Raw genomic sequence first — 144,179 nt, 5'->3', positions numbered from 1 at the left:
AATTCTGTGAGCAATATTTCCCACATGGTACTGGCAGGGAAAAGGAAGAAGGATGATCAAAAATAATAAAAGGTGCTTTATTTTTTATTGGTTATTCACATTTCAAATGTTATTACCCTTCCCAATTTGCCCTCCGTAAACCCCCTATCCCATCCCCCCTGCCCCCGCCTTGCTTCAACAGAGGAAACTATTAATGAAATAAAATTTGGACTGAAAGAATAGTCTTCCTTTTCAGATTAAAGGAGAAAGGAAAGGAAGAGGAGAAAGGAAGGAGGGAGGAGGAGGAGGAGGAGGAGGAGGAGGAGGAAGGAGGAGAAGAGGAGAAAGAAGGAGGAGAAGAGAAGAAGAGAAGGAGAGAAGGAGGATAAGGAAGGAAGGAGGAGAAGAAGGAGGAGGAGGAAGAGGAGGAGAAGGAAGAGGACCATGATTTATCGCTAATTATTTACAAAATTTAATTCAAGGAAACTATCTTTAAAAATTTGTATTTCATTCGCAAAACACATTAGGGAAATATAAATATTAAGGTTTTATTTTATTGAAAGTTGACATAAAAATATGAGCAGATACTATATTCAGTTATTATGTTATCTAAATGTATATTCTATAGATGGGCAAAGGATGTTGAATGCATAGTAAAGACATAAGTAATATATAATTGTTAAACATTTGCTATAAAATGTTTATTTCTTATTCTGTAAGATTTTCTTGACACATACTATTAAAATAATGCCAAATTATGCAAGTCTTCATAAGTTGTAATTATTAGAAACTATTTTCTTAATTTAAGTTTTAGAAACATTGCTTTGCTATAGAATACTTGCATTGCCAATAAAACTCTAAAGTCAATGCTTATGTTTATGTTTGGAAATTAAATAAGAGTTTTTGTTATATCATATTAAGATGCTTAAACATATTACTTAACATAAATTATCATTATGAAAAATAGCATAAGTTGTTTTCTTTCTCGGAATTGTTAATATTATATTGCCATTTTTAACATTTAGTTATACATCTTGCTATCCATCATAATAAAGTAATAATAAAAAGGGAATTGATAACAGAATAAAGCTGTGATAAATTATACTGCGGTATAGATGCTAACTGTAAAATTCACCTTTGCTGTATGCTTACATTTTTATAATATAAGCATAAAATTATGTTTTAAAAATTTAAAGGGAATCAATTGAAAAAAATGATTATATCTCAAGACAGTTTAGAAGGGAGCTGCATAAAACATAAGCATTCAAAAATATATATATAAGCTTTCCAAAATATGTAATGTAAAACAAAGTTTCAGTGCATGAAAGCCACAAAGGTACACGACCCAACTTAAAAAGACTTTGAGACTCATTTTGTAAGGTAACAAACTCTAAAGTGGGCATTAAACAACAGACAAGACGCACAGGGGTAGGGCAGGCAGACAACCACACTTTCCTGAAATGCATAATTCCTGATCTACACGTACAGACCTGAGTCCATTCACTCCCGAGAAAATCACGTGGATTGGTAAGGACCATAGGAAGCAAACTTCTCCCCAAATAATGCAATGCACACAAGTTTAGTGAAAAAGTCCGATGAAACTGAAAAAACGACTGGAAAACATTGGGAAGATCAAAGCAAATAGAAAAATAAAGCAAATTTGGAGTATAAAAAAAGTCAGGGGGGAGCATTTTCAGTGCTTGAAATCAATATAAATTTTCCCTGCATTGAACTATCTTTATATTAATAAATGTGCTAGATCATGATATATTGTTCTTTTAAATAAGTGATTGACTATTTTTATATGAATTTTGTATGAATAATTATGATTTAGGCTCTACTTTTCGGTTTTACTTAACTAGTTTGGATAATGTGAATTTGACACTGGCAAGTTGTAGGCTGCTGAGTAGAAGCGAACTTGAAAGTGACATTAATGGGGATGTTCCCGTTTCATACTAATAGCATGACATACTATTTGGTTTTCATCCTTCTCCATTCCCTGAACATAACTGCTGGAGTCCTTGGAATTGTTTAACTTACTGTGTCTTTTGTATGCTAATGAGCTGACTGATGGCTAATAGTCCTAAGAAGCTTCAGGATGGAGATTTCTCATCAGGAAATAGAAAGGTAGGATTAGAAGGTTGGATTTCTCAGCCATGTCCTTCCTCCATCCTCCAGGGCATGAGAAGGGACAGCCTTAATCTGACCATCAGTGAACAGTGATGCAACCAATCTGACGGAGCCTCACAGTGTAACACCGGATGGATGCTGGGTTTCCGAAGAGCGGAGAACATAGGTTTCTAGGGGATGGCCTTCACGGATGCTTGCAGTATCCTTTCTAATAAGCTGGTAAATGTCAAGTTTATTGAGGTTTTCTTCTCTGTGTGGGAACTTTAGCTTACAGGGCTGAGATATGGGGACAGTATCAGAGTGGGACTGAACTAGGCGCCACTCGCCTGTGTCCACGGCCACAGTACTCCTTGTTTAATGCATATGGCAAACTTACTAATTTCTTATTGACTTATTTTCTTATTTCACTACAGGTCCTTGAAAGTCAAAAATTATAGTTGAACAGTAGATTTTTTTCATTTATTTAAATAAGCATAAATTATTTTTCTATAAAATCTGTTCATAAAGATTCATTAATTATATAGATTTCCCAGCATTGAACGATCTTTATATTAATAAATATGCTAGATCATGATATACTGTTCTTTTAAAGAAGTGATTGACTATTTTCAAATGAATTTTGCATGAATAATTATGATTTAGGTTCTACTTTTAAAAAAATTTCCAGTATCAGGACTACATTAGGTTTGTACTATTCAATCAGATAGGTATCTTCTTTTACAATGGTCAATAAAGACTTAAATAATATAGTTATCCATTGCTTGATGGTTTGACAAACTTAATATTAAAACCATTTGGGGCCATCCATTTTGTTCTGTAGATAAATGTCTCATAAAATTATTGATTTATCCATGTACATACCATAAATTATTAAAATTTACATTTTGCTGTATTATTATTTCATCTATAATTTTATACATAAAATTACACAAAATATTATCTCATATTACTTTGCTTTTTATCTTCCTAATTCTTTTGTGTTCCTAGTAGTGTTGACATACACTTTTCTGTACTTTATGACACTTGACAGTGGATAGCTAGTCCATTGATCCTTTATAAGAATTTTATTTTTTCAAATTATATCTATACATTGACTTTACATTTACAATCTTTTTTCCTCTCTAATTTTACAGTTTCAAGCTCATTTTAAATAAATACTGATGTAACTATTAATTTTCTTCTCATTACTACTGTATATATCTTAGTCGTTTTGCAATATACTATTAATATTGTTACTTACATGTAAAAAGTTTATATTACCTTGAGTTTTAAATTACTTTTTAGCTGAAAAACTATAGAAAGGAACATTAAAAGTTTTCCACCAGTAATTTTATTTTCTTTTAATTAAATATTTATTTTTTTATTAAAGGTAGCCTTTATTTTTCCTGCTAATTAGCACCTCTTGCATCTTGATTTATAACCTATGACATGATTAACTTTTGCCATTTATCATAAGTATTAAAAATATATATTAAGCTTTTGTTTTGATAGTATCATTACATGCTCACTTTTATTTCCTTCATCTACTGCTTTTAGAAAGTGAGTGATTGCCTCTCATAAATCTGTTATACCCCTATATATTTATAAAAATTTTGATTTATAAACAATAAAAACTATGTTATTCACAGACTAATAATTTAGCTTGATTCATTATATTTTTTGATGAGGTTTTTAAATTTATTCAGCACCTCTCATGTATCAAGAGTCACTATAGGATCATCTCCAATGCTAGGTAACCTAGGAAGAAATTGGTAAGATAAATTTTTCCTTCCATAAATTGTGCTGGGTCATGGCATATAATCAACAGAAGCAAGGTAACTGGTATGTCCACGTCTTTAGTTGGAGGCCCTTGTCATATAGTTCTGGTAGCCATCAAGAGCCATGCAATGGCTTATATTGACCCAAAGTTCCTAAGGACCTCCCTGGTGGGCAACTCATAGAAAAATGGTACACGACAATTCATATTTAATAATTCTGATTAATCTCAGTAATCAGTTTGATAGGATCTAGAATTACCTGAGTGATAGTCCTCCAGGCATAACTGTGAGGGACTATGTAGGTTAATTTTGACCTCTGCACATGCCTGTGAGATATTACTTTAATTAGACTAACTGAAGACCTACTCATTGTGGGTGGGGCCACTCTCTGGGCAGAGATCCGGGACTATGTAAAATGGAGAAAGTGAGCTACACACAGACCATCATTGTTTTCTTTTTCCTGACTGCAACACAGCTTCCTCAAGCTCCACCATTGTAAGTCTCCTGCCATTATGGACCATACTTAGGTACTATGTGCCAAAACAAATCTATTGCTTAGCTCAGGGTGTTTTATACCAGCAACCGGGATGGGCAATGAGATGAAAATTGTACTGAGAAGTGGTAAACCTGATCATGTAGTCCTTAGTCCTTTGAAGTTGTTTTATTGATAGAATGTGGAAGTATTGGATACTTTGTGCCTTTTATATAAAATTCCAGCATGCTTGAGGAAGAACTGAGTGAGCCATTCTGCGGAGAGCATAGAAGATATAGATGCTGAGAGTAATGTGGACAATGGAGGGCTGGCTCATAAGGTTTCAGAGAGCAAAGATAGCTCCTTCAGGAGCTACAATATGATATTTTTAACAGAAATCTGGCTTTCGTTCATCTAGGTCTTGAGAACTTGAACTTGAAATGAAAGATTAATTTGCTGGATAGAGGAAAGGTTTATGGAAAGCTGTCACTGTTGGAGATATTAGCATTTTCACAGAGTTTAACACTGGGACAACAGGAAGGGCAGCTTGAGGTCAACACTGGACCCATCTAAGGGTTCAATGTAAAACGATGCAAGTTTTTGTGAAAGGAAAAGATCCTGAACTGAGAATGCAGATGATAGGATACCCTAACCTTCCAAAAGGTCCTGTGGTCCAAGAAGTTCAGGCTTCATCCTAAGCTAATAAAAGAATGAAGCAGTATCCTCCACATGTACTAGTTTGGGAGGCATAAGAGATATAAACTTGAGATGTTTTGGAAGGTTTGCTCCATTGTTCCAGAGCACAGATAAAGCCAGATAATATGTAGCCATCATGGAGTTTCTACAGGAACTCCTTAAGAGGATACTTTGTGAAGCTCTGTAGATAAACCTAATGTTATAATGGAAATGTAGAGATACTAAAGATAGCAGAACTATGTAATGTCCACCAAGGAGAGCTATGGGAATGGACTGGAGCTGGTCCAAGAGAGGGGCTAAGTGGGACACTGGTGACAGAGATGGAGGAGTGGGATGACTTAAGTCAACTGGAGCCCAGCCAATTTTATCATAAGCCCCAGATGCTTGACATAGAGTTTCAGGCTTTGTTGTTTTACACATTGAACTTTGTTTTTAGGGCCAGATTATTCCTTGCTCTGACGAGTTCTTCCCTCCTGGACTAGAAATGCTTGCTTTGTGCTACTATATGTTGGAAATATATAATTTGATTTTAATTTATAGGATTTAAAAGTTAAGGGTCTGGATTTTAAAGCATTGGAATTATTATGGTTTGGGCAACATTTGAGGTTGAAACAGATACAATTTGCAAAATGCTTATGAGCCTTTGGGAATGAGTAGGGGAAAGTTATGATTTAAAATGTTGTGTTTGAATGTCGAGATGAAAAAGGAGGGACTCGTGGTGGTTAAATTCAATTGTCAATGTAATAAGCTCTGGAATCACCCAGGAGTGAAGAGCTTCAGGGGGCATGGTTCTGAGGAACTGTGTAGATGAGCTTATCCTCTGGGCAAGGCTATTAAGAATTATCTTGATTAGGTTAACTGAGATAGGAAAACTGGTCCAGTGTGGATGAAACCATTCCCTATGTAAGAGAGCCTGATGTGTATAAACTAGTGAAAGCTGAGCACAAGCATTCATTTTCATAACTGTAGACACAATGAGATCTGATGTTTCATCTCCTGCTGTCTAGCCTTATCTACCATGACACATATTAATCTTCTGTTGGGTATATTGCAGGTGAATATTTTTCCTCCATTCTGTAGGTTGTCTATTCACTCGATTAACTATTTTCTTGGATGTACAGAAGAACACAAGTGCTTTTAGCTCGAATTTGTCAGTTGTTGGCATTATTTCTTGAAAAGCATTAGTTATGTTTGTATTGTGCAGTATTTTCCCAACATTTTCCTCGAGCAATTTCATAATTTCAAGTCACTGTCAAGGTCTTTGAACAGTTTGAAATTTACTTATTTAGTCATTTGTTTGTTCCGTTTGTCAGTTTTACAGAATGGGGGTATCTTAGTTGTTTTATTGCTGTGATGGAACATCATGAACAAGGGAATTTATTTTTTTAAAAAAAAAGCATTTAATTAGAGAACTTTCTTAGCGTCCACGGCCATGGTGGGAACATGGCAGCATATAGGCAGGCATGGCCTGGTGCAGTAGCTAAGAACTTGCAGCTTTTTCATACGATAGAGCGCAAAAAGCAAGACTGAGCCTGGTGTGCACTTTGGAAACCTCAGACCACACCCAGTGACGAATCTCCAACAATGTCCAACTTCTGAATCCTTCCTAAACTGTTCACCAAGCAGTGACTAAGCATTCAACTACATGAGCCTATGAGAATTATATTCATCCAAACCATCACACAGGGAGATAAAGATTTCATTTCATTCTTCCCTACAGAAAGTTTTCACAGCACTGTTTATTGAAGAATCTTCTGTTGCTCCAGTGTGAATTTACAGCATTTTTTTCTGAGAGAGCAGGTGGCTCTATCTGTGTAGAATTATTCTAGTCTTCTACACTGATCTAATATTTAATATCTAGATCTTATAGATCTATAATTTATTCTACTACATTGATATAATATCCATTGTTTTTATCAATCCATACTGGAGTTTATTTCATTTTCTTTTAATATATGTATGTGGGTGCCCACAGAGAGCAAAAGAGGGTGTCAGATAACACAAAATCGAAGTTTTCAATACCTGTGGGTGCTGAGAATAGACTTTGTTCCTCAACAAGAATAAGAAGTGCTCTGGTACACTGATCCATCTCTCCAGACCCTGTGTTTATCTCTGTGGCTCTGAGGCATTATTTGAAAACAGGCATAGTGAGGGCTAGAACATTATTTTCTTTCCTTAAGATTGGTTGCATTATTTAGGGTCCTTTGTATATCTGTAAGAGTTTTGAGTTGTTAATGTCTGAGAAGAATGTGACTGTAACTTTGATGGAAAGTGCATTGAATCTGTTTATCCATTTTGGTAGGATGACCAATTTCACAATGTCTGTAAAGCATAACAAAGAAAGGAAGAAAATCATCCAAAGAAGGTCAAAGTAAATAAGGTAGAGGAGGGGGGCAAATAGGAAAGCACACTAACATTAAAATGGGAAAATGGCAGAATGAATCCTGTTAATTTGTATAAACATTTAAAAGGTTAATCTTAATAAATCCAAAAGAAAGAAAAAATATCTATGATATCAGATAAACATTCATTTCAAAATGCAAAACAGAGGTCAGATCCATGAGACATGAATATCAAAGAGTCATGATGGATAAAGACTAAGCTCTGACTCCCAGCATGTAGAGAGCCTTCAAACCTGGTCACTAGAGCGAGAGTTGAAACAGACACAGAGGAGACACAGAGGAGATGTGCACATTTCCAGAGGTGCACAAAAATGGCCTTCTGCAGTAGGGCTACTTCCCCTTGGGTTTATTTAAGAACAGAAAAGTTTATTTAATCTAAACTATCTTAATGACAGAAATAGTGAGAACTAACTGTATCATTCCCAATGCCATGTTAAGTGAGAAAACTCCATGTCCTGTTCATCTCAGTCTGGATGGTGTAGATGAAATATATAAAGAGAACAAACACGCAAACTGGGAACTCCATGTCGTAAAGTATTTCCTATCTACCTTGTCCTGCCATGGCCAGCTGTTTCTGTTGTGAAGTATGCATTTCTCATTATTTACTCTACTGGGCAAGTAATTCATCACTACTGAAATGTCTCCACCAGAAACACTGGCTACTATACAGGTATTCACTTTCGATCCACTAAGAGTTTATTTCAACATATCTAACCTCTGTTAAAGAAAGGTAACTTTTTCCTCTTGTTCTTTTTACATTCCAAGAGAGCATCAAACACAACGCTTCTAATGTAGTAAAACGGTTGGCAGCAAGTGCTTCATCTAACAGCAAGTCCTGTTTAGCTTTGCTGGCAGTGCTATGAGAATCTAAAGGAAATAACAACTTTCTTTTCACTTTCAGAGAGCTCTACGATGTGTATTTAATTGTTTTTTATTTCTTACCAATGATTTCATGAAAACAAAAGAGAAATACTTCTCTGTGATGTGGACACATTAATGACAAAACTGTCTATATGCTATTTCCATCTCAAACGTGACTGGTACTATAAAAAGGAACATTGTGAGTAATATTTCATACACAGTGATTCACTATGAGGTCTTACTTCTGTCGAGTAGCACTGCTCACATATGCTGGGACAAAACACTCTAGATAACTGTGTCCCTGGGGAAGATGTGACTCTCAGCTACAGAAGTCCCAGTACATGGTGCCACAGGCTGGCCCACCTAGCTTTGGGCTGCTAGTAACAGAGATACTTTGATAAGAATGCATGACAAGGAAATTTCTCACTTTACAGAGCTTAGGAAGCAAATTGGGGAGAAAGGAGAAACTGATTGGGAACCCTTGCCTAAGTTGTTTGTATTTTCTATCTTGTCATAGCATGAGCAACATAACAAATATGCTTTTGCTCCTGTGTGTTAGCAGGATCTTAACTTTAATGAAATAAAAGAACAAGTTCCTGACTGGAACCCTGGGATGTGGAACATGAAGAGTCATGGTGCCCCAAATTAGTCTTCAGTAGATACATAGTAGAGAAAATCAGATTTTCCTAAAACCTTCCTGACTAGCTGCAATTGACAGCAATGTGTCTAAAACATTTCCTATACTAATTTGGGGTGAACACTAGTATAAAATGACATCATGTCCCCCTAAAAAAATAATTAAGTGGGTAAATACCTCATCTCAGTGGCAGTACAAAGGGATCTAAATCTCCTTTAATGATTCCTGCCTGAATGAATTGCTACCTCTATGGGGAAGGAGAGTTAGTCCATTGAAGAAAGAAAGAGAACTTGAACTCTGTCATCTCTGAATGTATCCAGAGCGTACCAGCAGACACTGGGGTTTGCAAAGGGAAAATGTACATTCTGTGCTTAGTCAAGGAGTGATGCACCAAGATTTTTGTTTATTCTCTTGTAATTATTTTTTCCCAAACAACAGGGGGAAATAGACTATCTTACCAATAGTCTATTCTATGCCAGATTTCATGTTGATGTGTGGTGACCATATAACCCTTTGAGGCAGGAACTATTAATAATCTGTTCTGAAAATGAGAAAATCAAGACTGAGAGGTACAAAACCAATAGCAACAACAACAAATTAAAACTTATCCACCTATGTTAGCTACTGAGAGCAGGGCTAGCATTAAGTAGCTCTTACTGAGCATTCCATGGACCATATCATTCTTCAACTGAGTGCCCATGTGGATCACAGAGAAGAAGACGGATCTTACATCAGTGAACACAGCGGGGAAAACATCAACTGATGGCCAACTTTGCATTTCCTTACCGTCTATTTTCAAAATGAAAGGATTTTGATGTTACAGAACTCTTTTTGGGAAAGTTGGAAATGCCTGGTGAATGGTTAAGGAAATCAGCTGCAAATGGTTAAAGTTATGATTATCCATGGTAGAAATTCCTGTAGCATTTCTGAAATTTAGCACAATTAGTTCCCAAAAGTTATTATCCCCTTTATTGAAAAGTTGACAATTGAAGAAAAAGCTCTTGAGATGAAGGTTTCTCATGAAATGCCTAGGCATAAGTAATTCTCAGAATAAACTTCAAGGCAGGGACAGGAGGATAATAGAATGGAAGGATTGAAAATTCTCATATGTAAAAAATTCCTGGGCAGCTTATCCACATCTAAGCTTCTGGAAAGAACAGTCAGTTATCAGCTCATACAGGATTATTCCATTGTCTTCCTGGTTGAGCAATTTGCTATTTGAGATTTTATTGTGTTTATTGAAACCTTAATATCATACTTGGGTCGTACTCAATCAGCTTTGCTTTATTCTTCAAGATTTTGGGGGCTCGTTTTACATTGTATACTAAGTTACTCTTAGACATTTCTTTCTTTTTATCACAATCACTTTCGAGGATTTTATTTTAGATTAAAGGAGGAGCATTAAACATCTTTGACAGAGGATTGTTACAACCAACACTAAAACTCTGCTGAATGAAACACAAATCCCTTATTCATTTATTTTTTTATTCTAATGTATGAAGAGCTGATAATACCATGCTCAATCTTGGGGTTGTTATCAAAAATAGGTTTCTTCAAGTTGTGCATAGTAATAAATGTTCACTTCCCCCAAAGCCTAGAATGCATTCTGGTCCTCTTTTAGCTGTGGTAATACAAATGAAAGAATTAAAATTCTTAGGATTGGGAAAGCAAATGATATAGGAAGTTTGTGGATATCTTCCAAGTCTCCAAGGGTCTGTCATAGTTATTTCCAATTGACTTAACACCCATTAACATGTCACTGAGAAATGTCTACTTCAGGCAGGTGTTAAGTGGTGCTATCCTATCTATATTATAGATGTGAAATTCCCAGCATAGACTCCAAAACAGGTAAATAGTATCACTTGATATTTAAAATAATAAAAGCATGGTTTCTTTTATTTACCTTTTCCTAGACAAAAGATGCCTCTCCTTTCTGTGCAGAGTGGGTTCCTTCCTCTTGCTATGATAAAACACCATGACCAAGGAACTTAGAGGGGAAACAGTTTACTATGGTCTATAGTTGTAGAGTCCATAATGGCAGGACAAAGGCAGAAGGCAGCACAGAAACCACAGTTGGAACCATAAGCATGAATCAAAAAGAACCAGTAGAAATGATGCTGTTTCTAAACTCTCAAAGCTCCTTTCCAGTGACACACTTCCTCTAAGAAGACCACATCTCCTAAACCCCTCTCAGACAGTGACACTAAACTGGGAACCAAGTTTTCGAATTCATAACTTCTATGGAGGACAGTCTCACACCATTACAGTAGAATCCTTCTTAGATGCAACAGAACACTAGTAAGAATTACCGTGACCTGTGGATGCATTTAGGTACTCTCCTGCCCAAAATATAAAGTAACATGACTGTAGCAACTGAAAAGTCTTAAATTCCCAAGTGTTAGTAAAGCAATATTGCTTCTTCTTCTGGCGGCCCTTGAAAATGTACTAAATTCCCATAGGATTGCATTTCAGGAGTTTTCTCTGGCTAGCTAGATGTTAAGGTCTGAGCTTAAAAGCTGGCATCATTGTTAGCTTATTAACAAGGATTGAATCTAAAAATCCTATTGTTTCTTTCTTTTTTTTTTTTTTTTTTTTTTTTCGGAGCTGGGGACTGAACCCAGGGCCTTGCCTTCCTGAACGGCGCTCTACCACTGAGCTAAATCCCCCAACCCCAATCCTATTTTTCTTAATTAAAAGTTCTCATCAGTTCGTTGACAACATCTCTTCTTTGGTTTACTGCCTTTCTATGTGAATAGATACGTCTACAAGAATACCAGCTCCCCTTAGGTGTAATAACTAGTCAGTTACCCTCCTAATGAACCATTTAAGTTCTGTTCTCTGGTTCGTTTTGTATATTAAAATTTGTCTTCCCACTGAAATATATTTAGATTACTCAACAAATATATTATAATACTTGTGGATGATTGATCAACTGGCCTTCACGTTGAGAAGAAGCATCAGGCAGGGTTCAGATGGCCATGAGTATGACTGAAGAACTTCCAAGAGTCAGTCACGGTGAGACAGACAGCTCTACTTTATTGTTCCAGGGGCAGGGTTAACAAGGGTTCTTAGGGGTATGGGTGGAAAGGGCTGATTGGCCATAACACAGTGCCTAATTATCATAGGGATGGGAGAAAAAAAGGATTTATGTGCTGAGTCATGCAGCATGTGCAGGGAGCATCTGTGCTCACAGACATTCTCAAAACAAGGACAGGTAGAGAAATGGGAGCTTCACCAAGAAAGGGCGTCCTCTATTTTGAGCTGAGCTTAGAGAGGCTATCTGGAGATGGTGGGCTGCAACCTCAATAGCAGGGTCCTCTAACACACTCTACTGTCTCCTATCTGGGTTCCTGAGCCAATGTATTTGACCTACACTAGAGGTAGCATTTATAAATCAGCAATTTAGGTTTGTAAAATATTTACATGGATGTCTATCTTAATCTCTGAGACCACAACTTTATTGACGATAACAAACAAAGCTTATATATGCTGTTTTTACTCCATTTCTCTTTTCTCATAATAACACAGAAGCCATTTGTGGCAGGAATCTATTGAAATGAATTTCTAGCTCACATGCTCCTATTTTCTAGAAAAGTATCCCTCTGTCCATAGTAATAGATAACAAAGCTAAAATCCTGATACGTGAATAACGAACACTGATTTTTACCAAGATCGAATGTGACCCAAGATGGACCAATCAGATTCCAATTTTCTAGAATGTAGATCGAGAGATGACAATTGCCTCTGTGGTGATTGTTCTCACTGAAGGAATTTAAAAACAGAGATGATTTGGTCACCTTCAAATTATAGAAAAGTAAATACATGATGGAAATAAGAAGGAAAAAGCTTTAGTCTTCCAAAATAGACAAAGATGAGGTAGGTCACATACTGGAAGTTTGAAGAAAGTAAGCAAAGGTCTTGTCCTTTTGACCACAGCAACTTCAGGTCAGTGTCTTCCAGATGGAAAGTGTTTTTTTATCATCTTCATAATATTTACCAGGATTTCTAATTAACTTTTTAAGACAAAACATTTATTGTGTTTTGCTTTGCTTGTGGCGGGGTCTCGTGTAGTCTAGAATGACCTTGATATTCTGATTCTCCGTGGCCCCATCTCCCAATTATTGGGAGTAGCAGGTGTGTGTAAGAGTACCTGGTTTATCCTGGTTATACAGGAGATTGAACCCATGACTGTGTGTGTGGTGAGCAAATGCTCTACCAAAAAGTCATAGATCTAGATCGTCTATTAAGTTTTTGACTAATTTGGATATATAAAACTTGGACATATATATTCTCCTCTCTTCTGTAGGAACTATTCTAGCAATGTCCTTAGTGTACTTGCTGCTACCCCAGCATACCTTTAAAAAGGGAGAAAAAAAAAACCCACCACAGTCTGTGTAGTCATAATCCATTATATTTGCTAAACTTAGGGTTCTAGAATACATCTTTGTTAGTCTGGTTTCTGAGCGAAGGAGACTATGCAGTCTGAGGAGGGACAATGTTGATGAAAACACCACTTGTTGCAGGCCAGTTCCGCAGGGGATTCTAGGACAAGCTAAGATTACTGATTGGTTTGGGACAGAAGGGGAGGGGCAAGGTGACAGGAAAGAGATATCAAAGCAGAACTAGAAAGTCAGAAGGGCGTTTCTTCACTTGGTAATTTTACCGTGTGCTGCTCTAGTGCATAAATCCCGTAAGCGGCATCTGGGCACAGCCCAAGAGCCTGAAACAGGGATGGACGGAGGCTGGGAGTAACCAGACTTGGGGCCTCTGACAGCTATAAATCACAATGTTTATGGGGCTTCAATATTTACACTCTAATTAAAATATCATAAAGGAAGCATACGTTCATGTTCCAGAAAGCAGAACTCCAAAGTTCTGTAGCAGCAGCAGCTGTTAATCAGTGACTTCTGATGACCTGCTGCCAAGACCGGGAACTCGCTCAGCCACAAACAGCACAGATTACGGTGGGAGAAAGTCGGCGCTTGACGACGGCAACCTTTGGGAGCAGCAGTCGCTTGGCCAGAGACCTATCAGTTTATGGCTCAGTCTCCATTACGGTTTGAGAAAATACTTTGGATATGCTTAATTGGCAGCTCGGCTTTGCTTTTCTTTACTCTCTTGTAGAGCGAAGCCTATTCAGTATGATACAAGTAGGTAATATGGAGTTCCTGGAGTGGAGTTCCAGGCAGACACAGTGTAACATGGAGAATAAAATATCTATCAGGCTCAATGCATGCTGGGCAAAGCTGAAATTCACCCCAGTCCCTTTGGTGCCCCTCCATTCTAACGGTCCCTGTCTGTACTACTCACCTGTTGGTTTTGGTTGCAAGGATGATCCAGTCTGTCCGTTTATCCCGCCTACTTCCGTTTGTCCCACCTACTTCCGCATTCCCGTCCTTCTCTCAATGCTCCATTATCTTGCCCCTGCTTTGTTCCTGCTGTGGCTGCTGGGAAGAACTGTACTTTTCCCATCTAGCCATCATTCTTCCTCTGCAAAGTTCTCTTTCAGCTCACTGCCTTACACGGCGTGCTCTACGTTGAACGAGTCATCCGAATTTTGTCCCTGAAACATGTTATTATTTTCCTCATTATTTCACACAGTCAAGAACGAGATACTCCGGCTTCCACATATCTGTGTGTCTTTTTCTCATGTTTTTCAACCTGTGAGGGCAAATATCATAGTATATTTCATGTACAACTAAAACAGGGCCTGTCATGATGTCTGGAATGTAGTTTAATTTACACTTGAATGAATGAATGAATGAATGAATGAGTGAACACTGAGAAATAATTTTTCTCAACGGCTTTCTACAGTAGTAACCAGAATGAACTGCCCAGAAAGAATTGGTGTCTGCTTGCATTCCCTGTCAGTATCTAATCTTTTTCAAACAGTATGTAATTTTCTTTTCTTTTTTTTATCTGGCCCCAAAAGGGATACTAATGGTGGGAATTTCGACAGCTGTAGGAAAGAGGCCACATTTGGGCAGTTATTGATTTATACCACTAGGGAATCACTGCTGAGTTTGTTGTAGGAAAGTCTGACCCTTTTCACTCAAAGGCGTGGTTTTGAATATCACCTCTTACACACACTGGAGGAAGTCAACCCAGTGAGGATAGGCCCAGCTGCATAATGTGGCAGTCTCTAATCTGGTTGCTAAATTGACCGAATTCCTTTCAATGCGTGTGTCTTTGGGGCCTCTGCCCTGTGCTTCACCAGCACCAGCGTTGGATCACTTCTAGAAAGATGTCAGTCAAAGACCTCTGGGATTCACATGGGCTGTGCTAAACAGCCCTCTGCAGTTCTAGCTTCTTCTTAAGTCGTGTTCATTGACTTAGCAAAATACACAGGCTCGTTTAAGGGCAGTGGACTTCTCCCTGCAATGACAATTACAGCTCCATTCATTTGCCAGTTCAGTGAGACCGGAGGATCACAAAAGTCATGCAGGCCCAGGCTGAGGGTCAAACCTCTGCTGTGCTGTGCTTCCTTTGCTCTCCTTGCAGAATAAATCCTGGGGAGTCGCTGGGCTGCCTTGGGCTTCAGGTCAAGCAAGAATAAAACAGCTGATGTCTGAACTTGCTAATTTCTGCTGATTCAGTTGAAGGACAATGCTCTCAGGCTGAAGAGGAAACACTAGTGTGTTTGGCGACTTGGAAGCAAAGTGCAAGCTGTAATCAGTGGTTCTAATATTAGGTCAGATCATTAGTGTGAAATACTTCCAAAGAAATTAGAAATGAATTCCAATATTGAAAGAGCTGTTTGGATTTTTTTCCCTTCTCATTGATATAATGGAGCAGAAATGCAGCCCTTGCTCTCCCATCAATCCTGCGATTTATAAACTGTCCAAGTGACCTTGTTTGCACATGTGGCAAAGAGAAGGGAGCTACTGTTATCTCACCCGCATCCACAGCGCCTCCTACAGGACAGGAACTTATCAAAGATCACAGGGAGTCTCTTGGAACTACAAAGCTGGTTTTTTTTAGCTCTGTGGAAGTAAATATTTATTTCTGTGGGTGAGAGCATCTCTTCTGCCTACTCATCCTGCTTCTGCTCCCTTCCCCAGCTGGACTATTTCTATGGAAATGCAAGCATACGCCACACCCACACATGTGCATGTGCATGCACACAACATACGTATTCCACACAGTTGAACAATTATCCCTCCATGGTCTGTCCCCCTGCTCACCTATACCAACTGCCTCCTAGTACCCCACACTTAGTTCCCAGCCATTGTCCCTCTCACTCATGATTATCAGACGAACATATTCAGGTAGACATCCATGAAACATGAATATGAGGCAAACAGCGAAGACTTAGTGCAAACAAGTCCCACGCAGTGTTTAGGACACAGTCGTAGATCATTCATCGTCCGTGTGATACTCAGATTTCCCTGGAGCTCTGCATTCTTTTCCAGCAAACTCAGGAGAATTAGAATTGTCTTCATTTTTGTATTTCTCACCTAATACTATGAATCTTCCATATCCTGCCCAACATTAATTCTTTTCATTATAGTTTTAGCTGAACATTCTTTGGCTTGCTTTCTCAGAATCTTCAAACCAGGAGGATCACCATGAAATCCCCCCAGGAACTCTAATTCAAGGTGTCCAGCTTGATTCTACTGTCTGTGCCTGAGCAACTTTGGGAGTCAAATAATCCCAGCAAGCCAGTTTCCTCACCTGGAAACTCCAAGGCTCCAAAAATTGCTATTCTGGAGGAACTTCTCAAAATAAAAGTGCCTTTCTACTCTGAAAGTAGCAATATCAAACCATAGTTCTTAGACTTATGGCCATCCATCTGTACAAGGGAAGATAAGACTTCCACTTTGATGATTGCTGAGCTAGAGAAATTCTCCCATAACCCCTTACTGTCAAAACAACTCTTCTATTTAAATATTCTTGTTCTATTGCTAATGCTCATAACCCTTGAAGTGACACGGAAGTACATAAGGAGGATGACATAGAGGATCGTTTTGTTGTTGTTGTTTGGTTTTGTGTGTGTGTGTGTGTGTGTGTGTGTGTGTGTATGCATGCGTGTGTTTGTGATTATCACCACACATATAATTTGAGGTAAGCATTCTCCTTTCACCTAACACATGATTCTCTATACAATTGGTTCTCAACCTCCATAATGTCTTGACCCCGTAAGTCCCCCATGTTGTGGTGACTTCCAATCATGAAATTGTTTGCACCGTTACTCTGCAGTTGTAATTTTGCTACTGTTATCAATCACAGTCTAAATAGCTGATTTGCAGATGGTCATAGGAAACCCCTGTGTAAGGGTCATTTGGGGTGATGACTTACAGGTTGAGAGTTCTAAACTGTCTGTGCCCCATTTACTCTTCTGAGCATGTGGTCTTCACTCCACACCTAACCCTCCCCACATAGTTCCAGAAAAGAAAACTTGCCAAGAAACCATAAACTGCTGGCTCATACAAACTGATCTTCACACATGGAGAACTGTGTTCTTCAGACATTTCTAAGAAAATCTGTGCAGCTTTTGTCTTCCCAAAGGACTCCGTATCATACTATGGAGATACCTGCTTAGCCGTGTGCATTGATCCATGCACAGGAAACAGGAAATGGAAACAGACTAGATATTCATCAATGGGTGAACAATGAAAATGTGGTTCATATACAAAATGCAATATTATTCAGCCGGAAAGAAAAATAAACTTATGAACTTTGTAGATAAATGGAGTTATAAATAATCATTTTCTAATAAAAATTTGTATATGAGTGCTTTGCTCGTGTGAATATATGTATACTATGTTTGTGTAGTGCCCATAGAGGCCAGAAGAGGGTATCTTAAGTTACAAATGGTTGTCAGCTGCCATTTAGGTACTGAGATCTGAACCCAGGTTCTCTCTGTTAGAGTAGTATCATGCTTTTAACTACGGAGCAACCTCGCCACCCCCAAAATAATCATCTTGAACGAGGTAATCTAGACCCAGAAAGACAAACACCACATGCTCTGACTCATATGTGGTTGCTAGCTTTGAATCTTCAGATATATATGTTTAAACTGGAGTTCTTCATACAAATTAGAAACCCTGTATGAGGTCATGGTGGTGCTACAAGGAAAGGAAGATAGAACATAGGTGATATAACGGCAGAAGGAGGAATAAGGAAAGTCGGGGAGCTAAATTAGATGGCCATGGGAGGACAGGGAAATGGGGGGAGAGAATAAAATGTATTTTCTTAAGTTTTGTTTTTATTCATGTGTATGTCTATCTGTGCCCAGGTGGCATGCACAGGGATACCTAAGGAAGCCAGAAGAGAAATCTGCTAGATTTATAGGTTTCCAGCTCATATGGTAGGTGCTTGGAATTGAACCTGATCCTCTGGAAGGGCAGCAAGCACTCTTATCTACTGAGCTATCTCTCCAGCTACTACATAGCTTTTAATGGCATATAGTTTTTGTGCCACAAATACAAAGGCAGTTCCTATTCTGAACCTTGAAGAATTATTCCAAGACTACATGGGAACACCAAACATGAGCTATAGAACTTCTTTGCATAAAATGACATATTATTCTCATAGAGTCTGAGGCTATCATCCTGGGCACTATAACATGTAAAATAATGTAAAGATTATGTAAAATAGTTGTTATTCTGTATTCAGAGAATGTTGACAAGAACAGAAGAAAGCCGTTCTGTTCTGTATTGAGAACAAGTGCAACCATTCTTCTGAATATTTTGAAGTTGACTTGGCTCAACGTGTGGATATAGGCTCCACAGGTACTATGGGCCACTTTTTATGTGTTTATCTGGTTCTAATAAACAAGTCTTTGTTGAATTTGTGTTTATCTTTATAATAAGTATGTTAGAGGTAAAAAAAACACAGCAGCAACAGCAAAAAGCTATGGAGAAACTGACTTTAGATGACTGTTCTTTATAACAAATTTATTGGTGGTGGTGGTGGTGGTGGTGGTGGTGGTGGTAGTAGTAGTAGTAGTAGTAGTAGTAGTAGTAGTAGTAGTAATAGTAGTGTAGTAGTAGTGATATGTTTATCAATGTAGAGTTTAAAGTTATTTTCAAATTCAAACTCTTATACTGGGTACCACTTTATAAAGTTCAAAATATAACAGACATACAAAAAATGACTATCATAATAAAAACAATATATTCTGTAGAAGTATTTAAGGCATCAATCAGTAGATCACAGAGTGTTTGTGCATTACAATTATTTGAGAAAATCTAGTTAAAATCCAATCTCCTTGAGGTCACTTCTCCTTTGAGACATGATTTTACTAGCTAGTGTATACTTCACTATAGAGATCAGGCTGTTCTTGAACTCACAGGGATCCATCTGCCTCTGTTTTTTCAGAGCTGGGACTAAAGTTGTGGGACTCCTTCTTACCAGGCATCTGGTGCAGTACATCTTGATCATCAAGTAGTAATTTGCTCATGGTTTCTAATGTGCATGTAATTGATCTATGAGCCACACATTTAAGATTATTTAAGGTTAATACTATAAATTATATAGTCTTGAGTTGAGATTTTGCATAAAGCTGAAGATCCTCAGTCCTGGGCATCAGCAGTGGAAACTGATGCTAATTCTTGGAGCAAAATCCAGTCATTCTACATCAGAAAGTCTGGGGATGAAGTCCAATTTATCAACAAGCACTTGGGTGGTTCTGACAAAGTGTTCAGTGTTTAAGGAACGTTGACTTACCTACATAGGAAACATCAGGGGAAGAAGAAAGGCTTGGAGTGTCCTGGCGAAATTTGGATATGATGAAAAAAGCAAGCGAATCACTTCCTGTAAGCTATGGTCATAAACATGGTGTGTAAGACATTGGGAGGCCTCAAACTAGGTAAGAGAGACTAGGAGCCAAGGGCTGCTTGACCATAGTCAGACATGCCTCTCTCAATAACAATGTATACTATTTTGCTCAAATTTTAGGCTGAGGTGCGTCTGGAAGGAGATGGATTTCAAGGAAACAAGCTCCCATCTGCACCCAAATCTCAGTGCTCTTTTGGGTAAGGACATCCATGGCTCCTTCCTCAACTCCTAGTCTCACCTGGAGCTAGGACCACCCTGTTTAGAAAGTGTCTCTTTTGGACCCAGCACTATCATCAGCATTCCATCTTTCTGTTATAGATACTGATGGGTCAGTCAAGGATATAAACGGAGGTGGAAGACCCTGTGCTTGTCCAGCCATGAAATAGGCCAGTTAAGCAGAGGACTACAGAGACAATTTTTCCCCCTCACAAAGCACACAGGAAGACAGAAGATTCTGGAACCAGCCTGCAAGCGTTGCTGTAGCCCCACCATTTGGACCCATAGTCAGTCTCATGCCAAGCGTGGCCTTGAGTCTGGGAGTCTCTCCAGCATCACCCACAGCATGACTCTGACTGAATCCCATTTATTTCTTAAAGGAATTTGGAGATGAATGTGTACACAAGTAAAACTTGGTGTGCACAGTATTAATGCTATCCACAAATTATATATATGTGAATTATTTAATTAGAAGTAGAAGTTGATTTATTGATAGATAGAAACTCTGTAGGATCTGATGAAAATATACTTGCATTAGTAATAGAACCTTGCTGTGTGATATTGAACTCTGAAGAGATCCTGCATGAGATATTATACCAGGTCCTCAAAAGTACCACTGCTCAGGTTTTCTTCAGATCAGCCTTTGCATGGTTGTCATTTGAGGCTTGAAGTAGGCCTTGCTCCATATCCTGGAGGGTAGTTTGGAACATTGTTGGCCTTTAACCATTCTATCTTCGTCATCTTTCTTACCCATTCCCAGGAACAATCTCAGAAAATGTGCCTACATGTTATAGGACACCCCTTACAGAACCTTGTCCCAGCTAGGAACTGCTGGCCCATTTTATGGTTGAAGAAACCAAAGTTTCCCAGGGTTCTTTGTTAACGTTCAGACTGCAGTCAAGAGCAAGACTCCTTTCTGTAGTGCCTGAGTATTCATTGCTTTATATACCACAGAAAGTTGTTATCGGCTAAATTTGCAGTCCTCCCAAGACCTGTCCTTGCAGTCTTCAGCTACTAATGGGAGGGTAGATTTTGGATTTCTGCTTCCTGAGATCAAAAGTCCAGACCTCTTCCTTCAGAGATGTTGGGCACCATGAGTGGCCTTTAATGCTGATTCTACCTGGGGTGACATAAAATTTAATGTCGTCACACCCTGTGAATCTTTTTAACAAGCTGAAAGAGTGTGGGGTAGCTTTTCTGTCCCTCTCTGTCTGATAAGGTCACTGAATTAAGCCACTCACCCTCCTTAATGCTCAGTGATTCATGTCTCAGCCTTCAGTGCTCTTATGCTTTAGTGAGTGAAGGGGTCAAGGATTTGGCACGTGCCAAGTGCCAGGAGAGTTTGAACTTTTTTTTTCTTCCATAGGGGCTTTGCACTCACTAATAAAGGTTCAAAGTTTGAGCTGTCAAGGTGTGTCAGGTGGTACCCCGGCACTGTGCTGAGTTCTAGGCAAACAGAGACGTTTCCCCAACGTATCCAGTCCTAAATGACAGTGCTCACTCTGTAGGACCTTTAGAACTGTATTGGATGGATTAGTAGCTCTAAGATTACAGGTTTCTTGAAGCAGAAACTTGTATTTACCTTCCTATTTTGGATATTCACATCAGTGACATGCATTTGTTATTTCAAACTTGTTTCCTCAGCTAACCAATATAAATGTTGTATTCATTTTAGGACCATCAGCTAAAAGCATGAATTACCTCCCTGATATTTACAATAGACTAGGATGATCTGTCATCATCTTTGATAGGTGGGGACCCAGAGTAGGAAAAACCCTCCCAAGTCACACAGATCCATACTCTGCTACTATCTACTCAACTTAAAAAGCAAAGGCCTCATTTGCAAGGTTAACTAATTTTTTGAGGTCTTGCCAGTCAACTGAACCTTGACCAATGGCCTTGCCTGGAATACAGTTATGACTAATAAATATTCATGCTCACTTGTTTGGGTTAAGAATTTGCTTTAAGTATTCTCGATGTGTTTTTAAGTAGATTGATGAATGTGTAGGTGATTAATGGAAGAGGCAATGGAGAGACAAACTGGGGAGAGCAGGAACTAAGCTGGATTGATGCCTGAAGTCCTGAGGTCTCAGGCATGAGTGTTGCAAAAGCAACCAATAGTAATAGCTTCATACTTACCATTGGCACGGAATCAATAAAAGCGCTGGCTTTTCAGGTTCTCATACTCTTACACAGGAAGAAAGCTGTGGCTCCATGTCCTCCTTGTTAGTATCTAAGTAGCTTTTTCTCTGTCCTACGTGACTCTGAGGCTGAATTTGTTAGCAATCAATTTGTTTGCAGGTTGAGGTGAGAGCTTTCAGCTGCTGTTTTACCCATCTCCTGCCTGCTATCTCTCCACCACTATTCTGAAACAATTATCCCTGGGCATGTAAGCTAAATAAAACCTCTCTTGTATAACTTGCCTTGGTCGTGATATTTTATCACAAAAGAAATGTAACTAATATGGACTCTTAAGCAATATGTTAATTAAAATGGATCAAAACCCAGATGTTAAAACTCAACAGCATAAAACGTCTAGAAGAAAACCGAGAGAAAAAGCTCCATGATGATTTTTTACAAATAAAACTGACAGCCAACGAAATAAAAGCAAATAGATGACTGGAATTGCATCCAACTGAAAATATTTCTGTGCATCAGTGGATACAGCCAGCAGAGGAAGAGCTACAGAAGTAGGCAAACTACTTTCGAAGCATAACCCCTGGCAGTCGGTTGAAATCAAGGATGTATAAGTCTGCAACAAAAGCATGAACAGCCCGCTTGAAAATGGGCAAAAGAACTTAATGAAGATTCACCCAAAGTGCGATGCAAATCAATAGTGATCTTTCAAGACACGCTACATCCCTAGTAGAAAAATGCATGTCACAACCGCAGGAAGGCGTCACTTCACAGCCACTAAAGCATGAAGGTTAGGAGATAAAAGCAGAGTAGAGGTAGGGAGAATGGGATACTTGTACGTTATTGGTGGGATTGTAAAATGTTGCCACTGTTATGGAAACGACTATGAGAGGTCCTCAAAATATTAAAGGTTAATAGCACATTATCCAACAATTCAACTTCTGAGTATACATAAAATAATTGAAAACAAGACCTCGAAGAGAGTTCTTCACCCATATGTACATCAGAATTAGTCACAACAATTAAGAGGTAGAAGAAACCTAAATGTCCATCAAGATACGAACGAATAATACACAAATTCTGAAATGTGCATATAGGGCAAACTCATTCATTCTTTTAAAAATAGAAATACCATTGCAAACAGGTAGGAAACTAGACAGGATTGTACCAATTAAACCATCACAAAAAGGCAAACCAAAAAACTTGCATGAGTCAAAACATTGTGAAAAAAAAAACCTAGGAATAAACTGGAATGGCGGTTTCCAGGTGTAGGAAGCAAGCAGAGATAAGGAGGTTTGAGTGCATAGTTTTAGTTTTGCAGAATGAAGTTCTGGGTACTGGTTGCACAATGTGAATGTGTTCATCCACACCAACCTGCTCATTAGAGTCGTTAAGACAGTGAGAACAGCAGAGAAAGAAAATTCCATCACCGATAACCAAGATCCCAGCCTCTTCAGCAAAGTAAGGTGAGTAGTTGCAGAAAGGAAGTGACAAAAGCAGGCCAGGGGGGTCTGACTTTATACTTGACAACTGTGGGTGGGCACCGTTCCCCTGATGTAGTGATTTCATCCTTCCAGGACACATCACCCAGAAATCATGACAGAAACAACCGCTGTGTCTGCTCATTACTGTGAACTGTGAGGTGAATTCTAGATACAGCTGTGCCTTTTCTAGAGGAATGCAAGAACAGCATGCAATCCAGCGGTAAGCACATTCCCTCTGCTTCCACAGTCGAGTGTGTGATCCCAGTGCTCTGTGGTGCATATGAGCCTAACCCTGGCTGGACAAAGTGGGGTCTGGCTCCTATCTCATCCACCAGACAGGAGCATTTATGCTGGTTTCACTTACCTTTACAAAATGGTTCTAATAATACCTATTATGTCATGTATTAATAATACATATGTCATGTTATAAATAATAAAGCAGTACATAAGTAAATTGCAATAATTTATGCATATAGTAACAAAACATAGCATCCTTAGGCATGAGAATATTTCATAAGGCAAGGCGTAGAGTGTTGAAATGCAGAGAAACAACCTGAGGAGGAAACTCATCTAACTAAAGCAATGGATGATGAATCACAACGACTGGCGATTCTGATCTTTTGTTCAGTAAGTGAAATTGTCTTCCATGGGTAGATGAATGGAGGACCAAAATAGATGTTCCCGAGATCCCAGTGTTCATTTGATTTAGTCACTGGGAAGCTCTGCTCACTCAACAGCATAAGCGTGGATGCTAAGAGTTAGACTGAACCATCAGCCAACATCTTAGGACCTCCAGTTTCTCAGCTTCAAGACAAGAAGGTAAACTAGAATCATCTTCCACCTCTGGATCCAGCTGTGGTTTAAGACGCTGGGGTTTCAGCCACTATTGCTGAAGCAAATGCATCTCTATGAGGGTGAGAGCAGCATCCGCCTAAGACTGGAAGAATTTCCTTCCCGTGGAAGATAGCTTTCCTCTGAAAATCTGACTCATTCCTATCTCAATTTAACTGAAATTAGCTGCAGTGGTAGCAAAATCATATCCCATTGCTTTCTAACCTTTTCCCCACCCCTTTCTTCCTTCTTTTCTCTTCTCCCTCTTTCTCTTCAACAGACCTTTTGTTATTGCTGTTAGATCTTTTATTAGCATTGTTTTGGATACATGGCTAAGACTCCAATCTAGGGCTTTGAGCATAAAGGGTATATTTAAACTTCAGGTCTGTGTCTATGAAAGCAAAGAAACATATATACGTATGTATGTTATAACAGGTGTATTACTAACTAATACAACAAAATGAACTGTGGGAGTTGGTAGCCAAGTTTTACCAACACAGCAGTGCTTTGAACCCATGGGCATATTGTTAACTCTAATGTTTGGAATGATGAGAACTTTACTTTTCCATTTATTTGCTAGCAAACATTCCTGCCACTGTTAATATGTTGTTCACTTTTGCTTTTAAGGTTAATCCCAAGACTATTCATCTTTATCTAATTCCATGATAGAAATTGTCTGAAAATGATCTCCAAATACTTATGTTAGCTGCACATTTCTGTTCAAGCATCTTAGTAGTATTCTGGGAAGTTGGTCAAACCCATCTAGTCGATTTCAAGTTTCCAGTTAAAATTGGATGTGAAATCTATTAAAGCTTTGCGTGAATTTTTATACTATAGGTATTTTCAATAGGATCTTGAGCAGATTACCTAACCTCCTAGAAGCAGGCCTTTTACATCTGTAACAATGGGGCTGTTGCCTACATCCCACATGTATCATGAAGATATGATTTGCTCAGTATCATGTCCGACAGAGTAAGCTTTATAACAAACATTGGTGGCAATGGTTGCCTTCTTAGTAATGGAACCAGGACTTGGGCATGAACAGCCTGCAGCCCATGCACTGAAAGAGTTCCAGGAGAGCTATAATGTGGCCCTGCACATTTGTAGACAGTGGTGGAACATCACAGTGTCAAAGGGTTGGACACCTCTAGCCACATTTCTCTAGGTTCCTTTCACTTTTAAAAACTGCGGTGATAAGACTAGAGAAATGGCTCAGGGTTAGGGTCACTTACTGCTCTTTCAGAGAAACAAAGTTCAGTTCCATGCATGTAAGAACTGTAAGAACCATCATGAACCATAAAAAGGTTTATAACTGCTTGCAATTCTAGCTCCAAAAGATGCCAATGCCCTCTTCTGGCCTTCGTGAACACACACACACACACACACACACACACACACACACACACACACACACACACACACACACACACTTTCACAAACAAAAATGAATTACTTTTTTAAAGCTGCTGTGGTTTTATCATCCACATTGACCATTTTTAATATTTGAGAAAATTTAAATAAGAACATCTGTTAAACAAATTGGTCAAGGAAAAGTAACATTATTTTATTATTCATTTATGGACGTGCATTGAGCAAGCTATCAACCAGTAACTGAAACCCATTTCAAAGATCTCTACTGAAAGTCACAGTGCAAACACATGTTCCATTAGAAGGAAAATTCAGTCTCTCTATGAAAAATTGCTCTTGAGCAAATCGCTGTCTTCATTAAGGTTTCCATTGCTGTGAAGAGACACCAGGACTACAGCAATTCTCATAAAGCAAAACATTTAGTTGGGCTGGGTTACAGTTCAGAGGTTTAGCCCATTATCATCATAGCAGTAAGCACGGCAGCATGCAGGCAGACACGGTGCTGGAACAGGACCTGAGAATTCTACACCCGAATTGTCAGGCAGCAGGAAAGGAGAAAGACAGCCACCAGGCCTAGCTTGAGTTCCTGAAACTTCACACCAACCCCCAGTGACACACTCCTCAAACAAGGCCACACCTTCTAATAGTACTACTCCCTTTGAACCTTTGGGGGCCATTTTCATCTGAACCACCACAATGGCAATGCTTTAAAAATTAATCGTTTTCCCAAAGTCATCCCTCTAGCATTAGCAACTCAGGCTGACATTGTTGCCTCTGGTGTAAACTTGAATATTCTTTACTCAGATGTCCTAGAAGCCACGGATCTCCATCTAGCACTTAGGAGAAGCCAGTCCATAACGAAACTGGCAACACTCTGGAGAAAGGTGACTTATGAAGGAAAACTCATCTGCCCACACACATCTGTGCATTTGCTTGGACACACATGGCCGCTGTCTTCGGAAACTCAAGTCTCGGAGAGGAAAGGCCTTCGCTTTCCCTTGAGCCACATTCCCGAGCTCCTCTGCCCAGTGTTCCCCAGACACACGGGCCGCGCGGCTGAGCCTCTGAGCCCTTGCTCGGAGACTAACAAAAGTCCCACAACTTGCTGTTGGAGTTTCTCACAGCCGCAGCAGTTCTTTCTCGCTTTTAATGAAATTCCTTTCTATTTCTCCAGGTATGACTCCCCTTGGACCAGCAGGGCATATTTTCTCCTTGAGTTAGGACAGCTTATGACAAATAATGATGGGGAATCAATAGACAGGAGGGAAATATTGGGTGAGAGGCTGAATGAATCTCTGAGATAAATTATTGACCATGGGCATGGCCAGTTCTCCCTTCGCTTATGTGTTCGTATTCTATCTCACTAACAACCTGAAAGAAAATCAAATATTTTGTTTGGGGGCTTCACTAATATCAGCAACTTTTACTATCTTAATGGCATTTTTATTGATCTCAGCTTTAATGGGAGCTGTATATATTTGATGTTGGTCATTTAAAGTAGAGGTGAGTAATAGACTTCTCCACTGAGGATCATAAAGCAGCCCCTTGTCTGGCAAGCACGGGAAGCAAATAGAAGACAGCATTTAATCTACTGTTCTACTGCAGTTATCAGGGGCTGAGATGGAAAAAATTAAAATGTAAAGGTTGGAGCCTTCCCACCCTCTTGTTCCTTACCATTCCTATTTGCTACCCCCACCCCCCTTCATACCTCCTCAGGCTGACTCCTAGGCATACTGGCCATCAGCAGAGTAACAACAAAAGGCCATTGGCGCAATGACCTTGGCGGTGGCATCACGCACTGGAGGAAAGAAATGAAGCCATTAGACTGAGGCAGGAGAACAGGCTATAAATCAAGCCATTTCCAATAAGCTGCTGTAATGGCCATCCGTCATTGCCAGGCCGGCACACGGCAGACCATGGAGACACGGGAACTGCTAAAGCTGAGACATAAACAATAATAATTCGGGCTTGATGCTCAGCCCTTCAGGTAATTTAGGGACATTTGCTTTTCTTTTGTTTGTCAGAGTTGATATTTAAACCTTAAGATGTAATAAATAGAAGCCAGGGGACACACTAGTATACGTATAAACATTGCTTCCTGGCTGTGATTCAAGGGAAAGTAAAAAAAGTTGAGTTATAAAAATAGCCACTCTATCTGGAATCAAAAGCAAACAACAAAACAAACACAAAAGGCAGACCCCTATCCCTCCTCTTAATCAAAGAAACACAGTGAATATCACGAATCGTGAATGATAGAGAAATGATTTTGGAGTAGCTTGGTAGGTCTCCTCTCTTGGAGAATAATGACAATTTGTTTTATAAGTAAATTGGAACAGTACTGAAAAGTGATGGACACACACACACACACACACACACACACACATATGAAAGAAAATGAGATAAATGATTCAAATTTGCAATTGTAAGCAGGTTCCCTGTGGGTCACGGCCATCATATATAGACTTTTTTCCTCTTCGTATCATAGTGAACACTTGCTTATTACTTTATGATGAAGGTTTTGTAACAATGTGGTTCACATTTGAAGCCTACCCGAGGCTATTCACTTTGACTTTGATACGGAGTTGGGAATGGAGTCCCCAAAAAAGTCGGTATTCTAGTATGTCTGATTTTCTTCTGAAAGTCATTCAAAAGACAGCTTTACTATATTCAGAGTTAAACCAGTCGGAAATCACTACGTGGGCTGCCTTCCCAGATTTTTGGTTTTCAGAGATTTGCTTTCAAATCTGCCTGATTTGACTAGGCAAAATTTTCAGTTTTTCTTTCTTATATTATGTCTGCCACTGTGAATAATAATCCTAGTTTTCAAACGTATTTTGTAATATTAAAAGCAGCTAAAGGGGTCAGGTGGCCTTAGAATTCACAAGATGACATTGGTTCTCTATTTCAAACGGCTTAGTGATATAGAAGAGTGAACTTCTCTGCTACCAAAGCCCAGGTCAATTAATCACAATTGAGAAACATTTTATGATGACCACAGAATGTTCTAACAAACAAGCCTTGGAACCTTGTGATGGGCTTGCAACTCTCTTTTCAAGTTGGTCACTGGTTTTTAACCCTTCAGGGGCTTGAAAGCTAATAGAGTGCCGGGAAGAACCACCATGCAAACCCAGAGCACAAAGCACACAGTCAAACATTACAGCCATTAAGAGGAAATGCACAGTTACAATTACACTAATGCTCAAAAGAAAGAAATCTCTTAGAGCCGGTAAAGACAAGTTACTCTAGCTTATGTTCTTTTTGGCGCTAAATGTACACATAGATATTTGTGCTTTGTTAAATCGTCGACCTCAAAATAGACTGCTTCGATTATATTTTAAGAAGAGAGTAAGGTGAGACGCTCTGCTCTGCAGATCAATGCAGGCAATAACTGTTTTTCTTCCTGCTTGAAAAATTGGACTGCCGATTGTGTTTGCAATCTGATTAAAACAGCTGAAGAAGGTGAGAACGCTTAGTCAGATACATTTACGGAAGAGACATGTTTTGATTGTGGGTAAGGTTAGGATGTTTATCTAGATTGAGTCCATCCTTACTTACAAGGTGTAAAGAAAAGATTTTGACATAGGACTACAGTTAGATCCCCCCTTTTGTGTGGCATCATATCAAATTTGTTCCCTCAGTTACATGAGAGAGTCAAACTGGGTTTGTCCCTGACTTCTCAAGAAGTTGGTATGAAATTTTCATGGTCTGTCTAAATATTCCCTTAATTAAGCATCCAAGGAATTTTTAATACAAATGTAATAGATTTGTTTTCTTACGAGCTACTATTTAAACAGTCATCTGTGATAAATATTTATAAGTGTTTATAAATAAAATATTAATTGCCTAAAATGGCATTTTAATATGGCAGTTGCTACCAATGAAATGTGGCTAGTGTCTGTCTACCTCACGAAAAGTTCTGGAACATCTGGCCCTGCATCAGCACCACCATGGAGGCCTGGGAGACAATAATAGCTGTGGCATCCTCTCAGAACTTTTCCTGCACAGAGGTAGCACTCTTTCAGATGTCACACCTCCAAGAATTCAGCCATCCACTTCCTTCTTCTAGATCCAACAGAGAATATCTAGGTTCTTCACAGTGCTTTCAGAGTGGAGGACGCCATCGTTTTGCAGTTGTTGCACGATCCCCTCTTTGGCTCTGGCCTCTGGATGTGAGACTTTTCGGGAAGGGAAGGACAGAGACTTGACTGTGATCCAAGCTCTCATTGCTTGTGCAACTTGTTCTATGCCAAGGCCAAATTAGATTACGGAACAGCAGATAAAGAGACAGGAAGAAAGGACTGTAAACAGGCTCGCTTAAGCTTTGTTCTGGATAAGAAAGAATGAGTCACAGCCTGTTAGCTTTTCTGGGATTGAATGTCTGTCGATTCACCTGCCCAGAAGCAAATTGAGCCTCCATGGGCCCCACTATCTCCATCTGTGAGCCATGAAAATAAATGTGTGTCATTTACATATTTTAGGGACACTAATGAGAGCAACAGTTTGTTTTTATTTATTCATTAATTGGTGCAATTTATAAAGGTCCACCATCTGCTACAAAAATTCAATTAAATAATTGTTATATCCCAGGGTTAGCCATAGTATAACAGTTTATAGAAAAATGAATCTGGTAGAGGTAGCCAGGTGTGTGAGGAGTAAGGAAGGGTGCTTTTCTTGACAGAGTGAATCGCATTTCCATACCGTGCACATCTTTAAGCAAATGTGAATATCACGACCCTTCCACGATATTTAAGGGGAGGGTCACTTGGTGAGCAGTGGCAGATTTTGACTATTGACTTTGTCTTACTGTGCGCAACCCAGTGCATCAAACAGGTTTCGTAGCATCTCCCAGTCTCAGTTTCCACATTTATAAAACCGAGAAGCTGCTGCCGAGAAGGTTGGCGCTTCTCCACCTACTTACATCCTTGCTGCTTAAAATTCCTGTGTTTATGGAATTTAGTTTAATTTTTCTTTTTTTTCTTTTCTTTTCTTTTTTTTTTTTCAGAGCTGGGGACCGAACCCAGGGCCTTGCGCTTGCTAGGCAAGTGCTCTACCGCTGAGCTAAATCCCCAACCCCTTAATTTTTCAAAATGCCCTAGAAAGGACAGATTGAATGTAGACCGATGGTGGAAATGACCTTGAAGACAAGAGTCGGAAGAAACAGAGCTCCAAAGTGCCACCATGTCACCAGCGCTTGCGACATAGATCTAAGGGGCTGCTTTTCTTGAACTTCCAGATAACATTGTTTTGACAACACGTTTCCAGTGCGACTTACAAGCAGATCATTTTCCAAAATGATCTCAGCTCAGAAATTTGCTTCTTTGTCATTACTAAAAGGCTATTTCTGAAAGAATGATTTCTGTATCAGAGTGCTCCGAGAAACAAACACACAAACAAAGAACAAAACAAAACAAAACAAAAAAACCCAAAACATCTCTTATTCTATTGTTCATGAAAGGTTTCTCTCTTCCACGCTAAGCGAGGGTACATTCCTCGTTAGGGCTGCAGGTCAGTTGGTAGTCTGCGTCATTGAGAAGGACACTGTGGAAAGGTGGGAATGCTCTGTGTTGATTTAACGTCAGCGGTGCTGTGGTTGAGAATGCTGGCATTTGAGTATGTGAAAATGTTTCTGGCTGGTGCTAAACCTTATTATTTACAATTCATTACTTATGAGTCAAGTCCCAGTATTCACTGTGCACTTTGCAATTGCATTGTATAAGTTTCATAGACGAAGGCAATAAACATACGGCTACCTGTTGCACAGTCCCCCGAAGCCAATCCTCTGTGTAGTGCTCTATGAAATTCTATTTTGATTAGGTTGTTACATCTGGGACAGAACTGCAAATAGTGTTTGGCAATGGAAAAATGTGGGCCTGTATAATGCTAAGATTAAAGTCTGTCCAATAATACAAGCTTGCCACCTGGGACGAGTCCTGTATTTATAGCAGAAAGGCCACAGAGTAAGTATTCATCACTCAGGTTCAAGAGAGGTATTGCCAATTACTTTGGGACCTTTTGTGATAACACTAGATGGACCACAAGGAAAAAAAAAACCCTATATTTGATCTATTTCCTGCTCAAGTAGGTAGAGAATGAGTAAATACGATAAAAAGTAATCCCATCTGGATGGATGAGGCTGATGGGCCAAGACGAAATCCGGCTGCAGATCCTCTCCAGGTTTAACTTCTTTGACCCTATGACGTCATAGCTTAATTGATAAAGATGATTTCTCTGCGCGTATTATACCCTGTAACTTCTCTAACTTTTTCACTTGACAGATGATGTGGCTTAGGCTCCCCTACAAACAAGGGAAGAGGTAAGGGATTAAAAATAATGGTTTCTTCAATTAGCAGGTTTGAGTGAAGGACTACACCATAATGTCTTACATGCTTGTGTTTCTGGAGGAGGGTAACTTTTGCAGTTGATTAGCTTCCCAAGTGGTTTTGTGTGTGTGTGTGTGTGTGTGTGTGTGTGTGTGTGTGTATATATATATATACATATATATATATATATATATATATAAAATGAAAAGCTATATGTGAAACCACCACACAATAAAATGATCTACTACATCTAGTACCCTGAACCATGCATGGGCTATTTTTAACAGTCTAGATTGTCCTACAGACTTACAGATGTCATAAGCATCATTGACAAATCCTGTATGTGACCACAGGTGGGAACAACTGGCAGGTACTTGCCAAGAGTGACACACTCGACCAGCTGCCGGTGGAGTTGCCAAGTCAAGTCACCATGGCCCAGCTGGTCTTCGTTATGAAACCAAACTCTCTGTCACCGATACTTCCTCATTGTCACCTGGTAGCTAATCTTCCAGTAGTCTTTATATGACATGGGAGTCCCTGAACTCTTCAAGAACAACCATACCCAGGCAATGTCTGTGGTCAGTGAGATAATTGTAATTCCAACTAGGACAGGTGAAAACTTGACTGCTTAAGTACTCTTCAGTACTTACTCAGTAAGTACCCTCTATAGTACTCCATTATGAACTCTACCAGCATCATTCTGCTCTACTTGGCTGTAGCCCCCTTTGCAAGGAGGTGACATGTAATTACCAAGGACACTTCAAAGGTGATGCCCCTCTCCAAAGAGAAACCGTGAGACCTGTGACATAATGATTTTGCTTTTGAGGACTATAATTATGACTCTTTGATAAGGGCAGTGCTTTTAAGGGCTGAATAATCAGCTTTGCCTCCATGTAATGTGGTATGAGTTCAGATTCCATGATGTGGCACATCTATTTATTGTATAATCATATCTCATCCACCTTGCAGCTTCTCTTGCTCTGGGCCTTTCCTCTCCTAAGCCCATAATGTAATTATCTCAGGCAAATTGGATACAATGGATGATTGAAGTTGTACATAGATGTATGTAGAGGCTAATTCCAGGATGCTTTCTTGTTAATATAAAATGTACAGTATTCAGCATGCCATGTAATGTGCCCCTTGCTTTTCTATGAGTTTTTACATTTTTGTGTATTAAACTTCCCTTTACTGCACAGGAAACTTTAGAAACCTTTCTCCTCCATGCCCCCTCACCCGCACCACTTTTACAAACAATTACCTTTACCTCAATGGAATATATCACAAGCACGGAGAACTGACATAAGTGTACAGAGTTTTCTCTGGGCTCTTCCTGATTGTCCCTGAAAACTCTCCTTGTGTTTTCCACAAGGCACAAGGATGCTGTGTGATTCGTTTTTCCAATTAGTGAGTGTCTCAAGATGGATGCCCTATACACGAGAACATGGGCCATTTCATACATAGTTTTTGAAGTGCACCTGACAAAAACAATAATAGCTACAGGTTATTGTAGATATTTTAGGGTACATTTCCATAGATTTCATGCTCTGTTTTTTAATAATACCAAAAAGGTCAACAGGATAGCTGTCAAGTAGCATACTTTTAGAAGAGTCCATCAGTTTCTCTGCTAATTTGTAAAGCAGGGCTGTTGAATTAGATGGCAACTGAAAATTGACAGATGTAGATGAGTCTTTTGTTTGTTTTTAGTGATGGTCTGGCCTATGTTCTGCTTCTTAGTAGACACCGGTGACACGCACATGCTTCGCTGTGGATGTCACTTCCAGGGCGACTGCCCCGTGGCTAAGCTCTTCTCTTGCACTAGAAGATACATTGAGAATTCCTTCATGAGCGGCTTGCTGGGAAATCAGTGAATCTGGGGTTACAGGAAAACACCGAAGAAGAAGGAATCTGTGTGAAATGATGCTTCGAACAGGATAGGAAGGTAAGCTGCATAGGAAGCCCTCAGCAGATGCACCAGGCTCAGACCTGGATAGAAATTATTCAGAAACGGGAGTACTCACTTAGGGCCTGTGGGGTGCTCATTGCTGCACCCCTGTACAGGATTGCACGTGCGGATTCTGCAGTTGTTTCAGAATTAATGTGGAGAAGGCACTTCTGTTACTCTTTGTCGTTTGAACTAGCTAATATTCTTCTATAGTGTATTAATATTAAATGTATTGTCCCAGAAGATATTGCAGGTGATTGAACCTCTCCCAAGAAGTCAAGCCCCCTTCCTTCTGGTTTTGTTTCTTAAAATGTAGATATGTGAATGCCAAAAATACAGCCAAGTGACTAGAATGCTTGCCTGGTGTGTACACAGCCCTGGTTCAATCCCCATCACCACATAAAGCAACTATGATGGCCTATTCCTGTTATACCAGGACTCCAGAGGGAAAGGCAGGAAGACCAAGAAGTCAAACTCATCCTCAGCTACACAGCTAGTTAGAGGCTAGCCTGGGTTATGGATATCTTGTCTCAAAAAAAATCTACATTATTTAGAGGTAGAGAAAATTGGGGTGACAGTCTTTCATGAGCCTGCCTCCCCATCAATTAGGGACCTTGCTCCCTAATTTTGACTCAGCTACTCCTGATTAGAGAGGCTTATCTTCTTTAGTTAAACTAGCCTCTGCAAGCCTTCAGTTTAGTCAGCTCAAACTTCATTGGCTGTTTGTCAACGACAAACAGTACCATTGATTTCTGGTAGAATCCAGGTCTTGGGGAAGTAGGAGAGTGCTACCATGCCTATCAAATCTGCTCATTTAATAACAGCTAATGATGGTACTGCAGATCTCAAGGACTGAGTGACAGAAAAATTTCAGTATTCAATGATTAAGATATCCCAACTCCAGCTAGAAATGGGCACACTATGTAAAAGAATGGTAATTGGTACAGAAAAACAGGAGGTCCTGGGGTCCCCAAGGATCGCTGTGTAGCTTGAATGACATTGAGCATTTTCTATTCCAATCTCGTGGACTGCTTGTCCATACTTGAGTGTCCTGTAGCTATCCAAGGCCTCTGTAGCCTCCTCCAGGTTTTCAAACTCATTCCTTTGCTTGAACCACCCATGAGCAAGGATGAGGACAGATCCTGAATTGTTATGTAAATTAGAAATCACCAGGACCTCAAGTAGAGGTCCTTTTATCCAAGCAACAGTGTCACACTTCCCAGGATACACCAGAGAAGACAGACGTCCATGTTACTTCATCTTTTAATCTGCAGGGTCTTAAGTCTAGTCTGACTGCTCAGTTTCCTAGAAAAAGGAGTTACTGAATTCCTTCAAGGAGCCTGGAATTCATCAGGAGAGATAAATCATCCCGAAGAGGATCTTGTACACTTGGCCAGTGGAGAGCTTCCTGTTTTCTTTCTTGGTGAGATTGTAGAGCCCTCACCGTGAGGCTGCGATTCCAAAGAACTCATAGAAATGTTTTCCTTTACCACAGGGCCTTGGCTTTAGACTCAGATAATCAGCCCTCTGATTGGCAAAGGGAGGAGAATCCGGAGAAGTCCCAGTCATCTGGAAAATAACCGTGAGCTTTTTTTTTCATCTACTCAGTGCTTAGTGTTTTGAAATCTTACAAATCCTGTGAACCTATGAAGTGAGTAGTGCCCTCTTTTGAAAATTAAGAAAACTGAGAGAGAGAGAGAGAGAGAGAGAGAGAGAAAGAGAGAGAGACAGAGACAGAGAGAGACAGAGAGAGACAGAGAGAGAGACAGAGATAGAGAGACAGAGACAGAAAGACAGAGACAGAGACAGAGAGACAGGGAGTTTTAAAAAAATACTTAGGAGTATACAGCTAAGGAGAGAAAGGGGTGGGGGTTAAATGTAAAAAAAAAAAAAGTTGATCCCTGAGCAAAATTTATTGAATATGTGCAGCTGTTCAGAGTTATTTTCTTCCTTTGGTTTCAAAGCAAGACATATTAGAACACTAAAGAATTATGGCGGAGGGAAATCATATCCCAAGCTATGCTTCCGAAATATCACCTAACTTTGAAATTTCCTAGGGGCTTTCTGCTCCTGTTTCTGGACAGAGTAGCAGGGTGAGCTGACTGGATCCTTGGAATCTCTAACAAATGTACCTGTGCTTTACCTGCTCTTAAAAGCCTCTGTCTCATTACCGGGAGGGGGAAAGTTGCGCAAATGTGAGCATCACCTTGCCAGTCAGGTCCCCATTCTTCCTTGCCGACCCCCCTCCTCCTTCCAGGTGATAGCAGGTCGCGATTAGTCAAACTACATGAAGATGCAGAACGGACTTCAAGTCAATGCGATCTACTTCCAACTGAGCTGGCCTCACCAGGTTCGCCATCACTAGAACCTGCTATTTCTAGGTCCACCACATTCGGGTTTCTTCTTCTTCCCCTACGACTCTCATCTGCATTTATCTCCATCTTCCCTGTGAACTAAGGCATTTCCACCATGACAATACTGATTTCAACTCTGTGGAGCAGCATAGCCCTATCCTTTGTTTGCAACTTCATCCCCACTTCATCCCTTGACATTCTCTATGAAGCGATGCCTCCTATTTTAACACCAGTCATGCTTTTTCCTTCTTTAAAGTGTTAATGATTGATTTGTCTGCTCTTCCTCTCTGTTTCTATAGCTCCCTGGGAAGAGGATAGGCTTAGGCAAGGCCTCACGTTCTAGTTGGAAAATAAGCAAGTAAAACGCAATAGGCAAAGTAAACCTTACATTCTCCGAGCAAGTCTTAGTTTCATCAGCTGTAAGTTGAGGCAACTACAAAGATCTTCTGCATTGACTTGGGAAGATGCGTGTTGTAGAACATGAGAAGTGTTTAGCTTAATGCCAGGCTTAGAGTAAACAGCAGATAAATGATGTCTGTAATCAGTAATATAATCAGCATCCTATTCGTCTCCCTGTTGGGTAATTGCTGACCCATGTGCTTGTCTTCTTCTCTGGATGTACGTTTCTTGAGGATACTGTCTGTGTAATTGGATTTTATATCCTAGCACCTGGCACAGTGCCTACCACATAACAGGTGCTCAATAAACACTTATTGGATGAATTATAACTCAATTATCTGCCATCTGGTTTGTCCGAACCCACATATATTAGCAGGATTTAGCCTACTGCTCCATCATTCCATCACCCCATCTGCTTTTATATTTAGAGAAAGAGGAATTTACCGTGCATCTTTCCCAGAGCTGATTCACAGGAGCCACGGCTTTGTTCTGCTTCCCAAGGTACCTAATGAGTCACAACAGGTTTCAGTGTATTTGACTTCAAAATCTCAATTTGACTATGTATTGGAAATGTAGGGCTGCTGTTTTCCCTCAAAGTGATACTGTTGGCACTTTGATGGTCCCAGATGTGTGAAAATTCCAATTTCTTTCCATATCCCACCCGCAAAATGAGCACACTTTTGAATCGATTCCACAGTGTTGCTGAAAATGCAGAATAAAATAAATAGGGAACACATTTTCACAGAACAATTGGGAATGTTGTTGTGAGCTTATTTTAGGGCTTGTGAGGCATGAATGAGTCCTGGGATCCCTGACATCAGTCCATTCTTTTCCATGGCTCTCCAATTCTCTAAGGGACCAGGTGTTGCTGAAGTGCTGTCTTTTCTTTCCATCTTTTCAAACTTCTTCAGAACCATGGCCCCTGCCTTGTTAATTTCTCTTGAGAAGACATGAACAAACCTCGTTAAGGCATTGGTGAAAGATCCAAGAAACAATTTCAAGCCTAGTTTAGTGAATCTGTGTCTTTTATCGATATTACTACAGCAGCACAGATGAGGCTGCCTAAAGAACTACAAGCGATTTATGGGTGGTTATGACCCCAAAGTGGCAAAACCCAGAGACTTTTACCACGTAAATTTCCTCAAAGAGGGCTGGGACTTTCTGTGGCTAGTACTCTGTCTTGTGAGCCCGTTTTGTATGACAGAGCTCTCTTCCTGGGGGTTCAAGAGGGCAGCATCGATGCCATGTCCTAGGGATAGCCTTTCACAACAGACCTTTCCTACTTTACTTCATTAAAATGTTCTCCAATTCCCAATCTCAAATGAGCAAACAAAAATCGGATTGTGTTTCTTGATAGAAGACCAATCTGTTTTCAGAATTTTACTTTTATTAACAGGATTAATACAAGCTTCATGGTTATGTTTTCTTTTCTTTAAGCACACTAAATATCTTGGAATAAGTTGAATATTTCTCTAAGGAAAAATAGAAAATTTATCTTGAGACGAATAAGCTCCATAGTTTATCCTCCCCTCCCTCCCTCTCCTCTCTCCTCCTCCTCCCCTCCCTCCCTCCCCTCCTCTCCCTCCTCCTCCCTCTCCTCTCCTCTCCTCTCCTCTCCTCTCCTCTCCTCTCCCTCCTCCCCCTACCATCTCCTCTCCTTCTCCTCTCCTCTCCTCCCTCTCCTCTCCTCTCTCTCTCCCCACCTCCTCTCTTCTCCTCTCCTCCCCTCCCCTCCCCCTCCTCTCCTCTCCTCTTCCCTTATCTCCTCTCTTCTTCCTTGTCTTCTATTTTCCTTCTCCTTGTGTCCTATTACTTTTCTCTTTTCTACTCCCCTCCTCTGTACTTTTCTCTTTATTCCAGATGAAGAACAAAAATGAGAGTGAAGGGACATGATGACTTATACCATCAGTCTCCCCACTACAAAGGGATGGCAGAAATCCTGTACAAGATCATTGCTCATCCCCAACATCTTCCTTCCTTTAAGCCTAGAAACCTGTATTGCTGTATGTGGAGGAGTGGGAGTGGTGAATAGGAACAAGGAAGTAAATGTGTATATGCAAAAACTAGAAGGAAAAATGGCACCCATCTGAATAAATCTGAAATCTCAAGACAAAATGATTATTGCCTTAAGAAGTTTTTGTTATAAAACTCTTTTTCATCCCTTACTCACATAGTACATCTTAACCACAGATTCCCCTTCCTACACTCTCCCCTCCTCTTTCCTCTCCAACCACCTCCCCTTTTCCCCAGATCCCTTTTCCCCAGATCCCAGATTTCCATTTCCCTCCAGAATCTTAAGCTCGTACAAAATACTACATATGCCACTAAGCGATCTGTCTCAGTTAAGGTTTGTATGGTTGTGAAGAGATACCATGACCAAGGCAACTCTTATAAAGGAAAACATTTCATTGGGGCTGGATTAAAGTTTCAGATGTTTAGTCAATTATCATTATAGTAGGAAACATGGTGGCCTGCAGGCACACATGATACCAGTGAAGAAGTTAATTGTTCTGTATCAGGACCAGCAGGCAGCAGGAAATGAGTGAGATACTAGGCCTTTCTTAAGCTTCTAAAAGTTTAAAGCCTACCCCCCCACAAACATATCTCCCCCAACAAGGCCACAGATAATCCACAAGGCCATATCTCCTAATAGTGTCAATCCTTGTGGGCCTTTGGGGGCCATTTTCATTCAAACCCCCTCTCATATTCCATTGTCACACTGCAGTGCTTGAGGAGAGCGATCCTTTATTCAGAGTGTTAAATTCAAATTCTTGTCACGGCTTTCTGCCCATAAGACCTGCAGGTGTTGTCCTACTAATTAAAGTCAAAGTCTACTATTGTCTGGATAGCCTTTTGGGCTCAGTGCAAAATGGAGGACTCCCTTCACTGGCAGGACTCCCCCTTGTCTGACTTTGCCTAGGTAGTTTTGACACTGCACCACACGCCTCTAGCTGCAGAATGTCACATAGCCTTGGTTAGGTTACATCCTTTCTCCTAATAAGAACGCATTCAGCTAGCACCTGAGATTTATGAAATGCTTCTTCAGGCTATGAGACATCTCAGTACCTTACACCTTAAACTCATCGCCTTTACCCATCCTAGATATTCAGAACCTGGTCCCCAAAACTATAGAAGCCTTTGAATCACCCCAAGTAAAGTTGATCTGCTTCCCTGTAGCTGGTTGTGGTGTTTCAATTTCCATACATACTCACAGGGCTTCCATCTCAGGTCCCTCCGCCCTCATGGATCAATATTAACTGACAATCCCCAAGGACAGGGAGGGGCACATGAAGGAAGCAGAGAATGCTGGAGGAATAAAAGTGGCCCCTTTCCATAAGTTGTTTATCAAGGTGGTTTATACCAGTATCACCACAAATACCCAAGTGCTATGTTGCACGATATGTAGACTACAACTACAGTCTCACTAGTTGATAGGAATTGTTCAGCTATATTGTAAGTTTGTGCCTTTCATGTATATGGAACCTATTGTTGATCAAAAGCATGACAGCTTTCTGATGCTACACAGGTATATTTGTAGAATATTCATGCAGTCCACCTTGACAAATGATTTTATGCTAGAAGAGTCTCTCCATAATTCACAGCATCCTTTAGCTAGATAACCAAATATACCCCTCTGTTTCCCTAGGCATTGTATGCACCATACCTCAAAACTGAGGAAGTCTATTGCAAGGATAAATCACATCACAGACTTCTGCATGAGGAAATTCAGACATCATATTTGCCCAGTCTCCTCTACTATGGCATGAGAGACCTGGGACAAGACAAGCATCTGAATCTCAGGTATATCCTAAGGTACTAGGAGGGAACTCAGGAGGCAAACATTTATTCTAATGGTTACTATTTCTGTCTTCCATTGAAAGAAGATGACAATGTGATCCCTAATGTGCAGAAGAAAAGATGGGCAGGAGCTCATTTTTTGCCACTAATTAACATAGTATGCTATAAAGACGATAACTTAAGGGATGGTGTTATCTAGAGTAATAAATTAAAGACTTCTAAAGGCTGGGGAAGAGGCAGAGGAAGCTAGACTGAAATCACAGCTGATCTGTAGTGTGAGAGGAAATCAACTGCAGAGAGAAATGTTCTAGCATCCAGCTCTCTGCATGGTAGATTAAGTGCAGAGAAAACATGAAGCTCTGAATATTCGTTTGCTGTCTAGTTTCATTAGGTTTCAATCTCATATAATATCAAGATGGTCACTGTTAGATCTGGTACTATGATTCAAAGATCCCAATTTGTAAGTCATAAGTCATAATGGGTAGGGTCAGGCCCATTGTTACTTAAACAAAAATGATTGAACTTCTTTGTTGTTGTAAAAATATAAAAATAAAAGAAGTATCATTGTCTTTTACCCCGCTAGGTCCGCACCACGGTGCCCCAAGATATCTGCTAGATATCTTGGCAGAAACACATCCCAGCCGCACACTTTCCTACACTCAAACCCTCACATAAAAGAACACACAACACAATAATCTTAGATCCAATTGATAAGATATAATTGCCCACTTAAACATACAAAGCCCGGTACCATCCATCCCTTGAGAACATTAATAACAACCTGTAAATACACAGAGCAGAATCTTAACATCCCCTGCCATGGCTTCTCCCCTCTCTCCTCCTCCCTCTTCTCGTCTCCTCCTCTTCCTTCAAACTTCTCTCCCACCCATCCTTCCTTCTCCTCCAATGATAGGCATCCTTCTATCCTGTACCTGCCCCTCACCTGTACTTTACAAATTCAATGGGGAAAAGGTTCTGGTGAAGTCACCTGATTCCTGAGTATCTGACCAGGCAGCTGTCCTTGGGGCAATGGAATTAGCATCAAAATACAGATAACTTCAGGGCAAACCACAACATTTCTTAGTGTTGGCATGAGAGTGAACTATACAAATTGTTTACATCTATCATGCTTCTCAACTCAGAGATGTTTTTTAAGTCCATTATGACTAAATATCTCTGGGAAATTTCAGTATACAGATACTGGGGATATAGTGCATGAAGATAGATGAATTGTAAACCCAGAAAAGTGAAGCAACAAAAGTAGTTGTCTCTTTTAGGATCATGTGTTTAATACCTAGACCCTAACTAGTGGCACTTTTTGCGAAAGTTATGGAACCTTTAGGAGGTGGAGCCTTATAGGATGAAGTATGACATCGAGGGTGAGGATGGCTTTGCGGTGTTATAGCCAACATTCTCTTCTTGTTTCCGCTTCTGGAATGCCTACACAGCCCTATGCATAGGCTAGCCCCATACCCCTACTGCCATTCCCTTCCCACCATGGTAAACTGTATCTCTGGAACTGTAATCCAGAATAAACTCATTGTACCTTAAATTGTTTCTGTTAAGGCATTTTATCACCCACCAGAACAGGTACCAAGACAGAAGTTGGTACTGTATAGTTGCATTTCTGCTGAGATGACCCCAGACATGTGGTTCATAGATTTTAGAACTTGTTTGGAAGAGGAGCACAGAAATATTTAGAACTTTGGGCTACAAACATCATTGAATGTTCTAAATAGAGCATATTGAGTCATTCTGATAGGAGTTCAGAAGATTGGAAAGCAGAGAAAATACCAATAGTGGAGGCCTGGCTCACAAGAAATCTATCAGAAACTGGGCTAGAGGGCATTCGAACTATATTCTGGTAATGAAGCAGGCTGTACTCTGAGAATGTCCCACGAAGATGAACTAAAAAGGTTATGACTAATTGTTTTGGTAGTAGAAATCCAAGAGAGTATAATGTTGGGCCTATAGTACGGTTATTACTGATTACTCTTACACAAGTATAGCGTGAATAAAAACAATGAGTGGAGTAGAAAGAAATTTTAAAACATATGCAATTTGGAAAGGAAAAGAGGATTAGAAAGGTTAAGTTTTCAGTCAAAGGATGTACAAAAATAGTATTTGTTAGGAAAACAGTGTCATTTAATTTTAGTATATGTGCTGCCGAAGCGAGCACAACAGTGTCATTTAAAAGAAGCCTTGTGGTTTGTACTTGACCAATAGAAAAGGTTCACAAAACACCCGACTCTACCAAAGGCTCCAGCTTATGAAAAAAAGATAGTCTAAAAAGGTTTCTTACTCTTGGAAACTAATTAGGGAAGTCTTTCAACTAGCTTTGGCATACAGAAGATGCTTCATTTGTTGTTCAAGGGGACCATGCTTTCTCCTGAGCTGCCATGAGATCTGGGCAGTGTTTACTACATGGTTTTGGAGGCATGAAATACATAATATTGAGAGGGTCATACACTTCCTTTCCTCCTCAGTTTAAGAGATCCACTGAAGTCAAGAAATATGTGTCAGGGCCAGAGTTCCTATGAGGAGACTCTGAGAAGCTATTTCATGAAACTTGTGACAATGAAGCCCGTAATGTAGTGACAGTGATACCTGGGTTTCAGTGGATCCCTCAAGATGTTTGGGGTACCAGAGCCCATGGAAATTCTGCAAAATAAGGCTGCAGAAATCAGAAAATGAAGGGAATAAATAAAAAGGAGAGCCAGATAACTAAAGATATGCAAGTTGCAGGCAGCAAAACTGGAGAGAGAGAACTACCTAAAGCCCTTTGAAATGAAGACGATTTCATCAAAAACCTTAGATGGAGTCACAGAACTTGATATTTTCCCTTCTGGGTTTTAGTTCTGTCTTACTGTGCCTCTGTTTTCCTTTCTGAAATTGGAATGAATACTTTGTGCCACAGAATGTTGCACACATGTAATTTGCACATTATTTTTATTATTGTTATTTATTATTTTACAGATGATCACAATGATTGCTTGAGCTCACAAGAGGGACTTTGGATTTCGAAGAGTATTGTGACTACTAAGGCTTTGTGGACTAGTTGAGCTCAATGCATTTTATATCATGGAAAGGCCATAAGCCAATGTTGGCCGGGGACAGAATGTAAAAGACTGAATATAAAATGTCCCCATAGGCTCACATGTTTACAAACTTTGTCCACAGCCAGTCGCATTGTTTGGCAGGGGTGTGGAACTTGCTGGACGAAGCACAGAATTGAGGGTGAACGTTAATGTTTTATAACATGGCTTCCTTTTTCCTGTTTTTTCTGCCTCCAGATTACCTATGCAATGTGACTGAATGATGTCACGTTCTTGTTGTCATGGCATCCCTGCCATGAGAGAATTTATTTCCTTTGGAACTGTAAACCTTAATAAACCCTTTCTACCTTAAGTGGTTTTTGCCACTTAATAAGTTGCCAGGGTAGTTTATCACAATAATAAAAACTAGTTAAGAGGCTTTAAAAACATAATTGTAACTGACGTAATAACTGTATATTTATTTAGTTCAGTGTGATGGTTTGATACATGTGTATATTATATTTATTATGTTTGTCATTTCAAATTTTTATTGTTTTTCATGGTAAATGTATGGCAATGCCCTCTATTAACTATCTTGAAATACAGAATAGACTTTTGTCAACCAGGTCAACTTTCTCTTCCTGTGAAACTAAGTTTGTATTACAGACTTCCTTCCATTTTTCCTTCTCACCCTATGGAAACCAGTGTTCTATTTTATGAGATCAGTTTCTTTAAATTCACACGTGAATGAAATGCGAACTCTGCATCTTATTTCATGAGACACATTGTTCTCTATAGTAACACATTTTATAAATGATAGAATTTTATTTTATTTTGACAAACAAGTATTCTATGGTGTATACTTAACACATTTTCTATCCAGTTATTCACTGATGGGCAGTTGGTATGAGTACATATTTGGGATATGATTACCGAGGTTATAGTAAATATGGTAAGGCAGCTATTTTTTCATTACATTGATTTTATTTTCTGCAAGTATATGCCTATTTCTGTAATTTCTATATTATACAGTTGCTCTTATAGTTTTAATTTAAGGACTGCTCCTATTAATTTCATCAAGGATATATTAATTTGGAATTCTGTCAGTAGTGCATAAGTATTGTTTCTTCTCCATATTTTTGCCAATACTTGCCATCTTATGTCTCAAAAATATAGTTATCTCATGAGATCATCAACAAAAGAGCAGAGACACTTGTTATTCTGAATTGTCTTTGAATTTCCTAAAGTCAGGTCGTTCAAATCGTGGTGATCATGGACTTAGGGCTTCCTACATACAGCAGACTTTCCTACATGTGCCAAACTTTCTTAAAGCATCTATGTTGCAAGTACTCTGTTCCTAGGGCCTACACAGGAACTGATTAAGAGTTCAGAAAATAAGAGTCTTCCCTAAAAAAGACTGCCTTCATCAATTTTTTATTTAGCTGACTCTGGCCATAGACAAAATTACAGAGAAGGACAGAGGACCATCACCTGTATAAATTGACGAGCATATTGCTGAATGTCCCATAGAAAAAAGTCAGACTGAGTGGCATTAAACTGGAGGCTAAAAGGGGAGGAGGAGTGATGGAGTATAAAGACAACCATGTTGAAGGCTCCTTCTGCCTGGCAAATGTAAATCGACTAAAGAATAGAAAATGGTGAGAGAATGTGGGGCCTCCATAATGTGAATCCTACAGCAGGCGTTTGTGGGTGATATAAAACTCTGATGTGCTGTAAAATTTATATCTCTCCCCAAAATGATCTACTGGTAGAACATATAAATTTTGCAGGAACTGTTAAAGCTATCATAAAACCTCATTGCTACAGATACAGTAGGTGTTTCAGAAATACATGCCAAAGCAGAGATTTGTAATCATTTCAGTGTGCTTCATAAAAAGAACCACATTGTGTTTCAACAACTGAGACACTGCATAGATTTCCTTCCTCCAAAGGCTTGCTTTATCTTATTTTGCATACTTAAAGAGGAGAGAGCATAGACAAACAACCTAAATATTTAAACACATGCAGTTACTCAAATGCCCAGGTTGTGAGAAAGGTGAGCACAGGTGATTATCTCTTACCAAGAGCCCACAGAGCTGGTGGCTTCGTTTCATAACAGCAGACCTTGCTTCTACTTAATGAATGGGTCCCTATGGGGAGGAGCAATAAATCAATCCCCATGTGTAATCTTGGTATCTAGAATGCAGGGGGGAGATTTGGGTTTATAATAGCACTGGTTTGTCTATGGTCATTCAGACATGAGCTGCGTCAAAGAAGGGCTTGTGGGAACCTGATAAGAGGTGGTCCAAAACAGGACATCAATCACAGGAGGGGGCAGTGTTCTGCTGGTTTATAAACACACACTTTCCGGCAGAGGTAAAAAGTGATGGATCTGCAATTTACTGCTTATCACCCTTGCTAGAAGTTTCCCAATAGAAAACTCTGACCTTCAGTGAATATGCATCCTTTGTGAGTACCTGCTTCTGTGGGGAAAATATGACCCTCAAGACACGGAGCTGAGAAAGCTCTTGAGTGAGGCACTAAGCACATGAACTACAAGGTGGTAAAGATTTAGTCCCAAGCATCTCCTTGAACAAAAAGAGGATGCTACTTATTGAAGGGAGCTGGTCCTTCTCTCTAGGGAGCTAATGGACTGAAGGAATTGTATGGATTACCCACTTGTTCGGCACTCACTAACTTTCTGCAGACCACTGAGCCACATCTTGGCACCTAAGAAAAGACAGGTATGGGGGATGCAAGCAATAAAAACCCCATCCACTCGGTGTCTCAGGGCAGCAGGCCATCACAGTCTTCTCTCTGCACAATGTGCTTATTTTTCTTAGCTTCTTGACAAAAGTAGCAGGATGTAAGTGCTCTTCTTAATGTGATCAGTCTACTTTTTTTTTGCTTTTCTTGCCTCTCTCTCGGGAATACTGTAATGCCTCAGGGTTGAGGGCATTTTGCAGGTCTGTGGAAGACTACTTTGAAGTACTTTATGAACACATACATTTTTTATGCAACTGACTGAGAGGAATTTTAAAAGTTGTGTTGCTTTGGCTGAAGCAACCAAAACAGTGGCTCAAACAATAAGGTCGTTTAAGGTGCCACACAACCGGAAGTCCGTCAAAAGATACTACCTTCATTACTCCCAGAACCCCTCAAGACTGTCCTGCCTTTTGTAATCTCTAGAAGACAACTACCACACAGGGATGCTCTAGGAAAGGAAGAAAGAGGGAGGAGAGTGTGAGGGGCATTTCACCTCACTAAGAGGGAGGAGAGAGGAAATGGGGGAATCTTTCATTTCTTGTAGGAGTCCAGAATGTTCTTCCTCAAAAGTTGCTGGAAGAATTGTTCATATGGAGCACTCACCAACGTGGCCTTCATTCAGACCATCTCAAAGTCAATTGCAAGAAAAACATGAGATATTTGGTTTCGAGCTTAACCCAGTATATCTCTCAATGGAGACCTTGGCAAAAATGATCTTGGTTGGTGCTTGGGACCAAAATTTAATTTTTTCTTTTAGTAAATATTTATTTCTTTATACGGCTAATTCATTTATTCAAATGATATCAACTGTTTCAGTTCTCAACATTAGGAATTTATCAGTTAAAAACCAATGAAAGGTCTAGTCTTAGGAAGTTTACATCTTCCTAAGGATGTACAATAAACAGGAAAACATGTGATAAAGAAGATTGAGTTGGGTTCCCTTGGACATTTTTCTTCTTGCCTCCATCTTCTGTCATTTCCACCTATTCTTTGTGATGCATCAGTATCCTGTCACGTCTATAGTGAATTTACAAAGCTCTTCTTCTCCTCTTTTTCCCTGTCTTTCTTCTTTTGATTCACCATCAAATGGAGACAGATTTCAGTCTACCTCTGTCTCATTCTCCATACATGCAATTTTATTATAGTTCATGCAACTTTATAAGGCCAAAGGAAATAACCACCTTTTTACAAAGTGCACTAAAGTGCAGAAATATAAGAATTCTGAGACTCCTGATATTTAGATACATGTTCAAAACTATCATTAACTAGCGGTGGCTATAAAAATCCATGCCAAGTTATTGAATTTTTGTTGGTTCCAAAGGTATACTTAGCAGACTTTTGTGTGGAAAATGTTAGCCCACTGCAACACGACGAGCAAGAAACTGCAGCTAGAAAATCAGCAGTGCAAAAAGTGGCTAGAAAATAGCATTATCATTCCCAGCAGCAGCTCAGCACCACACGGTCGCAGCAGTCTACCAGCACATGGATGTGACAGCCCACTGGCGCTTGGATGCAGCAACCCAGTACCACACCAGTTTTGCAAGACTGTTATTTGTTGGGAAAATAGGATTACTCAAAGAAAAAACAATTTTTTTGAGAGGGGGGGTGGAGGGGAAGGAGGAGAGGAGGGAGAGAAAGGGGGGGAAAAGGAGGGGAAAGGGAGGGGAGAGGGATGGGGAGAGGGAGGGACAGGGATAGGGAGAGGGACAGGGATAGGGGAGAGGGACAGGGAAAGAAAGATGGAGAGGGAGAGGGAGAGGGAGAGGGATAGGGAGAGGGACAGGGATAGGGGAGGGAGGAGGAGAGGGAGGGGGGAGGGAGAGAGGGAGAGGAAGAGGAAGAGGGAGGGAGAGAACTTGGTAAAAGGAAGTCAAAGCCATTACAGAAGCTACTATTCACCTGGGACTGAATCCAATTGTGGGATCTCTGTGTATGTGAATATGTGTTTCAACATCTGAATGTGATTTTTGTGCTTTAATTTGACTTATCTTTTCCTGGTTTTGTTTTTTTTCCCTACTCTGATTCTTTTTTTTATTTTATTCTATTCCATTTTACTTTAAATGCCTGTTTGGTTTCTAAGGAGAGACAATGAAAGCGCATGATTTTGACAGGGAAAGGAAGTGGAGAGGATCTGAAAAGAGGTGGGGAAAGAAAACTGTGATCAGAATATATTGTGTGAAGAAACAGCCTTTTAAATGGCAATTTTTAGAATAGGTCTGTCAATGACTGCTAGAGCTGGGGGGGGAGGTATTTTTCAGTAACTAATCAAAAAGTTCTTGCATAATATTTATTTTACATTTAACTGTGTGTGTGTGTGTGTGTGTGTGTGTGTGCTCGCGCATGAGCACGCACGCTCGTGTCTATGTGCATATGCACATGAGTTACTGGGGACTTCCAAAGAGGTTTTCAGTTCCCACAGATCTGGAGTTGCATGTGGTTGTGAGCCACCTGGTGTGAACACTGCAAATCTCCTGCAGCAGCAGAAAATGAATTGTTGAGTTGTCTCTCTACCCCCTTTTAATATTTTATTTTAATATACACATGTGTGAGTATATCTAAACATGTATGAATGAGTATATGTGAATCCCAGGTCCAGCAGAGAATGGATCAGATAATCTTATGTTTATTGGCTGTGGCTGAAGAAGCCTCAGAGCATGGAATACGGGTCACTGCTTCTAAAACTACATTGGTGATCTCTCATCCTGCTTGAGCTTCTACACCAGACTTCTGTCAGACACACCCCTGCATATTCAAATATAGTCAAATATAGTCAATATCATGAATATAATAAAGAAACTAAACTGAACTAGCCCAAAAGTGAATCTACAACTCACATGCATTCTTATCTGAGAAAAGCATCAACATCTCATGGAAGTTAAAGCTGCATCTGCCCTAACATCAGTTAATCTAATGAATAAAGCACAGTGACTGTCATCTCTCGTCTCCGCACTCAAGAGGTCGAAATGAGAGCGCAGCTGTGAGTTCAAGATCAGCCTTGGCAACACAGCGCATCCCAGTTCAACTGGGCCACAAAGTGAGGATCTTCCTCGAATACAGAAAGAGCAGCACAGATAAGATGTGTGCATTGTTTACACTCCCCCGCCTTCCTCAGACACAGAGCTGATTAAAGGCCACAAAAGCTGTGGGTGTTTATTTTTAGAGGCAGAAGCATCTGATTCAGTGAATCAAGAAATGTGTGAATGTTTAGAGAGAAGCAAAAGCAAACAATATGTGTGGTAGGCTTAGAGTTTTTCCAAAGCCTACTGTATTTAGGGTTCTTGAATGCTTCAACTTCCCTTCTAGCTCACAATTGGGGATAGGAGGAAATGGGGGTTTATAGAAAGAGCATGTTGTGGACCTGTTTAGAAGTATTTCTTTGGAGCAATTCATAACATGATCGGTCTAGTCCAATAGCAAACACCAAACATAAATCAGTAGCAGCTGAAATTTCAGGCAGGAATTTCAAGGCTCCACAGAAGCATGAGTCCACAGAAGCTGCAGGAATCCACTGGAGTACATGAGGTGTTCTTTGGTGTGTTTTTCTCTATGAAGTTAAGACCAGTGACGACCAGAGAAGCATTGCATGGCTAGTAAAGACCAGAGAAGTGTTGCACAGAGTAGCAATGCCACAGTGTCCCTTCATTGTCTGTGATGTTCTACTTATACTCTTTCCAAACATTACACACCCTCTCAAGTGTCTGCTTCAGCAAAACATCCTCTCACCGTACAGCTTCCAGAAAAATATCACGTGACACAACCGAGTTTCCAAAGACACCAGAAAGTTCCATGTCAGTGAGTTTCCTCTTCTAGCTCTTTTGACTACTGTAAATGGTTCATTTTTATCCTAAATGTATTTGGCACTATAAGTATGGCCTTTATATGAAGATATAATATAGGTTTGTTTATAAGCAAGTTCTACTTTATTATAGTGTGATTTTATAATTCTTTATATGTCTATGTGTTTGCGTTTAGGTGTCTTGGTATGTCAATGTGTGTGTAAGGGATGCATGTGAGTGTGCAAATGTATACACCCACATGAGCATGTGGAGGTCAGAGGAGGATATTGGGTTCCTGCTCTTTCATTACTTGTGCAATTTCTTTGAGGTAAAGACTTTTATAGAATGTGGAGCTTAGGCTGTTGGCCAGAAACCTCTAGTTATCTTGTCTCTGTCTATCCCCTCCAGATAGTGGTAGAGTATAGGTGCACATGACTACATCTGGCATTTTACATAAAATGGGAGGGTTTGAACTCAGGATGCAATGCTCAGGACTTACTGGCTAAGCAATCTTCCTAACTCCTCCTATTCTCTAAATAAACTACAATTTATGCAAAAACCAATCTGATGACCCTCAAACATGAGCACTGCCAATGATGAGTTCTCTAGGTTCTCTCTAGACTGTCTCAGCATTACAGCCTTGGTGTTGGTCAGCTTCGCACTACTGAAACAAGGAAGGAAGCTTATTCGGGTTCTTGGCTCTGAAGGTTTCAGCCTGGTCAATCAGACCTGTTTTTTAGGGCATGCAGTAAGGTGTTGAGGAGTCTGTGGTAGGACAATAAGGTCACCTATTGATGACTGGCAAGCAAAACAGGGGAAGAAGAGGGTCTGGGTTGTCAGCACTCCCATTGAGGGTACACCCTTAGTGACTTCACTTCTGCCCACTATCCCCACCTCCTAAGAGTTCCATCACCCCTCAGCAGTATCACAACCTAGTGACCAAGTGAGTCCCATTCAGGGTTCATGATCCAAATTCATTGTACCTGTTTGAATTTAACCTACACTTGGGTAGAGTCCTAAGCCCTTTCTTCTTGTGTGATATTTTATTTATAACTGCTGCTTTTCAAGCCTTTTTAGTGAGTACATTGTCTGGCCCAGTTAGCTGATGACTCTAAATTGAATTCTAGTTCCCAGCATTGAGGTTGTGACATGACAGATGTTCTACTCTGTAATCTGACACAGTCTTGGGATGTGAGCAATATAAAGACTTTTACTTTTTTAAAGAACGGGAAAGTAGGCCTTCACAGAGAAAGTAGCTGATTTTTAAGTGTAAGACATGCCGAAGGCAAGATCCAACTCTGGGTTCTCTTGGGCAAACAGAATATAAGCAAATGCCTCTGTTTATAAGTTTTTCTTAGTATATTCTTCTAGAACAATAGAAACCACATCACATACTGTGATCTTCATTCTAGTACCTAGCATTATCCTGAAAATAAAGGAAAATCTTTTAACTGATAAGATATATTTTAATTGACCAACTGCAGAGGGCTCCTCTCTCATGGGAAATAACTAGAATGACAACATTAGAGTCATAATTTTCAAAAAGAAAATTAAACAATTATTTTTAACTAGGTGCCAGGCAGGATGTGCAGATAATAAATGAGTTGGTTCCACTGGTTTTGCAGAGAGATATTAATGTGACAGGGAGCATTTCATTAGTTACATGAACATGCATCAGCCTGCCAATGACAGTACAGAAGTTTTAAGTCCTTTCAAAGTAATGATTAGGAAACCACATGTATCATTTAAAAACAACCCTTCTTCATGCTTTAAAGTGCAACTGTTATCAACAATCATAACAACTCAGGTTTATGGCCATAGAATGAATGGACTGAGCGGTTGTTGACCTACTTCTCACATGGAACATAGTACCCATCAGTCTGCCTCCAGCGTTCAAACAGCGCACATCCACTACAAAGGCTGATTGGAGTCATACCACCTGTGAGCCATCACTAATCTGGATTACCAGCACTCTAATCAACCAAAATTTCATGACGGAATATTTAATATGCTCAAAGTATGATTTAAAAAATATAAGCATTATAATCATAAGCCATGATTAATTCCCCAACAGCAAAATCATAAATTGTGTAATCACTCAAAGGAATTCGTGCTACAACCCACATTGTCATGGAATCGTGGGCTTGTGATACTGTGGGAGCTTGGGAAAGTATGTGTACCCTTCTATGTTATCTTCAGGAAGAATTTCTACAGGTGGATTCAGATACAGTGGAAAATATGTTAGAGACTCTTAAGGAGCTTGTAGTGGTTAAATAGTTTGTTAAGTTATAACACACAGTTACACAATACAATATCTTTCTATGTCCAGCTTCTTTCCCAAAGTTGTACAGAAAACTAGGGATCATAGCTGCTAAAAATAAAAACAACTTAAAATACAGAATGACTGGAACATTGTAGGTCCCCACTCCATAATGGTAGGAGATGTCCCCTGAGTTTCCCTCACATGAAGAGTCCTATGGTATTTTATAACCCAGTTCACAAGGCTGTCGTCTTAACTCATATTATCAACCATTTTTCTTTTCTTTTATTATTTCATGGGCATGTATGTCTGTATTCTACATATATATCTGGTATCTGTAGAGGACAGAAGAGGGTTTTGGACATACCGAAGCTGCTGTTAGAGAGAGCTGAACCACTGCTCTAGACAACGCTTGTGACCTTTATTATAATAGCCCAGAGTATGTGTAGGCAGCACATGAGGTAAATTGTCATAGGCTTCTCTGGAAAGAAGTTTCCTTTGCCTTGTCCTTCTAGTAATAGGCATAGAATTTCCTAGTAAAGAAATCACAAACATTAAATAAGGGAGATCTATCATAGGCTCATTGTCTAATCATTACTTTAAAGGTATGAAAAATGCTCAAAATAAAACAATGTACGAACCCTAGACATTGCTCATCCCATCAAAACTCCCACCTGCCAAGGTGCTTTCCTGAGGAATCAGCCAAAGTAACCTGTAAGCAGAGGTGATGCCCACGCCTCATGCAGACACATGTCAATGACAGCTTCAATCATGTTCAAGGTCATCGTGGTATACCATGTGGGACATGGAGATACCTTTCTATTTTAGGTAACTCTGAGTCTATGTCACTCAGGGAGTAACTTTCCCAGGCCAAAGTTTTAATAATGCTTTGAGGAAGTATGAAACAGGATTCTGGACATAGATGGGGTGGGGGGTCATTCCGGGAATTAATAGAAAATGTTTTCTTTTCTGTGAGTTTTCTATTCTATGTTCAACTCATAACTTTTTCCTTTTTCTTTCTCTGTGTTTGCTTCAGTGGAAGCTCCTAAGAGTACACACACACACACACACACACACACACACACACACACACGCACACACACACTTGCACACACATACACACACTGCGCTTACATCTAGCCTAGCCACCAGCAGAGCATTTTATGTTGCTGATCTCTGTCCCATGTTCACTTTGCTCACACATTTGCACAAATGCACCGTGACAGATCCCATGATGACACATCTCATACCATTACACCATTGTCAGCAGGCTTTCGGACGCTCACAGCCAACCATTGAACTGAGAACAGGGTCCCCATTGAAAGAATTAGAGAAAAGATTGAAGGAGCTGAAGGGGCTTGCAACTCCATAAAAACAACAATACTAATCAACCAGAGCTCCCAGGAATTAAACCACCATCCAAAGAGTTCATATGGACAGACCCATGGCTCCAGCTGCATATGTAGCAGAGGATGGCCTTGTTGGGCACCAATGGGAGAAGAAGCCCTTGGTCCTTCCAAGGCTGGATGCCCCAGTGTAGGGGAATGCCAGGGTGGGGAGGTGGGAAGGGACGAGAACACCCTCATAGAAGCAGAGGGAGGGGGGATGAGATAGGAGGGGTTATGGATGGGAAACAGGGAAAGGGGATAACGTTTTAAATGTAAATCAAAATATTCAATTAAAAAAAGAAATAAAAAATACTGTAGAAAGACAACATTAAGAAAAAAGTTTCTAACCACATGAAATGTATTGTAGATAGTTCAGGTCTCTTCATTCTTTATATAACAGTCACCTCACAGGTCTCTAATCTCATGAAATTCACAAGTTAAGGAAATATTCATACTACAAAGTTCATTCTCTTGAGAGTAAAACATTTAGGAACCATGGTCTACCTTAATTTCATCATCATTTATTATTATCCAAATAGCCAATTTAGTACTATAGCCGAATAAATGATGATGTTTGCATCAGAGATTTCTGAGTTTACAGCCAAGCTATTACTTAATATGAGAATCTTCTTGGGCAGACCACTATTATTTCCTCTGACCTTTACTCTCTAGAGAATAGTGATTTATATAGCCCAAGGAGTGAGAATTAACTGACAGGGTATGTATACATTGTTTAGGATTTGAGTAACACATCCCTTTCTTGGCAATGTAAACATATTTAGGACAATAACTCTTTGTTTTATCTCTGTACTAAGGATAAATCAATGAGCAGGTGTGTAAGTGAATGTAAACATCCAAACAGTGTTCAAAGTTTGTTTAAACATAAGACATACCAACTAATACACATAAATCTTAAATGAGACAAGCACTATCACTAAGTACAGCCAACTGGGTAACATCAAAGCAGTCGCACAGCCCATGGTCTGATCAGTGCAACAGCACCATTTTGTCTACAGAATCCCCCTGCCTCCCATCCAAGAAACATTCCCTTCCAGTATTGCATTATTCCGTCTTCCTTGTTCCTCTGGTGCTATGACATAAAGATACCTAGAGAGGAAAATATACAAGTTTCAACAAAGAACACTCTACTCATCATTACCCCCAGTAATCCAGAATATCAGGACAGAAACTTAAATTAAATTAAATCCAAGCTGACTCAAACATCCTATAGAAGCTTCCTCACCATGGCTCCCTTGGCATTAGCTGAAATGTGCAAAGCAGGATGAGGAAGCTGAGGGTGTGACCAGCAGTCCCTACCCCCCTGTATCTCTTGCATTCTTATCTCAATTAGTATCTTTATTTATATTTTTCTGACAGACAGGATTTGTTCCCTTAAATAATAAATGAAGGATATCTTCCGCGTTTCAACCTGTGTTTTCCTCCTATTCCTGCAGGAAGCTCTTCTGTAGAATGAATGTTTGACATTTATAATGGAATGTAGCCGAATAATAGAATTCACTTGACAAAACTGTTGCTGGGAACACACACTTTAATAGATGTTCACTGAGCAAGACAGGCTTGCTTTCCTATGGCCTTGGTTCTGTTTGCTGATAGGAATGGAGGCAGCAAAGACATAAAATGTAGGTCTCTTCAGGAGCGAAGCTACATTTTTTTTTTAATCCAGTAGCAAAAACACGTATAATCGAAGGCAAAATTAAAACACATCAACTTTTATTTTTTGTAAAAATTCCCCCAAACTTGTGGAAAACAACATTGCAATCCTCTGGCAAAACGATAGCAGATAGATTGTCAACATCAAATTTTCTCATATCCAGCATCTTGCAGTCTCTTGAGCTCTGCTCTTCCTTCAAAGTAGTTCTCACGCTGTCGCCTTAAAGGATTCTGCCAGAGTTGCTTTATCTCAAGCAAGGACCAGGCTTTGCCCTGTAGCAGCCTGGAGATTGTTAAAATGAACAAATGCAAACCACCAACAATAACAAACAAACAAAACAAACCCAAAAACTCCTAAGCCAGATGGTGGAGACCCAGAGCAATCTACTTGAGAAACCTGGGTTATAAGCATGAACGTGCAGGATAAAGTGCCAGGAACTAAGGTAACAAGAGTTGAGGTTGCTGTCGAGCTGGCCTCCAATTGCAAAAACTTTGGACTACTGCATAGCTGTGTGTTTGTTCCCTTTTACCTTTATCCTGTCTGGACCAGGACAAAGCAAAAATAATGCTGGACATTTCCCTCCAGTAGAAACTAACTTGAATGCTGACTGTCGAGGTTTGAATGCAAATGGTCCCATAGGCTCAGAGGAAGTAGTACTGTTAGGAGGTGTGGCCTTGTTGGAGGAAGTGTGTTACTGGAGGGTGAGCTTTCGAGTTTCTAACGCTCAAGTGAAACTCAGCATCACTCTTTCTGATGCCTTTGGATCTGGTTGTAGAACTTTCAGATACTTTTCGGGCACCGTGTGTACCTGCATGCCACCAGGATGACAGTGGACTAAACCTCTGAACTGTTTGCCAGCCCCCAATGAAATGCTTTCCTTTATAAGAGTTGCTTTGGTCATGGTGTCTCTTCACAGCAATAGAAACCCCAAGAGAGTGAATTGGAAATTTTAGCCTGTATGTTATCTGTATTGGTGTGGAGATGGTCATGGTAAGGTACAGACTAGAGTAAACTATATTATTATTCATCTTTCTCTGTCACTGACTATTCATATCTGTGTATCTAAAGAATTGGTACACATAGATTCTATATACATGCATATATACAGAGCTTCTTTATCCCAATATTTGTGTTGTGAAATAAGATTAAAATTAAAATGTAAATATCTAAAAAATTATAGTTTGTATAAATTGGGGTGGTAAAAGGCTGGGTGGGAAACATGGGAGGAAAGCCAAGTTTTGCTCTTGAATATGTATGTGTGTGCACATATGTGCACGTAAGGAGAGCAACATAAAACCAAGACATTCATGTGAGTAGGAAGGGCATCCTATGATCTAGATGCTAGCATACAGCTTTGTTATTTTCTTCTTCATTGGTCTCCAAGAACTGGAGTCATCTTGTGGCTCCATTACACGTTGTACGTCTTAAGCACTGCAGAGAGAACAACATGATCTAACAAGTGTCCTGGAGACTTATGTTGTTCAACTAGCATAGCATTGTAGTCAGACACATCTGTGCCTGCACACCTTAGAGTCTTGCTCTGACTCCCATGAAGAAGAAAGCCAAGGCCTATGTCCCACAGTCAAAGACAGACAGTGCCTCATCTGAACTGGTGAGGACTCCAGCAGTGTGAATATTCTCCTTCCCTTCATAGGTACCTGGGACATCACCTATTGTGTCATGGTTCAAGGAAAGACAAGAACAAGCATCCACCAATTCCACATAGGGATGAGCATGAGTGAGAAGTTACTTCAAACATGTGATCAAAATCAGCGGCATCAGCAAAGCCAATAGACCACCGTCAGCTCCACCAGCGGGAAAGTCCTCAGAAATTGTTCCTGCTATTAACACGTGGAGGGGTGTGTGCAAACCTAAGGTTTGGCTTTCAGAGACTTCGGTTTTGTTTACTTCCGGTCTTAGGAGTCTTTATCCACCTCCTGGAAGGCCTGTTTCAACTGGAAAGTCATTGCTATCAAATCCCACCATAGTATTCTCAAATAGACCCTTGGCTGCTTCCCATGGTCGACATACCTCTCTCTTCTTTGCTCTGAATCTCTACAGTTGCCCCGCACTGTGGCCATGGCTATATTCCTGTCTTTGTCTCCTGCCACAGAAACACTAGTACAACACCACTGTGCTTCTCTCTACAGATGCTGCCTGGAGATGTGGAGGATGTTAATTTTCTGCTTGCATTTTAGTTTTTATTGTTGAAGTACAAATATTAGAATTGTACTCTCAAAATCCTCAAGTGTTAATGTAAGCATTGACATCTTTCAGCTTGTTGTATCTTTCATTGGTTTTCTTGTCATTATTTTTAAAATGTTAAGGAGTATTTAGGGACAAAATTTAAGAAACAATGCCATGGTTGAAACCCCACTATTTGAAACTCTGGCCACAGTCTGATTCTAGTGTCCCACATGACCGAATTTCATAGCATTATATGGTTTCCTGGAATCTTCTCTGGGACTAAGATGTTAACTGCAAGATTATGGTAATAAAATTCCTCACAGTTCAGAGTGTTCAATTTTCAAGTAATTTTAGAGTTCAGGCTACAGCTTTTACATGCACTTTTTCTATGTAAATTATACTTAAAATGTTCCATGTTGTTATTTAGGGTTCACCGTGATTGAAAAATGTTCAGCGCTATATAAGCTTAGAGCACAGATTAATTATTTATATTGGTAAATAATAAATGCTTATTCACATTAAATGAAAGAATGAGGGACTCTTGTAATTTAAGCGTGTTTACAAAAACCATTTTTCTCCAATGCCAAAAAAAGAGCGAATGATTTCAAACCTTTGCATTAAGTCCCTGTGAGACTCTCTGGAGTATTTGTAAAGTATTATTTTATAGTACTCAAGACCCAGAGACAGTTATGGATTATCCTGATTCAATTTTTTTGTCACCTTAACTTTTTAGACAATGCCCTGATCTCAGTGAGACTGACTTGAGAAGTGATTGACATTAAATGAGTCTATAAATCCATTTGGTAGTAGGATATACCTTAAATCCTAGCATTCAGGAGTCCGAGGCAAGTGCATGTCTGTGAGTTCAAGGCTAGCCTACAGAGGCTACAGAGGTAGTTGCAAGACAGCCAGGACAGTTACACAGAGAAACCCTATCTCAACAAACAAATAAGTCAAGAGGCCATAAGAATAGGGCTTTTTCAGGAAGGAATGACTTTTTAATAAGATTCCACTCTAAGAAATTGCATGAATTGAATCATACCCCCACCTCCTGGTCTTCTGTCTTCTTTTCCCCTTCCCCTCTAAGTTCCACAGAAGTAGTTCACCAGACCACATCAGTAAGTCAGTCATCTATATCTGGGAGAGAGACCATCGTAGAAAAAGGCCTTGAAAAACTTATCCTAGCCACCCCAACCCCCACCAGATTGAGAGAAAATCACTTACTCTTGTTTAAGTTTACATCCAGAATGTCTACTACAGTCTCCCTTTTAAATGCTCAGTTCCCAGCTTGTGAAGTTCTGTGGCCCTGTGTGGCCTTAGCAGACAGAAGTAAATCAAATGACAGGTCTTTGATGGTTATATCTGTCCCCTGGGTCTTGTCTGTGTTCCCTGCTTCCTGTCTGCCACCATGTGAACAAGCCACGACCTCAAGCTCCCATCACCACTGATAGATCCACTTCATCATGCTTTCTCCATTATGTCATTTGGAAACCCTGAGCCAAGATAAATCTTTCCTCCCAGGGTAGTGAATATAGGAGAATGCTTGTTTAGTGAGGGAAAGTCCTTGGATTAAATCTTCAGCATCAGAAACAAACAAAAGCATATTAAAAAACAAATATCATCGTCTTTAAGTTGCTTCCAAGAAATATTTAATCCTAAGAATGAGAAAGCAATGAATAGAGCTTCCTATGCCAGCCTAAGTAGACCAACACAAGCCCCACCATCCAATTCTCACTTCAGCGAGGCATAGAGCAGACCCACACTTCCGCTCTGTTGGATAAACAGAGCCCCAAACTTATACCCCCATCTATTCTCATCACAAGCAAAGCAACATCAGGGTAGAGCTCAAGAAAGACCACGATTTAGCCTGCTTCTCTGTTGTAGTGATGAAAACTATTCAGAAGTAATTGGGGGAAAGGACTTATTTGGCTTACAGCTTATAGCCCATCACCAAGCAAGCCAAGGCAGGAACTCAGGCAGCTTCTGAAGCAGAGACCATGGGGGAATGACGATTACTTACCTGCCTCCTTTGCTCTCTTATCCAACCCAGAACCATCTGCCCAGAGGATGCTCTCCTCACAGAGTTGACTCGTCCCACATCAATCATTAATCATGACTGCGTTGCGTGACATGCTCGCAGTCCAATCTAATAGAAGCTATTTCTCAACAGGCTTTCCTTCTCTCAGGTGAGTTAGTTTGTTTCAAGTTGACAACTAACCAGCATAGGCAGTGGGTGCAAGGGGATCCTTAGGACACAGCTCCTGTAATATTGTCATTAAAGGCAATGTGAGCAAGCATAGAAAGCCAGATATCCAGGGTTGAGGCATAAAAATATAATGGATCTGACATAATGAATTGTGACTGCAGAACCAAATTTGACTTTTCTTTGAGAACCCCTCCTTGTTTACAATATGTTGCCTGCTCTCTCATTCAGTTTGTAGTTACAGCTTTCAGATCTGTATGAGGAGCCTCAAGACTGACCTTTTCTGCTCCTTTGCATATCTTTACATCCTGCTTTGAGAAACTACAGGAGTTCTTTGGGCTCTTTCCTGCATCAGAGCAGAGGCACCATTCTCTGAAGAGCTGGACCTTGCTTCTGTGTTCTCTTCCCATGGTCTTAACTCTCACAATTCGTGCCTGTGTTCTGCAGTCCTTCATCTACGCTCCTGGTTGTTTTAGATGTAAGGATGCCCCTGTGTGAAATACTACTTACTACTGTCATTTTAACCTTTCATATGTGCATAAATGACAAATTTGTGTTTTTGTATCTATCTCCCATAAACTGAAGATCGTGTACCCAAGAGACTTCTGAGTATTTCTAACAGAAAACCCTTCTATTAAATGGAATTCATGTGTTTCACAAATTGTTCCATTTTATATATTCTAAAAGTGTTTAGTGCTTCATCTACTCCCCCAATTACCCAAGCTGCATAGAATTCTGAAAGACATCTTGAGAGAATTCTGGGTAAGATGGGGCAAGATTAAAAGACACACAGTGTGACTTTGTGACAGAAATCAGTCAGGTTAATACACAGTAATTTATTACTGGAAAAGACAATAGCTGTAAATAAATTTACTAAGTCACATGCGATTTGTAGAGTGAAGCAGTTAAGAAGGGCCATGAACCAGTTCTCAGCAGGCAACTTCAGCTGAAGTGGGAACAACCAGCAAATCACATCAGCATGCTCATGTGCATGCACATACACACACACACACACACACACACACACACACACTGTACACACACACACTGTACACACAGACTGCACATACACTGTACACACACATTATACACAGACTGTACATACACATGACATACACCACATACACAAGACACACATACAGATACACTTCACACACTGCAGACACACACATACCACAGACACACACATATCACACATACACATACACTGTGCACACACACATTACACACACATATGATACACAACACATACACACACATATGACACACACACACACACACACACACACAGACACAGGCACACCACACAGAGAGACATACATACAGATACACATACACCATAGATACACTCATACACCACAGACACACACATAACACACACACACACACACACACAACTTCGTTAGTGATATTAGAAGAATTATGTGGAATAACTATGAGATGAAAACACAAGACAAAATCTGGTCAGGCAGTTAGGGTGGGGAGCTGGGAAATGAGCAGATCTGCCTTTTACCCTTCACAAAAACAGTTCTGTCTTGGCCCGAAGCATGGAATGTTCTTGATTCTACAAGCAGTTCTGTCCTAGCCAGAAGCCAGAACTAATAAAAAAATGTTTTAGGAACTAGTTTCTTCATTTTTTTCACCATTCTCCTTTTACATAGCAACTTAATGCCTGGAAGCTGTCCGTGGTCAGATATTGCATTGTCCCCGAAAGGTATACCAGAAACTCCAGCCGAGACACTGGGATAGAGAGTTACATGGACACATCTCACTGGAACAACTGCACTGAGCAGTGTACCCTACCTACCCCATGCCTAAACGCAGCAAACCCCATTGACCTTCAGTAGTTAGTGAAGTGATAGGTGACGCTGTGGTAACTCTGCTTGATTGGTTTCTCTTTGGTTCTTGCATATAATAAAGCTCCTTTTAGAAAGTCCTTTATCTGTGAAATTGAGCTCTTGAATTCAAGAGACAAAGGACATGGAAGCTACTAGTCTTGGGTAACTTTGGTGGCTGTAGATTATCGGAGGTCCTGACCCCCAAGTTATGCTCATGTGAAGTGAGAAAGTTTCCATCGTACTGAAGGCTGTCCACTACTCTCCCCACGACATTTAACAAGGACTGGGCATACTGGAAAAGATGAGGCAGAGATTTGGCCCTAAACCATAGGGGTCTGGATGAGGTGACTCCCCGACAGTGTACCCCATCCCTACTTCCCAACCAGAAAGAGAAGAGCTTAGGGAGTGGACCAGGAACCCTCCCTGTAGGCAGAGCCAAGGACTAGAGCTGTATGTGAAGCCCAGGACTGAAGACAACTGAGAATGGAAGACAGAGGCAGGTTCCCTGATGTGTGTCTCCCACTGTGATGAGCAGGGCCCATTCACCAGTCTTCCACATTCCCCTTCCCCACAGGAACCAACCTGAACAGCAAAGAGCTGGGGTTCAGTGCAGGGAGTGGCCAAAGAAGTTAACGGTGTAATCTTCGGAACAATGTGGGTGGTAGAGTTCAGCCTCTGTGAACACCAAGACAGGAGCTGAGACCTATACTGATTAACTCAGTACACCCAGGCCAGGAAACCAGTCTAAAAAGTAGGTCTTTAAAACTCATTTAGGAAGATAGTACATACCCTAAATCTGTTTTAATCACTTTGAACTAGAGGTGTAGACTGCAGCTCCCTATCAGTGCAGGCTACTGCATGAAACATCGTGAGTAAAGAAAGAATGCAAAACTCACATCAAGAAAGTATGAATGGGCTGGAGAGAGGGCCCAGCCGTTAAAGGTTAGGCTCACAACCAAAAATATAAGAAAGAGTATGGACTGAAGCGATGATACTTTAGAATTATTGTGTTTCTGTTGAGTTTTGTCATTTAGTATTGCTCATTTATTTTTGACTTAAAAGTCTTTACTCTTCTCAGTCACATTATAAATATGTCATCGGTCTTCCTCTACCACACATATTACTTGTTAGGCTTTACAGTTGTGTTGTATTCTAGTCTGTTGTGTTATGAATTCTCTGTTCTTCTTGTGTACAACCTGTGTGCTTTTTTAGTCGACGCTGCCTCATTTGCTTTTTGCCTCCTCATCCCCTCCTCCTCTTTACTTCTTAGCTGTGACCTTCTATAGCGTTGTAAGGGATTGCACCTATCATCCTGCACACAGATACTGTCTACCTAGGGAACAACACAATCACTACAACCACAAACTAGGCCTACTTGAATACTGTAAGTAAATTAACTTAAAACAATACAGCTGATAAAAACACCTAATCAATGCAATAACCTGAGATATGCAAGTCTCAACATAGACTTATAAGAAACATGAAAAACCAATATGATATGACCTCTTCCCAAATATCAGTTCTCCAGTAATAGATTCCAAAGGAAAACAACCCCAGAGAAAGAATTCAAAGCACTAATTATAAGGAAGTTTAAGGAGACCTCCCCACCCCCAGGGACCCTAAAGCCATCTGAAGATCCAATGCCAAGACCCTTGCTTGCTGTAGAGGTAGCCTTCACCTCCACCTTCCTCTGAGACCCCAGTGCTCTGTGAAAACCTGTGCCCAGGGCATGCTTGTTCTGTGGGCAGCCTCCACCACTCCTTCTACAACCCTGAAGCCACCATCCATACAATGTGCCTTCTTACCTCATGGCATGCTCTTACCTTCACCTCTCTTTGACTCTAATCTTAACATCAGAGGAACTGCAGGGAGATTTGCTCATTCCATGAAGTCCAATTAGTGAGACAACTTTGACCATGATGCAAGATAGGTAGGAAACACATGGACCAACAGAACCTGGAGTAAAAATTTCTTGTTCATGTTGAAAAAAAAAAAAACAAGGTTCTTGATTCATATGAATTATAGGGGCATGCCTGTAAAGACTTGAAAATAAAAATTATAATCAAAACACTAAGAATGTTGCCCCCACAGCACAACCTTCCTCGTTCACCCTTCCTCTCATCATTGCACTAGACAATTTCACCTCTCTTTGCATGTCATGTAACAATATATATCCCTATGAAACTTAAAACCACAAATGACAGCAAAGGCATGATATTGGTCCTGTTAATCACTTTTGAATGTACAAGTGTTCATTTTTAATGTTTCTCACCAATAAAATAAGTCCCTTACTGTGCTCTGTGTTTTACTCTTCTCAGAATGTTTCTACCTCTCAGAGATCACAGGGATGATTACCTACATTTTCCTGAATCCTTCTGGAAGTTGATATATACAACTACTGCCACTTGAATGTTCAGTTGATAAATTCTGTGAATATAGGGTCAATCTTAAAGTTAAAGCCAGGTATTATATAGTAGCTTTTTAATTTCTAGCCTTTCCTTTTCTCAACAATTTTAGATGCTAAATATTTTTTAGTACATTGGCTACATAGATTTCCCATATTCTCTTACTGGTACCTGTTCTATTGATTAACCAGCCTGCCTTTATCCTAGTCTTGGAAGAAATTTTACAGCCAAGACAAACTAAATTTATTCCTGTTTATGATTAAATCTTTTTCTCAAGGATTGAACTGTGCCCCTCATAACCTTAACTGCAAATGATTCTGTACCACCTGTTTCAGGAATCAGCCACAATGCCTTTGGCTCAATAGGTTATTATGACCACATTACTATGATCACCTTGTTATGACTACCTTGTTATGACCAACTTGCAACCAGGTCTTTGTTTCAGGAGGTTGTTATGACCATTTTGTTATGCTTATGTCCTTCTGAAACCCCATCTATTTTCCTGCCAAGTCCCCCATTTGGAAACCCCTACTCCCGAACTATAAAATTCCTTATTTGCCTATGTCCAAGGCTGATCTCTTGAATCCCATCTTTAGGGAGAGATAGCCTTATGCACAAATAATTAAGCATACTTTGGTCATGATGATTTGGGTCAGTGGTCTTGAATATGTGAGGTTAACACTATGCTTGATTCCACACTTGTAAAGATCCTTGCATTGTGCTTGTTAGCTGTTTAGGCACTCACAATTCTTTAATTCTGTAATAGCAATTGGATTCCCCTCCCCTGTTTTAAATTCAATTAAATTTCATGATAAGCTAATGGTGGCTTTGTCTTCAAATATGCTTTGGGTATCACATGCGATTTCTAGCAATTTTACAAATGGACTCAGAAATCAAATCTCTTGAAAATGGCATGGCTGTAATTGTGGTTACTGGGAGCAGAGAAATAGCTCTTATCTGGCCACGTAGGTAAGTTTGGGAAATAGGTAAATAACAGATGCTGTCCCAGGAGAGTTCTACAGTGCTTTCCTTCTTGCTTATATCTGGAACCTTAAGGAAATAAGGCCCAGGAAGGAGGCTTCTCTTGGTGATTTGAATGTCTCTTCTCCATGTAAACTACTTCGCAGCTTGTCTCATTACAGCATTTGTAAAAGCAGTCTGGAAGCAGTGTTGCATAAATGAATTATTTAAGTTCTGCAGCCAAACGTCCTGATCTGGCTTACTGCTATTTAATGCACTTTAAGTGAGCCCATGGAGGCAAAGCAGAGTAGGCAGGGGGAGGATGCAAACCAAGTTTTATTAGCCACAAACAGTCACACTATAACATTTATTAAGTATCCGACACAATGTGTTTAAATAAGTTTGATTCCCGAATAATTGTCGATATTGCAGCCGTCTTCTCAGAATAGGAACACTTCCTTGTCAAAAACATTTATTTTCTTGTCACTTCTGTTAATATAATGGGCTCTGGGGGTTTTGTGAGTGTTTCTTAGCAAATTGTGATTTCCAACAAATTACTATGTGTCTTCCACTGAATACAGCTTTCATAGCTGGGGTGGGGGAGGAGAGGAAAGCCACACACATTATTGTCTGACAGTGTATTATCTTATTATCAGTGTCACATTCAGGAGTTTTAGCTGCCCTAGAAAATAAGAAACCAGACACCTTATGTGTCCTTTGCAGTCCTCCAATGAGCACTGTCAATAAACCTCCCTCAGCCAGGCCTGAGGCTAATTCCTTTTCTGTGGAGGGATGAATCATCCCTTAAGACAAATGATTTACATAGCAGTTACCAGCTTATCTTCTTTTCCTCTCTTTTCTTTTCTTTTCTTTAATGGCAAAGAAAAGAGGCTCAACTTGTTTCTGAATCTCAGACACAAATAATCTCATATCACCAGGACAAGTTGAGAATAGAGGTTTACCAGAAGTACATTTAGGTTACCAGTCCTTTTAACTTGGTGAAGACCATCATTTTAATAATAAAAAAAAACCAGAAAAATTAAATACACCTAAGTACTCAATGAATAGGCAATAATAATTAATATTCAATCAACAATAAGCACACCTTTAACAATGTGAATTATGTCTATTTGTATACTTTAGTCCTTTATTACCTGAGGCTCCAGATGATGATTTGTGTATGTGTCTGTGGATATAGATACTCACATTTGGAAAGCCACTTCAAGAAAAGAAAGAATGATATTTTTTCCCCTGACGTGTGAGACTTGAAGGGCTGATTTATATCCTCCTGATGGTCTCCCATTTCTCAGTCACACACATTAAACTACCTTCTCCCAGAATGTGGCATATTGTGTTCTCCATGCTTCTTATCAGAGGATTTTTTTTAAAATTTTATTTTACTGGCCAGCACCTCTGAGAACTGGGTGCTCACACTCATGCACATAGTCACACACAAACACATACAGTTGCCATTTTAGACTACCTGGAATTCCAATAAGGTTAGACCAGCACAAGAATACAGGAAGTATGTGCGTTGTCCTATATGAAACATCCATCTGAATGGCACTATAATGGTCTCGGTATTTTTAGTGAGTAAAAATGTTTCCTTAATTCTTTTGAAAAAATAAAATAAACCTAAAAAAAATGAAAAGAAAGAAGGGAGGGAGGGAGGAAGACAAAAGGAGGAAAAAGGGAAGGAAAGGAAGAAGGAAAAAGAAGGGAAAGAGAGAAAGATGGATGAGAGAGAGAAAGGAAGGAAGGAAGGAAGAGGGGGGAGGGAGGAAGAGAGGGGAAAGGAGGAAGGGAAAGGGAAGGAAGGAGGGAGTGTCTCCAGTTTGCTTTCTGTTGCGATAAACCCAAAGCCATAAAGAACTTAGGAAGATTTGTTTATTTCACTTTACAGTCCATCATAGAGGGAAACTAGGGTAAGACTTCAAACAGGAACCTGGAAGCAGGAGTAAAGTATATACCATGGAGGAACATTGCTTACCAACTTGCTAAGCCTACATTCTTATACAAACCAGGGCTACCTGCCCAGGAGTAGCATTGGCCACGGTGTGCTATACCTGTATACACTAATCATTAATCAAAAAATAATCTTCAAACATATACTTACTTACAGGCTGATCTGATGGAGGTAACTCTTTGACTGAGGTGTGATCTTCCCAAGGGACTCTAGTGTGTGTCAATGTGACACAAATTAACAGAACAAACATTCAGGCAAGGATGGAAGAAAGAAAGAAAGAAAGAAAGAAAGAAAGAAAGAAAGAAAGAAAGAAAGAAAGAAAGAAGGAAGAAAGGAAGAAAGGAAGAAAGAAAGACAGAGGAAAGAAAGAGGAAAGAAAGAAAGAAAGAGAAAGAAAGAAAGAAAGAAAGAAAGAGGAAAGAAAGAGAAAAGAAAGAGGAAAGAAAGAAAGAAAGAAAGAGGAAAGAAAGAGAAAAGAAAGAGGAAAGAAAGAAAGAAAGAAAGAGGAAAGAAAGAGAAAAGAAAGAAGAAAAAGACGCTTACACAGCGATGGAAACAGAACAAAGAAAGAAAGAAAGAAAGAAAGAAAGAAAGAAAGACAGAAAGCAAGGCAGGAAGGAAGGAAGGAAGAAAGGAAGGGAAAGAAAGAAAGGAAGGAAGGAAGGAAGAAGAGACTGTATTTCTAGTGATACATGGGGAAGATTCTAGGACAAGGAGCAAGTGTCGTTGCATCCTACCATCAAAGTAACTTTGCAGAAGTGAACAAGTGTGTTTCCTCATTGTTAACTAATACTGCAGCTATCAATGGGCAGCGAGGTTGTATTTTCTCTCATTTTTCTTTCTGCTATGAGGATTTAAGTCTTTGAATGAGAGATGGGCTCACTGTACGATACTGATTTCCATTTGACAATATGAATCATTAAGGTTTGGTCGTTTACTCATTTAGTTGCTTAGTAAATATTGAATCACTACTACATACTACAAATTCGCCTTGTTTACGTGACATTGTTATTATAGGACTTTATTATGTAATGAGAGAGTCATAGTAAGGAAAGGAAATATATATTATAGGCAACACCGCCTACGAAATGGGTATGCAAAGGTAGCTGTGGAGCCTATGGGCTTGCCACTGACCTAATATTGATAGAAATGAGGCACTTGGGAAGGCCTGAATAAGCCTTTCTTAAGAAATGTACTGAGCTGAGAATCTCAGTGTTGAATGGGGTGGTTAAGATTTGTCGTTAACTCAATTAGATTTAGAATTACCTAGGAGATACATGTATTTGGATGTGTGTGTGTTTCAAAAGAGAGTCAACTGAGGAGAAAGGCTTGCCCTGAGTATGGGCCTCATGGACTGTGGTAAGTGACCTGAGTTCCAAAGGAGCTATGCACCAGCGTTTACTTTCCTCACTTAAGCATCATATAAGCATCCTGCTGCTGTATCTTCAGCTGATAAATGGATGATGAAAATGTGTGCATTCACACAATGGAATTCTATTCAACTATAAGCAAATATGACATCATGAAATTCACGCGAATGGGTGAATCTAGAAGATACTAAGTGAAGTAACCCAGATATAGAAAGGCAAACACCATGAATGCTTTCTCTTATTTGTGGATCCTAACTTCGTATCTGTAGAAATGAGTATATAGTCTGGAGTAACTGCAGAAACCTGGAAAGTAAAAGGAGACTGCAGGCATGGCGGAGGTGGGGAATACTGGGGGTGCGGGGAGGCATTTAATATTTGTCTGATGTCAATTTCCATGGACTGCTTACAAAGTCCCTTGAAATGCTCATTCAGAAATGGGATGTCTTCATCGAACCTCTCCCCTCGGAGCTCTTAGAACCCTGCAGAAGAAGAGGCTGATAGAAGGAAAGAAGGACACCAAGAAAACAAGGTCCTCTGAACCAAAGCCAAGGTTGTATGAACTCACAGGAACCATGACAACAAGCACAGGGTCTGCAATGGTCTACACTGGTCTACACTGGGTCCTCTGCATTTGTATTATGGCTTTCAGTATCATTTTATTCTGGGGTATCATTTTATTCTGTTCTCTTTTGGGGGTGTTGTTTTTTATGAAACTCCTGAGTGTGCAAAAAACTGGGTCCCTGATTCTTGTGCCTTCTTTTGGGCTTTATTTCCCCTTCTGTTTGTTTTTCTGTCCAACTTTGATGTGAGAGTTTTTGTTGTATCTTATTATGTTTCATGTTGCTATTTTTTTAAGAAAGTGAAAGAATGAATTTATGAACAACTAATTAATGGAAGCCTAGCCAGTAGGATAAAGACCAACAGCTGAACTGTCATTTATACCTGCTGGGAAAGAAAAATCAGTTGTCTCCCATTGAGTGATACTGGGTGTATCAACTACTCCAGGGCAAGCCTCTTGTTCAGGAATAGTTGACCAACATCCAGCTGAGTCCATGGGTTTTCTTTTATGTGTGAGCTTTTATTTGGTTACAGCTCAGTTGTTTTTCCCCCTTTGGGGGTGTCATTTTATTCTGTTCTCTTTTGGGGGTATTGTTTTGTTTTTTTAAGAAAAAACTTAAAATTTGGAGGTAAGGGAAGAAAGAGGATCTGAAAAGTTTTAGGGGAGAGGAATAATATGATTTAAATATATTTAAATTGAATAATTGTTTTAAATAATAAAAATATAATAAAAATAAAACAAAGCTCTTCGAATGTGGCAGGTAGGTAATGTTATAAGCAATTTTCTCCACTATGCATCAATTCTAGCTCCATTTCTCCAAGTCCTATGTCTAAAGTGTGTGGTTTCTTCAACCATAGGGACTTAAGATCAAGTACTGGGTGGCAACTAAAAGCAATGGTGCTAGCCTATATTGTTTGGGAAATCTCTTGGAGTCCCTTGATCCATAGCTCAAAGGGAGGTTTCCCATGCTGAGCATTGGGAAGTTTGTTACATAGTCTATGTGTCTTGAGGGGGGCTTATTACCATCCTAAATTGTAAAATGTCATTCAAATTATGTATATACACATAACTGTGTGTATTTTAAGTAAAAATAAGATAGTATGTTTCCACATGGCTTTTTCAATAATCACTATTGCTATTTTTTCTTACCTCCCTGTCCTCTGCTTCCCTTCCCCACTTTAAGGTATTCCCTAGGGACCAAATCCAGGGCCTTGTGCTTGCTAGGCAAGAGCTCTACCACTGAGCTATATCCCCAACCCCTAATTCTCCCATTTTCCCCTTCACAGCACCTGTACCCTTCTCTGTCTCTTACTACTTCTGCCTCTTCCTACTCGGATGTTTGGCTTTGGAAATTGGTGATAAATTTTTATTAGGTATTGACGAAAAATCGCCATTATAGAATATTTACAAAGACTTTAATTTTGTTTTCTTTGAACTGAGTCAAAGTCATTTACTTGCCAAACAGTCATGATTTTTAACACCAGCTGGGAGAAGGAAAATCAGTTTTCCTCAGTGGGGTGATACCGGTGTATCAACCACTCCAGAGAAGGCCTCATGTTCAGGAGGAGTTGACCAGCATACAGTGGACTTGTACAGACCATACATATGGTGGCTTAGTTCATGAGAGTTGGTTCAGAGGGGGCCTTGTTTTCTTGTGTCTTCCAACCCCTCTAGCTCTTTCCCTTTTTTCTCTCTCCCCATCTGCAGGGATTCCTGAGCCTTGAGGGGGAGGAAGAGGTTCTTGGACATAACTGATGGAGTTTCTTAATGAAAAAACTAAGAAACAAAATGATTGGGAAGAATGTTGTAGCTCCTACCCATCTCCTGGCTATTTATGTTAGGGAATTGGATGTAGTTTAGGGGCCACCTTGAGAATTAAGACAGAAATAAAAATAGGACATCAGTTTTTTTTCGTGGTAAATAATTACAAACTAAAAATACATGCTGGGGTAAAGGTCCTTTGTGTGCCTGTCTGCTGCACTGTTTCTCCTCCTCTCAAGATCTGTGCTTGCTCCCGGCTTGCACATGTATCTGAAAGAAAAGCCTCTCTAACACCTTTTCATTGTGTTCATAATGCTGGGTTTATGCTCTGGTTTTCTAAAGAAAACTTTTCAGGAAAGGTTTGAAGACCTAGTCTCTGCTTTGGCGGTGTCAAGGAGATGTGTCTCAGAGGTAGAGGGGGCCAAAAATTACTAAAAAAATGTTCAAGGAGGAAGAAAAAGAATGCATACAATAATAAGTAAGGTTACTGATTTTCTGCTTATAGAGAAAATTTGCACAACACAAAAGGTATGAAATAGTCCAAATATGCCTACCAAACTTACCAAAAAGAGCACAGAAGTATGTCAGGAGAGGCCCACTGGGAAGTCCTGCTTCTACCTGCATACTTCAGGGAGTAGACTAATTTTATGATGCAAGTTCCTGAGTCTACAGTTATATTTTTAGACTCAGTGAATACATAATGTTGCACTGAAATAATCTTTTCCATGTGTGTGAACATTGCCAAAGATTTATACCTTAATTCATCAGTAGCATAATTCAGTATGCAGCTCTTCCTCCTGAGCAAGGGGGTCAAGTTTAAGTAGCAGTGTCTCCTTGTGATGGAGAGGCGGTCTTTCCTCCTTCCTTAGAACCAATCAACACTTTGAGACATTGACTTAAAGGCATGGTAAAACTAGTGTTTTTGTGGTCAATGTTTGTAGATTTTCTTGAACATCAACCTTTGTGTATGTAGCTTTTGTGAGCTTAAATGATTCTCTTCTGTGGAATTCATACCAGCCATGGTAAATTCCACACTGTGAAAAATCCTATGTTGTGTTGACTGGTTTCTACTAGTGTTAGTCACCTTAACATATTTGTGCCTAACATACTTGTTTATATAATTGCTTTTCCCTTTGTAGTTGGAGTATAATATAATTCTTCTGATATATTTAAAGTAATGGTGGAATATTCTCATTATAAAATAGCTAAGAAAAGCACAGGCATAATCATATTGCTGTCATGGCCAACCAGAGCAAAACTTGCTCACTAGTGACTGGGAATTTAAAAGTTAATTTGTAGATACATAAAATAGTCAATTAAAGTCATTTGGATAGCTCTGGAGGTGAAAAGTGAATTTCTTAGTTTGTCTTCCCAGGGGCATCACATGTGCCAGTTTTCTCCCATGACTTCCAATGCAGAAGGTCCTAAGAACACACACTACAAACATGCAAGACAAACAATAGTGTGCTTTGTGCACCTTAATGTTCTTACTGACAAATCTATGTAAAAATGTTGTTCCATTATTTTTCTTTTCCTGTGTATGTATATATGTGTGTTCATGTGTGTGGGCAGGTGTGTGGACACGTGTGTGTGTGTGTCTGTGTGTGTGTGTGTGCATGTCTGTGCTGGTGGTTGACATCAGACTTCTACCTACATCATGCTCTGTCTTACTATCTGAGACAGGATCTCTTGCTGACCATACAGCTTGCCCAGGCATCGTGGCCAGTATGCTGTAGGAATCCTCTGTTTCTACCTCCATGGTACTAGGATTTTAGCTCCTCTGGCTTTTTCATGTGCATGGAGATCTAAGCTCTTACAGCTTCTCCCAGGCCTCAGACCATCTCCTTTTATACTTGGACCGTTTCCTACCATTTTAGCTTATTACGATCCCTTTAACTGACAGCTGTTTGTAGACCGAGAGATTTGGTTTTGCTCTTTTCAAGCTTGTGCTTGTGGCAATGTCTCATACATGCATAATCACACCTCCATGTGAGGGTATCTGCAGGATAAATTCCCAGAAGCCAGTTTTACAGGGTCAAAGCAAATAAGTACATTTGAGTCTGATAGATGTTGACAGATTATCTTGTACAGAAGCTCTATCGATGCACACTTTCCACAGCCTTGCCTGTGAATGTTGGCTTACACCAAATTAACACAGCGTGTAGTCAAAAATTTTATCACTGTCAAACTATGGGAGAAAAGAAAGTGTCTTTATCTTTTTACATTGTATGCATTTTCCAGGCACATCTGTGCATGTCTGGTCCCTGGAACTGAACTCAGATTAAGTAGTTTAGCAATAGACACTTTTACCCAGCAAAACATCTCCCTGACCCACGAAAAGCATGTTATGTTTTAAATTTTGATTTCTGCTTTTACAAGGGAAGTTTCTTTCTCTCTTTGGATGAGTATTTCTTTTTCTTTTGCTAGTGATTATTTGAATAGTAGAGTCTTCTTTCTTTTAAAACAATGTAACTATTTATAACAGTTGCTCTTATTTTGAAAATGAGCCACAGGCTGACTAAAGGAGGTCTGCTGGCTTGGAAGGGGAGTGTCTGTGCATGTGTTGAAAGACCTGTGTTTCCATGTAAACATGTATACACATGTATGTACAACAGTTATCTCAGCATCTTATACTGAAATGCTTTGTGAGAGTGGGTAAGTTCTGTCATTTGACAAAAATCATTACATTTTGATCTTTTGATTCTAAAAAAATTCTAAAATACATAATGGAGGAAATAGAAGAACAAGGAAATAAATTACTTTTAAGCAGAACATGTAACTTGGAAATACTTGGTAGCATGGTGGGTAGGCGGTTATTAGGACTGACAAGAAGCTTGAGAGGTAAGCAGAGGCAAAGCAGTAGCAGAGGAAGCCTCCACACCATTCCCAGTAGAAGCACTATCAAGGGACTTTCTAGAATTTGAAGAGCAAATCACATTTACTCTTAAGTTGTTGTTATTTTGATAATCTGAACGTGCCTACCATTCCACCACAGTGTGCACATACACTGATCTGTCTTCTACATTCTGTGTGAACTACTTCGGTCTATGCATACTAAGGGGGAAGCAAAGGCTTGACTTTGAAGCCGTGTCTTGTAAAGCAATACAAGAATCCGAATGAGATGAGACGAAGGTAGGGCAGGGAAGGAAAGCCTAGTGGGAGTTGCAGATCTTAGCAGGAAATCCAGGGATGAGAAGGAGAGCAGTGGATGGGCAATGCACTCTACATGGAGTCCCAAATCACAGCAAGAAAAGTTAACACTAAATGGTATCTATTAAAATTAAAGTTTAAATAAACTCAGAATTTAATTTAATTAAAATTTAGTTCCAAGTTCTTGGGTTTTGAGTATCTAAGTATGTTTTAGTTCTCCACATAAATTGCTTACATCAGTGTTTATCATTCAATGAACACTCAGCATTCACCACTGGTACTGGTAAAGATCGGGTGGTAGCGGCTCTGATGGAAATTGTGCTAAAACACTAGCTTAGGGGATAATGTCACTATCCTTACACTGAAGAAATATTTGCACAGCAAGGATTCCTCCTGGTCCATGAAAACAAGTTCTCATCAGATGAAACGCACAAAACAGTCGTTCTTGTGGTCTCTCAGCTCTTTTCCATTTACCATAACTGAAGAGAATACATCATCTTTACTTACAAATCTCACTCATCTTAATCTGCTAATAGATATTGTGTACGCAGGCCCTGATGAATGACCTGAGGTTTCTATTTAGTTATAAATTACTCTACATTATAACTTATGTATATCGCATGGTCAAATTCAATATCCAGTGGAGGCATTACCTTTAACTAGTGGTTTATGTTTGAATTGTTTTGTTTTTACTGTGAATAATAAATATTTCCTGATTTTAAGGATGATCCATTAACTAAGAGGGTAAAGAAAGGGGAGTCAGGATATTTCTAAGTTCCTCACCACTCCTCAGCTCCTTAATCGGATCCTGATCATTTTTGGTAAACTCCACTGTGAAATATTATGGAACTAAGATACTTTATCGTGCTCAGAGCTTAACTCACAAACATCTTTTTAAACACTGACGGATTTAGGTTTAAAATACAAAGCTGAAGAGGATCAAATCCTTGGCTAATTTTCTCATGTGTTTGGCTTCGAATTACATTTGTCTCAGAAAACAAACTACAGGGTACAGCGAAGTCATAGGATAAAAGGAGGAGGTGGCTATGGGTCAGCTGACAGCTATGGGCCTTGTGTGGTCAAACCGAAAGACTCTGAGATCCCAGCACTGTTGGGCTGTACAGGAGCCAAATCTTAGCTCATTGGCAAAATGGTGCTTTCAACCCAGGCCACATCAAATCTGCACTGTTTCAGGAGAGAAACTATTTGGAACAAGTCTAATTTTATTTTAAATCGTACTGTGTCTGCAAACTTTTCCTGTAATTAGAAAGGAAAGTTCCAATAAGGGAGACACAGGGAGAGGTAGAATTTGGCAGGCAGTTGGCTTAGGGTGGTTGCCAAATATATGTATTCTGCTTTGCTCAGTGAGTGTTTGCTCAGAGCAAAGGGAGAGACTTAGCATATGCCTTTGCTTTTTGTGAACTGGGGTCCTCCAAAAGAAGGATTGATTTAGCTGAGCTCCAAAAAAATAAAGCTCACATTCACAGTAACCCCAATAACAAAAGCAAAATCTAAATGAAGAGGTTGTTTGGATGTGAATATTCCTCTCCAGCAATCCTGACATAAAGTAGGGTGGATTGTGCAAGATGCTGAAGGAGGTTTCAGAGAATGATGAAAGGCGTTTGGTGGATAATAATAACTACTGGAACCCCAGCTCCATCATGCAATGACTGCTGGGCTGTTTGCCAAAGCTTCAGATAAAGCAAACAGGCAGGCCAGTAGGCCTGGATATGACTTGAAAGTCAAGGGATCCGAATCAGGAAACTAAATGTACCAGACAAGAACTTGGACTCTGAAGTGGAATGGATTAGGCTGAGGGCCAGAGTGAACTTCTCACTGGCTATAGTGATGAGGAAGATAGGTAGCCTCCCAAGGTGCCACTTTGCTTCAGTTTTCTTAGCTGTAAAAAATGAAACAACACAGTAGATTTTATTTATTTAGTTTACTTCTTATTGTAAGATAAATATTTATACTCACTTAGAGTGATATAGGCTTGGGGATTAAAATTATATTTCACTGGTTATGATTTCTTACTATAAAAATGCATTCACATGAAAGTGTAGAAGAATTGCTATTATAAAATATTAGATAAAATTATAAAGCCAATATAATGCCTGAGTCAACACTAAGTCAATGTCTACTATTTCAAAAGTAGTTGTTGAATGTGTATATGTTTCAAAGTAAATAAATTGACTCTTCTTTTATAATAGAATTAAATTAAATGGTTGTGAACATATATTCTCTGCCAGAAAGCTTGACCAATCAGAAATGAATTTGAGCCTAAATTTTGTTTATATATATATGCATATGTATATATATATACATATATATAAAGGCTATTGGGAATTTTAAATGAAATTAATCATGAAAATATTTCATAGCACAGGACTTGCATATACAACAAACCCCAACTGAAGGTCACTCTTGTAATTAGTCAAATTATGTGTGCATAAAATTCCCTAAGGTTATACCACTGAGGGGCACGTTACGACTCTGTATTCTTTCTCTATCTTTGTATTTCCTATTAAATACTTATGCCACGTGCTGCGTACCATAATTTTCTGCCTCCCAACAGGTTTCTAAACCTGTTCATGCTTGACTATGGGACAAAATAGTTCTGTCCTCCTTATAAGTCAATTTTCTCAACTTTTTCCAAGAAAATACATTAATAAACTACAAATACATTGTCACGAATGCCAACGAACCACCAAAAATACAAAAAGTTGCAGAAATATATTTTATATTAAAGTCTTAGACAAATGACAAAAATAAAATATTAAAAACAAAAGTGGCCTGCACTGCCACCTGAGGTCATGTTGATATTTACAGTCCTGGCTGTATCTGAGGGCATGGTCTGGGTCCATGTTCCTACTGCAACTGGGAGCCATCTTCCTGGTCTGTGCTGTTGTGAAAAACTGTGTGGAAGCCATGATTCCTGCCCCCACTGACTGTGAAAAGCAAAGAGGCCACTTTACTGTGATAGTGATGACTTCGGATGCACACTTGACAGGGAGGAGACCTGGAACACCTCTGTGATAACTGAGAGTGTGACCATGCTCTGCTGAGTGTAAATACCATACCTAGACTTGTTTATTTTTATTTTTACTTTTATAGAACACCCAAGAGTTGGGGAGTGGACATGGAAGTACCTAGAAGTAAATGTGATTGGGGTGCATGTGATATTCCTGGCAATCGATAAAAATGTTATATTGAAAAGAACATTCTGCCATTTACCATAACATGGGCATGAAAAACATTATGTTAAGCAGAACAACACATCCTAGAAAAATGACAGCAAGATCACACTTAAATGGATATTTGTAATAATGCCAAATATACAATACAATGTAAACCATAATTTACAAAAGATTTCAAGAAATGAGAAGATGAGAGGTAAGAGACAGAGAGCAGCAGATGTGGAGATGAAAGAATTCAGAGACAGAATGTAGAATGTTAACGATTTGTGTGTGAGAGAGCTTTCTTTTCAACAAACTAGTTGATATTTTCAGGTCTTGTTAAAAAAAAGAAAAAACAACAACAAAAAAAGTAATTATATCAGATAATAGATACATTGATTTCCTTCACTATACTAACAATCTTAATTGCAAAATAAATAGTTCAAGGTGTTATGTTGCAAGCTTAAAGTATAGGCACTAAAATTAACTTCTAGAAACAGAAAATATTTTATTGTATTGCATTAAAATGACTCTTTGTAATTTCTATACTTTTAAATTATACATACACATATATATGTACATGTATGTATGTACATGTATATAGGGTTTGCCAAAATAGTATTAGCATAGTATAATTAGTATGGAGATGTTGGGCTGCATGCTAGAGGTTTTCCACAGAGATCTCTGGTCTGACTAGGTGCATGGATTCAGGTGAAGGGGAGAGAACTGGGGCAGAGAGGGGGAACTGCTTCCGCCATTTCCACTGCCTGTGTTGCTCTGCCTCTGTCTCTCCTGAGTCTGTACGGATTGACCAGCCTGACAAGCAATGCGGGGGGAGCTTCTGGAATAGCAGATCTATTCACCAAGCGGTGGTGTTACAGTTCTTATGACAGAAGCTCTCAGATAATGGGATAACTCCTTCACCCCTTTAATCTTTCTGAACACGATTCTTAAACACAGTTTCTGGATGGGTCAGTGTCTGACAGCAGGTACTTTCTATTGGTTTGGCCTGAGAGCTTGGGAAGACCTCATCTGCATATTTGGGGGCGTGGCCCTGCTTCTACATGACTGAACTATCTTGGGCCTACATGACCTGTGATCACATCCCTGTGGAGGAGGGTCTTGGGGCCTTGTCCTACATGACTGATCTGTCTCAAACCTCTCTACAGGGTGTTGTGGGGGCCTGCAGCTACGTGAGAGTGGCCTGATCTCCTGGGAGAATTTGAATGCTCCTGCCATCCCTTTTGGGTCCCTGGGGATTCCACCTATCTTGACCAGGAGTCATGATGCCTTTCACAGCCCACAGCCCCACACAGAAACATTATCACAATAAGGTCTTACGTCAAGGAATGAGTATTGTTCTACATAAGGAAGTTCATTATGTAGTGAAAAGAGTGAAATTTTAGTTCATTACCAAAAGGAGAATTCTAAATACACACAACAATATAGTAATTGGAGTCTTATCAGTACATCACCACAAGAAATTAAAAGGTATAATGTAAGGCTAAAACAATGATAAAAAGAGAGTGTATGACTATCTAATAGCTGAGTGAACAGAGAGATATGACAGCACCTGTGACAGGAAGGGACTGAAATTCAACTTAGGTCAAAATATAGTAAGTGAAATTAAATGAATAAATTCTCAAAAATGCACATTACTAAGAGAGCAGAAAACCTTATTAGTCATCTTAGAATGGAATTAAACTGAATTATTAATTAAAATTGTACCATTAAAAAGTGTCCAGACTCCCACTCCTTATGGCCTCAAGTCCCTTGAGATGTATCTTCTCTCAGGGAGTGGGGAGACCTGAAAGTCGTGGAGATGGGGGTGGGGGGGGGGGGGGGTTAAGGTATGAGGAACTGTTGGAGGGCAAACTGGGAGGGGTAACAAGTGGACTGTAAAAAAAAATAAAAATAAATAAAAATAAGTAAAAGAACAGAAAACCGATGCAGTAAATATTGAATGTCCATTTCAGCTCTGCAATGAGCATCCTTCTCTCTCTATGAGCTTGGCAACTTATGTGAGATCATATAGTGGTTTACATTCATGGACTGAGAACTGGGCATAGGCCTGAAGGATTTAATAGAAGAGAGAGACTCGGATTATTCATGCTACAAGAATGCCAAAGCTTTACTGAGGTTCACAATACATACATATATATATCAAGTCCACTGGGTAGCAAAACTCCTGGAAGCACAGTGGAAAAACAAGTTTATGTGCTCAGGATAAAAACAGGAACTGACCCAATGGTGTTACCACCCATCGTCCAAACAGCAAAGGCCAAGATGTTCTTTTCTTAAAACCAAAAGTTTCCACATGCTTCAGCAAGGCTCAGCAGGGGCCAAACACTGAGAGAGCCCAGGAGGGTCTGACATATATGAGTATACAATCATATATATGTATATGTATGTATGTTCTCGCAGCAAGTGGAGGTCCCACTGAGATAGGGAAAGTGAGGAACCCCTGATGGGATCATTCCAGGAAGCCGGCCAGTGAAGTGAAAGGAACGTATTGAGTAAGCGGTGCATCGACAAACCAAAGGTAAGTTTAGTTCTCAATAAGTAAAAGGGTCTCGCCATGAGAACCTTGAGTTCCACATTACAGCTATCAGATCATATGGTAGCTCTGCTCAAACAGGGATAAAGGTAAAAACAGCTGAAGAATTTATTAAAACTTTAGAAAAGACTAGTCCTGTGTTTGTTCATTCAGGAGGACTTAGTGTTCCAGATTGGGAACATATTAAGACAGATTTGCAAAAATCATTACAAAGAGATGGCCCTGAGAGCCTCCTGTCACCACGTTCTCTCTGTGGAGATTGGTCAAGGAGGCTCTCTTGAGTACTAATGCTAAAATAAAGGAACAAATGTCAGAGATAAAAAGAACATTCGGCGTGGCACAGGAGGATGCCTCTTGTAAGTCTTTACAAACCTCTGATTCAGATCAGGATTCAAGTGCAGAGGAGAATGAAGAAGAGACATTAGAAAAATAAATAGAGGTGCTTAAGAGGAAGATTAATAAGTGCAAGGTTGCTGAAAATCAGAATCTCATCCTCCTAATAAAAAAATCCCTTTTTTATTTTTTTTCATTTTTTATTTTTTTAAAGAAGAGGGAGTTATTCCCTTTCCTGGTTTGCATCCCCCTCTCCCTCCCTTCTTTATGGGAGCCCTCCCCATCCCCCATTGCCACCCCCCAACAATCACATTCTTGGGGAGTCTTAGCAGGACCAAGGGTCCCCTTCCATGGGAGAGGATTTTTAGGCTGTACAAAATTATTAAAGAATGGGGTAGGTATTGATTTTCTCCTGAGCCTGCCCTGGACAGAGGTAGTGGTGTATCCTGGTCAAATGTTAGTACATTGGTTTCTGCTTTGTTTTTAAAAAATCCCCTTTTTTAAAGAAGAGGGACTGCTCCTCCTGCCTATGGAGCCCAAGCAGGTGTTATGGAGAGAACAACATATTTTTCCTGAGCCTTTAAGGAGGTCCAGGACAAAAGCAATTTAAAGAAACAGTCTGAGTTTTAAGGAGTTGAAAAGCCTGAAAGAAACAGTCTAGTCTCTGCTTACAGTTCCCTTGTTCCTTTACTTCTGCTATTTTTGAATCTTATGTTGTATCCAATTTGACTCCTTGCTGGGGTGATTGTCTCATATGGAGAGGAGAATGTTGGGAGCAGTGCACTCCGACAGCTCAGAGAGACGCTGCTGCAGGATGGGGGAGGGACATCTTACATGACATGGGAGCAGTAGTTACTACCCAACCAGTACAGAAGATGCTACATGAACAGGGATTTGCCCTCAGTAAGGGTTTGGGGAGGTACCTACAGGGTGACCCTCAACCTGTGTCTTTTGGGGATCTAGTTGTTTGAACCCATGCAGATGGTATGGGATTGAGAGGTTTGTCATGGGGGCAACTGCTAAGTTGCTTCTTATCCTGTATGGGTGGAGCACTGGCCCCTTTCCTCTGAAAAGTTGGAGGCAGCACATAGACCTGTGTGGAAGCGGTTGAGGCAGGACACATTGTTCCCTCCACTTCCCCCTGGAATGTTTCTTTGTGGCCCCCTTACATGCCTGGATGCTGCTCCTCTGATATTAAGACAAGGGGTAGCTTTTAATTCCACTAGTTCTTGGAATATGTCTATCACCTTTGAAGCTTCCCTTCAATTTGAAAATAGTAGGTTTAGTAAAAATTTTAATATCTCTTCCTTCACCTGTGTAATTCCTCCATTGTTCTTCGTTGTTTGGAAGATACTTTTGACTATTCTTTGCAGGAATGCCATCTACGTGAAGCTGCTAGGAACACAAGGATTCGGCTCTTGTTGTTCAGGTCCCTGGAGTCGTTCCTATGCCCTTGGATGCTGATGGAAGATTTTCCCTCACTTTATATCATCACAAACGAGGTTTTGGCATTACTGCAGCCATTATTACTGCTATGGCCGTTTCTGCCACCGCCACTGCCGTAGCCGGTGTTGCCATTTCATAATCTTTGACTTCTGCTCACATATCAGATAAACTGTCTTCTGTTAAATTCCCCAGGCCTACGTCTGGTTCTTGGTACCATGGCAATTCGGGCATTGTCTCACACACACACACACATACATACATACATACATACATACACACACACACACACACACACACACACACACACACATACATATACTCAAACATGATATGATTATATATGTATATATGTATAATATATATTTATGGTGTGCATGCATAAACGATATAGTTTTGTGTATATAATATTCATACATAGAAAATATTTCTAATATTATAGAAGTTTATACATAGAACAAGATGAGTATATATGCATCCACAATTTTTTAAAATTTATTTTCATTCTATTTTATTTCCTCCTGACCTTCAGTCTCTTCTTCATTTTTGACCTTGCAATTCTTTCAGACAGGAACAATTCTGGTCAGAGTTTTTGACTGTGAGGTGGCAACCCTATTCCTCTACTCAATGTCCTGTCTTTCTACTAGAGGTGGGCTCTACAAGTTCCAGCTTCTCAACACTTTATAAGATAACAAAAATTTTGATATTATGGTTCAATGACGATAGAGATATGAATAATTACTCTTACCAACAACTAAATTTGGTAAGGAATTTCCAGCAATGTCTGGAAAAAATTGTATTTTTTAGGAATGCAAACTTTTTAATACTAAATAAAAAACAAGCATTTACTACAACCTAGTTAAAAAAAATTTAAGTATGTTAATAAAGCAATTGATAATTATATGTTAGAAGCATAATATACTGCAAAAGTACAGAGAAAGGAATTATACTCTTTTCATTATTTCCTGTAAAATTATGACAAATTCAGAGTTCCTTTCGTATTGATAATTAAAAGGACAATATAATATTAATACTTTTCAAAACTTTACAGAAAATTCTAACCCATATAATCAAAAAGCACATACCTTCATACACACACACACACACACATACACACACACACAGAACACACACACAAAACACACATACAAACATTACCTAAGGATAAAAGACATAAATAAAAATTTCACTATTGATGTTATTTGTACAAAAAAAATAGAAAAGTAAATAAGAACTTCACAATGTTTTCTGGGTACAACAATAATATGTACAAAATTAGCTTTATTTGCATATACTAGTAACAAATGATTAGAAGAATGTAGTTAAAATAAAATGATATTACCCATATTAAAATATAAGGTGACAAAATAAACCCAGAATTAAACACGGCAAATATCAGTAGGGAAAACTACAAAAATCTATTAAAATAAAAGCATGTTGTTGTGTCCCAGATTAGCAGAATAAGTGTTCAGTAGTGTGATTGGATTGTGAAATAGACATGTGTTTTAGTTTCATTCATGCTGCTCTCATAAAATCTCCTGACAAAATCAGCTTATGGAAGAAAGGCATTTAGTTCATCTCATAGTTCCAGTTCACCATTGTGAGATGCCAGGGCTAACACTTCAGCCAGCTTGTCACAGTGTACCCACACTCAAGAACAGAGAGAAATGACTTGCTATGTGTGCTGGTTCGTGATTAGCTTGATTTCTTTAGTCTTGTACAGTCCAGGAGCCACTACCTGAAGAGTGGTGCCATTCACAGTAGGGCTGGGCCTTCCCATGTAAATTAGTTTGAGACAATCTTCCACAGACATACCTGCAAGCTAATCCAACAAGGACAATCCTTCACTGAGACTGTTCACACAGGGGTTCAGATAACAATCAAAGCTAACCATTACAGCATCGAATGGGAAAAAAAAATCAAAGCCAATTTAATTATATGGAAAATGTTCTGCATACATAGTAAAAATCATAAACCTAGACTCTAACTCAAGAAACAAAGGCTTTATGGTAATGGGGGTCTAATAACAATACGTTTATTTATCTTTATGTTTGGGGGGTCTTTATAATAATCAGTTAAGCTGAATATTTATGCTCAGTATACATTTTTATTATGGTTAATAGAAAAGACTAAAAGCCCACTCTAAATATTTTGGGGAAAACTGTATTAACACCTTAACTTTATAAAAATAGAAAATGCTAGAGAGTACCCATTATGATGATGAATTCCTTAGACTCTAGACATCCTTCATGAATGTCTGATCAGTCACCTGGAAAGAAAGAATTTTAGTTAAGCAATTGTCTAGAGGAAAGTAGTCTGAGGCCTTATCTGTGAGAAAATGTTATGACTCATGACTGATTTTGGAGTATATAGCCCACTGTGGGTGGCACCATCCCTAGGCAGGGGAGTCTGTGCAGTATAGGAAATCTAGCTTAGCATAAACCAGTGAGTTAGCCAATAAGAAGTGTTTTTGTTCCAGTTCTTGCTTGATTTCCTGCCCTGACTTTTCTCAAAGAAGGATTGTGACCTTGGAGTATACCAAATAAATATTCTCTTTCCCAAAGCTGCCTTTTATCACAGAAAACAGAAAAGAAATTTGAACAATTACATCCTTGGACATTTTATGAAAGGATTGATGAAGAACTAGTACCAGACTTGTGATACTGGTGTAAAATTATTCCTTAAATATGAATTAGTAGAATTCATACATGAAATCATCAGAAGTTGCAAATCTCATTTTGTGATGTTTTGAATAACAAATTCAATTTATTTAATAATGTGTATTAATATTAATCACACTGTGCCTGGGCAATCATTCATTGGAGCATTAAAGGTTTTCTTAGTTTCCTTAGCTGTGTGGAATACAATAACATAAAGTTATTGAAGGAAACATATACTTACTACCAACTATGTGTCCATAAAGCCTGTTGTATTACCACCTCTCTCATGCTAGACACTGTTCACTTCCAGCTTCTCTCCTTTTTCTGATCACTCTAGCTAGAGAGTTATCAGGTTTTACCCAAATATTTCTGTTTTTTTCACTTCACTGATGTCTTCACAGAAATATTATAGTTCTCTTCCTAATTTCTGCTTACTTTGGGTAGAACTTGATCTTGTTTTTCAACTTTTAAAATGAAGAAGCTGAAACTGTTGATTTCAGACCTACCTTCTATTCTAATTCAGGGTTTACACCCCTGCTTCTTTCCACATCTGACAATTTTTGATTGGATAGGAGACATTACAAATGTCACCTTCTTGGGTCCTGGATACTTTTGGACATTTGTAAATGTCTTAAGCTATATCCTTGGTACAAAACATTACTAAAGTCCACTCTGATCCTTTCAATGTGTATATCTAAGTGGAGTTCCATAGAAACAACACGTTACTTTCTGAAGCTAATTATTTTGTTAGCATAGAGATAAGGCTCTCATCTTCTGAAGGACTCTTCTGAAGAAACCATGAGTTTTTCCTCAAGGGAAGAGCTGCAAATGCCAGTTCTGCATGTTCTTTGGTCATGTGTCTTTTTCCGCCTTTCCAAAGTGTTCTTTTCCAACCCAGGCAGCTTCCTTAGACATAGTCAGAGTTTCCCAGGACAGGGTAGCTCCCTTCCAGGTGGGAGGAGCTTCACTGCTGGATACTCAGGTAAATTTTAGTTTTCTTTGCAGACATTGGGTCTTAGAGTATTTCCTCTGTCAAAACTAACTTATTTCATGGAACATTAGTTGTATCTCCTCAACTTACAGAGAATACCAAGCTCAGCCTGTATTTCTCCTTTCCAGATCGATCTGGGAACTCCCTTAAGGTTAAGTTGGACGACTGGAGGGCTCACTTTAAAAGCATATTACTTTGTGGTTGCTGACATTGTTGCTTTTAACTGCTGAGTCATTTCAATGAGATTTCTTTTTTTTCTTTTTTATTGCATATTTTATGTATTTACATTTCAAATGTTATCCCCTTTCCCAGTCCCCCCCTCCCATCCCCCTTCCCCTGCTTCTATAGGGATGTTCTCTTTCCCACCCACCCACTCACTGCCCTTGCATTCTCCTTCACTGGGGAATCAAGCCTTTAGAGGACCAAGGGCTTCTCCTCCTTTAATGCCAGAAAATGCCATCATCCTCTGCTACATATGTGACTGGAGCCATGGGTCTCTCCATGTGTACTCTTTGGTTGGTAGTTTAGTCCCGGAGAGCTCTGGGAGGATCTGCTTCATTGATAATGTTCTTCTTCCTATTGGGTTGCAAACCCCTTCAGCTCCTTCAGTTCTTTCTTTAACTCCTCCTTTGGGGGTCCTCGAGTTCAGTCCCATGGTTAGCTGCAAGCATCCTCATCTGTATCCGTAGCGCTCTTTCAGAGCCTCTCAGGAAGACTTTCATATCAGGCTCCTATCGGCAAGCACTTCTGCCTGGGTATCCATCCCATATACAGCCACCAAGCCCAGTCAATGAGTTTCTTAAACCATCTTCCCCAGCAGTCCTCTCGCTCTTAAGGAGGATATAACTGGCCCATCCTTATCAGAAACGGAATCCCTAATCTACACTGCATGTTTCTTCTTTTAAATATTCTACCATATATTGTTCATTCTATAAAGTCATACATTGCTCTTTCTAACCCTAATTGGAGCACTGTCTAGTGAGAAATGTTTGTTTTATATTTCACAGAGCACTGTGAGGAGTTAAAAGGTAAAGTGCTGGGTGCTAACTCATGCATATTTTAAGGACCAATTTTTAAAACTCATAAATATAGTGTGGTATAAGTATGGATAGAGCATTGTGTATGTATCAGTAAGAAAGGCTACTCAAGTGCGCAGGGAAAACATTTGTATAAGAACCTTCCCTTTAGTCATCAAGGTGATTTTTTTTCTTCTATAGACACTAGCAAAGCCATTACCACATTAAACTGTTTTTTTTTTAATCTTAAATTTTTAGAACAAAGCTATGGTTGAAAAGTGTAATTATTTTTATAAAATACAGAGTCCACTTTTTCTAGTAGTATTTTGTGTAATGCAAATGTGTCAAATGCCTTCAATGTCTATGTCCCCAGGTAACACAGATCACTGCATAAAGTCTAACAAACAAAGGTGAAAGAAATTTAATAATCTAAACTAAACCCCAGATAAAAGAACAGTGGGATTTTTCTATGTATATATTTCAATTACATCAATATAAATTAATATTGTCATAGAGATGATTTTGTTAATTCTCAAAACCATATTAACATACACATACAAAAACGAGTAGACACCTGTATATTAATTTATAATTAAATATGCCAACAAAGTAGCACAAATAATAATCATGAAAAAGCCATTAATAAGAGCTCTCAACAACATGTAAGATTAGATGAGTGAGTTTAGTTTGATTTTAATAAATCATACTTCTAAATGCTTTACCTTAGGACTGTTAAATCAACAATAAATAAATATAACTAAGCATGTTATATCACATAAGAAATACTTGACATTACTATATACATAGGTGGCAGGACTTCCTCTTTATGGATAACCCTTGCACCACTAAATTTAGCCAACATAACCTGGGGCTTATGAACTCCCAGGCCTTGCAAAAATGTATTATAGGTCACATGCCTCAAATGCAATAAACAGATCCAAACACCATAACACCCTGAGTCGTAGTCAGGACACAGTGAGAAGATCACTCTATTTCTCTGGACAAAATGTATTAATTGGGTAAGAATGTAGAAGACAGAAAACTTTTAATTGTTGAGGAAAAACTGTTTTGATTATTAACTTGGCACAATGTAGGACAACCTTGGAAGGGCTTCTTAGTGAAGGATCGATTAGATTAGGTAGCTCTGTGGGAGGGTCAGTGGGGAATTTCATTGATTATGTTAATTGAAGTGGGAAGACCTAGCCATTGTGGGTGGCGCTATTCCTTAGGAAGATAAGAGAAAGTGGTGTGTGTGTGTTGTGTGTGTGTGTGTGTGTGTGTGTGTGTGTATTTTTCATTGCTCTTTGCTCTTGACTGTGAACGCAATTTGACCAGCTGCTTTAAGTTTCTAACATGCTAACTTCCCTGCAATGATTCATTGCGACCGAGAATTCTGAGCCATAAATCCCTTTCTCCCTTCCGCTGCTTTTACCAGAGTATTTTATCACAGCAACAGGGGATGAAATTGAGACAAGGTCTAACAAATAGTGAGGTCAAGCTTTCTGCTTAACTGTTTCCAGGAACACAATAATAGATCTTTATATTCTCAGTCATGTTTACCCATAGTTCTCTGGACATAGCTTCCTTTGAACGAACGGCTTCAAAGTTAAGGAAAGGGGCAAAATGCGTTTTTAAAATACTTTGGGATAGCAAGTAGATCTGTGGCAATATTGTCCTTTTAGAAAGAAAATACTCAATTAAACAACTTTAATTTCAAGCTGTATATTCAATCGAAGCATGCAATGTTTTTCATAGACGTGATTTTGTGATAAATATTTATTTTATTCACACTCACAATCCACTCTTCTAATCTGCCTTCACTCTCACAAAATAAATGTAGAAACCTTAATGTCTAGAGATTTCCCTAAGTACACACACACAAAGAGAATAACCTCTCTTGAGATATATATGGCTGCATGAATTTTACTGCCTGTGTATGCATGTGAGCATATGTATACTGATCTTGGTTCACTATATCAATAGTGGATCCAGACAAAGTGTGACAAGAAATTCATAACATTCGGGCACTCACTTAAACAAATTCCTCGTCCCATAAACATTACTTCAGCTCTCTAACATAAATAAGGAAAGATGGACCGTTCCTATCACCTCTCCATATGTTTTGTGTTTCAGCACTGCACATAGCAGCTGGCTCAGGAATTTCTGATCCTGAGAAACAGAATTTGTGGCTCAGCTTGTAGAAGAGGAAGGTTCTTTAGCTCAGAGTTCTTGGAAGCAGGTACTCCATTTCCTATATTTGTGAAATGTACTTAACAGAACAAAATCTTCAACAAGCAATAGTTTCATGGGGTATAGAGAAATTACTGAAATGCTATATGGCTTCAAATTGGCTTTAAAAATCTTAAAGAGAGAATTTAGTTGTTGAATATTATCTTTTTATCTCTTGGACTAAATATGGATAAAAAGGTACTCATAACAATGTCATGATGTCAATCCTTGGATGTAAAAGCAGGATCCAGTCATAGCTGTTAAAAGACCTCACTATAATTAACCTTTGAAGCAATAACACTCAAATGCACTAAGCATTTATTAAATTGAAATATTCATTAATCTTTTGGTTAACAAAATTTTATTATATTTTATTAATGTTATTTGATATAAGGAGCTGGAATATCGCAGTGAGAAGACAGTGTTCATTTTGAGTTTTTGTAGGAAGCTTAAGTTCCAACACTAAAAATAGATAATAGGATTGCTGTTCTTCCCACAGTGAAGAAAAATTAAACCTTAGGGATATAGAGAGTTCTCTGGGGTTCTAAAGGAGCCAGGAAAGTAGTGCTTTTGATGAAAGAACACTAACAGATGGGCAGCAAAACTCACATTGCTATATGGGAGTGGAAGGGTTATAAGCAATCATTTCCAAATTTAATAACGCATCATCACCTCTGAGGTGTCTAATAAGGATTCAGACTCTCCAGTCTCATCTCAGATCCATAGGTCAAAAATTTCAAACCACGAAGGTTCTTAATATGCACATTCAATAGTAGAATAACAATAACAGAGACCTTGGCTGAGATTTGAGGAAAATGAGACATGCTGGTGCAAGGAGAATATGCTCCAGCCAAGACAAGTCTAATTATGAAGTGCTAAACAGGAAAGGAGTTTTGTTGTTGTTTGAAATTAGTGAAATAATCAAGTTCTGCTGACTAATTTATAAAAGGGCCTAAATAATCAGCTCATGAGGTTAAAAGATAATTCCTATCTAACTTACAGTAAAAAAAAAATATTAGTTCGCATTTTAAGGAAAATTATGTACTATGAATTTTATTATTTTCTAAGGAAAGATATTCAAGTGAAGATGATCTAACTTTTCTTTGTTGATTAGAGATCCTGCACTTTATTTGGGGCACAATTGTGACTACTACTTTACATTCCAGAATTGCTATTGGTAGGGGAAAATACAATAGCATGTTGATAGAAATGTGTGCTGGCAATCAGTCCACATCTACAAAGGATGGCATGAGGTTATCATGAGAGCCTTCAAAAATATCTGCATTCCAGGCATTGGGGTCATGATAGCCTGATAATCATGGGCACTGGAACTAAAACTTGGCTGGTTTGAAGAGCAGGTTCTCCTCCATCTTCCAGCTCTTCTTTGCAAATTCTGGTACTACTGTGCACTATACAACTATCAACTCTCTCAAAGTTACTAAGCACGAATTTGACTGACTTCTATGTGTGTGTATAAAAAAGAAGGGTGTGTGTGTATATGTGTGTGCACATGTGCATGCGTGTGTGAAAAACAGAGATGGGGAAGGAGGGAAGGAATTAGAGAGGGAGGGAGAAAGACAGAGAATATCAATATATTCTTTTGATATATTCATATTTTTCCAGGGAACAAAGAATACACTGGTTAGTTGAAAGGTCAGTTAGTTTTCTGGTTGTCCAACCATGCTATTTTCTCCATTGCTTACATTTTTCTAGCACGGTGACTATGGATTTTTTTCTGCAGTAAAAAATATGGATAAAAACAGAATAAAAATAATAATTCTTCTTTCACTACTGCTAGAAGAGAACATTCACACAGTTTGTGGCTGCAAATTCTCTTCTTTCTTTTCCAACAAGAATATATTTTCCTTATTTCACAGACCACATTTTTCTATATTTGTTGGTTTTACTCCTGCTGCTAATGTAGTACCTGACATAAACAACCTGAAAAAGGAAATACTTATTTAGGTTCATAGTTTCAGAAGGATTAGTTTATATTTATTTGAATACAAAGACTTTGTCTTTAAAAATACATTATGGATATATTTGCATATAAATTACACTTGTTACCTAATTTTCCTTTATGTGACTATGCTAAAATTTATTAAACTCCCTTTATTTCTTTTTTTATTTTCATTTTTGACCTATCAATAGCAGTTGTTCTAAAATATTCTTATGAGTAAATATAATGTAGCGCATGCAACTCTCCATGATGTGGGATACACACTTAAATCTAGAATATCTGAGGAAAAAACATCATATATTGCTCATGTATGTTATTAGCTTACTACTTTCTACAGCTGTTCTGTGATAATCTTCCTCCTTTTAGCTTTAGTTGAATCCAAGAAAACAGATTTGGGTGTCAAAGGTGATTATATTATATTGATTATGAGGCAATGAATACAGTGATTTTAAAATGACTGTGAGAAAGCTATGGAAACAGAGAAACCAGCACAAGGGAGATCCATGGATGTCATTGTCTCTATTTGATGATTTTGAAGGTATTAACACTGTAGCATTTGCAATTGTGAGTATCATCTCTACTAACCAAATACCCAAGTGAAGCTTTCCCCCTTCTTTCTGGTAGACTCTGGAAGAGATGGATACTGAGTGAGATTTGAATACATGTCTGACTTTATTTTCCCTACGTTGGGCCTTTGGAAATCTAGACTATGACTGCCTTCTCATTTTCCAGCATCGAAATATCCATGACCATGGTAACCAGCCCTGAAGACTCTTTTATCACCTGTCCCTGATGGTGTAGTCAGAACGCAAAAACAATAGAACTTGCAACAGCGGCTTGTATTATTGTAGAGAGCCAGGGCCTCATGCTGAAGAACCATAAAGTTAAAAAGTATTGCCATTGCTTGTTTTGAAAATAATAATTGAGCAACTGCAATCACAGATCATCCCTACAGGCTGGATTGGCAATCATGAAACCCATGAGGATTGAAAACAAGTGCCTAAAAACACAGGGTCCTCTTCTGAGAAGCTTGCACAGGGGATGGGATTTGATGGTACACCTCTGGTTAGGAGTCAGGACCAGACCAGCCATGGGAGGTGAATATTGATCATGTATCCTGGCTAGTCTCTAATCCTCTTTATTTGCCTTTCATCTTTTCCAGACGAATAAGCTGACAAAAGACACATGATTAGAAGGCAGAGAGTTAGAGAATGAACAAGATAGGATAGAATATAAAAGACTTGAAAAAAAAACTGCTACAGGAGAGTGGCTCCCTTTCTCCCCACAACTTATAGGTAATTTCCTCTGATAGCTGAAGGAGCTGCTCCTTCCTAACATATAGACTGTACCTTGCAAAGTCTGTTAAGATGTTGGCTCCATGATGACCATCTCCTGCGTGAGACACAGGAACAGAAATCCAAATGCGGGTTCCTGGCTCAGCCAGGCACTATCACTGTAACACCAGAGGCAGGGTCCAATAGGTTCCTGTGCCTCCTTACAAAAACACATGTGCCATCGGCTCCCTGCCAAAGGTCTTGAGTAATAGAAACATCAAGCCAGTCACCTCAAGAGAGCTTGTGTTTGTGGCATATCAGCCACAGTTGCTTGCAGACCACTTTCTTTAATGACCTAAATGACTTCCTGAGTCCTGACCTCCAAGTTATAAGCTCCCTGTCACTGAAGTGAATGAACCTCCACTCTCGGGCAGGACTGCCTTATTAATCAACAAATTAGTCAAGTCCTGTCTCTTAATGGCCACACTCTTCCATTGTCTTTACAGAATGATGATATTAATTATTGTATTTATATGTTTTCTGTATACTAGTCATCCTTGAAATATAAGACTTAGAGAGAGGAAGGACTCTGTCTCAGTCACTGTAATAGACAGTCAATAGATCCTTGTTAAATAAGAGAATAAACATCAACAAATGAATAAATGAATAGAGAACCTTGACTCCCATATCTTGTTTTCTTTTTTTGCCAATAATAGGCTTTCTCTACAACAGTGGTTTCTTTCAGTATCTTTTCTTTTGTTGTTGTTGTTGTTGTTTGTTTGTTTGTTTTTAATTTAGTTGTGGTGGGTATTTTTATGTTAATTTTTATTTTGAGACAGGGTCTCACTGCAGCCTTGGCTGGCTTGGAAGACCTTGTGTAGCCCAGACTGGCATTGTACTCCTAGGGATCTCCCTGTTTCTGTCTACTGGGTACTAGAATTAAGGCTTATACACCACCATAACCTTTTTTTACTCTCCAAATCTTATAATTTTAGTAAATTTTGTTGAACAAGGTAAAACAGGCCACCTGAAACACCCAAGTTTTCAAGAGATAGAAAAAGGGGGGAAAGGTGGAAGGGTAGGACAGACAACAGAAGAACTGTCCCCAAACAGGGGTTTGCAGAGGTTAATGAGAAAATAGCCATCGAAGCACATGAGAGTCTCCTACCTGGGATGCGTATCACAGGTACAGAAGGAGATGCCGCTGAGAAGCCAAACTGTGAGCAGGTGGGAACACTACAGGGTCATAATCATGCCTCATGTACACACATCTATAACTCTACAAGCATCACAGCCCTACAGACATTCCACAAGAGGTTACAACTCTATTTCACATTTACATGCTTTCACACAAGAAAACAAAGACTCTGTGTTTCAAGATTCTGGGTAATGTTTTGCTAAATTTCGAGTCATTTAGTGTCAAGACCAAAATGCATAATGAGATTAATAGCTGAAAATGGAGGGCGGGGAAAACATCAGCCTGACATGCAAACAAAGCTCAGCCATGCTTAGCCACGGGTAACAGGAGCCAAGAGGATTTGCGCACATTCCCAAATTTTCATGATTGACATTCTCCTTTAGAAAATTCTTAGGTTACTCTTGCCTCTCAATATTATAGTTATTAAAGAATAGCCACATGAGAGTTATTTTGACTGTCACTCAAACAGTTAAAAATTCTAACTCCAGACTAGTTTACATTGTGAAAGTAGTTCAAAGCAGACTTTAATGACATCAATAGACATTACTCACCAAAGGCTTGAGTAGCAGGAGAGCCACAGGGCCCTCCCACAGTGTTCTGTTTTGCAATTGGGCACTCTGACCTCTTACTTTCTGAGCTGCAGATTGTTCGGTTTGGCCATATTCCAAATAACTTGATCGATGGCAAGATTTAAGTGACTTACACAAAATTTACAAAGTGCATACAAGTCCTTCTGAAAATGTGCGGTCTCTGAGTTTAGCTATGTTGAAACAGCCACTTGCTTCCCCACATGTAACCATAGAGACGTACTACAATTGCCTTTGTAGTCACATCCTTCCTCATGTGAACACCCTTTAGAATAAATCACCTTTTGTTAGAGTTTGGTGTTATCAGACATTACAGTTGACTTTAGAAGGAATAATGCTCAAACACAAATGAAACCTATCCTCACAGACATGTAGATAAAATGCATATACTGTCTGAAAATGTCATAAAGAATCATACTATTAACTATCTACCTTAAAAACATAATATATACAAGTTGATTTATAAATATACATACATAATTTAAGGAATTTAAAAATTTCTATTTGAGCTGCAGTATTCCCTCCAAGAACCCTACTCCATTTAACAAAACCCCAACATCAGGCTTGACAAGACTTGTTTTGAGTTATCAATCTGAATAATCCAAGAGACTCCCACAATATTGTATGATGTTGCCATTGTCATTGTTGCTAGAAATAGAACTTTAGCTCTTATTGTTGAAGATGCTATGACTCAGTAGCCCCTAAACTGAAGCTGACCTGAAGGCCTCCTCCTGGGGACGAGCTTTTATGATAGCAGAAGGTTCCATGTAAACTTCCTAAAGGGCAACCAACAGTACTAGCTAACTATGATGTCCAAACCAAAGCAACCAGCAGCATGATAAAATAGCCCTAAGGGTTCAGGCACACATGCTTATTTGGTAAGCAATAGCTCTTTAATTGGACTTACAATCTACGCCACATCTGGTAACCTGTCCTGTAAGAGTGCCCAGAGACTGAACCACCATCTAAAGAGCATGCATGGTATAGACCTAGTTCCTCTGTTCATATGTAGCCGTAGTGCATCTTGGTCTTCGTGTGGAAATCCTAATAGCAGGAGCAAGGGCCTTCTCTGACCCTTTGTCTGCCTTTGGGACCTTTTCCCCCTCCTGGGCTGCCTCATTTAGACTAAATGGAAGAAAATACAAAGGACCTAGTTTTACTATAACCTGATATGCTAAGGCTGGTTGATACCCACTTGAGGCCCCTTTTGTTTTTGAAGAGAAAGGGAGGAGTGGATGGGGGGGCGGCAGTGGAGTTGAAAACAACTAGAAGGAGAAAAGGAAGGAGAAACTGATGGCATGTAAAAGTAAATCAATTAATTAATTAATCCCTTCAACAAGAAATAAATCATGACTGTTACTGAAATCTAGATAACTAGTAGGTAGCTCTTGAGGGAGAATGTACAAATGCCATTTTACTAAACCAACATGATACCTAAGTGCATCCTAAATATTATGTCCTTATTCCCACAGATGAGTGCAATCCTCATACCTCATCAAGGAAACTTTTCTTTGCAACAGATGTAGATAGACAATTATAGCTGTTTGCCTCGACCTATCTAAATGCAGAATCGTGGAGCCCAGAATGAGTGCCCCAAACCCTCCAAGTCTTTGCCAACATTGCCATAGAGGATGACAGAAATGCTGACAGTAGAATTAAAGAATATCTCCCTGTGGGAAGAGCACACCAACTGGTTGTCCAACACCAAATGGCCAAATCTGAAAACACCAATACAAGTAACAATATACACACTGGGTAGGGGCTACCTCTTAAACTCAATTCAATGAGTTTTGAGCTAAATTCATAGCTGATGTTGTCTAAAAACAGATCCACCTTTTATAATTTGTCTGGAGTGTTCAAATTTTATATTTTCAACTTGTTCTTTCTACATATCTCAATCTTTGTCTGGGTTGCTATTGTTTTCTGGTTTCTCTAATTTTCAGTCTGGTGAGGTATGTAGTCTCTGTGTCTGCCCTTATGTATTATTGTCTGCAGACAGAAATCATGTCCCTGTTAGATTTTCCATTATTTTCGTGTTTTAGTGTCATCATCTTTCAGGAACATGCAAGCTCGCTATTCTGATACAGTAGTGCCACTTTCCACTTTAACTGCTTCTATATTTTATTAAAACTAAAGCAAGTGGTTAATGCCATTTGAGTCTAATATTCAGTACACATATAGTATGAATATGTTGTTACCATTTCATAAACATGTTTTTCAGTGTTAAATCTTGTTCTCATTCACACCAGTCAATACTCATTGGAAAAATAATGTTAAATTAAATCAAACCATTTTTCACAGAAAGCTTAAGGAAAAAAGTTATTTAAAGATAATGTCAAGTTTTTTAACCAAAATGTCAAAGCCAGAGTTACAATTCTTAATTGAAAATGTGTAGTTTGAATAAGAAATGTAGTTTATTTAAATAATAATTCAATTACTAATTATTCAATGGTTCCTTTCTAGACTGAATGAGGAATTTCCTTGGAATTCTTAAGCCCAATCCATTGATAAAATGCTAATCAAATACACTAAAGTGTGCTCTTACAAAACATCTTAATGTTTATCTTGTACACAAAAATAACTGGGCTAGAGAGATGTCTCAGAGATTTGGAACACCTATTCTTCTTGCAAAGGACCCAGGTTTGGTTTTCAAAATGATCTCTAACTCCACTTCTATAAGATCCGACATCTTCTTCTGACCTCCCCAGGCACCATGTACACATGCAGTATGTGTACATATGTGTTCATACAGACAAACTTTGAGAACTAGTATTTTTCCACCAGTCTCAGACAACTGCTCCCATCGAGGAGGGAGTGCAGAAATCTCTTCTGGGGCAGTTCTCCAGGTCAACATCGCCCTCCACCTATCCACCCCTGTACAAGACCTAAGGATCTATTGAGCTCATCAATGGCCCCATATGCCTAATCTCTATCACTGTAACCCATCCTTTATGAAATGTTTAAAACTGTACTTACAGATTGTTTGGGGTTGCCTCTCAACTTGCTGGAATAATAAAAATCCTCATGCCATTGCAGAGGTCTCTGGTCTCAAGTCTCATAGATGAGAGTCACCGGGTAATTAAGACTCAGGCTGACTCTTACAAAACCACTCCACTTCTTTTAATAAAATTTAAAATATAGAATCACTTAGAATGTATGCCTAAGTTTAATACCTGTTTTCTATAATACTTCTGTCCTATCTATACATAAATATTCATTTAAGATTAACTAAGGGGACAGAATTACCAAATACCTGCCTTGCCTCAAGAATTACGCAGATTCTTCAAAACAGCTCTATTAAGTTCTTGCTTTCTCTTCCACCAATTATAGAACTGAGGCTTTTTAAAAATAATTTGTTCACTTTGGTAAGCAAATCCTACCAGTAGACTCTATTCCTTCCCATTGCTTAGGTAAAGGCTCTAAACATGGAAGGCACCAACCTCAACCATCATCCATTGAGCCCAACACACATTAGGCTCCAGGCTGGTCCATTGCTCTAATGAGTACAGCATACCCTCATAGATTTGGCCTATCACTCTAGTATGTGAGAGAAAAATCCAAATCCCTCTGTTACCCTGGTGATAACTATGGACTAGAACCTCAAGAACCACTTAAACAGCTATTGAAATTGGGTAAGGTTGAAATAAACTTAACTCCATAAGGTAGTTCCAAATGGACAAGTTCCAATGGAAAAACACAAGTCACACAAAAATTAAGGCAATATGATGCCTTAAAAAATGATCGGTCACATGGTCACAGCCTCCAGTTAAATTAAGTTAGATGACATCTCAGAAAAGGAACTTGAAAGGATTACAAGAATGTTCAAAGTACTCAAAGAAAAAGATAAATTCTTGAAAGTGACCCAAGAGAACATAAATGAACAGCTGAATGAAATAAGGCTGCTGTTTGGTGATATGAAAAACTTCATTGCGGAGATGGAAATGCTGAGAAAAGATCAGACTGGAATGTTGGAAATGAAAAACATAGGAAGTCAAAATGTGAAACCTGTCATCCTACCAAAATCAATCTACAGAGTCAATGAAATCCTTACCCAAATTCCAATAACAATAACTCAAAAAAGTTAAAAAACAATTTCAGACTCCACATAGAAACAAACAAAAACCCTAGGACAGCTAAAACAACCTTGAATAATAAAAGAACTTCTGGGGGGGTATCACCATCCCAGATATTTAGTTATTTATATTAAAAAGCTATCGTAACTAAAGTACCATTGTACTAGCATAATAACAGATATGTTGATCGATAGAATTGAAGACCCAGAAATAATAATGTATACTATGAATACCTTGTATTTGATAAAGAAACCAAAAATTCACACCAGCACAAAAGACAGCAAATTCAACAAATGGTATCTGTGAAAAAGGGTGTCTGCCTAGAGAAGAATGTAAATAGATTTATACTTATCATCCTGTGCAAAACTCAACTCTAAATAGACAGAAGACCAGAAACCCTGAATCTCAAAGGACAAAAAATGAGGCCTAAGCTAGAACTCATTGATATAGGAATATAGTTTCTGATCAGACACCAGCAACACAGACATGAAGACCAACAAAGTTAATAAATAGGACTCTGTGAGCTAAAAACGCTTCTCTATAGCAAAGGTTACCATCACTCAAATAAATGTGTATTATACAGAAGGGGAAAATGTTTAATTTCAATTGAAAATAAAAAATTCAACCACAGGGTTAGTATTCGAATATACAAAGAACTCAAAACAACCAAATAGCAAGAAAACGACACAATAAAAAAATGAAGGATAGAATGAAATAAAGGGTTCTCAAAAGATGGATTGTAATGGCTGAAAAACATTTAAAAAAGTATTTAGTTCCCTTAGTCATCTGAGAAATGCAAATTAAAACAATTTTGAGAGTATATCATACCTTAGCAAGAATGGGCAATACTACTAAAAAAATGATAGCAGATGCAGAAGAGGATGCTGGGAAAAGTGGTACTTATACATTGATGATGGAGAGGTGATCCATTACAGACACTATTGAAACCAGTGTAGAGGCTCCTCAAAAAACTAAAATTTGATCTATCACAAGATGCAGATATAGCACTCTTAGGCCTATACCCAAAAGACTACATCTTAATACAGAGACAGGCGCTCATGCATGTTCATTGCTGCTCTATTCATAATAGTAAGAAATTGGAAATAGTCTAGAATTTCATCAGCTGATGAATAGATAAGGAAAATGTATGTTTACACAATGGGGTGCTATTAAACTGTTAAGAAAAATGAAACTGTGGAATTTGCAGGTAAATGGATGGAACTAGAAACAACTATCCTGAAGAAGTAACCCAGACCCAGAAAGGCAAACAGGCTTGTTTTCTTTCATATGTGGATATTCATTTTAAAGCTTTAGATATGCTTAGGTCAACAATAATAGCCACAGAAGTTTGGTAGTTAGTAAGGGACGGGGGTAGGGGGAGTGTAGAAGGCAATCTTCCTAGGTTAGGGAAACAGAATATAGTGTTATAAAGGGATTAATGGGAAATGATTAATAGAGTTAATGAGGAAATTGGGAAAAGTATGGTAGAGCAGAGAAAAGTAGTGAATATGGGGGCAGACAAGTAACAACAGCCTTTAGAAAAGCCATATACAAATCTACTACTGTAAAAGCTTTCATAGTGTACATGTGTGTGTGTGTGTATGCATGTGTGTGTGTATGCGTGTGTGTGTATACTAGATTATAATGCATTTAATGTTTAATATATATTAGATAGTATATAATATATGCATGTATATACATATATATATATATATATATATATATATATATATATGAAAAAACATTTCAAAGGAGTCACCACATAATAAGGGAACCGATGCCCCAGCTAGACATCTTATGGTACTAAATAGTAACCACAGTGTCAGAAATGAAACCTGTCTTGATTATAATTGGCCAATGGGGTCCCACAGACCACTAAACATTGCAGGTTATTGCAAACTGTTTACTCTCCATAACCTGGTGGAAAGGCCCTACCGATGAAGACAATAGTTAGCTTTATCATTGGACATGGACAATTCAGTCCAACTAGAAGCTTCCCCCATACTGACTAGTGTTCACTATGGACACTACTAGAGGAGAAAAGTTGTCATCAACAACACAGATACAAACACACTCTAAGACCTACAACAGCAATCTGCCTGGAAGATGGGCTAATGTGGTAATAGCACAAAAGTTATAGAGTAAACATATACTCTTTGATTGGGTTTAAGACCAACTGCATTGGATGGAACCATGCATGTTATTGCTAAAGTGGTCAAGAACATGAGACCAGATAGGTTGTGGGCTGAAGGGAAAATCGATGGTTATTCTGCTAAATGAAGCTAGCAATAAAATGACTTCTAATGATTTATTGCTGTATCAATAAATCGGTGCATCATTCAACTTTTGTTAGAGAAGCTGCTTCTTACAGGAAATGACGATTAACACAAAGACCCATGACAGGACAGTGTACAGAAGGTGAGAGGTTTCGTAGTTCTTAGATTTGATGGTGTACCTTTATCAAATCTCTCACCTACTTCATGCCTCAGTGAGCTTTGTGCACAAGAAAGCAGAAAGACTGGCCAAAGGAAAAGGTGGCTTTCAGATACAGCATGGCTGATACACATATGAACTCACAGAAACTGTGGCAGCATGCATAACACCTGAATAACTTCAAGTCACACTTCAGAGAGAAGAGGAAGTGGACACAAGTACACCCGAAAACAAGAAGCTACTTGCAATTGCTAGTCACTGGGATAAGAAAAATCGGTTTCTCCAATGAAGGATCACTGGATGTAACAAGCACACTCCAGAAGTACTTAACCAACATAAAACACATTCCATGTATTTTTGTGGTCTTTCATATATACAATATACTTTATATATACATTTATATTAGATATATTTCTTTACTTACATTTCAAATGTTATTCCCTTTCCTTTCCCAGTCTCCTGTCCACAAGCCCACATCCTCTCCCTTCCCCTATACAGCTACTCCCCCCCATCCTTCCCCCCGCTCCCCCCTATATTCCCCTACATTGGGGGTCCAACCTTGGCAGGACCAAGGGCTTCCCCTTCCACTGGTGCTCCAACAAGGCCATTCTCTGCTACATATGCAGTTGGAGCCCTGGGTCAGTCCATGTATAATCTTTCAGTAGTGGTTTAGTCCCTGGAAGCTCTGGTTGGTTGGCATTGTTGTTCTTATGGGGTTGCGGGGTTGCAAGTTCCTTCAACTCTTTCAATCCTTCCTTTAATTCCCTCCAAGGGGGTCCTGTTATCAGTTCAGTGGTCTGCTGCTAGCATTGACCTCTGTATTAGACATGCTCTGGACGTGTCTCTCAGGAGAGATCTATATGGCCCTTTCAGCAAGCATTTTTAGCTTCATCAATCTTATCTAGTTTGGGTGGAGATATATATATATATCTATATATCTATATATATATATCCACATATATATCCACATATATATATCCATATATCCATATATATATATATACATATATATATCCATATATATCCATATATATATGGTGCCACATGTGGGGGAGGCTCTGAATGGCTGTTCCCTAAATCAGTGCTCTAAACTTTGCTTCTATATCCCCTCCTATGGGTATACTGTTTTCCCCTTTTAAGAAGGAGAAGAAGCATCCACATTTTGGTCATCCATCTTCTTGAGGATCCTGTGGTCTGTGGATTGCATATTGGGTAATTCAAGATTTTGAGATAATATCCACTTATCAATGAGTGCATACCAAGTGTGTTTTTCTGTGGTCGGGATACCTTACTCAGGATGATATTTTCTAGTTCATTCCATTTGCCTATGAATTTCATGAAGACATTGTTTTTGATAGCTGAGTAGTATTCCATTGTATAGATGTACCACATTTTTTTAATCCATTCCTCTGTTGAAAGACATCTAGGTTCTTTCCAGCTTCTGGCTATTATAAATAAGGCTGCTATGAACATTGTGGAGCACGTGTCTTTGTTGTATGTTGGAGCATCTTTTGGGTATATGCCAAGGAGACGTATAGCTGGATCCTCAGGTAGTGGAATGTCCAATTTTCTGAGGAACCTCCACACTGATTCCCAGAGTGGTTGTACCAGTGTGCAATCCCATCAACAATGGAGGAGTGTTCCTCTTTCTCCACATCCTTGCCAGCATCTGCTGTCACCTGAGTTTTTATGTTAGCCATTCTGACTGGTATGATGTGGAATCTCAGTGTTGTTTTGATTTGCATTTCCCTGATGACTAAGGATGTTGAACATTTCTTTATGTGCTTTTTGGCCATTCGATAATCCTCAGATGAGAATGTTTTGTTTAGCGCTGTACCCCATTTTTTAAATAGGGTTATTTGGCTCTCTGGAGTCTAACTTCTAGAGTTCTTTGTATATTTTGGATATTAGCTCTCCATCAGATGTAGGACTGGTTAAAGATCTTTTCCCAATCTGTTGGTTGCTGTTTTGTCTCAATGACAGTGTTTTTTGCCTTACAGAAACTTTGCAGTTTTATGAGGTCCCATTTGTCAATTCTTGATCTTACCACATAAACCATTGGTGTTTTGTTCAGGAAATTTTCCCCAATGCCCATGTGTCTAGATTCTTCCTCACGTTTTCTTCTATTAGTTTGAGTGTGTCTGGTTTGATGTGGAGGTCCTTGATCCACTTGGGCTTAAGCTTTGTATGGGGTAATTTGCATTCTTCTACATGCTGCCCTCCAGTTGCACCAGTACCATTGGTGGAAAATGCTATCTTTCTTCATTGGATGGTTTTAGCTCCTTTGTCAAAGATCAAGTGACCATAGGGTTGTAGGTTCATTTCTGGGTCTTCAATTCTGTTCCACTGGTCTATCTGCCTGTCTCTATACCAATACTATACAGTTTTTAATCATTATTGCTCTATAATATTGCTTGAAGTCAGGGATGGTGATTCCCCCCAGAAGTTCTTTTATTGTTGAGTATAGTTTTCGCTATCCTGGGATTTTTGTTATTCCAAATGAATATGCAAATTGCTCTTTCTATCTCTGTAAAGAATTGAGTAGGAATATTAATGGGGATTGTATAGAATCTGTAGATTGCTTTTGGCAAAATGACCATCTTTACTATATTAATCCTGCAATCAATGAGCATTGGAGATCTTTCCATCTTCTGAGATCTTCCTCAATTTCTTTCTTCAGAGACTCGAAGTTCTCGTTGTACAAATTTTTCACTTACTTGGTTAAAGTCACACCAAGATACTTTATACTATTTGGGACTATTGTAAAGTGTGTCATTTCCCTAATTTCTTTCTCAGCCTATTTATCTTTTGAGTAGAGGAAGGCTAATGATTTGTTTGAATTAATTTTATACCCAGCCACTTTGCTGAAGTTGTTTATCAGGTTAAGTAGTTCTCTGGATGAACTTTTCGGGTCACTTAAATAAACTATCATATCATCTGCAAATAGTGATATTTTGATTTCTTACCTTCCAATTTGTATCTCTTTGACCTCCTTTCATTGTCTGATTGCTCTGGTTAGGACTTTGAGTACTATATTGAATAAGTAGGGAGAGAGTGGGCAGCCTTGTCTAGTCCCTGATTTTAGTGGGATTGCTTCAAGTTTCTCTCCATTTAGTTTAATGTTAGTTACTGGTTTGCTGTATATTGCTTTTACTATGTTTAGGGACTTTTATCATGAAGGGGTATTGAATTTTTGTCAAATGCTTTCTCTGCATCTAATGAAATGATCATGTGGTTCTTATCTTTCAGTTTGTTTATATAGTGGATTATGTTGATGAATCATATTGAAACATCCCTGCATCCCTGGGATGAAGCCTACTTGATCATAGTGGATGATCATTTTGATGTGTTCTTGAATTCGGTTTGCAAGAATTTTATTGAGTATTTTTACATTAATATTCATAATGGCAATTGGTCTGAAGTTCTCTTTCTTTGTTGGGTCTTGGTGTGGTTTCAGTCTAAGAGTAATTGTGGATCCATAGAAGGAATTTGGTAGTGCACCATCTGTTTCTATTTTGTGGAATAGTTTGGACAGTATTGGTATGAGCTCTTCTATGAAGGTCTGATAGAATTCTGCACTAAACCCATCTGCTCTTGGGCCCTTTTTGGTTGGGAGACTTTTAATAACTGCTTTTATTACTTTAGGAGTTATGGGGTTGTTTAAATGGTTTATTTGTTCCTGATTAACTTTGGTACCTGGTATCTGTCTAGAAAATTGTCCATTTCTTTCAGATTTTTCAGTTTTGCTGAATATAGGTTTTGGTAGTAGGATCTGATGATTTTTTTATTTTCTTCAGTTCCTGTTGATATGTCTCCCTTTTCAATTTTGATTTTTTTTTTAATTTGGATACACTCTCTGTGACCTCTGGTTAGTTTGGTTAAGGGTTTAATCTATCTTGTTGATTTTCTCAGCTCTTGGTTTTGTTCATTCTTTGTACAATCCTTTTTGTTTCTACTTGGTTGATTTCAGCCCTGTGTTTGATTATTTCCTGCCTTCTTTTCCTCTTGGGTTTATTTATTTCTTTTTGTTCTAGAGCTTTTAGGTGTCCTGTCAAGCTGCTGACATATGTTCTCTCTTATTTCTTTTTGCAGGAACTCAGAGCTATGAGTTTTCCTCTTAACACTGCTTTCATTGTGTCCCATACATTTGGGAATACTGTATCTTCATTTTCATTAAATTCTAAGAAGTTTTTAATTTCTTCCTTGACCAAGTTGTCATTGAGTAGAGCATTGTTCAACTTCCATGTATATGTGGGCTTTCTGTCATTATTGTTCTTATTAAAGACCAGTCTTAGTTTGTGGTGATCTGATAGGATACATGGGAATATTTCTATGTTTCTGTATCTGTTGAGGCCTATTTTGTGACCAATTATATGGTCAATTTTGGAGAAGGTACCATGAGGTGCTTAGAAGAAAGTATATCCTTTTGTTTTAGGATGCAATGTTCTATAAATATCTGTTAAATTCATTTGTTTCCTAACTTCTGTTCTTTTCTCTATGTTTCTGTTTAATTTCTGTTTCCATGATCTGTCTATTGATGAGAGTTGGGTGTTGAAATCTCCTACTATTATTGTGTGAGGTGCAATGGGTGCTTTGAGGTTTAGTAAGGTTTCTTTTATGAATGTAGGTGCCCTTGCATTTGGGGCATAGATATTTAGGATTGAGAGTTCATCTTGGTGGATTTTTCCTTTGATGAACATAAAGTGTCCTTCCTTATCTTTTTTGATGATTTGTGGTTGAAAGTCGATTTTATTGAATATTAAAATGGCTACACCAGCTTGTTTCTTTGGACCATTTGCTTAGAAAGTTGTATTCCAGCCTTTTACTCTGAGGTAGTACTGTCTTTGTCTCTGATGTGTGTTTCCTGTATGGAGCAAAATTCTGGGTCCTCTTTACATATCCAGTCTGTTAATCTATGTCTTTTTACTGGGGAATTTAGTCCATTCGTGTTTAGAGATATTACTAAATAGTGATTGTTATTTCCTATTATTTTCATATTTAGAGGTGGAGTTATGTTTGTGTGTCTCTTCTTTTGGTTTCGTTGCAAGGAGATTACTTTCTTGCTTTTCCTGAAGGGTAGTTTCCCTCCTTGTGTTGGAGTTTTCCATCTATTATCCTTTGTAGTGCTGGATTTGTCAGAAGATACTGTGTAAATTTGGTTTTGTCATGGAATATCTTGGTTTCTCCATCTATGTTAACTGTGAGTTTTGCTGGACATAGTAGCCTGGATTGGCATTTGTGCTCTCTTAGGGTCTGTATGGCATCTGCCCAGGATCTTCTGGCTTTCATAGTCTCCAGTGACAAGTCTGGTGTAATTCTTACAGGTCTGCCTTTATATGTCACATGGCATTTTTCCCTTAATGCTTTTAATATTCTTTCTTTGTTTTGTGCATTTGGTATTTTGACTATTATGTGACTGGAGGAATTTCTCTTCTGGTCCAATCTATTTGGAGTTCTGTAGGCTTCTTGTATGTTTATGGGTATCTCTTTCTTTAGGTTAGGGAAGTTTTTTTCTATAGTTGTGTTGAATATATTTACTGACCCTTACATGGGGGGGGTCTTCACTTTCTTCTATACCTATTATCCTTAGGTTTGATCTTCTCATTGTGTCCTGAATTTCCTGTATGTTTTGTGCTTGGTACTTTTGATGTTTTACATTATGTTTGACAGTTGTGTCAATGTTTTCTTATGGTATCTTCTGCCTCTGAGACTCTCTCTTCTATCTCTTGTATTCTGTTGGTGATGCTTGTATCTACGACTCCTTGTCTCTTCCTTAGGTTTTCTATATCCAGGGTTGTCTCCCTTTGTGTTTTCTTTATTGTTTCTATTTCCATTTTCAATTCCTTCACCTGTTTGGTTGTGTTTTCTGTAATTCTTTCAGGGATTTTTGTGTTTCCTCTCTAAGGGCTTCTACTTGTTTACTTGTGTTTTCCCGCATTTCTTTAAGGGAGTTCTTTTTGTCCTTCTTAAAGTGCTCCATCATTATCAAAAAATGTGATTTTAAATCTAGATCTTGCTTTTCCAGTGTAGTTGGATGTCTAGTATTTTCTTTGGTGGGAGAACTGGACTCTGATGATGCCAAGTAGTCTTGGTTTCTGTTGCTCAGGTTCCTGCGCTTGCCTCTAGCCATTGGGTTGTCTTTGGTGTTTGCTTGTCTTGCTCTTTCTGAGAGTGACTTGACCCTGCTGTAAGCCTCTGTCTCAGCACCTCTGTAGAACTGTTTTCCTGTTTTCTTTCAGCTTTTCCTGAGAACAGGTGCTCTGAGTCCAGGTATGCTGGCGCTCCTGGAGACTGTCTTTCAGCTCTAGGTGCGGGCAGGAATCTTTTTTTTTTTTTTTTTTTTTTTTTTATTATAGATTTCTTATATACATTTAATGTTATTCCCTTTCGGTTTCCGGGCAAACATCCCCCTCCCCCTCCCCTTCCTTATGGGTTCCCAACCCTCCCCCATTGCTGCCCTCTCCCCAACAGTCTAGTTCACTAGGGGTTCAGTCTTAGCAGGACCCAGGGCTTCCCCTTCCACTGGTGCTCTAGGATATTCATTTGACTGAGGTCAGAGTCCAGGGTCAGTCCATGTATAGTCTTTGGGTAGTGGCTTAGTCCCTGGAAGCTCTGGTTGGTTGGCATTGCTGTACATATGGGGTCTCGAGCTCCTTCAAGCTCTTCCAGTTCTTTCTCTGATTCCTTCAACAGGGGTCCCGTTCTCAGTTCAGTGGTTTCCTGCTGGCATACGCCTCTGTATTTGCTGTATTCTGGCTGTGTCTCTCATGCGCGATCTGCACTCACATTTTGATCATCCGTCTTGAGTTTCATTTGTTCTAGGCATCTAGGGTAACTCAAGCATTTGGGCTAATAGCCACTTATCAATGAGTACATACCATGTATGTCTTTCTGTGATTGGGTTAGCTCACTCAGGATGATATTTTCCAGTTCCAACCATTTGCCTACGAATTTCATAAAGTCATTGTTTTTGATAGCTGAGTAATATTCCATTGTGTAGATGTACCACATTTTCTGTATCCATTCCTCTGTTGAAGGGCATCTGGGTTCTTTCCAGCTTCTGGCTATTATAAATAAGGATGAACCTATGGATCGTGTGTTTTTTTTTATATGTTGGGGCATCTTTTGGGTATATGCCCAGGAGAGGTATAGCTGGATCCTCAGGCAGTTCAATGTCCAATTTTCTGAGGAACCTCCAGACTGATTTCCAGAATGGTTGTAGGAGTCTGCAACCCCACCAACAATGGAGGAGTGTTCCCCTTTCTCCACATCCTCGCCAGCATTTGCTGTCACCTGAGTTTTTGATCTTAGCCATTCTCACTGGTGTGAGGGAAATCTCAGGTTGTTTTTTGATTTCCATTTTATGATCAACGATGTTGAACATTTTCTTTAGGTGTTTCTCAGCCATTCGGCATTCTCAGCTGTTAATTCTCTGTTTAGCTCTGAACCCCATTTTTTAATAGGGTTATTTGTCTCCTTGCTGTCTAACTTCTTCAGTTCTTTGTATATTTTGGATATAAGCCCTCTATCTGTTGTAGGATTGGTAAAGATCTTTTCCCAATCTGTTGGTTGCCGTTTTGTCCTAACCACAGTGTCCTTTGCCTTACAGAAGCTTTGCAGTTTTATGAGATGCGGGCAGGAATCTTTGATTCCTGACCCTGATTGCTCCTAGGTCTTTGCACCCAGGGGACACACTTGGCACTAGGTGATTCCCTCTTGGGCCTGGAATGTGGGCAGAGGGTAGTCTCCTCTGATTTCTCAGGAGGGTCCAACTCTCTCCCCTGCAGGGTTTGGGTGCAGTGAGCTGTTTGGCCGGTTCAGTTCGGTCCTGGCAGCTGTCTGTTCCTATATCCCTGTGTCCTGAGGCACTGTGCAGTTTCCCATTGGACTGGGGATGTGGGCAGAGGTGTGCAGAAGTGGCAGTCTATCCTGCGGACTCAGGATGTCTGCCTTTTGTGGTCTGTTTTTATTCTTCAAACTTTTTGTCCATCTGCTTTTCTTTTCTTTTCTTCCTTTCTTTCTCTCTTTCTTTGAGAGAAAGAGGCTAAGAACATGGAGTTGGTAGGAAAGTGAGAATCTGTAAAGAGTTGGGTGAGGGGAAAGAATATGCTCAAAATATATTGTAAAAATTTTAAATAATAACTAAAATGCATTGTATGTGTATCAAATTGGCAAAGATTTTTTTTTTACAATTTTTAAATAGGACCTTATGAAATTAAGAGTTCTGTATAACAAAGGGAACTCTCAGTCAAATGGATACAACCTCCAGAATGAGAAGAACTCCTTGCCAACCATACAACTGACAGGGAATTTATACCCATAATTTACAGAAAACCCAAACTAAGCATCAAGAAAACAAAAAAACCTGATTTTAAAATGGGCAGATGAGCTGAGTTCTCAAAGGGGGAAATACAAATGACCAACAAATATTTTAAACAGTTCGACATCACTACTTATTAGGGACTCGCAAATTAAATTCCTCTGCAATCCTGACTTCCATCAGAATGCTTATCATCAAGAAATGATGACCACTAATGTTAGAGTGGTGTGGAACATGGTGGCTCCTTTACTGGTAGATGCACAAACTGGTGCTGCAACTGTGGAAATCAGTGTGTAGTTTCCCAATAAAACAAAAATAAAACTACCATAGTAGCCACCTACGCACTCCTGGGCATACACTTTGATTTTATATCCCACTATATACATACTAATCTATATTTATTGCTGTCCTATTCATAATAACAAGGGTATGAAATCAGGCTAGATGTTCATCAAATGATAACTGGAAAAGGAAAACCAGGTATATAAACAGCGAGATTTTTATTCAATCACACAGAAAATAGAATTATGCTATTTTCAGAAAATGAATGGAAAATAGATTGAGTGATGTAACCCAGGTTCAATGGAACCAGCACCCAATATTCACTCCCGTAAGTGGATCCTAGCGTCTAACATTTTATAAATGTGCATCTATATGGAAGCTAGTCCAGGCAGATGCCAGGAAACTAGAAAGGGGCCCATTAGTGGGGAAAAATTACTTTCAGCAGAAAATTACCCTATAATTAAGCCTCAGTAATTGCTATCTATTCTTTATTTAAAACCCCAAAACGAGGTGATTGATTGGAGTAGCCTCTGACCATCTATGAGAAATCTTAAGTCCCTGATTATACTCTGTTAGGAACTGCTGTTCATTTACTTCATATTTATTTCCTCTTCTAATTAGTAATGTTACCAACAACCTTGTGGCATTCTGGGTTTGCACAATTCTACATAATTAACTATTTCCATTAAGTTTCGTTTTCATTTTTGAGGTCTTTCATCTCACATTAGTTCTTATTATGTGAATTGAAATTTTCTAATGCAATTTTTGGGAAAAAGGAAAACGATTTACTTTTTACAAGTGACATGAGCAAAATTATGTCTAATTATTAGAGAAAAAAAACAATCATTCCTTCCATCTGAGATGATGAAAAGTTCAGGTGATTATCACAGATATCTCCACAACTTCCAAAACTAATTGATCGAGTAACTTTGATAAGCAAATGGTTTTGACATCATCCCTTTTATATTTACCAACCTGAGCATTCTGATGTTGACCTGGGGTTTGCAAGCATGAGGAGGAGGAAAATCAATCCAGAAAATGTTGAGGGGGACTAGTTCTCCCAGGAAGGCAAGAGAACTACATGTCTCTGCCTCCCACACCCATGTAGAAACAAGAACCACAGAAATTTTTTAGCTACTGCAGGGTCCCACATGCAGGGGGCTACACAGGAGATGGCAAATAGATTTTAGACCATGTGCCTAGAAGATGCTGAGAATCTCTCTAAGGAGAACATATACTGCAAGAAATCAACCCTCAGCCTCTGCAGTTTGCTAGCCAGTGTGGAAAATAAGGAAGCTGTCGGAGGCTGTGCTTTGTACAACTCCATAGCCCTGCCCATTTCTGGCTCCTCTCTGGTCATTGTTACCTATTGCTGTGAATCAGCCTTTTCCTCAGAGGTAGGCAGTACATGAAAATCTCCTTTCTTGGTAGGGAGACCAAGGTAGACTACAGTACAGATATCACCAAAGACTGTCTTGGTGAGCCAATGAGTTTTATTGGGGTTACTTACAGAAGTGAAATGACTCAAAGACAGTTGCATCATTAAAGCCCACCCTAACATGTGCAATGATTCGGAAAAGCTGGCAACCTGGAGCATATTGCATAACCTGCAGACAGCTCAATGGGTTGGAGAGTGTCCTTTACAGGTGATTTAGTTTCTCTTAACCTCTTCCAAGCAGTCTGGCTGGTTTTGCTTCCTCCAGGCAGCTCAGCTGGCTTCTGATCCTTTCAGGATGCTTGGTTAACCTCCACTTCTTGTTTACAACCTGGCTTGTCTCAAGTCTTCGTTTCAGCTTCTTATCAGGATCTTACTTTGCAACTGGTCTTGCCTGTGGGTGACTCTCAGCAGTCTTTCTTATTTAACTATTGGGGAAGACTGGTATAGAGAATTTGGTAAGTTTCAGGGACTTCCTGCAGCTATTTTGAGTTGTTTACTTTCTGTCTTAAGGAGCTTCCCTGGGAGATAGAATGGTCCAGTTGCAGAGAGAACTGCTACACAATGCTTATAATATGTAGAACTAAATCACATGACATGTTCCTTTATCAGGAGTAATTTCTTCTCTTTTGGACAACCCTCCCCCTCCATTATCCTATCCATGATACTATTTTTCTAACTTTAAATTATCTCTCTCAATGAAGTTCTTCTCTAGGATATAGAAAAGTAAGTACCTGACCAACACAAAACAGATTCAATGTATTTTTGTGTGCTTTTTAATTTTGCCATCTTTTTGTCCATTTGCTTCCTTCCCAAAGGCCCCATTCATGTTGTCTATAGTAGACTGAACTCTCTTACTTGAAGGCATGATCATAGTTCCTGGGATCTCAAAGCTTTCTCCTAATGAAGTCCAATCTTAAGGTGATTTTGCATCAGGCTTGTTACCCAACACACCTGCCGATTCCTCTTGTCTGTATCTAAGAGGAGACACCTTCTTGAAATCTATCTGGCTGGGCTGCTTTTGACCTGCAACCTGAATGTCCTCACTAGGACCCTATCAACTGCTTCTCCAGCTTGTGTTCTCCCTGGTGAGTGGAGATCCTCTGTTTGGTTACTCGTTATGCATGTCAGCCAAATCATTTGAATAGTCCTCGGTGTCCATTGGTGACACAGCAAAGTAGTTATCAAATGAGACAACTCACATGTCGTTTTAAGAAATGGGACATACTGAAAAGGAAACCATTACTGTTCATTAAAGGCCCTCGCACTGCCTCTGACAGGAATGCCTTTGTGTCTTTCCCGCTGATAAGTTTCCAAAGGACACAACCTTAAAAGTATCAGCAGGTAGTATTTATGTATTTAGGAATGTTTATGAATCTAGATGTATAACAAGACTAATGAAAAAATAGAGGCTATGAACCTGAAAGAGAGCAAGCAGAGGTATGTAAGCATTTGGAGGGAGGGAAGGAAAGGGAGAAATGATATCATGATATTAGCAAAAAATACAAAGAGATAATTAACAAAATATCAAGGAACAGCAAATATTAAAAATCACTGCAAAGCGGCGGTTCCATTGTGAGTGAGCTTTCGTGTGTTCAGATAAGCACAGATACGAGGAGAATGTATAACATCACCTCTGCTTGTGAGGTGAGATTGAAACAACTCTTTCTGGCTTTGAGGTATTATGTGCAGTAAGATCTCAGCTTAGTTTGAAAAAATGTGCTCATATTGGCTCAGTCCAGTATCCCCTAGAGACCAGGAGTGCTCTAGAGTCCCAATTGCAATGTTACCCTGGTGTAGTGGGTTCTATCCGTAGTGTGACCTTTACCGAGGTGGCCTGAGTGAGTAGCCCCTGTGAAGCTCTCAGGATGAAGGGGCCCCCTTTACTGCATGATGTAGGTTTTATGACTCAAATCTTTTACAGGAGACCAGCAGCTTTTAAGGAGGTTAGGAAAGTGGTTTATAAATAGGAAGTGGCTGTCTTTGCAAATTCATTGGTTTCTGAAAAGCTGTAGCCCCGGCATGCATATTTTTACAGCACAAACACTTGCTACATATCAGGGAGAGTAGATAACAGCTGGGAAGAAGTGGAGGGTTCTAACTGCAGAACAGTGGGTGTGCAGCTTTTGTTTCCTCCCTACAGGAGCATTAGCGACAACCAAATTGTCGCTCCAGTTAGATGGCCAATCCCATTTGTCATTGCGTGGTTCTTCATCTGTGGCTAAACCAACAATCACGGTGATGCCTCCATTTGACAAATGTGTCCCCATCAGAGCCACCCTTTGTGTTACTCTCTCTGTTAAAAGAAAGGCCAGTGAACTAACCTCACCCAGCTCTCTTTATCAGCTATGAATGACCACTTGCTATATTAAATCCACACAGTTGAAAGAACCAGCAGGGTGTGCGTACGGTTTACTGTTTCTTTATAAACATGACTGCTTGCCGGTTGGTAGGAGTGGAAACGAGCCTTTTCGTTCTGTGGGTCGTTTCCTATGGGCGTACCGCGATGCAGGCCCTATACACTGTCCATGGCAGTTCTGCCCACACCTGCCTCAGTAGAAGCAGAACGAGTGGTGGAGGAAACTGCAGGTAGGTCAGTGGTTCTCACCTTTCCTAACACCGCGGACCTTTAATACGGTTCCTTATGTTGTGCTGACCCCCAACCATAAAATTATTTCCGTGGCTGCTTCATAACTGTAATTTTGCTATTGCTATGAATTGTAATGTAAATATCTGTAATGTAAATTTTCTGATGGTCTTTTACAGTTCGTGCCCCACACAGTGAGATCCTGGGGCTTTTAGATAAATAGCTCCAGGGATAGGAGCCACTGCCACTCACCTAACTATTTTGCTTACCAGGAGGAGGCATGTTAGATCTTTAGAGGGTACGCTGGCTTGTTCGCTTGTTTTTGTTTGTTTTTCTCAGTCAAATCCTTTTCGGCTTTGAATTTCTCTGGAAAATGCTGTGCTCCTTCCTCACCCCCCCCCTTCCTACCTTAGTACGCATGTGAGTGAGCGATGGCGATATCTGCATATTTGCTGAGATTTCTTGGACACCTTAAAAAGTGCTCCTCCGAACAGTCCAGAGCAAATCTTAATACATCGAAGTAAAAATAAGGTCAGACACGTCTGAGCCAGCAAACCACTTGACTTTACCTACGTATTGATCTATCTACCTAATGAGATTGGTTATCAGCAGACCGTTTCTCATGCCTCAAAGCAGAGATCACTTTCTGGAAGAAAAATGTAGTGAAGGAAGCACAAGGTTGCCAGATGCAGGCGATTCACTTTCGATAGATCAGTACTTCTGTCTGTCCGTCCTCTTCTCCTTTAATTGTTGTGAACAGTTTGATGCCCTCCGCGAACTTCAAAACACTTTAAACTCTTCGCTGTCGCCTTGGCACTAAGCAGTGTTTCATCTTTTTGTAACTTTTCTATGTTTCCAGGGATTCGTGGGACGATATCATTAACTTTAAAAGTCAAAAGTAGGACTCGATGGTACCTTTCTTTTTTTTTTTTTTTTTTTTGAGATGTTAAATTCTTTTTTTTTTTTGTTTACTTTTTTTTTTTTTCCTTTTTTTTATTTTTTTTTATTATTATTAACTTGAGTATTTCTTATATACATTTGAAGTGTTATTCCCTTTCCCCCGGTTTCCGCAACATCCCCTCCCCTCCCCCCTTCCTTATGGGTGTTTCCTCCCAACCCTCCCCCCTTGCTTCCTCTCCCCAACAGTCTAGTTCACTGGGGTTCAGTCTTAGCAGGACCCAGGGCTTTCCCTTCCACTGGTGCTCTTACTAGGATATTCATTGCTACCTATGAGGTCAGAGTCCAGGGTCAGTCCATGTATAGTCTTTGGTTAGTGGCTTAGTCCCTGGAAGCTCTGTTTGGTTGGCATTGCTGTACATATGGGGTCTCGAGCTCCTTCAAGCTCTTCCAGTTCTTTCTCTGATTCCTTCAACGGGGGTCCTGTTCTCAGTTCAGTGGTTTCCTGCTGGCATACGCCTCTGTATTTGCTGTATTCTGGCTGTGTCTCTCAGGAGCGATATGCATTCACTTTTGATCATCCGTCTTGAGTTTCATTTGTTCTAGGCATCTAGGGTAATTTGAGCATTTGGGCTAATATCCACTTATGAATGAGGCATGCAATGTGTGTTTATCTTTGATTGGGTTACCTCAATCAGCATATTTTCTACTTCATTCCATTTGCCTCTGAATTTCATAAAGTCATTGTTTTTGATAGCTGAGTAATATTCCATTGTGTAGATGTACCACATTTTCTGTATCCATTCCTCTGTTGAAGGGCATCTGGGTTCTTTCCAGCTTCTGGCTATTATAAATAAGGCTACGATGAACATAGTGGAGCACGTGTCTTTTTTTATATGTTGGGGCATCTTTTGGGTATATGCCCAGGAGAGGTATAGCTGGATCCTCAGGCAGTTCAATGTCCAATTTTTCTGAGGAACCTCCAGACTGATTTCCAGAATGGTTGTAGCAGTCTGCAACCCCACCAACAATGGAGGAGTGTTCCCTTTCTCCACATCCTCGCCAGCATTTGCTGTCACCTGAGTTTTTGATCTTAGCCATTCTCACTGGTGTGAGGTGAAATCTCAGGGTTGTTTTGATTGCATTTCCCTTATGACTAACGATGTTGAACATTTCTTTAGGTGTTTCTCGGCCCTTCGGTATTCCTCAGCTGTGAATTCTTTGTTTAGCTCTGAACCCCATTTTTTAATAGGGTTATTTGTCTCCCTGCGGTCTAACTTCTTGAGTTCTTTGTATATTTTGGATATAAGCCCTCTATCTGTTGTAGGATTGGTAAAGATCTTTTCCCAATCTGTTGGTTGTCGTTTTGTCCTAACCACAGTGTCCTTTGCCTTACAGAAGCTTTGCAGTTTTATGAGATCCCATTTGTCGATTCTTGATCTTAAAGCATAAGCCATTGGTGTTTTGTTCAGGAAATTTTTTCCAGTGCCCATGTGTTCCAAATGCTTCCCTAGTTTTTCTTCTATTAGTTTGAGTGTATCTGGTTTGATGTGGAGGTCCTTTATCCACTTGGACTTAAGCTTTGTACAGGGTGATAAGCATGGATCGATCTGCATTCTTCTACATGTTGACCTCCAGTTGAACCAGCACCATTTGCTGAAAATGCTATCTTTTTTCCATTGGATGGTTTTGGCTCCTTTGTCAAAAATCAAGTGACCATAGGTGTGTGGGTTCATTTCTGGGTCTTCAATTCTGTTCCATTGGTCTATCTGTCTGTCTCTATACCAATACCATGCAGTTTTTATCACTATTGCTCTGTAATACTGCTTGAGTTCTGGGATAGTGATTCCCCTGAAGTCCTTTTATTGTTGAGGATAGTTTTAGCTATCCTGGGTTTTTGTTATTCAGATGAATTTGCAAATTGTTCTGTCTAACTCTTTGAAGAATTGGATTGGTATTTTGATGGGGATTGCATTGAATCTGTAGATCGCTTTTTGGTAGAATGGCCATTTTACTATATTAATTCTGCCAATCCATGAGCATGGGAGATCTTTCCATCTTCTGAGATCTTCTTCAATTTCTTTCTTCAGAGTCTTGAAGTTCTTATTGTACAGATCTTTCCCTTGCTTGGTTAAAGTCACACCGAGGTACTTTATATTATTTGGGTCTATTATGAAGGGTGTCATTTCCCTAATTTCTTTCTCGGCCTGTTTCTCTTTTGTGTAGAGGAAGGCTACTGATTTATTTGAGTTAATTTTATACCCAGCCACTTTGCTGAAGTTGTCTATCAGCTTTAGTAGTTCTCTGGTGGAACTTTTGGGATCACTTAAATATACTATCATATCATCTGCAAATAGTGATATTTTGACTTCTTCTTTTTTCGATCTGTATCCCTTGACCTCCTTTTGTTGTCTGATTGCTCTGGCTAGAACTTCAAGAACTATATTGAATAAGTAGGAGAGAGTGGGCAGCCTTGTCTAGTCCCTGATTTTAGTGGGATTGCTTCAAGTTTCTCTCCATTTAGTTTAATGTTAGCAACTAGTTTGCTGTATATGGCTTTTACTATGTTTAGGTATGGGCCTTGAATTCCTATTCTTTCCAGGACTTTTATCATGAAGGGGTGTTGAATTTTGTCAAATGCTTTCTCAGCATCTAATGAAATGATCATGTGGTTTTGCTCTTTCAGTTTGTTTATATAATGGATCACGTTGATGGTTTTCCGTATATTAAACCATCCCTGCATGCCTGGGATGAAGCCTACTTGATCATGGTGGATGATTGTTTTGATGTGCTCTTGGATTCGGTTTGCCAGAATTTTATTGAGTATTTTTGCGTCGATATTCATAAGGGAAATTGGTCTGAAGTTCTCTTTCTTTGTTGGGTCTTTTTGTGGTTTAGGTATAAGAGTAATTGTGGCTTCATAGAAGGAATTGGTAGTGCTCCATCTGTTTCAATTTTGTGGAATAGTTTGGATAATATTGGTGAGGTCTTCTGAAGGTCTGATAAATTCTGCACTAAACCCGTCTGGACCTGGGCTCTTTTTGGTTGGGAGACCTTTAATGACTTCTTCTATTTCCTTAGGAGTTGTGGGGTTGTTTAACTGGTTTATCTGTTCCTGATTTAACTTCGGTACCTGGTATCTGTCTAGGAAATTGTCCATTTCCTGCAGATTTTCAAGTTTTGTTGAATATAGGCTTTTATAGTAAGATCTGATGATTTTTTGAATTTCCTCTGAATCTGTAGTTATGTCTCCCTTTTCATTTCTGATTTTGTTAATTTGGACACACTCTCTGTGTCCTCTCGTTAGTCTGGCTAAGGGTTTATCTATCTTGTTGATTTTCTCAAAGAACCAACTTTTGGTTCTGTTGATTCTTTCTATGGTCCTTTTTTGTTTCTACTTGGTTGATTTAGGCTCTGAGTTTGATTATTTCCTGCCTTCTACTCCTCCTGGGTGTATTTTTCTTTTTGTTCTAGAGCTTTTTAGGTGTGCTGTCAAGCTGCTGACATATGCTCTTTCCTGTTTCTTTCTGCAGGCACTCAGCGCTATGAGTTTTCCTCTTAGCACAGCTTTCATTGTGTCCCATAAGTTTGGGTATGTTGTACCTTCATTTTCATTAAATTCTAAAAGTTTTTAATTTCTTTCTTTATTTCTTCCTTGACCAGGTTATCATTGGTAGAGCATTGTTCAATTTCCACGTATATGTGGGCATTCTTCCATTATTGTTATTGAAGACCAGCTTTAGGCCGTGGTGGTCTGATAGCATGCATGGGATTATTTCTATCTTTCTGTACCTGTTGAGGCCCGTTTTTTGACTAATTATATGGTCAATTTTGGAGAAAGTGCCATGAGGAGCTGAGAAGAAGGTATATCCTTTTACTTTAGGATAGAATGTTCTGTAAATATCCGTTAAGTCCATTTGGCTCATGACTTCTCTTAGTCTGTCTACATCTCTGTTTAATTTCTGTTTCCATGATCTGTCCATTGATGAGAGTGGGGTGTTGAAATCTCCCACTATTATTGTGTGAGGTGCAATGTGTGTTTTGAGCTTTAGTAAGGTTTCTTTTACGTATGTAGGTGCCCTTGTATTTGGGGCATAGATATTTAGGATTGAGAGTTCATCTTGGTGGATTTTTCCTTTGATGAATATGAAGTGTCCTTCCTTATCTTTTTTGATGACTTTTAGTTGAAAATTGATTTTATCTGATATTAGAATGGCTACTCCAGCTTGCTTCTTCTGACCATTTGCTTGGAAAGTTGTTTTTCAGCCTTTCACTCTGAGGTAGTGTCTGTCTTTGTCTCTGAGGTGTGTTTCCTGTAGGCAGCAGAATGCAGGGTCCTCGATGCGTATCCAGTTTGTTAATCTATGTCTTTTTATTGGGGAGTTGAGGCCATTGATGTTGAGAGATATTAAGGAATAGTGATTATTGCTTCCGGTTGTATTCATATTTGGATGTGAGGTTATGTTTGTGTGCTTTTCTTCTCTTTGTTTTGTTGCCAAGGCGATTAGTTTCTTGCTTCTTCTAGGGTATAGCTTGCCTCCTTATGTTGGGCTTTACCATTTATTATCCTTTGTAGTGCTGGATTTGTAGAAAGATATTGTGTAAATTTGGTTTTGTCATGGAATATCTTGGTTTCTCCATCTATGTTGATTGAGAGTTTTGCAGGATACAGTAACCTGGGCTGGCATTTGTGTTCTCTTAGGGTCTGTATGACATCAGTCCAGGATCTTCTGGCCTTCATAGTTTCTGGCGAAAAGTCTGGTGTGATTCTGATAGGTCTGCCTTTATATGTTACTTGACCTTTTCCCTTACTGCTTTTAATATTCTTTCTTTATTTTGTCGTTTGGTGTTTTGACTATTATGTGACGGAGGTGTTTCTTTTCTGGTCCAATCTATTTGGAGTTCTGTAGGCTTCTTGTATGCCTATGGGTATCTCTTTTTTTAGGTTAGGGAAGTTTTCTTCTATGATTTTGTTGAAGATATTTACTGGTCCTTTGAGCTGGGAGTCTTCACTCTCTTCTATACCTATTATCCTTAGGTTTGATCTTCTCATTGAGTCCTGGATTTCCTGTATGTTTTGGACCAGTAGCTTTTTCTGCTTTACATTATCTTTGACAGTTGAGTCAATGATTTCTATGGAATCTTCTGCTCCTGAGATTCTCTCTTCCATCTCTTGTATTCTGTTGGTGAAGCTTGTATCTACAGCTCCTTGTCTCTTCTTTTGGTTTTCTATATCAGGGTTGTTTCCATGTGTTCTTTCTTGATTGCTTCTATTTCCATTTTTAATTCCTTCAACTGTTTGATTGTGTTTTCCTGGAATTCTTTCAGGGATTTTTGTATCTCCTCTCTATGGGCTTCTACTTGTTTATTTATGTTTTCCTGGAATTCTTTCAGGGATTTTTGTGTCTCCTCTCTATGGGCTTCTCCTTGTTTATTTATGTTTTCCTGGAATTCTTTCAGGCATTTTTGCGATTCCTCTCTGTAGGCTTCTACTTGTTCTCTAAGGGAGTTCTTCACGTCTTTCTTGAAGTCCTCCAGCATCATGGTCAAATATGATTTTGAATCTAGATCTTGCTTTTCTGGTGTGTTTGGATATTCCATGTTTGTTTTGATGGGAGAATTGGGCTCCGATGGTGCCAGGTAGTCTTGGTTTCTGTTGCTTGGGTTCCTGCGCTTGCCTCTCGCCATCAGATTATCTCTAGTGTTACTTTGTTCTGCTATTTCTGACAGTGGCTAAACTGTCCTATAAGCCTGTGTGTCAGGAGTGCTGTAGACCTGTTTTCCTGTTTTCTTTCTGCCAGTTATCGGGACAGAGTGTTCTGCTTTCGGGCGTGTAGTTTTTCCTCTCTACAGGTCTTCAGCTGTTCCTGTGGACCTGTGTCTTGAGTTCACCAGGCAACTCACTTGACCCGAGGCTCAAGTTCGCTTGCGGGGTGCTGCCCACGGGCTCTCGGCGGCAGCAACCAGGAAGAACAACCGGGACTTAAAGGCAAGAAAAGAAGCGCTGATATCTTTTGGTGTTTTCCTCTGGGCTCAGTACTGTGTGCAGCGTGCAGACTCTTCTGGTTTCCCAGGCGTGTCCGCCTCTCTGAAGGTTTAGCTCTCCCTCCCACGGGATTTGGGTGCAGAGAACTGTTTATCCGGTCGGTCCCTTCAGGTGCGGTGTCTCAGACGCGGTGGACCTGCTGCTCCTGGGCCCTCCTCTACGGGTACCCAGAGGCCGTTAACAGTTTCCTCCTGGGCCAGGGATGTGGGCAGGGGTGGGCAGCGTTGGTGGTCTCCTCCGCTCTGCTGCCTCAGGAGTGCCCGCCCGACCAGGCGGCGAGAACTCCCCTCCAGGGGGCCTGGGAGCAGAGAGCTGCTGAGGGCAGGGATCCGCCGGCCCCGGAGTCTGGCCAAACACCAGAAGTGTCCGGTCCCAGAGATGGTACCTTTCAAATTTGGTATGTGTATGTATGTAGAAATTTACAAAGTGAATTTTACCCTCTTTTCAATTCTGTTTGATGTGAAGGAGTACAAATGTGGGAAGAAGATAACTAGTCATATTTAGGTCAAGTTTTCAAGTACACAACATTTTATATCGATTGGCTTTGTATCTCAGCGTCTTCAGTGTCCCTATAGTGAACGTTATAACAGTCCTCCATATTTCTTCCAATCCATCTTTAGCATCTTCCAGCCTTTAGCATGCGAGTGAGCAATGGCGATATCTGCATATTTGCTGAGATTTCTTGGACACCTTAAAAAGTCAGGCTTGCTTGGTCCTTTCTTCTCCTGACATCATTCTTAACATATAGACTTTTTTAAAAAAAAAAATTCTCAGAATTTTGCTATCTTGCTGTTTGCTTATTGGGATCAGGTTAAACATTCTGGTTGGCTTAAGAACATACACATTGTCTGGATTTCAGGTTAGTTACTCATACAGTGAAGGTCTTCATTTTGGGTTAAGGGATCAGGGACACACACATCCTCACTCACAATGTTTGTCTGCAGTTTTTTATTTTGTTGCTTGTTTGTTTCTCCTTTGTCCCCTTTTCCAAGGGCATTCACTGAAAATGCTCCAGTAAACCCTCAAACTGTTCCACCTCCATTAAGGGTAATTATTTGGGTGAAGCAAAATGAGTCACCTTTTCTTTGTATCTTTGCTTTTTTAAGTCTTTGGACTCCAAATGTCAAAACTGTACAAGACAAGCTATACTCAGAGGAAATTACTCCAACCTCTGTGAATGCCATGCTGTGTTTCTTCCCACAAGAAATGAGTTTAAGAAGTTCCTAGTTTATTCTGTTGTCTCTTTTTATAGAAACAAACATGTCTTGCTATCATCCCTTTCATAATCCTACGTGCTACCTTTCTTGCTTTAGAAGTCCTCTTGATTTTGTGCCATAGGATCCTCTCTTGTCTATTTTCACCGCTATATAGTACTCCAATAAAAAAAACCTATGCACCATAGTTCATTACATTGTCTTTAGTTGGGCAATTTAGAAATTTCCAACAGTTGGTAAGTACAAGTGATGCTTGTTAGTTGCTAATTCTTAGAATAAATTGGTACAAACAAGTTTTCTATGCCTCAAATAAAATTTGTAATTTTATTAAATATTGTTAAGCACATAGCATAGCCATTTCAGCAGGGGATCACATTTTGTTTACAACCACATGTTTGCAAGACTTCATGTTCTCTGACAGATGGAACATTAGTATCAGGATGTCAGCAGCCTTTTCATTTTATGTTTTTTCCCAATTTAAACAACGAAAAGCTTATGAGTATCCAATACGCTAAATTTGTGTTTTTCTCTTATGAGTAAACATGAACATTTTTGAATAGCTTTAGGAGCCATTTTTAACTTTAGGTGTTTGTTTTAAATATCTGTTTAGGTGTTTTTAGACTTTTATCTTGATATGTCTTCCTAATGTATGTTCTGTTTCTTTCATGTCAATAATTAATTTAAGTAATACCCTCTTTCTTTCCTTTTTCCTCTCTTGCTGAAAATATTTTCATCCTCAGAAATCTCTTTCTACATTTGTGTCTCCTTTTTGTGTTAGGGATGCTAGCAGATGTGTGAGTGTGAAGTCATTTACTGAATCATGGGCAGACTTAGAGTGGTTATGCCACTGAGGAACGAAACACTACCTCCCCCCAGCAACCATCAATGGATGAGTAGCATTCTCTCAGTGAGTGGTGGGCCTCATGCACCTCTCCCCCATCCATGGTCCCATGGCTTTTTCGAAAGAGAAATGTTCAACATAGGGTAGGATGCTGGTAGTGCTATTGGGGGAGCTTTAAGAGGTATGGTCTTGGTGGGAGATGTATATCACTAGTGAATGGCTTTAAGAGTTTAAAAACTTGTTTCATTTCTATCTATCTATCTATCTATCTATCTATCTATCTATCTATCTATCCATCTCTGCTTTGTGTTTTTATTAGTAGATGTGAGCACTCAGATTTCTGTTCCTTTTGCCATGTCTTTCTCAATGTTGCCATACATCCTTACCATGACAGATGAATATTCTCCTGATACTGTCTGCTCAGTAAATGTTTTCTTCTACGAGTTTCCTTGGTCAAGGTGTTTTATCATGGCAACGGAGACCTCCTGAAATTATAACAACATTTTAATAATGCCAAGTAAAACAGATATGCAAACTAAGAGTAAAATTTACAACTACTGCATTAACATATTTGTAAATTGCATTGTGTCTCAGATTCAGGGGAAAAATTTGAGTACAACCCCAAATTTAGAAACTGTTAAAGAATAGCACATTGTAATGCATAAAGTTAAAATATTTTCTTGCATTTGTTTAAAGGTGAATGACAAGTGCAGAAATAATTTCTTTCTTAGTGAAATGTGATATAAAAGTTGAGAGGAGAATATTGGCAGGCCCCATGCAGGCTTGAACAGGTAGCTGGCTACAAGTGCTCTAAGTTTAGAAATGCAATGGCTATGTTATCTGTAGAAGGCATGGTTTTCCTGTACAACTCTCCTTCTTCTAATGCAACCACTCCCTTGCCATTAACATAGTATTTGAGCCTTGGCTGTGAGATTGGGAGCCAGTGATACAGATGTGCAATTTAGGATCCTGCACTCCTTTGCTACTTATTTCCAGCACTTTGATTAGTAACAAACCTCTATATTAACTATCATCACTATAATAACTATATAACTTTAATAAGAAGCTGCTCTGACAGAGGCCAAGAACTGCACCAATCTTGGGATATAAGCATGAATGTTTAGATGGTGATTGGGTTTCATGACCATTTAATGATGTAGTAGTTGGTTCTCCTTAACACTTATGTTCCCAGATATGGACTCTTGACCGGGGTTTACAGTGATAGACACAAATCTCTTCCTTTGGAGAAGCCTTTACATTTAATCAGAAAGTGGTTAGTTACTTCGTGACATTTGTGCCACTATTTCACCAGAAGACAGGTCATTAAGGTGGTCCATAAGGTTCACAATTGGGTAAGAATATTGGTGAATAATCTCCCCCAGCAGCCACCCAGCCCTTCTGATATTACCAGCACTATTAAAGATTACCAGCAGGGAGAAAAATTCCAGCTTACTTCCAGCCTGATTTCTATATATTATGTGACCAAAGTATATAGTGGTTTTAGCAACGGGTCTTATCTTCAAATTCTGTTGGACAACCAAGAGCAACGACAGTAACCTTTATTGTATAGAAGATGTCTGAAACCTCCCTGGACAAAACATCAGGAGGTATCCCAAATCTGACACTGGGATTTTTTAATAACCTATGGGTCCTGTCAGAAACACTGCCTACCCACATAGGACACTTCAATTTAAATGCCATTTTTCATTACTGGTTTTTAAAGAAGCATTTAAAATAATAAGTGTCCCTATAACATTTTATACATGTTGAGATTTTGTTACCTTCTTCCTCCCCACCCTCCTCTGTCTTTCTCTATCCTCCTCATGGTGACTTAGACCTTTTTAATTCCAATATTCTCCCCTCAACTTTTATATCACATTTCACTAAGAAAGAAATTATTTCTGCACTTGTCATTCACCTTTAAACAAATGCAAGAAAATATTTTAACTTTATGTATTGCAATGTGCTACTCTTTCACAGTGTCTAAATTTGGGGTTGTATTCAAATTTTTCCCCTGATTCTGAGACACAATGCGATTTACAAATATGTTAATGCAGTAGTTGTAAATTTTACTCTTAATTTATATATCTGTTTTACTTGGCATTATTAAAATGTTGTTATAATTTCAGGAGGTCTCCGTTGCCATGATAAAACACCTTGACCAAGGAAACTCATAGAAGAAAACATTTACTGAGCAGACAGTATCAGGAGAATATTCGTCTGTCATGGTAAGGATGTATGGCAACATGAGAAAGACGTGGCAAAAGGAACAGAAAGCTGAGTGCTCACATCTACTAATAAAAACACAAAGCAGAGATGGATAGATAGATAGATAGATAGATAGATAGATAGATAGATAGATAGATAAATAGATAGATATGAAACAAGTTTTTAAACTCTTAAAGCCATTCACTAGTGATATACATCTCCCCCCAAGACCATACCTCTTAAAGCTCCTCCAACAGCACTACCAGCATCCTATCCTATGTTGAACATTTCTCATTCAACGAAACATTGCCACCATCTTCTTAAGGCAAACGCTCAGATTATGTGCTATATGCACTGGATCCTTTAAATAGCACATCTTTTAAATTGCGGCATCTGGGGTAAAATGCAAATGTTTTATTCTCTTTGTGCAGTTAACCCTTCTGACACTTCTCTTTGGCAAATAAGCAATTTTAGAAAAGTTTTGTGATACGTTTTGCATAACACACATTTCCCTGACCCAGTTGGGAAATGAAAATCCCTGCTGAATTCTGGAGTGTTTGTATTTTTCTTCCAGGAAGGTCTCAGGAAGAATCACATTTCCTACTTAAAGAAATATCATTTTGTGATTTTCAGCTGCCCTGGGTAGAAGCGTAGTCAACATTAGATGTGCCAGAAAATAAAAAAGTTTCATCTCATACAAATGCGATTTGTGCAGCCTACCAAAAAAATTCCTTACTCATCATTCATATTGCCAAAAGTATAGGCATCGTTCTGTTTGATAAAATCAGCTGTCCCAGATGTCCTGTTAGTGATGGAAACAGGAGTGCAGTAGACTCAACTAACATGGGCTTGAAACTTCCCTTCTCATTGCAAAGAGCTATTGTCTAGTTCTAAACTCACAGATGGAGCAGTAAATGTAGCATTATTCTAAAGTTGATAGGGCTGAATATATTAAATCTGGAAGAAAACATTGAACTACAGTCTTGAGTTTATGTTGATAAATTACAAAAAGATATACAGTCCTTTGAAAATTGTATATTTGTTAATATCTGGGCAAGATGTCAGGCTTTAGGAACTTTGCCTAGCAGATTGTTCTGCACACTTAAAGACATAAATATACATTTTCACGATGAAAACATTTATCAGGTTGGTTAAACTTGGCCAGTTATTTATTGTGCAGATATGTTGCTCATAAGTATATATCATATACAGACACTTGATGATTGGTCATTCTAATGAACATTTACTCAAAAATAAATGGCTAAGCTATTACGTAGGGGGCATAAACAAAATGTAGCAGGGTTGCAAAAGTCTAAAAGTATTTGTTATAAAATTTAAGACCTCACCTAAACTCTAAGAAGTTTGTGTCAAATATATTGAGCAGTATGAGTGTCACATATGAAGATAGGTCATCACTGAACTGCCTGAGGTAAGATATCCCTGAATTAGATAATAAATGCTTTGTTTTTAATAACGTGAGAAAATCTCAATTAGAAAGAAGATCGATATGAGTAGCTTACTTGACATCTATTCATTTACTCAATGTGTAGTTCACTGTACTTGTTTTCTTACTGTTTAGAATTGGCACAGAATGCAAAAGTGTGATTAACCCATGGTGGGCACACTAGTGATTAATACTGCTCTTCTCCTTGATATTAGATCACAATTTAGTATAGTCTTTCTTGCCTGGGGAGACCATTTCTCCCATTCTCAGCATTCCTTAGTTGCCTGTAATTGCTCTTTGTGTAGAGTGTGAACTGGAATCCTTTCTCATCTACTTTAGCCAGTTGTCTCTTTGCTTAGCTGAGGTTTAGACAATAATGTTGCAGACGCTGTAGGTCTAAATACATACATCCAAATAACAGTATACCGACTGAGCAGCTTGTACTTAGGAATATAAATGTGAACACACACACACACACACACACACACACACACACACACAGAGAGAGAGAGAGAGAGAGAGAGAGAGAGAGAGAGAGAGACTCCTGCAGGCTTTGCTCCATTCCCAGTCCTTGCGTTTCTTGTATACAGGATAACTTTTGGGTCAAACATTTTGTTGGTGGGTTGGTGTCCTTATTACTACCACACAATTCTTTTCTGGCTACAGGAGGTGGCCTCTTCAGGTTCCATATCCCCACTGCTATGAAATTTAGCTAAGGTCACCCCCATTGACGTGTGAGATCCTCCCCCATCCTAGGTTTCTGGCAAGTTCTCAAGATGCCCCCAACCCCACCACCCCAACCAATGCAGATTTCCATTCATTCTCCTAGCCCTCAGGCCAGGCCAACTCTCCTGTGTCTCCATGCACCTGATCCCAACAGCCCCAGTCTCCCCCAGGTCCCCTCTCCCACTCAGTTTCCTCCCTCCAGCTGCCTACTTTGGTTATTTTATTTTACCTGCTAAGTGAGAGTCAATCATCCTTGCTTCAGCCTTCCTTCTTGTTTAGCTTCTTTGGGTAACATGGAGTATAGCGAGGGTATCCTGGAGAATAGCTACTTAAAAGCGAGTACATACCATACATGTGCTTTGGTCTGGGCTACTTCATTCAGGATAATATTCTCAAATTCTATCCATTTGCCTGCAAAATTCATGATGTCCTTTGTTTTTGTTAGCTGAATAGTATTCCATTATGTAGATATATCGCATTTTCTTCAGGTGAGGGACATCTAGGTTGTCTCCAGTTTCTGATTATTACAAATAAAGCTGCTATGAACACAGATGAGCAAGAGTCCCTGTGGAATAGAGGGACACCTTTTGAGTTTATTCCCAGAAGTGGTAGAGCTGGGTCCTGCATTATAACTACTCCCAGTTTTCTGAGAAACTGCCAAATTGATTTTTGAAGCGGTTGTATGAGTTTTCACTCCCATCAGGAGTGTAGGAGTGTTCGCCTTGGTTCGCATCCTCGCCAGCAGGTGCTGTTACTTGAGCTTTTAATCTTAGCTATTCTGACAGGTGTAAGGTGGAATCCCAGTCTCCATTTGATTTGCATTTCCCTGATGACTAAGGACGTTGACTATTTCTGTAAGTGCTTCTTGGTCATTTGAGATTCTTCTGGTAAGAATTCTCTGTTTACCTCTATACCCCATTTTTTTTTATTGGATATTTCTTTATTTACATTTCAAATGTTATTCCCTTTGCTGATTTCCTGTCCATAAGTCCCATAACCCCTCCCCTCCCCTTAAGCTATGAGGAGGGTGTTCCCTCCCCATCCACCTCACTTTACTACCCCCACCCCAGAAACTCCTACACTTGGGGTCCAACCTTGGCAGGACCAAGGGTTATTCTTTCCATTGGTGCCCAGCAAGGCCATCCTCTGCTACATGTGCAGTTGGAGCCATGGGTCTGTCCATGTATAGTCTTTGGGTAGTGGTTTAGTCTCTGAAAGCTCTGGTTGGTTGGCATTGTTGTTCTTATAGAGTTGCAAAGCCCTTCAGCTCCTTCAGTCCTTTCTCTAATTCCGCCAATGGGGGTCCCACTCTCAGTTCAGTGGTTTGCTCCTAGCATTCACCTGTATTTCTTTAAGTGAGTTCTTTATGTCTTTCTTAAAGACCTCCATCATTACCATAAAATGTGATTTTAAATCCAAGTCTTGCTTTTCTGCTGTGTTTGGCTATCCAATATTTGCTCTTGTGGGAAAACTGGGCTCTGATGATGCTAAGTAGTCTTGGTTTCTGTTGCTTCGGTTCCTGCGCTTGCCTTTCACCACCATGTTGTCTCTGGTCTTAGTTTGTCTTGCTGTTTCTGACAGTGGCTTGAGTCTCCTTTACGCCTGAGTGTCTGCACTCCTGAGACCTGTTTTCCTGTTTGTTTTCAGCTGGTTCTGGGAACAGAGTGTTCTGCTCTCAGGTGTGTAGTCACGCCAGGGGGTGACTTTTAGCTCTTGGACAAGGAAGGAACTGGAAGGGCCCTGCCCCTGACTGCTCCTACATCCGGTCCCTATGCCCAGGGGGCACAGATGGCTCTAGGCAATTTCCTCTTGGGTTAGGAATGTGGGCAGAATATTCTCCTCTGATTTCTCAGGAGTGTGTGCACTTCTGAGGGTCCAGCTCTTCCCCCCACAGGATTTGGGTGCAGGAAGCTGTTTTACTGGTTCAGTTCAGTTCTGGGGGCAGAACTGGACCGTGGGCTCCTGACTCTGACTGCGCCTATCTTCTTGGGTCCAGAGGCATTATGCAGTTTCCTCTTGGGCCAGGGATGTGGACAAAGGTGGGCAGAAGTGGCAGTTGTCCTGAGGTCTCAGGATTGTCCTCACTTCTGGGTGTTCAGCTTTCTCCCCCATGGGATTTGGGAGCAGGGAGCTGTGGGGTAGGATCAGTTCAGTTCTGGGCACAGCCAGAAACCAAAAGTGCCCTTTGCCAGAGGACTTCTGCCTTTGTGTGTCCTGAGTCCACCAGGCAGTTCACTTGGAGCAGAAAAGTTGGTCTTACCTCTGCTCTCATGTGTGTAGGTGCTCCGACACACCTGTCGCCTGCCACCCATCAGCTGGCTTTCCTATACCCCATTTTTTAACTGGGTTATTTCGATTGTTGGTGTCTAATTTCTTGAGTTGTTTTTGAATTTTGGATATTAACTGTTACAGAGGAATAGGTAGTGAATACTTTCCCAGTGTATAATATATTAATATATTCATAAATTCTCCCTCTGTCTCTGTCTCTGTCTCTGTCTCTCTCTGTCTCTCTGTCTCTCTCTGTCTCTGTCTCTCTGTCTCTCTCTCTGTCTCTCTCTCTCTCTCTCTCACACACACACACACACACACACACACACACACACACACACACACACACATGATTTGTATATGCTTAGCCCAGGGAATGGCACTATTAGGAGGTATAGCTTTGTTGGATTAGGTGGGTCACTGTGGGCAGGGAATTTCATACCCTCCTCCTAGCTGTCTGGAAGTTAGTCTCCTGTCTGCCTTCTGAACAAGAGGCAGAACTTTCAGCTCCTCCTGCATAATGCCTACCTGGATGCTGCCATGCTCCTGCCTTGATGATAATAGATTGGACTTTTGAACTTGTAAGCTATTCCCAATTAAATGTTTTTCTTATATTAGGCTTTCCCTTTTCATGGACTCTGTTCACAGCAGTAAAATCCACACTAAGACACATATATATGTATATTACAATACTTACTGAAAAAAGAGGCCATGAATTTGAAAGACAGCAAGGAGAGGTATATAGGAGAATTAGCATTTGGGGATAAAGGAAAAGCAATGATAATAATATAATGAAATAAAAGAAATTATAAAAGGAATACTGGTCAATTCTGTCATAACTGATTAAGAGAAATCATTTTCATTTCTGTAATGTTAATGAAAATCTTTCAGAATATAAATCTGCTTAATTCCTTTCTTTGGTAAGAGGAAGAATTGACAATACAGAAGAATATATACTAAACTATAAACATATTTTCATTCTAGTATCTAAATCAATAAACAGAGCAAAGATTTCAACAAGTATGTTGCAATATTAGTGATTACTTACTCAAACAAATGAAAAGCAGAAACACTTCATTGTAATTCTTAGTAATGATACTCCTGTTAAAAGTACCTTAAGGTAATTCATTCTAAATTCTCCTTACCACAGAAAGGAAGTTTTTATTAATATGTGTCACTTAAAATCTCAATGCCTACCAATTTATTAGGATGTCTATAAAAGAAGGCATTTAGATGAAATTTTTAATGTTCACTAACGAGTTTAATTCCAAGAAAAAAATCTTATTGTGATTGCTAAGCAAAGTCATGAAGAAGCTCTTTGAACTGATAGAGTCTGGCAAGAGTATGCATTAGTAAGCTAATCCAACTGTTAGTTGATGGAATCTTGGAGACAGACTGCTCCTGTTGAAAGGACATAATACACAGGTGGGAGACACATGGATAGAGAATTCCTATCTCTAATAGATAACAACACTCTAAAGTTGCAAATAGATTATTCTTTGTATATGTATGACATATATGTATAACACTAACTTTGGGAAACCCCAAAGATTTCAACTATCTTGAACAACCCAGAGGTCAATAATTATGATGATACTGAAAAAGCATTGTTGATTATGATGTAAATGAAAAAAGGATACAAAAATTTCTGGGAGTTTGAAAATGTCAGGAAATATATAACATTATTTAATGTACCTGAGGATATATTTTAAAGACTATCATGTTTATCATGCTCTCACTGAAAGTCCCTTTAATGGCTAATTCTAAAACATGCATGAATATGAGTGCTGGAACCCAAGCAGTCTTAAGAGACAGAAACCAGTGCCATTCAGGTAAGTTGTTGTCCATGTGGAAAACTGAACAATTACTATATTGAAGCAGATGTACTATTGGCAAAATTTGCTGAGATATTTCTGTAAAGAAGCCATGTTCCCAGCTTCTTACAGCTTAAAACGGGCCTTTCATTTACCTCAGCAACAGGCTTTCATGAGAGTTCGCTGCTAATTGTTCAAGTTCTATCTCTTTGTGTTCTCATTGCCTAGAAAGAGTTCATCAGTGCAAGGAAGAAATGATTCATCATGTTTGTAACTAAAGAGTGGTACTATGCTGAACACTGATAATATCTCTTTTCACTTCGTTATACTACATGATGGTTTTCTACGAAGATCCAACCATTCTCACATAGCTCATTAAAAATTTTGGATGTGTTTGCAAACTTTTCTTCTTTTAGCCCAAAATATTCATTAGACCAGAAAGTTACAAATTTTGATTCAAGAGGAATCAAACTATTAATGGCCACTGACTAAAGGTTGTGCTTAATTTCCCAGAATACCTTTAGATATTGTATAGAAATTATCCCCAAGATCAAGAAGGTCTTTATCATTGTGTGTGTGTGTGTGTGTGTGTGTGTGTGTGTGCATAAACATGTGTGTAATACAATGTCTATCCTTTGAACGGAATTTCAACAGAACAGGCACAGCATAGTTACTCATCACTGGTTCATTGATACTTCATGCGAGGTGCTGGAGCGATGGCTCATAGTTAAGAACAGTAATTGCTCTTCCAAAGAATCAGGGTTCAATTCCTAGCAACCATGTGGCATTTCACAGCTGCCTGTAATCCAGAGACCTGGCATCCTTACCCAGATATGCATGCTTGCAAAACCTTAAGGCACATAGAATAAAAATGACAAATGAGGAGTAACTTTCAATTTCCCACTCTCAAGACGCAGCAAACCTCTATTCTCTTCTCTGCCTCTATGATTTTGGCTTTTGAAAACAATTTATATTTTATTATATTGTCCCTATGTGCCTGGGTTGTGTTTAAAACTTTATCTACAAATTAGGCTGAATTCTCCCATGATTTCATTATCTTTCTGATCATAAAAGTGCACGTCATTGAAAGACGTTTGGAAAATTAAAACTGAAAATTATTCACATATGAAAATGAAGATTTGGCTATGAAAAATGTAGATATATCTAAGCTTTTTGACTCTACAATTAGAAGCAAAGTGTGAAATGACTGACCTTCTGAACCGTCTGACTGCTTGATCTCTAAGGATTTGAGCTTTCTCCAGTCAGCACACGGGAACTGAATATCTTATACAAGACCAATGAGTGCCATAGAACATGGCAACAAAACTTTCTACAAAATTAACCTCTATAGCAGCAAAGTTCTGTGGCAGACCATTGTTATGGTATTCTAGGACTGGAAAGAGTGAGTGACCCAAATCCCATGAATATAATACTTGATAGTGGACTGGTATGCCAGGACCATAGTTTATTTTGTGGTGGTACACAGCCATGTACTCCTAATGATTCAAAACTAGTGGATTTGTAGATTGAAGAAGAAATATATATTATATATTTATATTTATATTATATATATTTACCTACCTCATTATTTTTAATATATATACATATATATATATATATATATATATATCATTATTTTGCCTCACAATGCCCAGTCATTCACAGAATGTATCTAGTGGACATGTACTTTAGCTTTAGAACACAGAGCATTTTTATCTTCTTATAAACAAGACTTTGAGTCATACTTAGCATTTGAATTGTATTATACCTTGTCTAGAACACATCAAGTGATAAATTATCCAAAATAAAATTTCTAGTTTCTAGTAAAGCTAGCGTCTTTGTTGCAAACATTAACATTCCATGAAACAAATACGAGAAAAAAATTTGGTTTTGTGTACATATATTTAAAAAATATTTGCACCCTGAAGTATTTGCATATCTGAAAGTGAGATATAAGATATAATTGATATAAAAGATAAAATAGAGGAAGGCAGAAATTTTATATAGTTTATATATGCATACATATATGTACATAAAGTTTTAAAGAAAGGAGAGAGAGAGAGAGACATATACAAAGTTTCTAATCACATTTATGAATAGTTGTTTTCATGTTCAAGTGCATTTGCTACATTACTTTTATTTGATGAAGCATGGCTTTAGTGCAGTGGAAAAGTACTGAGTTATGAATATTACTAAACAAACAGAAATAAAATTATAAACACTAGAGTAAAACAGATCTCCTAAACAGTTATCACTGATTCAAAATGTTATGAGATGGACAATTGTAGAGTATTTTTCTACCATGGTTAAAACCACTTTTTAAAGTGCAGAAATGTTACATGGAGAATATATTTTATCATCTTATGGTTTAGCCTGAGTGTTTTAGTGCTTCATATAACTTTTCTTTTCTTCTTTACAAATAACAAATTACTCTTTTTGAAACACACACACACAGAGAGAGAGAGAGAGACAGACAGAGACAGAGACAGAGAGACAGAGAAAGACAAAGACAGAGAGACAGAGAAAGACAGAGAGATGGAGAGAGAGACAGAGAGAGGAGGAGAGGGAGAGGGGGAAGGAAGGGCGAGGGGAGGGAGAGGTCATAAACAGACAGAACTCATAAACACATCCAAGAGTAATTAAATGGGTTCCTTGCTATTTAGTTTGTAAACATTTCATTCCAACTGCCAGAGAATCACCATTTTTCTTAATGAAGTAGGTGTTGGGCATAGTCACCTCTTCAATTGCGGGATACATCTGTGGTATGTATCTTCAGCTTCCAAAGATTCTGAGCAAATCCCCTTATTGTTTGGATCTGTGTAGACATGGAAATAAAATCTATGTACAACAATTTAAATGGTGAAATTTCACATGACCTCTAAGTTTATTTCCAATCAATTTAGACTCATTAAAGAAATGGGCTTTTGGTTTACAAAAGTTAGGGAGTCTTCAAAGAGAATTGGCTATACCAAGTACAGTCCTGAGCAACCTAATTGTCATTTAGTAGCTGAAAGTTCTTGTACTATGAAATCATCCAGTTCCTCTTTTGAGTGAGTAGCTTAAACTTTGCTCATAACAAAATCATTTACTGTGAAAAATTCCATTAAAAGAATTCTATTACAAACTTACAGCTCTCTTTACTTACGTTCAAGATTACTGACTGACACTGTCTTTTAAAAACATATTCCCAGGGTGCAGTGCTCGACTACCTAAGACAGTAGAGATCTGGCAATGAGCAGCCATTTCCTGGCTTTGGGAACCTTCCAATCAGTAAATAGATGTGTGCAAGTAGGCACTGGACATGCAAGTAGAACAGTCAGAACTAAAAATATAACAAGAGATAACAAGAAAAATAAACTCCACATGAAGATGATTTGGAAAGTTTCACAAAAGAGAATGGCCCGCGGCTTCCTTAGGTAGAAGTTAAGAACTGGCAATATTCAAAACGCTGAATTAGAATTGGGAGTCTTCTATTTAATTACATTGTACCTTGAGTAATACATGAGAACGAAAAAGGGACTTCTTCACTTTTATTTTTGTTGTTCTTATAAAATTAAAAAAAAAAACAATCAACTTATGGAGGAAGGGTTTAGTTTAACTTATCATTCCATATTCTCGTCGACCTCATGGAGGCCAAGCATGAAATAGCTGGTCACGGCACCCATACTTAAGAACAGGGAAGAAACTACTGCACAGCTGCCTGAATGCTCTCAGCTTGCTTTGTCTTGTCTTATGTAATTGAGGAAATTTCTGCCTAGAGAACGGCGCCACCCACAATGGGTCTTCTCTTCCTGCAACACTTACTAGTCAAGGCAGTCCACCACAGACGTGCCTATAGGCCAACCTGATCTAGACAAGCCCTCAAATGAGGTTCTCTTTCCAAGAGGTTCTAAGCATTAACAAGTGAACAATTAAAACTAGCCAGCTCAGGAACGGGCAACAATCTCTTCTATAGAGGGTTATTGTGAGGATAAAATGAGAAAATACAAAAGCTAAAATGGTTGGAAAAATATCTAGAAATTCTTACTAAATAAGGAGACTGACAGTCTTGAAACGTAATTATTTTTCCAAATAATAGAGACTACGATATCAACGTTTAAGTCTACAGAATTAAGAGGAAGGAGTTCTTTCCCCCATATTTTCCCACTAATTTATTTCAATTAAAGCAATAATAAATTATAATACTAGGCAAATGCTTTCAAAGACTTCCCTTCTTTCTGTGTGATTGGATACTATAGAGAGAATGTTTTGGCTCTGCAATATCACATTGCACTGTTGACAATGGCATATATGCATAGATTACTATAACCAGGTGACATCAGCAAGAATCAGCAATCCTTTTCAAACCAGACTAGAAATGAAGGCATTTGATCTTGTGTTGTGTTCATCAGAACACCACCAGGTCAACAATCCTTTTAAATCAGAAACTTAGCAGTCACACCCAAAGCCTTATAGAAACTTATGGTGTTTTTGACCCAGCAATTTTCTTTATAATCTATTTTAAGTGAATAATTTGAAATATAAAAACATTATAATCCAGATGGTGGTGGCACATGCTTTTAATCCCAGCATATAGGAGACAAAGCTAGGTGGATTTCCAAGACCAGCGTGGTCTACATAGTAAGTTGCAGGTCATCCAGGGATACACAGTGAAACCCTGCCTCAGAAAGCCAAACATTCCAAAATGAAAACATTTGCATAAAAGATGTTCATCACAGGACCAACTATGATGGAAAGAATGATTTTGCACAGCAAAGTTCACTGTGGCTTAAGGGAGTTTCAGAGATATATTAAAATATTAACATTAAATTGTAAGGCAAGAAGACATAATACAGTCTAATCCATAAAAGGAGACTAGAGAGAAATACCTTAAAGTATGAGTAATGATTTCTTCTGGGTGCAGAGGACAAAGACTATCTTAGAGTTTAAGACCAATCTGTTGTTGTTGCTGTTTTAGTTCTTTGGATCTTTAAAAGTAAGAGCCTGCATTTCGTTGTGAAGTAATGAAACCAGTAAGCAGGACCTAACAATGCTGGGAAAATGTGCTGTTGTTCGGCGAAGCCTTCAGTGAGGGAAGGTTCAAAGGAAGAATGTTAAGTGCTATCCTCTCCTTTGCCATGGCCCAGCATCAATCAAACTGCCATCTGTGGCCTTACACATTCTTTCTTTGTCCTGAGTCATGTAAAACATTTGCTTTCCGGACAATACATCTACTGTGTGCTGCTACTTCTTTTACATTTACTCATATCCTCATGCTCTAGCCTCACAGGCTCTAAACAATCTGTCCCCAGAGCATGGAATACCTTTTCCAGAAGAGATCTGAGCAAGGAATAGAGTGGCCTGGGGTCTTTATCAGGAAAATGATGCTTTGGGGGAAAGGGTATCTATGAATAAACGTTTCCCAATTTGACCACGTAGCATTATTCTTATTTTCTTTTGCTTTTTTTTTTCTGTTAGAGCAATAAAAAAATCATTCTCATAATTGAATTTTATGCATGATGCATAGATACTGAAATCCCCCCTGAGCCCCTCAGAAAACTCCGTGTCACCCTTCCATCCCATGCATGTGACTCTTAGGTAGAATATGTGTGGTCAGACTAAATGCATCTCAAGAAAGAGCTCTGGACTGTTTGATTTGGTTTTTGATGCAAATAAACCTGCACTAAAAGAAAGAAAGGAAGGAAGGAAAGAAGGAAGGAGGGAGGAGGAAGGAAGGAAGGAAGGAAGGAAGGAAGGAAGGAAGGAAGGAAGGAAGGAAGGAAGGAAGGAGGGAGGGGAGAGACGGGTGGGAGAGAGAGAGAGGGAGAGAGAGAGAGGAGAGAGAGAGAGAGAGAGAGAGAAACAAGTTATAGGAACCATTAGCTCTGAGTACAGTTGGTAGTCCAAAGGAAAAAGCAGTTAATTCTTTTAAATATTACAGTATACTAAGTTTACAGGATAACGGTTTTCATTATGTATTTACATATACATTTGACTATATTCACATGCATTACTTTTATCCTCTCCCACTCCTCCTGATCTCTCTCCTCTTCCCAACCAGTCCTTCCTTTATTTCACCTATTTTGAGGTGTACCAAAGAACTTAATTCAGGTCACTTAGACGACTACAGTGAGGAATTATGGATGGGATCCCAAGTAACTGACCAGTGGTTACACCACTAAAGAAGTGTTTCACCCACCCACCAGGGACCACAAACTGCCTCTCTCACCTTAAGGAATTATCAGGCCTTGTGAGCCCCTCCACAGCATCTGTTTTTAACATGAGCCTCTTCTGCAGCCATGAGCCAAGAACAGCTATTGAAAACTTAAAACACAAGTTGGAATGTGCAGTGACTGGAAAATATACACCAAATTTTTAAGTACTTTAGAACCAAGTACAAGTGTGAAATCCCTCAATAGCATTGTGCATTAATTGCAAATGGAAATTATAATAATAATCTGGATATATTAATTACATAAATTATACATATAATTAACTTCATTTATTTTATTTTCCTCATTTTGTAGGGTTCTAGAAACTCCCAATTAGATATTTGGATTTCATTTTGTGACTGTTGTCCTTGTATTCACCTGTATAAGTATTAAATAATCAGACATAAATAATTATATGGTATTGAAAGCTTTTCTAAGAAATGTTAAAACTAAGAATATAATGCTTGATTACATAAAGACTGTAAGCATTACCATTTTCAAAATGAGAACAGTAAAAAATAAGGACAGGCCTTGACCAAAATATCCAGAAATTCACCGTAATCTTTCACATTAATGGCACAACCCACTCCATCGATTATTTGATCTTGTTTGTTCCGGTTATGTTCCAGACTAATTCCTAACTTTCGAACATTGATTCAGTACTTTGGACTTCTATGTTGTGATGCTGTCTGTCTGACTCACTCCTAAATTGAAGTGCATATATAAAAAAAATTGAATCACTTCAATGACTTTAAATCACTCTTCAATGTGCAAAGCAATTTAAAATTACTGGAGTGCTTCCGATTTTTATTAGTCCTTGAATTTGGAAGTGATCTGGGTTCTTCTGGGCATGTGCAATGCACTGTGACTTAAAATTATTAAGCTCTCATGACCCTCCATCCACTCCACTGTTTTCCTTTTGAAGAATCTGTTTCACAATGTTAACAACCAGGAAGGGGGTAGACAGAAAATAGGAGGGATAACAGAACTCAGGGCAAATAACGTCCACTGAATAATGAGGCTATGCGTTGTAATTAGATGGTGGCTTGCTCAAGGATCTCTGAGCGCCTCACAGTCATTAGCTCATTCATCATGAAGACATCTTGCAGGAGATGTATTTCCAGGGTGGCATGCTGCTTGTAGGGATGGAGAAGCCATGTGTACTGGCTTTATACATGGAATTAGCTCATAGGAACGAGGCAAGAACTGCTCCTAGGACATTTGCTTTAGGTGTTGTTCTTTGTTCTTTGTTTTTTTGTTTTCAGGAAGAAAAAGAGATGAAATTATACTATTTGATCCATTTCCAAATGTCATGCCACGCACTTGGCAATATGGCAGCCGTGAGATTTGCTTTGTCCCAAATAAATTCCAGAAGCAAACATAATGGGGTTGCTTTTAGAATTTAATTACTTTGTTAAGTTTCAGATAAGAGGAGATAACCCTTTCCATCATTTTCTTTACTGTTTATCACTCACTGAATTCATTGAGCCTAAAGCATTTACCTGTGGGATGCTTTGTCTGGGATGGCCTTTCTCTCTGCAGCTGTAATATCAGAAATTCTAACCCACCCAATATGTCATAAAAACTTTATTTGGAGGAAGGGATTAATTCAGGACCAATAATAATGTACTTCATTTTTAAATGTAAGCTAAGAAGAAACTGCCTGATTGTTCCTCACTGATGCAATAGACTATTGGGGCTTACAACATGCACTCTGGGGCATGGCAAACAGTACCAGTCAACAGCATGAGATGAAATCCATGACCAAATACTGCTACTTAGAAAGCAGATTCCAAGTCAGTTCACTAACTGGTATCACACTTGAAGGGCTTTAAGTCATCTATTTTCTGGGCATATGAGTAAGGATCTCCATAAAACTTCATGTATTGCCATCAAAAACTTCTCTGACACAATGGAATCTAACTCACTAATATGTTTCAAATAATAAAAGTGTTAGTCACCCAGTAATGCTCAGTGCATTTTGAGAAAGGTCATGGTACTCTCCAGATGTGCTACAAACTGACAAACCATAGTAATGTGGAAAGAAGAAACTCTTAAGGACCCTCTCCTCCTAATGGCTGGATGGAACAAGAAGCTGGGCAGATGAGGAAATTCTACGGAAATGACAGAATAATTGCTCCCAACTGTTTGCTTAGACTATATACAAAAATGATATTTACGAACATAGATTTTGCTTTCTACTTATGCAAAGAATCAATATGTCTCTTTCAAAACTAGCCAGTTCTGTAGGAACCCAGCGCTGTATCTCTTTGAATAAATTTAGTACTATCTTAGTAAAGGTTATCTTAAAGCAAAAAACCTAACATAAGGGTGTGTGTGTGTGTGTGTGTGTGTGTGTGTGTGTGTGTGTGTGTGTGTGTGTTAATTTTATTTGGAGCAGTATAACCCATGGGCGGAAATAGAATTTTCAGTAATGTTGAGGATTAAAGGGAATGAGTCTCTTGTTTAGAAAATTAGCTAATCAATAAACCAAGATTATTTTTAAAAATGCTTTAATTTTTTTAAAATAGAGCACATCTGCTCCAGCTTCCTGTATTTGACTCTGATAATAAAACTTTCAGCATGACTAATACAGTTTAGCTAAACAAATTAGAGAGAGCTGCACCATGTTTCCATTAGCCACTGCGATCCTCTCTGCTCAGCCAGCGATGAAAGGCTGTGAAGCCAGCAGGTTCACATAGTGGGGGTGGGGGACCCTGGAAAAATGGACTGGGCTGCTGCTCTCTACCTGGATATGACAGGCTGCTTAGGAAGAAAGGGAGAAACAATCTAAGAACTCTTTTCCTGTGTTCCTGGTTGCCAAACTCCTTTCTTTCAATTAGAGGGCAAAATGAATGTCAGGGGCAGCAAATTTTTAGGGCAGTCCAGAAGAAAGTGGTTTACTGCTCACCCCTGTGTTTCCAGGGGCTTTGGTTCACATGTTATAAGGTAAATTCTGTACCTAGTCTTCTCCAGGAAAACAGAGGTTGAATCCCTTGCTCCTCAGTACCTCCAAATGCGACCTTAACTCTAAATAGGGTCACTTCAGATGTAATTAGTTAAGATGATGTCATACTAAAATAGGGTGGGAACTTAATCGACTCAGACTAGCATGCTTATAGGGAAGAAGATGATGTAAAGACTCTAATGTGTGGCAACAGAAACAGAGGCCGGAGTAATACATCTATAATATAAGAAAGAACCAACTTACTCTGCCTAGAGCCTTGGGAAGGAACCTGGCCCTGCTAGCATCAGGACTTCAGACCTCTAGTCTGTAAAACTGTGACATATGACTTCTCTTCTGTTTGCAGGCACACTGCGGCCCTTCCTCCCAGCGTCTTAAATGGCTAGCATGCTGCGTAAGTAACTGCAAACACTGTTTTGATAGTTCCTTGATAGAGAAGTTAAATATCACTAAAGCTAACACGAAATAGATGTTAATAGATGTTTCCAAAAACTAGCTTCGTGTTCCAAAGCAAGTCAGCAGTTCCTGGTTTGCAAATTATAGTCCACCATCAAGGGTAGCCAAAGCAAGAGCTGGAAGCAGGAGCTGAAACAGAGGCCAGGGGGGAATGCTGATTACAGGTTTGCTTTCCACGGCTTGTTCAGACTGCTTTCTTACACAGTCTGTGGCCATCTACCCATGAGTGACACATCATATAGCAGACTGGGACTCATCAATCAAGAAATTCTACCACAAGCCGATCTGACAGACACTATTCCTCAACTGAGATATCCTATTTCCAAGTAACTCTAGTTTTGTGTCACGTTAATAAAACCAACCAACATGCAGATTAACAGTAGAATGTGCACTCACCCCCACCCCAGGACCTATGACATATCCAGCCACAGGTTCTTGGTCCCAAAGACAGTGACAGATATGGGTTTGCTCTTTGGAGCAGGACTTAAACCCAATCAGAAATCAGCCAGGTATTCTCTCAACATTCATGCCATTATTACGGTAGTAGGCATGTCTAGCTAGGTCAGTAGTTACAGTACCTGTGCCCCCATAGGTTCACAGATGAGTAAGATTAATGATCATTTTTTTTCTCCTCCAGTAGTGTGCATAGCACTTTCTAGCACTATGAAAGGTAACCATAAGGTGATGCTTCCAGTTCAATAGCTCACTTCACCTCATTCTATGACTGACATATGTGTGGTCTCCAACAACAGGCTCTTAACAGAGTTTTGAGAGCAACCATGAGCACTGGCAAGACTGTGAACATTTAGGGTCTATGGGATCTTACTGGCTAACAACTTCAAAAGAGGTAACCAATTTCTGAAATTAGTATTTCCATTTGTTAGCTTATGATGTCTAGTAGATGAATTGTCCCACTATAGAAAAACTTCATTTAAACACTTTTTATATGTGTCTATGTTGATACACATATAAAACCTTCAGCAGTAGCCAAAAAAGAAAATCAAATACATCAAGTATTTCAATGTAAGACCTGATAACCTGAACCCAGTAGATGAGAAATTAGGAAATGGAAATGAATTTATACACACAAGATAGTACTTTCTGAATAGGACCTCTGAATAGCATAGAACATCTACTGAAAAATGGAATCTTGTGAAACCAAAAGGTTTCTGTACATCAAAAGGATGCCACAAATCGACATAACCCCAGAAATAGAAGTTCCAGTGGAAAAAACACAAGAAACATGAAAAACAAAACAAAACCACATGACTCTATAAAATTACTAATCCCCAATTAACACCTCAAATATGAAAGAACTGAGCAAAGTGAGACAGAATTTAAGGGGAAATATTAGTTTATTCAAAGGATTGAAAGAGAAAACCAACTTCTGTGAGAATCCCCCCCCCAAAAAAAAACCAGAAGTAGCTACATAATGTATGGAAATAAATACAGATTATTAAAGTGGGGTTCAATAAAGAAAGAGGGGTCATGGAGAAAGAGCAAACAGGAAAAGTAGAAATAAAAGTTCAATAAGTGAAATAAAGAACTAAGAAAAGCTGTCATTGACAGAATGGATTGGGAAGAAGGGAGTCTACAGAGTAAAGGTCAATATAGAAGAACTAGAGCATCAGACCGTGACAAAGACAAATTAATGTGAAAGTGTGAACATCATTTTCAAAATCTAGATGTTCTATGTTCTCTTCTTACAATAATAAAACACCATAAACAAAGCAACTTGAGAAGGAAAGGGTTCATGTGGATTACACTTTTAGGTCACAAACCCATCATTGAAGAAATCCTTGGTGGGAATATAAACAGGAAAAGAATCTGAGACCATGGAGAATTGCTATTTACAGGCTTGTTCTTGGTTCATGTCTAAATAACTTTATTTCCCACCCAAGCCCACCTCCCTACAGTGGACTAGTCCCTCTCCATCAATCAAGACAATTTCTCAGAAATCAATCTAATCTTTGGGACCCCACGGACTCTTTTAATGGACTCTGGTTTGTTTCAGGTTGACAATGTGTTGGTTGGTTTTAATGCCAACTTGTCGAAATTAAACTAAAGGGGAAGCCTAACTGACAGATCATCCTGGTTGCCTTAACTGATGTGGGAAGTGCCAATGGAAGTGGCAATTTCTAGGAGCAGGTCAGAGTGAAAAGAACATGGCAACACTGTCCTCTTTTTCTCCAGCCAGTGATTAAGTTTATGCTCTTGCTGCCGCTGACTTCTTCACTGATGTAGGACCAGCTTTCCCAGACTTCCACCACAGAATAACAACCAATGGTTCCCCAAAACTCTCAGGTTCTCTACATCTTCTTGGGACTGCTGGGTTACTCTGTCTTGTAAACTGAGCAGCTACATATTCTTGGCCTTTCCAGTGTAAGCCATTGTGTGACTACTTCAAACGTTAAGACACTCAGCCTTAAGGAATGAGAAATTGCTGGTTTGTAGCATCTCAGATGTAAGATAGCTGCATTTACTATGTCACTGTAAGTGTATTTAATACATTGTACACATTAACCCCCTTCTCTCCCTATCTTTCAGTTCTGTTCCTCCAGTGACCCCCAGCTAATACAGCAAGATGTATTTTTGTGGAAAAAGATGAAGTTTAGACTAAAAGTATAGATACTATTTTGAACAAAATCATAGAAGAACATTTCCCAAATCTACAGAAAAAGTTTCTATCCAGGAACAGGAGGTATATAGACAAACAGGCAAAGAGGCAAAATTAAAAGCCTATTACTCATAACTATAATGGGAAATATACAAAGCAAAGAAAGCTTATGGAAAGTTGCAAAAGAGAAAGACCAAATCGATACAAAAGCAAGCCCATCAAAACATCAGATTACTCAAAAGAAACTTTAAAAGCTAAGAGACCTTGAAATGGTGTGTTTTTTGCCCACTTCCTCAAGTTCTATGCCACTATTGCCACAATGCCTCTTACAGGCTGGACAGATTGTCGGTAAAAGGTTTTATGGCTGGGTTGGTGTCAACATTTCTCTCTGAGTAGCTTGCAAAGAGCTTTTGTACACCAAAGGGACTAGAACATAGGGGTGAAGCCTCCATGCAGGCACCAGCTTGACTTTTTCATCTTCAAAGAGATGTGCAGGTATTCTCCTGGGCAGTAAGGCTCTGCTGTCAGTTTGCAGAGAACAGCCTTTTGTCCTAGCATCAGACTTGGTTGGGTGTTTGTGGATTTCCAAAGGACCCCCTTGTCCAACAATTCAACCAAAGGCAATCCAGTCCCACCATTGGTAGCCTTGCCTAACTGTAAGAAATGGCCAGTTCAGACTTTTCTAGGAGTCTTCACTAGAATTACTCTAAGAGATTCCACAAAGTTTCAACTTCACTAGTTTTCACACTGCCCCCCTCCCAAGGGCCTCCCAATTGTAGCCACCTCTCCCCATACTCTCTCCTTCATTATACATTGCACCTGATCCTTCCAGTTCCCATTATCACCTACCCTATGTCCACCCACAAAGTCTATTCTATGTTCTCCTCTCAAGGAGATCATGTGTCCCTGCCTTGAGCTCTCCTTGTTACTTAGACTCTCTGGGTCTGTGGAGTATAAAATGAGTATCTTTTACTTTTAGCTAATATCTATTGATAGGTGAATACATATCTCAATCGGGATAATTTTTCTAGTCCCATCCATTGGCATGCAAATTTAATGTATTTTTTTAAACATCTGAGTAACACTCTATTGGTAAATATACCACATTTTCTTTATTCATTCTCCTGTTGAGAGACATCTAAGTTGTTTCCAGTTTCTGGCTATTATGAATAAAGTTGCTATGAACATAGTTGAGCAAGTGTCCTTGGGATAGAATAGAGAGTTCTTTAGATAGATGCCCAAGCATGGTTTAGCTAGGTCTTGAAGTAGATCAATTCCAATTTTCTGAGGAGCCAGGATATTGATTTTCATAGCATCTGTACAAGTTTGCACTCCCACCAGCAATAGCGGAACTTTTTTTTTTTTGTTTCACATCCTTGCCAGCATGAGCTGTCATTTGTATTATTGTCATTTGTATTAGCCATTATTATGGATGTAAGATGGAATCTCAAAGTAGTTTTGATTTGCATTGTCTTGATGACTAAGGGTGTTAGATATTTCAGTGTTTCTCAGTCAATTGAGAGTCCTCTTTTGAGGATTATATAGTGGGACTATTTAAATTTTAGTATCTAATTCTTGAGTTCTTTATATATTGAATATTAGTCGTCTATGAGCTATGGAGATGGTAAAACGATTCATATCCTATGGACTACTGCTTTGTCCAGTTGATGGTGTCCTTTGCTTTAAACAACCTTTTTAGTTTCATGAGGACTCAATTATAATTGTTGATTTTAGTGGCTATGCCCATTCCACAATGAGGGAGCCCCAAACTGACACTGTTTAGATGTCCATGAACCAGAGACTGGGTAGCCCAGAGACTTAGGGTAGAACCAAACATGAATGGCCAACAAACAAAAAACAAAATTAAAACTTTTAAAACAACAATGAAATGATTTCTAATGGTATCCTGCTACACTTATAAATCCATGTCTTATTGCGTCATCATCAGAGAGGTTTGCTTTGGCAGCAGGTAGGGGCAGATATAGAGACCCACAGCCACACAATATGTGGAAAAAGTCTACCAGTTCCAACTTCTTGGAGCCAGGGAATTCCCAAGATGGGGATAGAAGGCCTCTAGG

This window comes from Rattus rattus, chromosome 11, assembly GCF_011064425.1.
Source record: "Rattus rattus isolate New Zealand chromosome 11, Rrattus_CSIRO_v1, whole genome shotgun sequence".
Lineage (NCBI taxonomy): Eukaryota > Metazoa > Chordata > Mammalia > Rodentia > Muridae > Rattus > Rattus rattus.
This window is presented reverse-complemented; position numbering follows the sequence as displayed.